The sequence below is a fragment of the Tinamus guttatus genome, unplaced genomic scaffold, assembly GCF_059628265.1.
Source record: "Tinamus guttatus ecotype Peru unplaced genomic scaffold, ASM5962826v1 Tinamus_guttatus_pri_ptg000277l, whole genome shotgun sequence".
In the NCBI taxonomy this organism is placed as follows: Eukaryota; Metazoa; Chordata; class Aves; order Tinamiformes; family Tinamidae; genus Tinamus; species Tinamus guttatus.
The window spans coordinates 180,600-302,495 of record NW_028288811.1 but is presented as its reverse complement, the minus strand read 5'-3'; the positions used below and the strand labels follow the sequence as shown (position 1 = coordinate 302,495).

The following is a 121,896-nucleotide window of genomic DNA, read 5'->3' as shown; positions in this document are numbered from 1 at the left end:
TTGAACATACTGTATGTATCTCTGCAAGTTGGTATGAAAATTAACGGAAGAGGTTTAGCTTCCATAGATACACCACCACATCTCCTCCTCTTTCCAGCATATGAGGAGAGCCAGATCTAGTCCTTCAGGATTTGCCCAAGAGAGATACAACTGATTCTCTCACCTTCTGCTTTGCAACACTGAGACATGTGTGAGCAAGAAATAAAGCAAGAAAATGTATAAAATTTATATACCTTTACGACAGGTACATATCTTTATGCCATTATGTGCATTATATGCAACATGTAGTCATGTTTTAAATATTTTTAAATAGCTTAGTATTGCAGGACAGTTGAACTGTCCAGTCTTTCCAGTGCCTGTGCTAGCCTTTCCTGTTTCTGTCTTACATATTGCAGCGTGATCTGGCTGTAACAGACCAGTGGAGGCACTCAGGTATAGTGGTGATACCAAGACTAACTCTGATCTGTGGTAGCGGGTGGCAGTTCTTAGGTTTCAGGTCCAGCTGTGTGCCCCGTGTCCCACATGCACATTTGGGTGAGATCACTGCGTACACCCTTGTTGTCTCATACGTTAGAAACCTGTCATGGTTTGTCCTGGAAAGAGCCTAGGCTCCTGATCCAAAAAGAAGCTGCGATGCCATCCCCTGAGTTCCCTGTCTGGTTGGCTGGAGGGCTGAGGCCCTGGAGCCTGGTGCTCAGCTAAGATGCAGCTACCTGGCGACACAAAGAGTGAACCCCATTCTCCTCTGAGGCCCCCGAGGAAAGGGGTGTTTGTATCCATATGGCCGCCTGTTGCCCTTGGCCTTGTGCTTTTTGACCTGTCATATTTAATTGAATTTCTTTATTAAACCCTCCGTAGCCGACTGCTTTCTGTGGCAGTAGTAAGTCATAACATGGTTTGTTTAGGCTTTGTGTTTTAAAAGCATGCTGTCCCTTTCTGTGATAAGATGTTGTGTATTTTGAAATCACTGATCTGATGTATACATTTTACAGTATACAGAACTGAAATACTTCCAAAAAAAGTTATTATTTAGACTTACATACGATCTACAAAATACAAAAAAGAAAAATTAGAAGCTTAGTGTGTGTTGAAATCTCTTCATATTTATGGCCTTTAAATACTGGCCTATCCCAATAACCAAAATAGCTGGTGAGTCAAAATTTAGCAACTTTCGAGTTAGGCAAATGATAACTACATATACTTGTATTTACCCAAATAAAAGTCCGGATAAATATTCTGATTCTCAAAAGAACATTTATAACATGGAAAAAAATCACTGCCAGAAGGAATCCTTCTGTAAGCAGCACCATGGATTACGCGTTGACGATGTATTTATTTTTCGCGGACGTGTGTAAGCGCCGCTGTGAGTCTGCGGTAGTTGGCGCTGGCAGGAGCTCCCGGGGTCACGATGGTGCCCGCGGCTGCGTCGCGCCTCCCCGTGCTCCCACGGCGGTGGGTGTCAGCGCTGGCCACGCGGCTCCCCAGCCGCCACAAAGCCCCATCCCTGTGCGTGGAGGTTACACACTCCCCACGGCTACCAAGACCCTGCTCCCCGAGGAGCCTCCTGGCCTCAGCCGCCTACGTGTTAGGAAAGTTAAAGGATTATTTTACTTTGCTTACCTCATTTCAAGTTGGTATTCGTGTAATGAATTCTGCTTTAGTTATACAACTCTATAGGGTGTTTGCTTTAACCATGCTACATAAAATGTTATGGTGGATTAATAGTGGAATAATTTCCCTGTGGAAAATAATTATGGCTCTGACCCTCCTGGATTCAGAATAAAATGCTGCAGGGATAAGAGAACTTATTATTGTTAACTCCCTAAAATCTACCAGACCCCTGGAATTGAAAAATATTACCTGATGTGGTTTGGGTACATTTTTCATGCAGTAAATTATCATGATATAGGTTGAAAGATGCTTTCCTTTCCAAGTCTTCTTTAGCTTTTATGTCATTGAAGAGAATCTTTTTTTTTTTTGATTAGCTCAAACACTTAGTTGTTTGTCTAAAATCTCATCATAGAAGTCATTACTAAACCCATCAGGACCTGCAGCTGTGTTAGCATGATTTAAAATCCTTATAAAGTCCCCCCATATTTGCCAGCAGTCCTAATTATCACATTAAATGCATGGCAATGACAGGAAAAATGTAACTTATCAAAACGATTATGAGTGGTTTTGAAAACGTGAAAACATTTTGTTTGAAAGCAGAAAAATGCAACTGTTAAAAGAGGCTTTAAACTGTTTTTAATATATAGCTAAGCAGTTACAACCTCTTTTCATTTGACTGTTGATTTTATTATTGGAAATAATTGTTCGATTTCATTTTAAGAGGCTGGCTAAGACAGTTTATCCCCCTTAACATCTTACAAGTTTCCTTCAGTATATATTGCTATATACATACCATGATAAAAAGATATTAAAATAGGTAAGTCAGCCACTGAGTTTGCAATAGGTCAAAATCAAGCCCTAATTGTAAAATATCATATGCTTATGCATCATAGTAGTATTTAAGAGCGGGCTTAGAAGCTGCATGTTCAGTGCTTGCTGAATGGGCATCTTTTCTAGAGTTCTTTTTATCCCCTTGCTTCATGGATGACCTCAGACCCGACACACCTCATAAAACCCAATCTTTACAATGAACATAGAACTATTATTTTTTTTGCTTGGAGTTCTCTGTGACATTCATTGCTATAATACAAGACTTTCATAAATGAATTAGTTTCTTACACTGCAACAGTTCCTTGAGTGAAGTCAGCTTCAGCTTTATTCAGAAGGAACTGGAATTTCACCTGTTCAGGATGCAGTGATTTTAAGAGTTTTGATGAAGATGTGACAGGACAGTTTTTCAAAGTGCTTGGTAAGGCTTATTTAAAATTTTCCATTGTATTTTTCCCATTCGCTTTATTTTTATCAGTGTTGATTGAAATTAACATTTGCCTTAGCCAAAAAGAAAAAAAAAGAAAAAACATTTTGGATACTGATCTAGGATAGTCTGATTCAATTTTTATTTTTGCAAGGATTTTTTTTTTAAGTTTTGTTAAAGTTCTATCCTTACTGTTTCAAAACAGCACCATTCAATTTTTACAGCTGAAGTAACACAAAATAAGGAACAAAGCAAAATATCCATATTTAAATTGTTTCATGGGAATTTGTTTTTTTCCTTCTGTACAGTTTCAGTACTAGCCCAGCTTCAGTACTTTTCACTAGACAGCTTCCCTGCGTTTGTCCTCTCTCAACAGCAGTCCCTTTTATAGTCTCCTTATCATTCAATGCACATTTTCCAGCTTCTGTTGCGACAAAGCGAGGAGCCACATAAGTGATTGTCTCATTCCTTACCTAAGTCCAATTAATTCCTGGATTATGGTCTCCCTGTGCATTGAATGGGGCAAGCTCTTCCTTTTTTCTTTCTTTTTCAGGCCGCTGGGTTGAACATGTCATTAAAGACCCTCATAACGCGCACACACGCTGGCGGAGGCCTCCAAGCTGGGTTACCAGGGCAACCTTCATCCTGACATATCCCAAATTTTGGGTGCTTTAACTGTGCAGCCATACTGTGCTTTTGTAGGACTGCGCTGTGGAAAACAAAACCAAACACCCCCCCATGCCTTGATCCATTGGTTCTTCATTTCCTGGCCTCTATTTCAGTTGCTCCTTGTTGAATTAGTTTGAATAGTCAGGCTCCCCCAGTGGTCCTCACCCTCTTCAGCTCATACAGTAGGTGGAAGCAAAAGGAGCCCATTTGAGATCATCTGCAGATGCTAGTGCAGATCATGCCCAAGGGTCTGTAGGCTCCCCTGTCTCTCGTCTCCTTCAGTTTACACCGCTTTGCACCAACGCACCTCTTCCTTCTTCCTTGAGACCCACTTGTTTTCCTTCCAGCAGGTTTTGCACCTATTTGTTGCACCTGGCACAATCCTGCTGCCTTCCCAGCTCTTGCTCTGACTCATCTTTCTGTTCCTGTCCTTCCTATCCCCCGTGTTTTACTTCTATCCCTCCTATCTCTTGTCTTTGCCCTCCCGTTGCGCTCCTACCTCTAGGTACACTTGCCTCTAGTTGGGTCTCCATGCCCTTGACATTCAAGAATTGTATTGTATCACTGTGAGTTTTGTTTTGTTTTTGTTTTTTTAATAGTGGGTATTCAGCAAATTTCCTTTAACTTTGGTCTTGGAAATGGCTGAATAGTTTTTGGCTGAAAATTTTCCAGTGAAAAAGTAACAACAACATGCCCTGGCTGATTATGGCCTCAGCTAAATTCTGATCATGGAAAACTTTAGTTTGAATGGTTGAAGTTTTGCATAATTATGTCTACCCAAGACAGACACTTAGGATACTGAAAGTATGAGGCAACGTCATTACCAGATTTCAATTTAGTATAGAGTATGTATCACTCTTTTAGTATAGGTCCTTAATTTTCAAGTTAAGTTTGTTAGACTTAGAAAGTAATTCATACAGCCAACTTTTTTATTAATGTGAGCAATTATATTTTTCAATTTGAATATTTCTGACACGTCTCTGAGGTGCTGGAATCAGCATATCCCTTATTATGCCCATTAGTTACAACAGAGAAAAAACATCACTGGAGAAGCATAGTCTCTCTAAACATAACAAATGAAGACAGGCATTTAGACGATTGATTTGTTGCATCAAAGAAGCTAGAAAAAATGAGATGTCACACAAGAAAAGATTATTTGAGCACAAAACCAAAAAGTTAGAGTTGCTGAGAAGAAAAAAAAAAGAGAGAATATAACATTTAGAAGGTGCAAATTTGCTATACCCTATTAACATGAAAACTGCCAGATTATGAAAGTAACTATAGAAAAATCAATTTGTACAAAAATATCTTGCATTATTTTGGAATGAGGATTTTGTTATTATTATTTATCTCATTTTAAGTCTTTACCTCATTTTTGCCTGAGAGAAAAAGTTGTTTCCTTAGTACCTTTGACAGTTCGGGTGGGTTTCCAGAATCTAAAACAGTCTCCTTGCTAGGAAGCCATCTGCCACTTGCCCTTAATCATTTCCACAATCCATATTGCCCAAATGAGCAGCAATGACTGATATTTTCACAGTTTCTTTTTTCAAATTATCTTCCCAAATAAAAGCAACCTGGTTTCAGAGGATTTGCAAGCATCTTGAAGAATTCTTTGTGTGTGTTCAAGAATCTGGCTTCAAGTGTTTAGTTTTTTGAGAGTTGACCTTCTAATCTGGAACACAAAAATGGAATGTCTGCATTTCAAACATGCAATCCTTGGATATGCTGAGTTTCCTACAGTCCTACTAATTAGAGTTTTCCTTTTAAACTGGCAGTTACGGGTATAAGTAGTACTGAAATTTTGGCAATAAGAATATGGACTTCAACTTCAGCTCCCAAGGGTTATCTTTGTACTAGTTGAAATTACTCCTATTTCGACTTAGCTGTCCTGGTGTGAAACTACCTCTTGGGCAATCACAACATAAGAATAAAAGTTGAAAATGTATGTACACATTAGGTAATATTTTTGGCAACACATACAATGCTTCCGAACACTAGTGATGTAGTTATTATAAAGCCACAGGTAAAATAAGAATCAAATTTTGATCCAGAATTTGCTGAGTTACTACTTGTCTTTATTCCCCTCTTGATTGGAATAGGTGATAAGGTAAACAGAATTCAGTCCTCTTTGGAAAGCCTTCTGCTCACAGATATGTTGATACCACAGTAAGATTCACCCCATGATAAGATGGAATGCAGTTTTATTACACAGCAGAATGCAAGCAAAGCCAATTAAAAAAAGAAAACAAACCTCTATCTCATAGATTCCATATGTGACCCTCTCCCACAGGAATAGGAAGTAGACCCCAGAAACGTTATTTTTGGTATTAAAATACTATGTCAAAAAAAAAATACTTGGAAAGAAAACCAAAACTATTCCAATTCTGGTAGGCTAAGCAAGGACAGCTTTGATTTAGAATGTTTTATTTTGCACAAAAACTGAATGCATCTCCTTAAGCGTGTAATGCTTTAGCATCATGGGATTCAGAGTTTGGGAGAAGACTGCCCTATTTATGGGCCGTTGGAGAAGAGACTGAAACTCAGATTTATTCATCGTGTGTGCCTGTGGAACTCGTACTTAGTGTTTATTCTCTCTGTGAGTGTCTGAACAAGCAAAACAAGTAAAACTGTGCATACCGTTGCACCATTTCTGGGGCTCCCACGCAGGGGCTGATTTCTCAGAAAACAGCTTTCCCCAAGCGCTGTGCCTGCTCTAATTAGGGATGTGCCGCTCGGGATGAGGGCAGGCAGGGCTCGGAGAAACCTCGTGGGCTGCCGCAAAACCTGTTCCTGCCTCCCTTGTTGCCATGGAGCTCTGGAGGGTTTGACAAGTCCGGGCGCTTGTGGGTCTCGTCTTCGCACCCCACTCGCCTCTTGAGTTTCTAGGAGGCTCTGGGTAACATTTGACAAGGCGGATTTCTCGTCACAAACTTAGCATCCCATGCTAAGGGGCACTTTGTAGACACTTGAGAACTTCTGAACCTGCTCAGGGAAGTCCATCATCCCCTGGAGCCTGGAAAATCCCTAATTTCTCAAGGAACAGGCGCATTATCGGACAAGATGTAGGTGTAAATTAGGTTAACTTTAATCTGTCATAGTCAAGATTAAAACATGGCTTTGCAGGGATAGAAATAGCCACCAAAATGTTCCATGAGAGGCAGCCATGCAGGTCTAGGTCGTATTTAGCAAATTGTAGCTGCTTGCGCGTCTCAACTGGCCTGTGAGCCTGGCTCCCTAGCAATGTGCGGGAAGGGTCTCAGGAGCCTCCCTTCTCTCCCCACTCTGCACCGTGAGCTGTGGTTATCCCAAATTTCCTCCCTGGGCTTGGACTATCTCCTCCAGCCTGTCTATTCTTCCCAAGTACTCATAACTGGACGCTAGGATATTGCATGGTAAGTGAACATCATCTGCCTGCTCTTCTACTTAACAGCACTGCGAGGGAGCAGTGAAAAGCCGCATTTGTGAAAAACAGCAACTTTCCAGCCGTTCTGCGAGACTCCTAAGGCTGAATTTCGCATGCAGCAAAGCGCGGCACGACGCGCGTTTGGCAACAGCGCTCGCACACCGGCTGCAGACAGTCCCGCGTGTCACTAACAACGTCGCGACCCTTCTCGCTCCTCATCCCCCCTGCCGGGGCGGCCGCGCGTCGCTCCCCACGCGCGGCCGCCCCGCGCGCGCCCACTCACCTGCCGCCCCCTCCCCGTTCCGGCCACGCCATTGGCTGGCGCCGCTGCCCGTCTCGGCGCCGGCACCGCCCCCGCGGGCAGCACCTCGGCGCGGCGCGGCGGCTCCCGCGCAACATGGCGGAGAAAGTTGCGCCGCGGGGCGGCCGCGCTGCCGCCTCCTGCTCGTCCTCCTCGTCCTGCTCCTCGGAGGAAACTCTGTCGGAGGAAGGAGAGAGCGGGTTCGCCTCCAGCGCGGCGGCTCCCGGCGCGGAAGCGGCTCCCGGCGGCGGGAGGGAAGCGGACGGCGCCTCGCTGGAGGAGCGGGATGAGGAGGTGCGGGACGGGGCGCTGGAGCCGGGCTCGGCTCCCTGCTCGCCGCACGGCGGAGCGGCTTCTCTCTATATGTGTTTTTCCTTAAAACCCCTCGTTTTCGTGCTCTGCCCGCGTAGCAGCGCCCTGGGTTTTGCTCTGCAGTAAAACCGCGGTTTTTTCGTGCCCGCTCCGCGCTCTCCCTTGGCGGCGGCTCCCCAGCCCGTTGCGCGCTGCGGTCGCTGCTGGACGCTGCGCAGCCCGTGCTGGCTCTTGGCACTTCCAACGCGTTTGTATTTTGCGGGCAACTTCTTAACGTCTTCCCAGGCGGTGCTGCGCAGCTGCCCGGGCAAGAGCTCTGGAGACCCTCGCGTGTTAAAGGGCTGTCTGTGGAGCCCCGGCTGAAGTTACTTCCATGAGTTACGCTGTGGTTTCCAGGAATGCTCCCCTCACAGTAGCGGCTTGTTTGGAGAGTTCCTGTTTTCTTCTCCTTTCCTGGTGCCTCTGCTGTTGCACTGATACAACTGTAGGACAACATGATGAATTGGATCTAAAAATAACTGTCTTTTTTTTTTTTTCTTTCCTTAAATACTCAAACTTGGATTATTTTTCTGGTCTGTTTCAACTGCATGATCCCCAAAAGGGCAGCGTGGACATACAGCTGGGTGCATTTAGGATAGTAGCAGAATAAGCAACACTCTGTTCACATCTCTATTTATTACACATATTTATTTATTTATTTATGCAGAGAGATGCAATCTTGCTTTACTTCTTGAGCAGCAGAGAGCTCTTAGGTGCTGTTAGGTGCCGTTAGCATGCTGTGCACCTTGGGGTGATGCATCCTGCTGCTCAGCAGGGCTGCTCTGTGTGGGCTTGGGGCTGTTTTTCCCAGCGGTGCCCGGCTGGCCGGGAGCTCAGCTGGTCAGCCCACAAATTGCCATGCACAAGGACACAGGGCTCCTGTTTGGTGAGCTCGCCTCGGAGCAGCCGCCTGCTTGTCAAGCCTGGCTATTTCTGTGTTTTTCCTTGGAGGTGAATTACAGGCAAGCTTTGAGCTGAAAGTGTAGGGAAGGTAATCCCTGAAAGAAGTCGGCGTCTAATTCTGCTAAAAGCCAGTAGAATTAGACATTTCTACATGGGGAATTCATACCTCATTTGCAGTAATACTAGAACAGATCAGCATAAACTAATTTTAATGTAGTGGGAAAGGCTGCCTATGTACATAGCTGTTATTTTCCGTCTCCTTTTTTTGCCTCTGTTAGATTGTTTTTATTACCTTAAAGCAAGCTTTTCTGTTTTTGTCTCTTGTGATAGGGCTTTGCCAGTCTTGCCATTTTGGGGTAGTCAGTGCTTGCATCTGGATTCATACCCAGCTGAAGAACTACCTGACAAATCACCCTGTGGAGACATCTTTTTTTGTGTGTGCAAGGACCCCGAAATGCTTTAGAGTGCAGAAATGATATAATGCATACCAGTGTAAAACTGAAATAACAGCTGTTCCTTGTGTATTGAAAGCGGCAAGGGCAGTGGTGAAGGATGAGTGTAAGGTCTGAGACGAATGTGGCAATGACTGCAGGCGTTTCTGTTCGTGCTACCTGCCAGAAGCACAGCGTGGAGGCATGGGCTCCAAGGCACCTTTTCCACACTGACGTGCTACTAAATACTGTCAAAGAATGAAACCTTGCGTGTTCTCTCCAGCATTATGAGTTACAGCAGTTTTATGGATTGCCAGTGCTTTATTTTGCTCTTCTAGGCATCATTCACCTCTTGCCCTGTATTGGTTCCTGTTTCCAACTTGGTGGAATAGTCACTACTGCTTAGTAGCCTTCAGACAGCACTGCTCATGGTCCAGTTACCTCTGCTTGTTGCTACTTTGTAGACTGTTTAAGTTCTTTAGAGCCATGACATAGAATTATCTTCAAATTAAATCTGTAAATGAGTAAATAGAAAAGAGTGCACATGGAAGAGGATGCCCATTACTTCATGTGTTTAAGGTTTCCAATAGACCTATTTGTTCTCCTTTTGACATTGTATATAACATACTTGAGAACTTGAATCTTGTCTCTTCCTAGACTTCTTTAGACTAAACAACTGCAGTGCCTTTAATCTTCCCCTGTAGTATGTGTTTCCAGACATCGGATCATGCTCACTGCTGTCTTGTGGACGCTTTCCAGCTGGTCACATCTGTCTTCAAGCGTGACATCAAAGCCAGGATGCTGTACTCCAGCTTAGGCCTTGCCAGAGCTGGCCAGAGCAGCAGGGTTATTTCAGATGTCTCAAGTGATGTTATTGTTTACGTAGCCTGAACTGCTCTGTTGCAGCTTGTGGTGTCCACTATAATGTTTAGGTCCTCTTCTGAAGAATCACGTGGATGTTTATATCCTCCCCAGAGGAATGCTTCAGCTCCCCAGCTCAATGGGGGCAATGGGTGTTGGCACTTGCAGTGGGAGTGCTTCTGTAGTACCCAGAAACTACATCGGAGATTAGATAGCTAGTGATGCCAGGGCTGAAAGACACCATTCCTGGGGGGAAATGAGGAAAGGGGGATGTTTCAGGCTGGGAAGAGAGAGAATATCATTCTTTTTCCCCCTGCTATCACTATTTCAACATTCTATTCCAGAAACATTGACTTTTTTTAAAAAAAAAAAAAAAGCTTATGAAAGCAGTCTATCATCTCTTATTTCATGTATGCAAGAGCTCATGAGAGCTCACAAGATGTTCACCACTTTTAAAGATTTTTTTTTTCCAATATCTTTCTCTGAAGTCTTAGGTGCCTGAAAATGAAACTCGATCATAACCTAATGTGAGGAGACTTTTTCTGCAGCATCAGTGCCTTGAAATGCTGTGACTAGCCAGCTCCTGAAAGGCAGTGTTGTAACAGGGTGTTAATGGAGTAACACAGGGTATTTGCCTGCGCTTGGAGGTGGGTGGGGAAAATCTGCTGACAGAGGCAGGATTGCATGGTGAAGGACTCCAGAGGCGAACCCTACGTGGAGAGAGGGAGTATCTCCTAGTACAGCACAGTTCTTTAATTTTAAAGGGCTGTTCTCTGCTCTACTTCCTACAGGGAGAGCCTTGGAGAGTCTTTTTCAGACTTGGTGCAGATATGAGACAGGGGAGCAGCATGAGCTTTTATAGTGTGGCTGTCTGAAGTCAGTGCAGACTGGGATTACAGGGAAAGGGATAAATTCAGGAATTAAAAAAAAATCCTCATATTCTGTTCAGCGCCATTTCTATCTTCTGCATAATAAACTTTCATCAGGCAAAAACATTCCTGGGAGTAGGAAGCTTGTTTTATTACACTCGTTGAAACAAAACACAGACACCCAGTCTGTGTCTTACAAGGCAGGTAAAAGCTCACTTGGGTTCATCATGTTTCTTAAGAAGAAGAGAAGGCAAGCTACAGATTCCTTGCTCGTGTCAGTTATCTGGAGGATCTGTGGGGGAAGGTGAGACTGTGTCCCTTGGTGTCGTCTGTCTTTCCCATCTCTGTCAGCTGATCTGCTGGCAGATTATCTTTCTGCAAACCTTGTCACGGTAACCGGGAATGTGCTTCGCTTACCAGAGCTCATTAACTGCTCTGAGAAGGTCAGTAGTCTTTCAGGGAGCGGTAATACCGGGTGATGTAGCACAGCTGGCTTTGCCTGAAATGGTATCAAAAATTTCTAAACATGCCAATATCTTCCAAATGTCCATAGTGAGTCCTCTTCCATGTTTTTGTATAAATATGGTACTGAAGTGGCTATCTAGAGTTGGTAGAGTTGGTCCTTCATTGAAAAGACAATTTTTTTTCTCATGAAAAATGTCCACCGATCTTTGGAGTAGATATACTATGTTTTTCCTTCCATCTTAATGCATCCCTTCTAGTGATAAGACTCTTCATGGTGCAGAATGAGAACTGCAAGAGCTTTGTCTGTTACTACTTATTCCTCATCTCCATCTGCCTTTTTGCTGTTTATTTTGCAGTGACTTCAGGAGAGCTGCATGGAGGGAGTTAGTTTCTGAGAAATGAAGACTGTGCCATGAAGGTGTTCTTAGTGAGGTGAGGGGGGTGGCAAAGAGAGACTCCTCTGAAAACTCTTCTCTTACACATTTCTCTTTAAGTGTATGTCCACTACAGAGCTGCAACATCTTATGTAGCTGTAGCCTTACAGATTGTCTGTCAGTTCTTCACCCAATAAAACTAGAGTTTATTTGGAGAGAGAGGAAATCAAAATACTTTGGGGTAAAGGGGCAAGTGTGTGGAGTCAGTGTTTACATGTGCATCCTTAGATAACGAAGATGGTGGTACTTTCAAAATGTGACTATAATCTAACTAGTTTTTCTTGCTGCCTTTTCTTCCCAACCTCTCCCAGCTATTTCTACCAAAGTATTAACCATGGGACATGCTTAGGCTGGGGAGAGATATCACAGATTTTTATTTTAATTGTTTCAGACTCTTGTCTGTGCTAACATTGGATCATCCCCCCTCGCAGCACCCTGGATGCTGCAGCTCCCTCAAGATGAATTGCCTAATGTTCGTGCAAGCCTTAGATCGCACTGAGGAGTAGTAACCCTGGCATGAAGTGGGCTGTGCGCTCGTGTGTGTGAGAGCGATTGCAGTGGGATTAGCTAAACGCTCATCAGCCTAGTGCAACCACAAAATTGCTCTCGGTATGAGCCAGCGCAACAACAATTTCTTTGTTTTTTAGGTATATTTGTAGTAGCACTTTAAACACCTTGCCCTTTAAGCCTGTAGGGCTGACTCAACAGTCATTTAAAGCACTTCTTGATTTGCTTTTAGGACTAAAAAATGTATGTTTTGCTCCTACTGAAGCTTTCTGTGTGCTGAGAAGGCCTGTAAGATATGAGCTGATGCATACCAGCAATTGCTCCAGAAATGCCCCGGGCCAGGGAGAGACTCTCGACTGTGGCCTTCAGCAAGTGTTGCTGTGTGCTCCTGCCTGAGGTGTGAAGCTCCCTGCACTAATGTGTGCCGTTCTTCAGAGCCTGTTTCGAGGCACTTGGTGTGAGCAAGACAGTAGCTGTGGTGTCTCTCTTCTCATTCCTTCCACATGAGTGCTGAAAAGGCAAGTTCATGTGTTGAGGTGCACTTCTGTTTTCATGTGCCAGAACTGCTGAGATACTTAACATCCCCTTGGAAAGGGGGGGAAGAAATGATCATCCTACTCTTGAAACAGAAATTTGAATGTATTCAGAAAAAGTGACTTAGTGGCCCGATCGAGTGAGGCCTGTATTAGGAAGGTGGGTGAGGAAGACCCTGCCTGTTTGCCCGTTTTGCTGCTGGATTTGAAGTAGCCTGTTCAGCCTCTGACCCAAGTTTGGTCCTTTTAATAGTTTGACAAGTGGCAGAGGGAGGCATGAAGAGCAATATCCTGGTTTTGTTTCCTTATTTCCTGCTCCAGTGCAATGCCAAGTGGAGCTGCATGTCGTGGGGTGCCAGGTGACGTGTGTGCGGCTGCTGAGCCCCTGGCAAAATCCTCACGTGGGCTTCAGAGCGCTGCAGTCTGAGGGCTGCCATGCTTCCTTCTCTTGTTTGAGCCTCAAGATTGGTGTTTTCCAGCTTTTTCTCTTGCAGCTGTGAGATCATTTTTGAAAGGTTTTTGCAGTTGAGTGTACAGGGTTTTGAGGAGGAGACTGGTGCCTGCAATCGTGAAATGCTGGCAACTCTGTTAAATGAAAGGAGCTGGGAAGGAGAGAGATGCTGGTTCCCGAGAAGGAGCTTGCTGAGAAGGTGGATGTAAACGAGCGCGAGCTGGTGGCCAACAGTCCCTGCTTTGACCCGGCGCTGGGAGCCTCCTGTCACTCCTGCTGTGCTGCTCAGCGCCAGCGGCTGCGGAGCTCCGCTGAGGGGTCTCCCGTGGAGCTTCCTTGCAGCGCGTGTCCTGCCCGGCGGGACCGGCATCCCACCCCCCGCCGCACGGATCCCTGTTTGCGGAGCGCCTTGCGAGCCGAGCGTGCCCAGGGCTGGCGTTCAGGTGCTGTGTTGCTCTGTAAAGAGCTTGGCAGCCCCCTCCGCAGTCTGTCCTTTCTTCCCTGGGTGTCTCCACGTGTTAAGCGGGAAGCAGAGATGAACGCTTTTTGAATGTACTGGTATTACTTGCAGGCATGAACTCATAAAAGATTTTATTTTTTATTCTTAGAAGTTTGAGCAGCTCTGTAAGTGACCTTCAGTGGAAGCAAAAAACCCCTATTCTTCCAAAGAGATTAAATATGGATGAAGATAACTGATTATAAGATGGCAGCCTGTAAAGTCAAGCACAGAAGATGAATTCCCTGTTGCTTGGCAGAAAATCGTGCGTATTACATACTCTTTGCAGTATTCTGCTGCAACAACCATGTATCTTAATATATCCTTCTGTCCCTTCAACACCTTTCTTAATACCCTAAGGGAAATGCTTATGTACTGAGTGACAAACCGTCTTTGTGAGGCCACTCTGGTGGGACAATGTAGTTAATTGCGTGTGGACTATTAATGATCCTGTTGTCTGTAATAGCCCTGCTACCCTGAGGAGAAGGGCTGTGGGTGAAGGGAGCAGCTGAACTACTGCAGCAAGCCCCTAATCTGAACTTAATTCTTACCTCGGGAAACTTTTGCTGCTGTGTGGTAATGTTATAGCTCTGGCTCCGTGGATGCTTTCGTTGCAAGGCTGGGTTTCAGGCCATGTAACACAAGTGTCTTGGATATCTTTCATGTTGTGCTTCAGGTTTCATGCATAGCGCCTAACAGGAGAGAGGGGGTGAACGTGCATGATGCATTGTGGCCTGAGCTAGCTAGCAGAACAAATTATTTACGGAAGTCACGGGAAAACCTATGGCTCGACTGGGTCTTCACTGTTTTGATAAGTACATGAGCTAGTGTAAACTCTGTGGATGTGTTTTAACCTGTTATCAGTGGTTCCTTCCCCTGTTTATTTGTTCAAATGTGGTTGTATTGGTGGAGCAGTGGTGATAGTGCTGCACCATTGCACAGCATGCTCCAAAGTTAAAGCTGTCATTGATTTCCTTGGGACAGCTCTGCAGGGAGTTGAAAGGGTTATTGATGTCTTTAGAAAATGTGAGCCTAACTTGCAGGCCGAGTAGCAGAAGCAGCATGGAGGCAAACTTGGACATGCCCTTACTGGCCACTGCAGGGCAGTGACTCCGTCATCCTTGGGCAGGCTGAGCTGTGGAGTGTGCTGGACCACCAGCTATACCTTGGAGCTGTAGCAGGGCTTTGTGTTGCACTGATCCTGCCCAGAGAGGGTGCGTAGGCTCTAACTGCATGTGTCTTAAAGCAGCTATAGGGCATCTGGTCTCCTCAGAAAGAGGACTTGACTTAAAGAATATCTGTGTTGGTTTCTGATGCTGCTGTGTGCTGTGATGAGTGCAGCCTTCTCTCCTGGCAGCAGATTTTGTGATATCCCCTGCTTTGCTTCCATGCAAGCTCAGCATGCTTGGCTTATCATAAGGGGTAATAGAAACTGCATATCGAAGCAGCTGAAAACTCCAGGAGCTACAGACAGACAGATCTCACGTTGCAGGTGAAACAGGAGACTTGCAGGAGAAGGCTTGGGCTGTGGAGCTTCACATAGGGGAGGGTGCAATTGGAGCTGATGAGGAGAGAGTTAATGTATAAATGACTTGTGCTAGGGAACTTTCTGCACAGTGTTCAACAACCTTTCTGCTTTTAACTCCGTGACTATGGGCAGTGTGTTAACAGGGCCATTAGACACAAAATGAAGAAAGAGGTGTGTTCAAAATGCATAAAACTGCAGCAGTGCCATCGGGCACCTCAGATGCTGTTTGAGTGCCTTCAGGCCCTGCAGTTGGGTCGCGTGGCCTCCCCTGAGCGTGGCCTTGAGCCCAGCTGTGCCAGGAGCTGCTGCGTGGCGCCTGGCGCGCAGTGCAGCCAGAGCTATAGGTGTCCCAGGGATTTACCAGCAGGTGCTGTAAAGTTTTGTAGCTGTATGAACTAAAACATTCTCATTGCAGGTCTGATTTTCTCAGTGTGGTGCTTGTAGGTGGTGTTTTTGGCATGGTGATTAAGCAAAGAAAAAGTAAATTGCAGAAACTGCAGATGAGAATGAATGAGTGTTAAATCACGGATCTGTTGCTATAAAAGAAAGTCAGAATCAGGCTTAGTGAACTGAGCATCTCTCTGAATCTAGGCTCTTGTTCAGGTCAAATAGGGGACATTTTTTTCAAAGTATATTTGTGCTGGTGTCTTGTCTGTAGTTGACTGCAGCTACTGAAATCCTGCAGGCTGCCTGAAAGGCTGCTTAAAAGGAAAAAGATAAAATTTTACTACTTTTATAAACAAATGACTTAAATCCTAGTGAGCTCCCCCTAATTACCCTAATGCCATTTCTTTAAATCTTTCCACATGGGAACTTTCATGGATTGCATTGCAGAGAGGTTAGTCTGAGACTGAAACTTTTCTGTACGCTTCCTTGCCAGCGGATCCTGCACTTGGTTGGGGATGAGCTTTATGTAAAGAAAGGCTTCTTGCAGAATTGCTAGTCCCGCAGCACAAACAGGGTAGCAAAACAGTTTTGCTGCCATAGGCAAGTAGTAATCACAAGGGAGCGGACTGTATTTGTGCTGTGCATGTCTGAGGGGGAGCTGACTTCAGACCAGCTGATTCCACGCTCTCATCCCATGGTGCGCCCTCCAGAGAGCAGCTGGAGTTCGGAGCATCTCCCACTTGAACTGAATCTAGAAGGAATCCATTTGTGTTAGGACCACTCCGTGTGGCAAACCAGAAAACAGTGCGTGGCGGTTGGTAGGTTGATGATTATTTTCTGAAGTGTAAGTTAAAGAACAGAATGAAAGTGGAGGCACTGATGCACAGCCAGGCACACGGGATTGGGATACCCAGAAGGACAGTGGACATTTAGTTTGGCCCAGTTTTGCTGTCTTGGGCCTATTCTGTATTGCACCCACATCAGAACATCTTAGCCACTTCAAGATTTTTTTTTCTAGTATGTGTTGAGCTTTATGCAATTGTGGATTTTCAGTGTGTTCTTCTGGATAAGGTTAGCAGGAGTTGGCCTTGGCTATGCTGTACACAGTCACTTCATTTGAGGTTCCTGGGTATGCTTGGGTGTGGTGTCTTTCATCAGTTGTTAATCCGTGCTCTTCATGGATTCCTGTTGAGGTCATGTGCTTTCATAAGAGAATTAACAGGTAGTTGATGATTTAATCTTCTCTGTTTTGATTTGAGTTTGGCAATCCACCTCTTACATGTCTCTCCTGTCCAAAGCAAAGTGATTTCTATCTGCCTTGATTTTTGTAGGAACTTTCTTCCTACGCATGGATACTACTGGGCACCTTCTTTCCTCTGTTTTGGTATAGTCCAGTCTGAACAGATCTGTCTACTAGGAAAGAATATGGAAGTGTTTGGCACAATAATCATCCTTAAAGATGATATACTTGCATAGATAAATGAAATACAAAAAAATCGCATAGTCTTCAGTACTCTTTCAGGGGTGTGGACAACTAGAGTGGCTTGGCCTCTTTTAACTACTGTCTGTTGGTGTTGCTAACAGATACCCCCTGCAGTTTGTTGTTGGGTAATTATATGGTGTCTCTACTTGCTCAGATCCAAATAAAGCCAGTTAAGCTGCTTAAACATTTGAGCAAAAGACATTCTCATAACAATAGGTACATGTTTACTGTAAATATAAGGCTAGGTCACAGAGCTTTATGTAGATATACATGAATAATTCCACTGAATCCATAGCCATGTTTGCGCATGGGCCCCTGTGTAAAGGGTGTTTGCTCATAGTTTATTTATTAGCAACCTTCAAAAAAACAAGCTTCTTGAATTTGATACTGTGGAGCATATAAAATCTATACCCATCTCCTGTCAGTATATCTGTTTTCATTTACCTTTGTTTAACTTCATAGTCAGGAGCATTTTTCTTCTTACCTTCTGTCACAAGCATTTTTAAATAAATAAATTAACACTTTTCAAAAATAATTAAAGTAGAAGTGAGGGGAATTAACTTTCAGGGCTTTTTCCTGCTGACCTAGCACTTGAATAAAACAGCTTTAGTGGTGATACCTTCACAGGCAAGCAAGCAGAAGGCCTCCTGAAACGGCTGAGAGTGCCTCTATATCACCCAGCACTTCGACTATGGGCTGAGGTTTTTGGATTTGTAAAACAGCACAAAAGAACTAGCCACTAAAGCATTCAGTGGTTTGATTATAAAAGCTGCTCTATTGAAAGTGTCACTGTCTGTTTTACCATACTGCATTCATTATGCACCGCACAAGTGTGTATACCCTGCGGTGATTATCTGTTAGGTGCATTTATGTGTGTGTGCAGCCATAAAGTGTGAACTCATAGAAGATATGAGGCAAAAACTGTCTTGGGCACAGATAACACAGCTGAGTGAAACCTTCCTTACTTGACTGTTGCCTGTGGATGCACGCAGCTGTAACACTGCTTTTTTGAGGCTCCGTGGAGTCCCTCGGGAATTGTCCAAGCGTCTGCGTCCCTGTTTGCTCACCCACACTTCCCTGTGGCTGCCGCATGCTTGCGCAGTTGGTGTCCGGGAGTGTGGCTTTGTGCATCCAGCCTGGATAGCTCCAGGTCGAGTTTGCTGAGAGTGTCTGCAGGCAAATGTACATCTGGCCTTTCAGAATGTGAGCTCTTCTTCCCTCTCTGTTGTCTAAAGCTGGAAGCCACATTTGGTGCTCATGTCCACCTACGAAAATACATCGTGTTTGGTGTAGTTGAGTGAGTTCATCCCTTTCTCATTAGAGGCTTTTAAGATACTCATTATGTTTTCTTCCCCTCAAAGTTCCTTGGATGTACACAGGAAGCTGAGTGCCATTGATGCTGCGGTGTGTAGAACTGAACGGCGGCGAGCTCAGGTACAGAGCTGTCACAACCAGTGCCTTGGAGCTCCAACCACGGTGCGCGTGTGTGTGTGCCTCCAAGGAAAACCCTTGGAGAGCTGGTAAATACAAACATTGATGCTGGCTTCATAATGCAAAGAGGTGCATTTCAGCTACGTGGATTTACTACATGGAAAGACAAGACTATTTGATTGTATTCTGTGAGAAGATGATTAAGTTGATTGATAAGATGAAGTGCTTGATCCATTTTTTTTTGAGTTCCCTTATCAGATGTGATTGACTTTCCCAGTTATTAGTACAGTCTTGCTGTTGCCTGTTTGTTCATCTTGATAGAGATACCACTTCCATTTCCATTAAGTCTTTCCATGACACTAAATTGGTATACGGAGTCATTAAAGAATTTTTAAAAATCAAATTTGTTCCTGTTACACTTCTATTTCAAAGGCTATTGCTTTAAAAAAGTAGAATCAGTAAAAGTTATGTTTCAGGTATTCTAAGAGTAGGACTGTGTTGTAGGGGAAAGTAACAATAATTAAAACTTTTTAATGACACGTTTACTTCTAGTGAAATAAAAGTACCAGGAAAAATCTTTTAATAAGTTATAACTTGGTTATTTGGCTCTTCAGATGGTGGATTTTCAAGTTGTTTCAAAAGTGAAAGGTTTAACAATGAAACAACTTAGTTATCTCAGCTGCATCTGTCCCGTATGAGTATTTGTGTATGAGTTCAGGGCTCTGAATCACATGGAGGGCAGAACTGTGCTGTTCATTTATTTGAAACTCTGGGAACTCAGCATTAATTGGATTAAGATTATTATATTTTTCCTAGCAGGGGGTCCCTCAAGAAAGACACAAAATACTTATTTCTTTTTCCATTGCTCTGCTGCCACTGACCATGGGCCCCTGCTTGCAGGGAGGACACAGGTCTGGAAGTGCCCAGTGAAGTGGCCTGCGCTGCTGGGCGCTGCGCTGACGTTTGCGGTGGCGTCTGGCGGCATGACTGATCAACCAGCAACTGGTCACAGGAACTTTTTTAGTGCAGTAGCAGGGGCTTACAACTGCCCAAATTGATTTTTGTAGACCTGGCTCCCCGCTGCGCCCTGTACCAATCTTTTAAATATGTCTTCCCCAAACTAATTATTGTTGCCTTTCTGCTCTGTGGATGGTGGTTCTGCCTGTAGTTCGGCCGTCCGTGCGCACAACTTCAGAGAAGTTGTGTTAGCCTCTTTTTGTGAGCAGTAAAATGCCTGTGATGAGACTGCATCTGTCTCGGCAATACGACTTCAGGTTGGATGTTAAAGAAGTGGGATGCCTTTGGTTAAAAGATGATGAATGAATAAAAATTAAAAACAAAGCTCGTATGCTGCATGGTTACTGCTTGGGCTGCGGCTTAGCCCAGCACGTCCGCGTTAGTCATTGCATTTCCTGGGAGCCCCGGCGCGCACGAGCCTTTCCCTGCTGGCCTGGTGCCCCTGGGGAGCGTCGTGTGTTCTCCTCTCGCCCAACCGTGGGCAGTGCCAGCCAAGTAAAAATGCTTCCTGCTTCCAGGAGATCAGTACTTCTGTGGTATGTAGGCCATGGAGGAAAATCTTTATTTATGTTATCGTTGCAATATTAGAAGGTGATTTTTTTTTTTTTTTGTGAGTCAGGCAAGTTTTAGTCCTTAGTTTAAAAAAAAATAAAGAAAACAATAGTATAGATTTCAACATCTGTTTTTTTTTTTTCTTTTCTCTGAAAGAGGTCATCAGACACGGGCCATAGGGAGGCAGAAGAGCTGACTGATAAAAGCTGGTGACAGCTATTAATTTCTTTAATTAAGTTACTGTAAGACTCTGGAGGTAGGGACAATTGATAGCGATGTGTAAATGCAACATCCAGGTTTTGGCATGTACCAGTTGAACATAAAATCTTCTTGCTGATAAAGAGAGAGTCTCTACAGACTTCTCCAGAGCAAGAATGGCCCATGCTAAAACATGCATCAACACTCTGCTGCGTGGGCAGCTTTGTGCTGACCCCAAAAGGTGACAGTGGTGGGATGCTCCTGCAAAAATCTACTCCTCCATTGCTGGGGAGCTGTACTCCAGTACAACTGCTCTTCCAGGTTTCTGTCACTTGAAGATTTCCTTGCTGCTCTTGGTGTGTTCTGACTGCAAGAGGTAGAGGGTAAGCTGGGGAGAAAGATGTGTCTGTTTTGAGTTGACTGTGCTATTTGATGCAAGTTAAGTCTACACGTCCAGCATCGCAGCCTGGAGACTGTCACTAGAATGGAGGGAAACTGATGCACAGGCTCATCTGATTCTTACTGGGAAGCCATTAGTCATTGGCCTCTGTCAACCCAGCAGCTGAACTGGAGGTTTTCCAGGAACTTTTTGCATGGCGAAAAGAATACTTATAGAATAAAAAGTCTTAAAACTTATGTGCCGCTAAGTCTCAGCTTGATACCTTGCTCAGTTGAGTGTTACCATTACGGAAGGAGTATTGAAGCTCACTGCTTGTCTTGTAAATCCTCTGCTTTTCTTCCTCCAATGGCTGTTTCTTGCCTGTCCAGAGCTATAGAGGTGCATGCAGCAAACTCGGTCTGTGACTCATAATTATGGCCTTATTATGTGACTCCATAATTATGGAGCTGATTCCATTTTCTGCATGCGTGTGTCGGGGAATGGGTGTCTCAAACTTACCGAGGGATCTAGGACTGCCTTCTATGGATGCCTGGACTGTCTTTCCGAATGAAAGCAAAACCACCATGTTAGATATAGGATCCTGTGATGGTTCTCACTGATGCCTGCTAGAGATGTCGTCGTGACCTCCTCTTACTCTGATCACAGGCTGCCGCCCCAGAAGGGCCGTGGGGCCCGGGCCATGGCGCGCGGTGCGAGGCGCCTGGGGCCTGCGCGTGCGGCCTGCATGTGGGGCCTGCGCTGCGCGCGCAGCCCAGGCAGGCACCTCACCCTGCACGGGCCTTGGGTCGGCAGGGGGACAGTGAAGGAGAAACTCCCTTTTTAATGCGTTAAGGGCTTTAGAGTGATAGACTCTAAGCATGCTTAGATGTGGCTGCTGAGATGACTGTCTCGTGTCCCTGCCGAGCGGTTTGTGCTGACAACGTTTTAAAGCCATAATTACTTTCCTCTCCTTGGAGGTGGAAGTGGGGGGAGGCAAGGCAGGGAGGGAGGGTCAAGTAAACATGGTTAGAATACAATAATCAGGACTTTTCTGGGCAAATAATTCCCTTATTATTTGTCTAGCTTAATTGGGATGTCATAGCAGTCATAGAAAATTGTATGATTTGCTATTCTTAGTTTCTCATGTCTGTTTTGATGATACAGTATATTAGATTGCTATTAAATATTCTAAGCCATTGTAGCTGTTGTCATATTGCATCTGCCTATGAGGATTTGTTTGATCATTAAGTCACTGGGAGAAAAATACACATCTCTGTGCATTTTTAGCACTCTCTCTCCCTCTCTGTCTCTTTTTTAGTTTTATTTTTGAAGTAAATAATTCTGAAGTTGAAATGTTCCTCAGTATGCTGCTAGTGGCAGGCACAAACATAGCAGTGGCAGCATTAAATATTCTTCCTTTAAAGCCCTAACAACAGCAGGCATCAGCAAGACTTCAGTCTCACTTGCTTAATTATCTGTTCAAACCTTGAATTTCCTCAAATATAATAAACTCAGCATTTTTGACCCCTTCCCCCCTCTTGCGTATTATATTGCTATAAAGTTAAAATTTGATAAAAATGTTGGTGGCTACTTTAGTTGATGATAAGCTGCTTGGAAAATATTCTGTAAATTTTTGGGTAGGTTTTGGGTACTGCGGAGTGTTTTGGTTGAGAATCTACAGTATGTGTAGAATAATCCTGCAGGCAGTGACCAAATGCAGGTTAACTGGATTGCTGCCCTCTGGCTTGCAATGTATGGATTAAGGCTGGAAATGGGAGAGTTCACAATAACAACAAATATTTAAACTATTTTTTTTTTAAGATGTGCAAATATCAGGTGCTGAAACGTCTGAAAATTGCCTTTTCTTGATCAGGCAGCTTGAAGTTAATGCTTTGTTGGTCTCTGCAGCAGCATGTGATATCAGGAATGTCATGACCACTTTGTGAATGCATTTATCTTCTGTTAAGAGGAAAAAAGCCAGGGTAATTCTGGTGGTGGAGCCACATAAATGAGCTCCCCTTCTTCCCGTTAAATGTCAAAAGATAGATAAACTGTCCTGTTTCAATTTGAATGAAAATTCTTAATGATTTGTTAGCTATTATAGTGTTAAATTGACAGCTGAAGATGTATTGCAGACATGCGTAATAACTGATGTGATGAAAATTTTGGTATATGTTTTTGATAAAACTAAATCCATGAAAAAAGAAGGCCTATGTATTCAAAGTTAGGTGAGGGGATTGCTTTCCCTAATGTTGAAGTGGCATGCATATATATATTTTTAATGAGTAGCTTATTAATAATTTCTGTATATGCTTATCTCATGTTGTGAGACCTGAAAGGGGAGAGAAGAAAGTTATAGTAACAAAGTTGTATTCAAGTGATAGACAAGTTAATATGGTAAGACTGAGCACTTGGGGAACTAGCAGAAGGGACACTAACTATTTTTTTTAACTAATGTAATTTAGTCATTTTGGAGTTTTAATTCTCTCTAACCTTCACTGTATCCACAGATTTCCATGTCCTTCACTGATCTAATAGCTGCTCCAGAGCATTTAGAGGGTGCCTATAGATTTCTTCAATTTTTAAAAATATGTACTGGAACTCGCTGGTATTGACTATTCTCTAGCTCTTTCATCACTCAAAGGTGTTGGCAGTATTTCTCTTTTTTTCTTGATGCTTTTTAATATGCTAATTTACATTGCCTATTGTTAAACCATTTTTGTAATTTACTCATAAAATTCACTTGAGCCTGTCTGTCATTCCAGTTGAAGAACACAGATAAATATTTGATTCCTGTCCCTCACATTTTCTCAACTTTTGTATATTAGTAATGTGCAAAAATGACTGTATGGCCTCAGACAAAGACTGCTCCTGCCCTGCCAAGCTGTTTGGGATGGCAGGCTGGTAGGGAAGAGAGGAGAAATGAGAAATAATTGTTAAGAAACTTTCAAGTTTTGTAATGTAGGTGTAATATACATCAAGCTGTAAGGCAAGGCAAAACTCAAGGATCAGAAGCTTAGAGAAGATCAGAAAGAATAGGGTGCCTGCGTAGCAGAATTCTGCTTTTGGGGTTGTGTGCGACTGGTGAACTGAAGAGAGATAAGTGAGGATCAATGCTGTGTGAATCGCTTACTTTGGATTTTGTGGGGACCATGTAAGAACCGGTATTTTTCCCTTCAGAGTTTTGAAGGATCATCTGAGGAAAGATAGTAGCGAAGGCAGAAAGACATTTTCTTTTTTGACCTGCACTGTGGTGCTGCTGATCTTGCACAGAAAATATACCCACTGAGACATGCAGGCTTTAGGCTTCTGTAATCCGTCTTGATTTGGCTTCTGTTCTTTGTTGTTTTTTCCTCTCTGTCTCCCTCCTCTGAATTTATGCTAGCAAAAGTTTAGTATGGATCCTTGTAATGGAGGTGTGTTGCCTAACAAACTTTTTTTTTCTTAAAGAGCTCTTAAAATTATGTGCAGTATTTGGATGGGTTTTTATTTAAAATGTGAAGCCTTTGGTTGGCCTTCCTGTAAGGAGTGGTCACCGTGAGCTTGTGAAGTTTGTTAGGATCATTGATATTGGAACTTGAGCATCCTTAATCAGAAATGGTGCAATAGCCACTCGTTGCAATGAAATGGACCCAGAGAAGGAGCGGTCTTGCTCTCAGTTATTAGTTTGTGGAGGCCCCGTTGCACCGATGGAGATTCCATCTTCTGTCAAGTCTTTTCCCAAGTCGGTCTTGCACTAGGCTCTTTGTTGTCACACTGCTTTGATAACATTTGTAATGAGTTATGGTGTGGGGGGCTGTTTGAGTACCTTTTTCCAATTCAAGAAATAATCTCCTTTACAAAAAAAGATGCCACTGGGCTTCTGGCCTTGTAAGAGACAGCCACTGGGGTTGTGTGTGGTGGGGGCATGATGGGTCTGGCTCTGCTCCTCTTGACTTTGCTTGTGTTGGACAAGAGGCCCCATTGCTGGATCTCCTGCCATTGAACTGTGCTGGGGAAAGGGGCTCCAGCTGTTTTGTGCTTGTAGCTGTTGCACTCGCAGCATCCAATTCAACATTCATTAAGGCATTAAACAGTCATTTAAGGGAGACTGACCTAACTGTTCTCATTTTGTGGTCACATGAAAAAACACTTTTGTGCGCGCAAAAAAAGAGTTTCTGCTACTGCCCTTCTCAGGTTGGAATATATGACCCAATGATAAGTATTTAGGCTGCTCAAAAGATTTCATCTATGTGATCTCAGTAGCACCTTGTACTGCAGGCAGCTTCTTATGAAAAAGAGTAGCATTTGTAAATATTGTGAATGGAGCAAATCCATGTACATGTATTAACTCTTACGCAGGTGAACTGTGCATGTAGTCTAAAAGCTCGTTTATAAAATTATCAGGTAAAATTGTCTTACCTCAAGGGTAATTATTTTTTTCTGATAATTACGATACACAACTAAACAGTTAATGTTGAGGCATCTGCAGTTCTTTCTTATACAAATGTAAGTTCAGTTATCTATCTTTTTAATGAAATGTTCTGCCTTCAGGCTAAGGGGATGAGATCAAGGGATTGTACCAAAATAGAACTGTAATCTAGTGATAAAACCCCATCCGTGTTGCAGATGAAACTGGACTTCTGGACTTCAGTGCCTCATTTTTTGTTTTTAACTTTTTAGTAATTTCCATAAAGACATTTGTGGCATGGATACCCATCCACTGTTTAATCAAACTGTTCAATATAAATCCTGGAAAAAAAATCTTTTTTTAAAAAAAAAACATACTTATTTGCTTTTATTAAGAATGAAGCTAAAGGGGGAAGGAGGGAGTGATCATCACCCCTCACAGTAAGGGGCTTTTCATGTTGTTACTTTCTTGGTTTAGGAAAATTAAAATTGTGGTAGGGAATGAACTGTTCGGTTGTGTCTGTTCCTTTTTATTTATTTTTATTTTTTTATGGAGCTTATTAGAAAACTGGTCTCTGGATGTCCATCCAGTCATTCACCTGTTTCAGCAGGCAGCCTTAGCAGCCTTCCAGTTAGCTTCACTTGCCCACTATAAAGATTAGTGCAGAATAAACTTTGTGATATTCCAACATTTTTAATGAGGAAATTGCTACATAAAATCTATGTCTTAGCCCAGCAGGTAGAGAAGCTGTCCTGATAAGCTTCAGGCTGCTATTCAGAGCACTTTCAAGGCAATTCTGGCATCTATTCTCAAGGAACAAATGAAGAAGAAAAAAAAAAGTTGTGATTTAGTGGTATTTCTTCCTTCATTCCAGTGTGCTAAAGAAGATGCATTTGTGGAATAAATTTTAATTTGTCATTGTCCCCTTTCCTTCCCCCCTTGGTAATGGTTGCCTAATACAAAGCTGGACACTGGGAAGAAAAAAATAATTTGCTGCATTATGATACTCTCCCATCGTATCTCCAATAGATTAATACCAGAGATAGTGGTGCACATTATCAGGGCTAATTAATTTCCAGTGAAAATGAGAAAATAGACTCTGGAATTTTTCTTTTTTTTTTTTTAAATGAATTCTGTCTGACTGCTAATGAAATGAAAAACGTTTTTGATTCTGCCACTCGGATAGAATAGTTAAAGAAAGCGTGAAGAATTAAACTTGTAGTAAATTCTTTTAACTATTTATTGCTTAATGGTACTTTAAGCAGATGCTTGTGATTAGGCATTTCCCTAGAACTGGAGAGAGTCTTGCTTTAGGTTCTAAGTTTCTAGTGTAAATTTTATTGATTTTTTTGAAGAACTAATCTAAATGACAATTTGAAGTACACTTTGTATTAAAATTGTTTTACCAAAAGAACTAAAATACTGAAGTTGTTATTACTGTAGTAACCAGCACTGTTGTCATGAAGCTGTGAAGCTCCCTTGCGTGCCCTGTGGCAGGGAAAGGAGAAGGGCCTTGGAATGCCCCTGCGGGGAGAGATACGACTGAGTGAAAAGGCACGTCCATATATTTGAGAAGCACCATATATTTTCATGAGATACAATTGCAGGAAAGGCCCATGAAATAAATGTTCCTACTTGTAAATGGGGAGCCCTGTAAGTATTAGTGCCTGGAGCTTCAAGGAGATCAAACTTGGAGGGGTTCAGTAGCTTAAGCGCGACTTGGATGTTTAGTATATGAAATGTTGAAAGAGCTTTTACCTCGTCTTTCCTCAAACAGTCTCTTCCTGTGTTAATTTAAGCATTTGCAAGTGTATAGGTGAAGGGAGGAAGTACAGTGGGATATCCAGGATTAAATTTGGGAAATGGAAGGTATTGCCATGCTGTGAGTTTTATTGGTGGGCTCTCTCAAAGGTGAAGGAATTTGTTCTTTGTGAAGCTCTTAATGTTTTTCAGGACTTTTATGAATTTGAGTACTTATGTGTCGAATACTTGAGGCCTTATGTTTTCCTCTGCAGGAACAAGTTTGGTTTAGGTGACAACAGGGTGTTAGTTTTTAGGAATTAATTGGCTTTCAGCTTTGTATGATGCTGCAATGTCTTGTTGCTTGCACAACTGCTTGGCAGTTCTGTTTATGAGTTTGGTAACAAATGTTGGAGTCATTAGATGGTCAGATTTCTTACGGTATAACAGGTAGAGGCTTGACTTATTTTGAGAGTATTTTGCTGTTGTAACAAATAAAACTGAGTTGCATTTGTTTTCTTGGGAAGAATATTAGTAAAATAGTTAACATAATTTTGCCATGTATTTAGATGACAAAGACTTGCCTACTGACTGAATCATCTCCTCCTGTCATTTTTATAATGTAAAAGGTCTCTGGGCTGAACAGGGATTATCTACCTAGTAATTGGATTTATCTTGTTAAAAAGTGGGGGCGGAGAGGGGAGAAACCCCTTATTCCCTAGTGCTGCTGGGCTTCCTTGGGAGCACAAACGCAGGAGAAGGGACCAACTTGGGAGTCGGATAGAAGGGGTCTTAATATAAAGGAGCCTTTAGCTGTCCTGCCTATCTTTGGTTTACAGATGAAATTCTGAGGCTGTGTGGCACAGTTATCAGGGGAAGGTTAAATTCACTGAAATGTGACAAGGAAGTGTGTGAACCCTTGATGTAAGTCAAGTGACCGATTCTGTAGATACTAGGCAATTTTATTGAGTGCAGAGCAAGAGACGTTGGAGGGTGAAAAGAGGGGCATCCTGTTGGGGAGAGGGATGAGTGAAATCATCAAACTTGTGCTGTAAGGGAAAAGAGACTCCAGCTCCTTAGCTCTGAATGCTGAAGAAAACTTAGTAACAAGAAGAGCAGAGAAATCCAGGTAGATTTATTTCTAAATGTTCCCTCTACTGTCCAAACTAAAAAAAAAAAAAAAAAAAAGAGAACTTGCAGCAGAAATTTAGATGTCACCGTGTTTAGTTGAAGGCGTAGATGATCAAGCAGACTGTGCTGTGCTGCCTTTTCAAACTGTGAATGTACCAGTGAGATGGCCTGGTACGTTGTCCAGGTGGTGGTGTGTCCTGCTGATTAGCCGTACCCTTGGGAAGGTGAGCACAAGAATTGGAGAGAGCTCGATCCTCTGGAGGATTATGTGCTTTGCAGGAGACTGGATGAAAGGTCTTAATTACACAAAATGAAGGCACTGCTATGAGCAAGGGATGTATTTCTAAAGTAGAGAACTGCTGAAGTGATGCAATGAAAATGGGGATTTTCCTGCTTCCCCTGATCACTTCTCCCCAGAAAAGTATCTAGGGCTGAAAATCTGCCTCTGTTCAGGTGTATCTGAAAAAAAGCCTTGAATTTCAGGGGCCTCTTGATCTGATTCTTTTCTCTTGCTGCAGCCTCTTCATCCTGCACTGACCAGTAAGCGAGTGAATAGAGTTCCCAAACTGTGATGCTTTCCTATAACTAGCCAAAAGAAGACAAAGTTGTGATTTGGTATCCAGTCTAGCAAGACTATTTCTGTGCTACTGAATTGGGCTGAGTAGTTGATCACGTGCCAGACTCTTGCTTTGAGCTTGCTAATGGCAGTGAAATTTAGCCTGTGGGAAGATCAGCAGAGCTGAGTAATTTCCAAGAAAGGCTCGGCATAGGTTATTACCTATCCCATATTCAGGATGCAGATTTTCTGTGGAAAGATGAAATCACAGGATGGTTATTGTGCTTTTGCAAACTTTCATCTAGCTTTTACCTGGAAGGCACAATGCTAGTTAAATTACTGGAACTGAAAAACAAAACAAAAAACATGCAGAATACATCTGGGACTTTCTCCATTTGGGGTACTCCGCATGTATCCCTCAAGGCTTAAAGTGAAATATTTAAGGGAACGATGAATAATCCGTATAGGATGACTGAGTCTTAAATTACTGGGGACCAAGAAAACATTTGGTTCTAATTCTGTAAAATAGTGATTTCATGCTTGAAAATGATACACTGATTCATCCATGTAGTTGCTTTTTTCTTTAAAATATATTTATGTACATACTCTAAGAGATGGTTATGAGTTTTCCTGGAATTTTTCAGTTTGGGAAAACTGAAAAAGCCCCTTTAGAAACGTTACAGTTTTTCATCTTTAGAGTACTCTTGTAACTCTTTTCTTCCAAGCCTCCTAAATATGGAATGATTGATGGTGGGAAGCCATGTGCATAGATTCACTCAGTAGCACATTGGCGACAGTTATAGCAGAGTACAGAATCATTTCAAATGCGTAGGGGATTCTGGAGACTTTAGTTTGCCTTTGTATTATCCTCCAAAGAGGCTCTTCCTCCCCTGCTTTTTCCATAACGCCAAGCTCACATCAAGCGTTCGAGACCGGAAAAAGCAGGAGCAGCCTGCTGGAGGGTGGCCGTGCTTTTATTGTATTTCCTTTCTCTTCCAAACTTAAAACAGTCTCCAGCAGAGTTTTGGCTGACTCCTTGGACAGATTTTTATATTTCCTCTTCCTGCCTGACAGTTGATGCTGTCAGTCCTGAGGCTGGCGAGTAGCTGAGTCCTAGGGACAGCTGCGTAGGAATTGTGGGTTTTTTTGCAGGTGGGGTTTTTGCAGTACAGCTCCATTGGTTTGCTGAAGGATTTCATGGTGTGCTTCTGCCTCCGCATCTCCCCTTCTGAGGACGCTGGGGCAGAAGTAGCGGACGTGTCCTTGGGAGGCAAAAGTAGTGCTGGCAATCTTGGTAATACTGAGTGCTCGAAAATATGTTGCAGAATTATTAGCTCATTATTATTTTACTACCAGAAGTAAATGTGCTGTTTCCCTTAATGAGACACAGATATTTGTTAACCAGTGTTATGTTAATAAGAGACAAATCTTTATGTTAACCAGTTTGGTTTGGCAAATTTAATATAGTCACTGATTAGAACATGGGAAAGTGATGCTTCTGATATGCTCCGTCACAGACGTGGTGGGGCTGTCCTGAGGGCTTTCCTCTTTCAGTAACGGCACATCTTCTGGGGCGTGTGGGGTAAGATTTATGTTTTTCAGCTTTATGTGAAGAATTAAAATCTTAAACTGGTATTGCATTGATGCAAAGCACTCCCGAGGGGAAGCAAAAATATTGTTAGACCACTAAATATAGGCTGGAAACTTCAGTTCATAGCCCTAACCTGTTATTGGAATTGTGCTAGGGGTGACTAGGATAATACCTTGCTTAAGCATGGAAAGACTGAAAAAACCCCTATAGGTATCTTAAGGGAATGTTATATAAAAATGCAGACTTGTTCACGGAGTGCAGACGCAGGCCCCCTACAAGCTCTGTGCCGCTGGCGTGAGTGGTCGTATTCACCGTGCTGCAGCTTCTTGGGGTGTTTCTCCCTGGTTCTTGTCTGTGGTGTTTAATGGGGAAAGTGTTCCAGCTGCATGGCTATACGTATGAGCACAGATACCTTAAACATCCTTGTTTGCTTCTCTCCTTTAGAAGTCACTGACAAATTGTGCCTGTGGCTCTTCTAAAAATCTTTAGCGTTTCAGAGAAGGCAAGTCCCACAGTACGGTCCTCCTCAAGCTGACTTTGTGCAGCTCTTAAGAGGAAACCTTCCAGCAGAACTTGAGGTAGGTGGAGAGTAATGAAAAATAAAGCACAGGGAGGAGAACTCTTCAGGGTGTCTTGAAAAATACTACTTTGTCTTACAGCTACTTTGGAAGCTTTTGGAATTTTGTATCCTGTTTTCAGGGATTGCTGGTTAATAATTCACGTGTACTGCAGTTACCAATTGAAGAAAAAATGAATTTGAAACAGCAGTAGGTTCAATTAAATATATTTGGGAATAGGTTATTTCTTCTATTGCTCAGGAAGAGAGTTTAATAATTAAAGAAGGCCTTTCTTTATACATTTTTCTTTTACATGAGCAAAAAGTACCAATGGCTAATTACCATTCCTGATGATTTAAACATTTGCAGGCTCTAAAACTTGGTTTTAAAAACAGGGCAAAAAAGCAAGCCAATTCAGGATGAAATAAATGTTACCTAGTTGAATACATGCATAAAACTGATGGCAGCTCTTAGAAAAAAGGCAGTCAAATGTTGTCAGAAATGAAACTGTTAGCCTGTATATGCACTGTGGAGTAGCAGATTAATGTACCTAAAACCAAAGTAATTAGATGTAAATGGAGAGAGAGAGAGATGGAATTCTTGCTCTGCAAAGAATGGAAGGTGAGTCTGTTCCTCTCGGAGAGCGTTGGTTTCTCCCCAGGCAGGACTCCTTACCAGTTAGGCAGAAAAGCATGAGGATGAGAAGGTCTTTCATTACATAGTATGTATATTGCTAAATTGGACTGGGCTCACTCTTTTCCCCCTACTGATTTGTGGCTTAAAATGGGCTGCAGTACTGTGCCCTGTTAGTTTTGGCTAATTAGTTATGGCTCTTTGCCATGGACTGTGGGAAAAAAGATCTTGTTTCGAAGTGAAAGCTTGCAGAATTTCCTATTTTGTTGTGAAGATGCACTTAATTAATGCTTGTAGCTGTCTTTGGATTACTTCTTGTAAGGCAATTTTTTCTCCTTCCAGAGCAGCTATACTAAGCATGGAGTGGATAGTATTAAAAATACTGTAGCTATTAGACTTTTAAAGGGAAATACCTATGTGATTATCAGACAACACGAATGCCAAGGTGACCATGTTCAAACAGCATAAGGAGAGATCTAAGTTCATCTACAAAAACTCTTGCTGGGCTATAACAGGTAGTGGTGGTTACTGGTAGCTTTTCCTGTCAAGTCTCTCTTTCCTGCTAGTAGTGACCCTTGACTTGTGTCAAACACGGCTTGCCAGCCCCTCAACGGCGGGGCCCTGCCTAGCACGAGTAGTCCTAGCAATGGGCTGTGCTACGGTGGTCCCACAGCACGCGGCTGCATTGCCTGGCTGTGCCTGCCTCTTGTAGGGAGATAATTTTGCATCTCCTTGGGTGTTTACTAGTGGGTTGCATAGGTCACTTCATGAAGCTTGGTGGTGTGAATAACTTGGCATGTGTCTGGTGTGCGCTGCTCCACAAAACTTGGGCCTGCTCCAGTTTGCAATTAGCCTCTTGATCTCCGGTGCTGTTTATGGCTGTCCTGTTAAGTTTCAGCTGGGCCGCAAGGAGCCTTTCCCTCCCGCTTCTTTCCTCCATGCGGGTGGATGGGCTGAGCGTGACCCGGCACCACTTGGTCTCCTGGAGCCAGCCCCAGGATAAACCCAGTGCATCTGTTGCTGTGACCAATAACATTGGCTATGGGGATCCAAATGTCCTGCACTTAGGTTTTATATACTCTGAACAGGGTCTGATTCTTATGAAACCATATTTTTAGGTGCCTTGAATCAATCGCTAGAATTATTTTTTTAATCAAGTGATATTTTAGAAATGTTAGCCTCAATATTTCAGACTCGTTAGTTTTAAGTAGAGGGTTGAGCAACAGGATTGAATAATTTCTATGTTGATGGAAAGAACTAGCCAAGAAATTATTACAGAAAAATTAATGCTTATGTTACTGATAGTGCTCTTCATCTATAAAAATAGGCCTTCCAGTACTTTGGGATTGATGGGAACTTGTGGAAGGGTTCAGGATGATTAGACATTTTAGTAGAAATTTTGTCATGGAATGCTGGCAGAGGAGCTTCTGCCTGAAATTGGTTTCCCTTTGCAAATATTATTTGAGAACAAAAATTACATATGGCTATCTGCATATCCATGCAGTTTTCCATGGAATAAAATTGTTTTGTTGGATGAAGGTAAATTAGTTTCTTAAAGCAAGGCGTGTAAGTTCTGAGGTCATTCGAGGAAGAATAAATTGCCTGGAATAATATCCACCATTTAAGAATAATCTCAAATTTGAAAGTGAGTTTTTAACTGTCAGTTTTCTTGAAAATGAGCTAAATGTCAGTCCCGCCTGAACCTGTTTCAAAAGGCTGGATCTGTGTGTAAGATTTGTGTTATATTGACTTGAGTGTTCCTGCAACCCCCATATCTGGTGAATCACCTTTGTGAGCTGGATCAAGAACGAAGTCAGTGCTTTTATCTGGGAATATTTTGTGCCCTTTGAAGTAGTTCCAAAGGGTACCTATATAGTCATGTCTCGTGATAATTGTCGAGTTCTGTACTTTTTCGAAGAAATATCGGTTGAATCCAATAATCAGTCTTGACTTGGAACCTGTCAACATAACTTTCACTCCTAATTTTGACATGGTTTGTTACAGAGTTAAGAGCAGGAGTAGCTGCTTAACATGCCTGAGACTCAAGGGATCCAGGGAACTGCATGTTTTTGATGTCTTGCATCACTTTAATAGTAAATTGAAAGAAAACTGTAGATTCAACCACCTAGAGAGGCAGGTGAGCTAATTGTCCTGTCTGGTACTTTAATGAAATACATATATCTGATTTGCAGATAGTGTTCTAATTATAGTGTGCACAAGCTGATTGCTTAATAGTTAGTGAAATTTAAAACTTTTCTTAAATATAATATTCTTTAGTCTGTAGAAACCTTTTGCTATGATGATGCAGCTGTCTTCAGATTATTTTTACGGTTACAGGGTTTCTTTATTTTTTTGGTTTGTTCAACTGCAAAAATATACTTTTGTTACGTGCTTACTGGGCCTTGCCTTCTGTCTTGGGTAATTTGAACTTTATAACTAATCCCATATTTACTCAGGAGAAAGCATCTATGCACCTTCAAACAACTCAATTCAGTTATTAAACATGGAATATAATTGTTGACAGTTGTTACTTTTATGAAAGACTTTGAAATATTGCCTGGAAGGGGAAAAATGAAATTACTGAAAATAGTGCAAGGTATGAGCATTGCTTCCCTGGTTAGTTTTCAGTTAAACCCACAGTTAGTGATAGGGGGTTTGAAGTCTCTTTGCACTCTTGGCGATAGCATCTGGGCATATCTCGGTCTTGAAAGGGTGTCTGCCCCCATCACTTAAAGCCTGCATCCCAGTGCCATAAAGTAAAGGGGTGTCATAAGAGTATGCCCAGAGTCATTAGAGATCTTTGAAAGCATAAACTGGCTTGTTTAGAATGGTTGTTGTTTGAGCAACTGACATGGGCCTCGATTTGTTCTTTGGGTCTCTGCTACTCTTCCCAACGAGCCGTTAGGGCCTCAGTCATCAGGGCAGCAGCAAACCTGGCAGGGTTCACCTGCACTCTGCCTGTGGAGAAAACTCTGCCCTTCCCTGCCCCCTCGGGAAAGGGGCTTCCCAGGGCGCTCTGCGCATGGAGAGGAGCCTCCGAGGTGCCCAGGGCTGGGTCTTCCCAAGAGCCTCGCAAGGGGCCGTGGTGGGGAGGTGGCCGCCGCTGGCTCAGGGCTGCTTTCCTGCTGCTGCTCTTCTGCTCTTTCTGCATCAGCCGTGCTGTCTCCATGCTTCCTTGTCATGGGCAGGAAATGGGAATTTTCTCATGAGACTGAGTAATAACAGGGCAGAGCTGGGTTAAGTCCGTGCAGAGACATTTTTTTTTCCTGGCCTTTCCACCCCTAAAGGCGAGGCAGGAAGAGATGATGTCTTTCAAAAGACTTCTGAAGAACTGGAGTTGCCTTTGCAATAGCAAGGACCAGATATACCCAATAATAATTCTGCTATAATGCCTAAAATACCTGATTTACCATTCAGAAAGTGGAAAGCAGTTCCTTCCGTGTAATACAGTCATCGTATGTAGTCATGTATATTAATGTCAGGATCAGGGTGAAAGAGTGCAAATGATTCATTTTAAAGCCAACTAGTAAATGTTATTCTGGTGACAGTGCATGAGAAAATGGACTTTGTCCAAAAGGTGGTGGTAGTTCTGTGCTATACATAGACTTTAGAAAACTAAAACAAGTTGGTAGCTAAAAAGACCTTAGTGATGTGTGAATGAAGACCTTATGACATATTCCTTTGTTACTGTCACAAAAAAAAAAAAAACCCACATGTGACTGCAATCCTGTGCGTTACTAAATGATATAGTTGAAAATCAACCATCAGTTTGTACGAACGATCACAAATTGAAAAACGCAGTATGACTCGTGTAAAACCAGGTGTGCCCTCAGTGCAGAAGTGCCCAGCCGCCCCTGGATTTTGCAGAGGGCACCTAGGCTTGTCATGTGCTTATGTCTGTAAAGTAGGGGCACATGTGTAGAGGAATAATCCACAGACCGACGTGGCACAGCTCATGGTGGGATCTCGGCTTTGGCACCAGCCCTGCCAGGTGTCAGTTCTTGCACTGCCTCCACTTTGCCAGGGGAGGGTTGGCTGGGGCTCCCGCTCTCGGCGGTGCCCGCGCTCGCTGCTGCCCGGCTGTGTGGTGCAGGGCCCCGCTGCCTCCAGAGAGGTGCTCCGAGCGCCCTTCCCGCCACGGGCAGCCCCTCTGAGCGCCCTTCCCGCCACGGGCAGCCCCTCCGAGCGCCCTTCCCGCCACGGGCAGTACCTCTTTCCTAAGGTCCTTTGCCAGCTGTTTCCTTGCGAGTGAGTGTAATCCGGTGCTCTTACTGGTGGATGGGACTGCTCTCTGGACAAGGCGAGGATCTTACTGCTCCTCTCTTGCGTTTGTTTTTTCTTTTTCTTTTTCTTTTTTTTTTTTAAGTAACGATATCTCCTATTTTAACAGGCTCTCTTGGCACCCATTCCTGCTGCACTGCTTGGCCTGTGACTTGTGACCCCGTGCTGGGAGGGTCTGTGGTGACAGGCGGTTCTCATGGGAGCACTCAGTCCTTCCAGTGCGCTGCTTCAGCACCTGTTGTGCTGCAATTCCCCACTCTGCCTGCTCCCTTCCAGGACTGAAGCAAAAAAAAAAAAAAAAAAACACCTTGGTAAAAAGCTAATAATAGATTACATTAGGCAGCACAACTAGAGAAATAGCAGAGAGGGACATAGATCACAGAATCATAGAATGCTTAAGGTTGGAAGGGACCTCTAGAGGTCATCTAGTCCAACCCCCCTGCACACGCAGGGTCACCTAGAGCATGTGGCACAGGACTGCGTCCAAGGGGGTTTGGAAGATCTCCAGAGAAGGAGACTCCACAGCCTCTCTGGGCAGCCTGTTCCAGTGCTCTGTCACCCTCACTGTTAAAAAAATTTTCCTTAAGTTCCTGTGGAACTTTTGGTGCTTCAGTTTGTGGCCATTACCTCTAGTTCTGTTGGTGGCCACCAGTGAAAAGAGACCAGCACCATCCTCCTCACTGCCTCCCTTGAGGTACTTATAGACACTGCTCAGGTCCCCTCTCAGCCTTCTCTTCTCCAGGCTGAACAGGCCCAGCTCCCTTAGCCTCTCCTCGTAGGGCAGATGTTCCAGGCCCCTGATCATCCTTGTGGCCCTGTGCTGGACTCTCTCCAGCAGCTCCACATCCCTCTTGTACTGTGGAGCCCAGAACTGGACACAATACTCCAGATGCGGCCTCACCAGGGCTGAGTAGAGGGGCAGGATCACCTCCCTCGACCTGCTGGAGACGCTCTTCTTAATGCACCCCAGGATCCCATTGGCCTTCTTGGCCACGAGGGCACACTGCTACCTCATGGTCACCTTGTCGTCCACCAGGACACCCAGGTCTTTCTCCGCAGAGCTGCTCTCCAGAAGGTCAGTCCCCAGCCTGTACTGGTGTCTAGGGTTATTCCTCCCCAGAGGCAGGACCTTGCACTTGGCCTTGTTGAATTGCATGAGGTTTTTCACCGCCCAGTTGTCCAGTCTGTCCAGGTCCCTCTGGATGGCAGCGCAGCCCTCTGGGGTATCAGCTACTCCTCCCAGTTTCGTGTCATCAGCAAACTTGCTGAGGGAGCACTCTGTGCCTTCATCCAGGTCATTGATGAATAAATTGAACAGGACTGGACCAAGGACTGACCCCTGGGGGACCCCGCTAGCTACAGGCCTCCAACTAGACTTGGCACCGCTGATCACCACTCTCTGGGCCCTGCCATCCAGCCAGTTCCTAATCCATCTCACTGTGCACTCATCTACCCCACACTTCCGGAGCTTGCCCAGGAGGATGTTGTGAGGGACGGTGTCAAAAGCCTTGGTGAAGTCGAGATAGACGACATCCACTGCTCTCCCCTCATCTATCCAGCCGGTCATTTCATCATAGAAGGCTATCAGGTTAGTCAAGCAAGATTTCCCCTTGGTGAATCCATGCTGACTACTCTTGAGCACCTTCTTGTCCTCCATGTGCTTGGAGACAACGGCCAGCATGAGCCGTTCCATCACTTTTCCGGGGACGGAGGTGAGGCTGACTGGCCTGTAGTTGCCTGGGTCCTCCTTCTTGCCTTTTTTGAAGACTGGTGTGACATTGGCCTTCTTCCAGTCCTCTGGCACCTCCCCCGTTCTCCAGGATCTTTCAAAGATGATGGAGAGCGGCTTAGCTATGGCATCTGCCAGCTCCCGCAGCACTCTGGGGTGCATCCCATCAGGGCCCATGGATTTGTGGGTATCGAGGTTCCTTAGGTGCTCTCAGACCCAATCTTCCTCTACCCAGGGCAAGTCTTCCTCTCCACTCGCTTCTTCTCTTGTCTCTAGGGCCTGGGGCTCTAAAGGGCTGCCCTTGGTAAACACCGCAGCAAAGGCGGCAATCAGCAACTCTGCTTTTTCTGTGTTATTTGTAACCAAGGTGCCCACCCTGTTCGCCAGCGGACCCACGTTTTCCCTGATTTTCCTTTTGCTGTTAATATATTTGAAGAAATTTTTCTTGTTATTTTTAACGTCCCTTGCCAGATTGCGTTCCAACCGTGCCTTAGCTTTCCTTGTGGCACCTCTGCATTCCCTGACTACGTTCCTGTATTTCTCCCAGGGGACCTGTCCTTTTTTCCACATTCTGTATACCGCTGCCTTCTGCTTGAGCATTGCCACAAGCTCCTTGCTCATCCACGCAGGTCGCCTGCCCCCTCTGCCTCCCTTCCTACACACAGGGATGCACTGTAGCTGGGCATGGAGGAAGTGCCGCTTGAAAACTAACCAGCTCTCTTGGGCCCTCCTGCCTTCTAGAGCACTAGCCCATGGGATTCTTCCGAGGAGGTCTCTGAAGAGGCTAAAGTTGGCCCTCCTGAAGTCCGTGGTTGCAAGGCTACTTACAGCCCTGCCTCCTCCTCGTTGGATCCTGAACTCCACCAACTCATGGTCACTGCAGCCGAGGGTACCCCCCACCTTCACATCTCCTACTAGGCCCTCCCTATTTGATAGCACGAGGTCCAGTAGCCCACCTCTCCTCGGCGGCTCCTCCACAACCTGAGTCAAAAAGTTATCGTTGACGCTCTGCAGGAACCTCCAGGACTGTTTGTGCCTGGCTGTGTTGTCCTTCAGTTGATGTCGGGGTAGTTGAAGTCCCCCATGAGAACCAGGGTCTGTGACTGTGAGGCAACATCCAGCTGACTATAGAAGGCCTCATCAACCTCCTCGTCTTGGTCAGGTGGCCTGTAGCAGACACCCACCACAGTGTCTCCCACATTAGCCTGCCCTCTAATCCTTACCCACAAGCTCTCAACTCGCTCATCATCCACCCCCAGGTTGAGCTCCTTCATTCCAGTTGCTCTCTCACATAAAGAGCAACTCCACCACCTCGCCTTCCCAGCCTGTCCTTCCTAAAGAGCACACAGCCTTCCATGGCAGCGCTCCAGTCGTGCGAGCTATCCCACCACGTCTCTGTGATTCCAATGAGATCATGTCGCTGGGACCGCACACAGATCTCCAGTTCGTCCTGCTTATTCCCCATGCTTCGCGCATTGGTGTACAGGCATTTCAGGGAAGTAATCGAGCCTGCAGGTTTCCCAGGAGGGGTGAAAGAGGACCCTCCGTGATCATTTCCTATCCTCACTTCTCCACTAGCAAACTCCCGCTGGAAGCCATCTGACCTAGGCTGCGTGGTACTGTTCGCCGTGTCTATGTGACACTCCCCTTCCCCCTTCTTGTCTAGTTTAAAGCCCTCCTAACCAAGTTGGCCAGCCTTTTGGCAGAGACATTTGCCCCTCTTGCTGAGATGGATCCCATCATTCCCCACTAGCTGGTGGTCATCAAACAGAGTCCTATGATCATAGAAGCCAAAACCCTGTTGCCAAGCCCAGCAGAGCAGCCAGTTGTTAACCTGCCATATCTGCCTTCTCCTCCTTGAATCCATTCCCCTCATTGGCAGGATGGAGGAGAACACTGCCTGGGCTCCCATACCTTTGACGGCCATCCCTAGGGCCCTGAAATCTCGCTTGATGTCCCTCAGTTTCCCCATGGCATCATTAGTGCCCATGTGAAACAGCACCAAGGGTAATAGTCACACTCCTGAACAAGCCTTGGGAGCCTCTCTGTAACATCCTTTATTCAGGCCCCGGTAAGTAGCAGACCTCTCTGGATGAGGAATCCGGTCTACATATCGGTGCTTCCGTGCCCTGCAGCAGGGAGTCACCCATGACGATCACCCGCCGCTTCTTGCGGGTGCTCCTTTTCTCCTTAGGGAGCAGCCTCGCAGCGTGGACCTGACTGCCTCTCTGTAGACAGCTCCCTAGATGGGCCTTGGTTCATGACTTCCTCTATCTGATCCCCAAGTTCCAGGCCCTCGTACCTGTTGGATGTGGTCCCTGGTGGAGGTGAGGTGGGCCGTGGAAGGGTTCTTCTGCCATCTCGAGAAGGGAGCTGTTTCCATTCTTGATCGTCCCTCAATACTGTTAATAATACATCTACTGTAGATGTAGAATGATGCTATTTGTGTGTGGGTTTTTTATCATTATTATTGATTACAAAAAAAAAGCATTTCTTATGAGACTTCTGTCACTCCTGCATGTATGCTAGAGTACAGTTTGACACACGCAGGCCGACAGGACTACTTATTTTACAAACAATTAAACAAAAGCTCACTGCAAGTGCTTCATCCCACTGATTTTTCAGTGGTAATAGTTGCTGCTTTATCAGTGTGAGAACAATATGGTAATTGTTTTGCTCTTCTCACACTCCTCTGAATTTTAAGACCTCCCAAAAATAGGGTAAATGAGAAGTAACTTGCTGTCCAAGCTTGTGGTCATCCAGTCAAGTTTCTCTACTTGTTGTCTTGGAGAAACTAATTTAACCAGAGTATATCAGCTGTTTTTTGTCTTCACCTTTAATGTTTTTTTCTCTAGAATCATGCCTTCTTGTTATGATGATTAAATCTTAAATAGAACTAATAAATTAAACATAGATTGCCCAGAAAGCTGTAAACAAGAAAAGTCAGTTTATACGGTTCCCTGTATTTTAGCTCAGAGTCATAGTTTAAATCTTTAATATTAAATATTCAAAAGTTCAGTTTATATGATATGAATTTATATTTTTCCCATTCAGCAAGCAGTTCATTGCATATTATCTGCAAAGAAGTAGATCTCCCTCCTTGTTAACTGATAAAGATAGCTAAACATTTGTTCGCTTTAGGCACTTCCACTGTATTTGTGCTTAGTTGCCATTCTAAGCACATTAAAGAGTACCAGTATCAAAAGCTACTCATTTTATTCAGAGCAAACAGTTTGTTCTTCCTTTCCCTTATCTTCATTAGCTGATTTTAAATCATTTGGGAAGGGGCCAAATGGTCTTTATTAATTTGGTCAGTGCACAGGAGCATGCTTGTCAACTGAATAAAAATGAAAAGAGAAAAACATCTGCCAGTGGCTTCCCTCAGAACTTGCGAGGGGATGCCGTGCTACCTATTCTAGAGCTAAAAAGGTCATTTCTCTGGGTGACCCTGCGTGTGCAGGGGTTGGACTAGATGATCTTCTTACCCACAACTTTCATATTACCAACAGATCACCTACTGAAAATTGAATTAAGCATTGAATTTTCTTCTAGTTGTGCAACAAGCTTAAGTCTGCAAAAATAAAATAAGCTCTGCCTTCTGAATTTGTCTGGTAACAGTGTAGTACTGTTCCACCTAATCAAAACTTAAAATACTTCTAAGTGGTTGCGAAGTGTTGCAATTTGAAAGCCATAGTGGTGGTGGTGGGGGGGAAGGAGCTATCAAATCAGTATCAGATTCACAAACAGTCCGTGGACCGTAGGTCCGATCACCTTCCTAGGAGCAAATTGAGTTCCCAAATAGCGTAATCAACTATAAGCTCAACCCTGGCAGTATCGGATTCACGAACAGTCTGTCAGCTGTAGGTCCGATTGGCTCCCCCACAACAAGTAGCCGAGTTCACAAACAGTCTGATTTATTCAAATGCAACATTTACAAAGCAGGTTTCGGATGTCAGTACAGGAAATTGTCTACTACAGCATGGGGTTTTTAGGTAGCTCTGATGTACAAATGTGCAATCATCACTCACCCCAGAAGGTGGGAGAGGGCTCTCAGTCTCGAGTCTCCTCAGGCGGCGTCCCAACCCGAGGGGTGGAAAGAGGGGGATCAGTGCATCGACTGATCCAAAATTTATGATGGAATCTTCCCTCTCACTCCTTAGTCTCCTCAGGCACCGTTCCAGTCTGAGGGGAGGAAAGGGGGCTCTGCCCGTTGACTGACCCAGGAATTAGGATGGATTCTTCCCCCCTCGTTTTCATCCTTAGTTCACCTTTTATGCTTTTCTTTACATTCAGGTGGAGCTTGAGTGACTATGGTCATACTTAATATTGTTATTGATTGATGAAAAAGTTTCTCGCTTTCATTTAAAGGTACAGACAACCGAAAATCCAGAGCGTGTGCCCAGTGAGGGGTGGTTGTACCTCGGAGGTGGGTAACTTTTGGGATGGAGGTGTGGTTTGGACATTATAATGAGCAAAGCTCAAGCAAAGTTCATCTGAAAGGAGTGCTTTGCCACCCTTGCTGGCTCAGCACCGGACATGCTATCCTGTATCTCCCTTTGGACAGCTACTGTGCGGCTTATCAGCAGCCCAGCACAGGGAGTGCAACAGAGCTTGGCCGCGGTGCCTTCACCCCGCTCCATCCTCCGTTACTCCCCTTTGCAGCTGCGAGGAGGGCAGGTTGTGCTGCCCAGGGAACCGTGGAGGAGCTGAGTCCGTAGGTACCAACCGTCCTGAAGGGGCAACTGTGTTATCACCCCAAGCAGGCTTTTGTAATGCCAAAACTTTGGTTAGGCCCTAGTTTTCCTCTCAGTTCCTGCTTTCAAACAATTCTTCCACAGTGGTAGATTCCTGTGGCTTTTTAAATCTGATCTCACTTGCTGAAGTAAGTAAGCCTTAGATCAAAGAGAAGTGTCATACATTGATCTTTCTTCCAGAGCCTCTGCTTTTATAAATCCATAATGTGATGGAATGGTGAACGCAAAATGTATACCCTGGATGCACATTAGATTCAATTGCACTAGAAACAGTGGTTTATCTTTTTATCTTTGTCATTATCTTATGTGATCTGCCATTGTAGGATTTATCAGTTTTGACCTATGCTTGCTCAGCATGTGTAGGTGTTTTTGGGGTGCTTGTATGTGTAAATGAGGACTTTTCTCTCTTTGTGAACAGAAGAATTAAACATGTTTGGGTTCTTTACATGCATGGCAAATGTCCATTTTTACCATGGATACCCACGCGTGGGAGTAGGTAGGGAGTGATTGAATGCATATTGAATGCATATGAATGCAGCTATATTAAGCTGCAAGTGTGGCCATGCTCTTGAAAAACCACCACCAACAACAAATGAGCAAAAAAACCCCCAAACTACTTGAATGTTTCCATGATTAAAACTCAGAACAGGTTACATAATTGAAGATTTCTTAGTTCTTGAGTCTCTTCTGTAATCTGGGATATTTTAGGGGGTTATGATGTAAAGCTTAATTTTCTTTAGTGTGCATGAAACTTAACTGTTTTCAGGGACTGTGTTGCTGCTTTGACTTTGAATTGAGACAAATATTGATTAGGAGAAAGATGTTTGCGTGAGACTTGAGTGTTTAGCATAATTCTGCTATGTGCTGCCCATCAATAAGGTACAGTACTGATTTTTTCCTTCAGCCTTCTTTCTTGCTAATTTTTCCTTTCTGTGAAACAATTTAGAACTTAATTTCTTGAGCAGAAGGCTTTGGCCTGAATTCGCATAATGATGTGAGATTGTTTCTGTTGGAGGCTGAAACAACAACTACATTTTAAGATTATATATTAGGAAATGTTTACATCTGTACCAGAATCCTTTCACCGTTGGCATTTCAAGTTGGGTGCGTTAGCCATTAAAGCTTTGAGGAACTATGCTTAGTTTTTTGAATGGTAGTTAGAAAAATGACAGCCTTTTGCAGCATGGAAGAATAGAGATTTTGAAGGATGGGAAAATTCCGTGTGTGCATCTTATAATCAGTTTCTTTTCACTGAGACAAAGCACTGCTTCTCTGCCTCTGAACTGCTCCAGCCTCTTTTCTTGTATGTTTTTTTTTTTTCCTCCTGTTCAGGATGCTCCGTACCAGTGGAGGTGCCACCCCCTTCCCTCCCTCCCAAACCTGCCAGCTACCCATGAGTTTCAATACGTGGGCTGTTAGCGCAGAACCCTCCCGCAGTAGGAGTGACCACCATAAATCGTGCTGACAGCTTTTTAATGTTTCTCGACCCAGGCATTGTCGCCTGAGCTCAGGCACTTTGAGTGTGTTAGTATTCAAGAGCGCTGGTCTTGAATACTTAGGTATGTGCTCATCTAAGGCGCAACCAAATCAGACTGAAGTCAAATGGGAAGGCTTTTAAATCTGTCTGAGGAAGACCCTGCCTTATTCTGCCAGTGCAGGTCCTAGGGAGTGGGCAGTGGTAGTCTGAGATGCTGATGCTTTCATGTCCTGTTCCAAGCGAAGTCTCTGGGCAGCACGGTAACTCATCTGCAGCATGCGCTGCGGAAGTAGTCTCCAGTGTTGGCCGTGCTTGGCTACTCTTTTCAGTGCAGATTTGAAGAGTTCCGTAGCATATGGGTAGTGTGGGCTCCGCTCTGTAAGTTTTCGCGTTGGGATTGAGTATGAGCAGATGTTTCTGACTCACCTGAAAAGCAAACTGCTTAAACCTGACTCAATCTGCTGCTTGCTGCGAGGAGACTGTGACTTCTGCGCTTTACCTTTTAAGTGAGCTGCTGTTAGAGACAGTACAGGAGCCCTTGAATAACTCATCGTAGGCAATGCAGAAGAGGGAGCCATGGAAACCTTTCTCAGACAGGTTCTCTGATGCATAAATCTGGTGCTTAAGCTTGTAAATAAGTGATGAAATGACTGTAAGGAATGGTTGGGGGTTAGTGTTAACAGCTGATCTGTAAGTCTTTTACATAAATGCAACTTAGCATATCAATCTCCATTGAGATTTCCATGCTCGTGCTACAGCTTATCAACATAACTTGTTCTATGCTTATATACTAACTAAATTTCAGATTGTCTGATGTGTAGAATTAAAAAACACTGGCACTGCTTAAGCTTTTATGATGGTGGAAATGACACGGGGTCTTGTTGCGAGACCAGCTTGCTTGGTTGGAAACATTGCTTTATCTATGTTTATGCAACTATAGTTATATTTTTCTGTTGACTATAACATGAGATCATTACCTAAGGCTACAGTACTGCTTAGAGGTTAGCAGTGATCCTACAAATAAACCTTGGGCTGTTCACTAGGCTAAACTTTGTGTCGAACAGTAGGTCTAAAATTGATGGCTAAGCTGATTCTCAATGAATCAGAATCAATTCTTAATGATCTCAATTCTCAATGGAACAATGAATCAATTCTCAGAATTGATAGGAGCCTCAGAAGGAAACACTAGCACAGCACAGGCTGTCTAAATACCATATCTTCAGTTGGCATGGAAGTGAAGAGTATAATGGCCTCTTTTCAGTAGAGAAGCTTCATCAGATCAACCACAAAAGTTGGGCTGTTAGGTCTGCTGACGCTAAATCCTTTCCTCTATGAGGGATTTGGATGGGTCCTGCAGAAGTTCAGAGGAGCAGACTCTAGCATATTCCAGAGACAGAGCATGAGAATGTGCCTGAACTAGACTTTTGTCAGGCTTTATTTTAAGATAAGATCTCTCAGTTGAAGTATAAATGTTGACTTGAAGAGGGGGGCTTCAAATTTATTTTTCCTGACTCCTGGTGGCCCTTGTTTGGAGAAGCTGGAGCCCTTCTCTGGACCTGAGTGAATTGGCAGGATGGACGTGATTAGGAGAGCATGCAGCTTTGTGAGCCATCTTGAAAGCTTTAGGTCTCTAGACACTCAAGCTGGTGGCTCAGGATATGCTACAGTATTGAGAACTTAATATGGATGATGGTGGTGGTTGGGCACTTTTTCAGTTGTTCTCTCTACTTCTCAATGAATGATTATTTTTGTGACTGGACGATCTGCTCTTTTAGGGGAGTGTTATCTCAATAGTGGTGTTAACCTCACTTACTGCTATTGTAAGAAGAGACTTTGTCTGCTCCGACAGGACCTGCAGCCTCCCTATAGGGCTTGGGTAGGACATCTCAGGATATCTTTCCATAGTCTGTTCCTGAGTATTTCTAGGACTTTAAACAAGGACAATAGAAAAGAAATCTCTGAAATCATTTCCTGTTTTGTGCTTTGTTATAAAATGAGTGTTTTATATGCATCCATAGCTGCATGCCCTGTGGTTCAGTAGCACTTGCCAGTGTCAGTTGTGCTATGAGAACATTAAAGAAAAGCATATCTGAAATAAAACTAGAGAATAACGAGGACTCAAATAGTAAGGTGAAAAGATACATTAAGTGTTTCTAGGTTAGGATTGCATCATTCTGGTTCCTTTTTTCCAGTTTGACTGCTTTGCTTTTAACACTGGCTGCAAGTTGCTTCACTTCTCACACTCAAGCTGCTTCTGGCAAATAAATGTCAATGCTGTAATCACACAAAAAAGCATCAGGTACTTGTGAAGACACGTGCCAAAGAACTTGGCTGTGATAAAGGGCCCCAAGGGAAGCTGAGCTGTATGAAAAGGAAGATGAGCAGGGACTAGAGCCAGGCGGGCTGTTGAGGACTGATCTGTTCCTTCCTTCTCCTCACTAACCCCTTGCAGGCATCTGCCCACTCTCTCGCCTCCCTGCCCTTTTTGGGAAAGTCCAAGTATGAGAATTCAGAAGCAGGAGCATAATATAAGGTGTTACAAACTTCTAAAGCTGACTGCTTTGAAATGCGATTACAATGAAAATATTTATACTACTTTTTGAGTCAGGATTTCTGACAGCACTGTATTTCTTATTGCTGTTGATGTGTGTTTGCAACTAACTGTGTGGCAGCGATTGTGTCCCTTGGCATTCCTTGTCCTTGTCCCTAAGCGCCTTGTTCCTGGGGCTGTTCCGTGGAGTTCTTGCGTGCCTTCCTGCCTTGCTGCTGGTGCGTGGCATGAAGCTGTTGTGCATGGTGGTGTGGCACCCTGGCCGCACACGTGTGCTTCCTCAGCCGGCGTACGCAAAACTCAGCACAGCAGCCGTGCTGTTGGATGGAGGGTGGCTTTGGGAGTCCGGGCTGCCTGCCCAGATGATTTTGTGTGGTTACATATTTTTGGTTAAATGCATGTGCTAATAGCTCTAGTTTCTGTATTATTTTTGTAAAATGAGAACATGCATGCAAACTGCATTCCCTTCAAATGGGAGCTGGAAAGCCTTGCTAATGTCAGGGCTGGTATTTGTTTAATCGACTTTGGCTGGCATAGCGTGTTCTTACAGGAAAACAGGCAGGAACCCTAAGGACTATGGAGCTTGTACCTAAGAAACAGGTCTGTTTCCCTTGTCCTTTAACGAATAGTTGGAACAAAAGCACCTTGAAACGTTAAGGACAAACGCGAACATCTGAACATCCTGGGGAGGAGTGTGCCACAAGACGTTGTGGAGCTCCCAGCTTTGATGGGTTATGACGTGAGTCAGTTAAATGCTGATGGTTTTGAGGAAACCAAGTATTAAATGTAAACTTGGCTGTATCTTTATTCTACTGAAACCGTATATTGAATGTTTTCTTATGTACAAAATATTTGTCTGTTTTTCCCGTATATGGGTCTCTTCTTGGAAATGGCTAGCTAGCCCACTAGTAAGGAAACATTTAGGCCCTAGCTGGAGGAGGCTTGTGAAGTTGTTACAACCCAGATAACTGCAGGGTGGTTTTGGGACTCGAGGCTGCTGGCTCTCCTGTCTGTGTTTTGTGCCTTCCTGTTGCCGATCGCTTGTGAGGTGGCTCTGGAATGGCCGGGAGGTCGCTAGGAGACCTGTGTGCGCACGGGCCCGTCGCCCTGGATCCCTGTCGCGTGTCCTCGGCGCAGGCCTGAGCGGAGCCTGTCTCTCGTGGAGCGCCCGGTGGTGTTGGAGCTGCCGCTTGGCGCCTTTGCAGGCCTGGTGGCGGTTGAGGAGACGCGTTCTCGGTTCTAGAGTCCGTTGGAGGGAGTTTGTGTCTGAAACTTGAGTGTTGGAGTCAGAAACCTCTTACCAGCACTTCCTCCTTCCGCTGGGAGCGGAGTGTCCTGTAGACTGAGTGGTTTCTAGAGGAAAATCCTCAGGTAAGGTTAAGCAAAAGTACTCTGGGATGGGGCAAACCACAGTATTGTTCTAATAGTCAAATGACGGAGCTGAAAATTGAATTCCCTTGGTAGTACCTTGCTTTTTTACAGTTTATTTATTACGAAGATATAACATAAGATGGAAAGTCTTGATCCTAGCAAAGGGCAGTTCCCGGCTGCAGTTAACTCTGACTGACCACTGTTACAGGCTGCAGAACTTAAGGCTCAGGCTTTGTGTGAAGCAGTTGCTTTAGATGCCTCATTACTTTTATTTTTGTGAAATAATTTTATTAAACAACTTTACACTCTGTATGAAAAAAGTCCAGTTAAGAGAGCAGTTTCACATTATTTAAAAAAAAAAAAAAAAAAAAAAAGGTTAACTCCACCAGTGGTGCATAGCCACAGAAATCATGAATTTCAAAGCTTTTAGAGCAATGCTTTTTCCCTTGTGGGCCCTCGTTAGTAGGGCCTGGCAATAGTGTCTTGTTTGTAGCGTAGCCTACAATGCTCCCGGATCCATCTTCTCACTATCAGCATATAAGAAATCAGCTTCAAGTGGTACCATAGGCAATATAGGTATTTCCAGACATGAAGTCATTTGTAGGGATGAATGAAGCTAACTTCAAAATATTTTTGGTTACACTTCAGATCCACGTAAATCAAGTTGCATATCACTTACGTCAGAAGGTGCCTTGGGCCCCTTCCCTGTGTGTTGTAGTAAAGGCAAAACTTTGTTCTACAGAGGATTTCATGTAAATATTGTTTTACCAATGACAGTTAAAAGAAAACCACGTTGCCTGTTCCCTGGGGAATCATCGAGGAGTACGTTTGGTTTGCAAGAGGAGCTTGTGCCCTTGGTGAAGGCCTAAGAACAAACTGACCTCCTATTAAGAAATGCTCATGACATGTCAGTTAAACTTAGTGGTTCTGAAAACCCCAAGCTGCTTTGACATGTGCAGATTGTATTTCTCTGGGAGTTGTGACACAAGATTGCTGTCAGCTTGACAGCTGCTTGGGTGTACAATGACTGGTTTCCATAAACTTTGAGTCTCCTTACATTATTGGAGGTCTTCCTCCTACTTGCACTAGAAAGGTCCATTTTCTAACCTAGGCTAAGTCTTTTAGATTTAAATTTCCTAATTTTGAGAACTGAGAAATTAAAAAACATAGAAAAGGACTATCTTTGCTTCCTAGCAGCTTTAGTTTGTGGGTTTTTTTTTTTTTGACTTCTGAATTGGTAACGATATTTCTGTGTATTAAGGTTACCAATGTAGAATTTTTTTTGCCCATGATTTCTTCCTGTAATTGGGCAGGGAGAGACTGATTTAAAGCTTTCAGTGTTCATGTTCCTAACTCCTCCTATTTTGAAGAGTAAGCTATAGCCCTGGGAATACAGGATATAGTACGATGCTCACTTGGAGTGAGAGCAAAGAGCTGATCCACAAGTCTCAAGTTACATAGTCTGTACCATTTTAAAGACCTGCTGTATCACAGCAGACCCTGGTAACCACCACGTACATATGGTGCTTGTCCACTTATTGGGAGTGCTCCACTTACCTGAGTGGCTGAGGAAAAAGGAAAAATAAAATGAATACTTAGGAAAACAGAGTGAAATTTCATAGTAAAAATATACTGTATTTTCAATTCAAGAAGATTGCTTTAGCAAACAATTGTTAGGAAAAGAAACTGCAGATGTTCCTGCCCTTTTGTAGACCTTGTAGAATTGGCGTGCTAAGATCTACACTTAAACATTTATTAAAACTTAGGTTAAATTACTTGACAGTCACGAGAATCATTGAGATAATCAGCTTTTAATCAGCTGCTGTAATTTAGTATGCAGCTAATTCTTCTAATTTGGAGAGTAGTGTCATACCGAACTCTAAAGAAAGTGTGTATAAATCTCTGAGGTGATAAGATCTATAAATAGAGCCCTAAGAACTGTACAAGTCATCTTTTGCTCTTGATCTTGGCTTATCTGTATTGGAAGAAAGAAATCCGAGTAGTTCTAAATTGCTCTGTTCATCAAGACAAGTGTTGTAGTCATTGTTTTGAGTTGGATATCTATATTTTTATCTGTTCTGTACTCTTCCACTTACAAGTCTATATAGATATCTTTCAGATGGAATTCATATGTTTTGCTATCATTTTCTTGCCAAATTAATAGTATTTAATATAGGTTTTCTTAGCAAAACAGGAATATTTCCTTCTTCAACCAATCAGTGCCATTGTGTTTATAGCCAGACTTCTAACTGGAAAAGTCTGGATTTAAAAGATAAAACAAAAAAAGATGAGTGAAGGTAAGTCTTCTTTATAAGCTCGGGCTTTACAAGGAAGGTACTAAGTACATATGGACAGATGACACAGAATTAAATATATAGATGAGAGTATTTCATATTATTCCTTATTGCTGTTCTGGTTATGTTCTCACTTGGTCTTCAAGGTTTTCCTAGTTTTAATACCTACTTCTTGAAGCCTTCAGGGTAAAGAACCATATTTGAACCAGCTATTGTTAACACAGGTACATTCTTACAGGCATAAATTGTCGGAGATTAACAAATAGTTGCTGACAGAAGACACAAAATGCAGTGGAGTCACTTAAAATGGCGACTGTACTTCTTGAATGCTGACCTTCACTACAAAGCTCCACTGAGGGCAAATCAGGTAGGGCACTATGCTCCCTCCTCCCCTATCTGTACAAACCCTTCTAGGGTTTTTTTTTTTTTTTTCAGATTGTTTTGGTGAAACTAAAAGAAATATCCACCTCTCACACTTTATTATCTGTATGTGGAAAAAAATACTAAGCTCTTAAATACCTTGTTGTAGTTCACTTGCAAAACAGTTCAGGACTGGGTTTTCTTTGTGGTAGCCACTGTTGGATTGTTGTGTGGGGAGGTCTGTCAGCCCTGGATGGGAAGGAAGAGATCAAAAAGCCCTTGTCTGCAAGGTGGCTTGTGCTGAGGCTGCATTATTTAAAAACTTAGGAACATATTAAAAGGCAGATGCAGGAAAAAGCAGCATTTTCTGGAACTGTAGATGTTGCTTATTAATTAAATTATTGCTCATTAATTAAAAGAGATGAGGAGATGCACCTACAGGTAATTATCACTAATTTGTGCTTAAGTACACATACACATCATTTGTACACTGATCAAGTGAAGCATTTCTTTCCTAAATCAGACTGTAAATTAACAATGCAATCCCTTCACATAAATAATCTTGCTTTCATCTTGCATTGATTTATGGATCAGCTTCAGCTCCATTGCGTGCTGAGAACCTTTTACTCCAAGCTCATTTCATCATGGGTTTATCGCCCTTTTGTTTTGTACCTGCCTTGCATAAATGTTTTTTGATTCCTTTTGATATGTTACTCCTCATGAAAAAGATTTCTCATCTGGAAGCTCTACGGATCAAACGGATTACTTGGCATATTTAATGGTCTAAATAAGGAATAATAAATCGAGAGGTAAATTTTTCTTATGGTGTGTAGTGATTATAGCCTCTGCTCTTAAAACAAGGGTACTGATTTCTGTAGCTGGAATGTCCAGTTACACTTAACAGCACCTAGATGTGCTTATTAGAAAACTCAATTACAAATGCACTTCTCATTTGTTAGCAGAATAAATTAATGGAAATTTTGTAAGTCACTGCCTATTTTTCTCAAACCCTGTATTATGGTCAAGAGCTTCTTGCTGTACTTGGATTTGTGGTACATACAAAGTGGCTTGTTAGGATGAGCTGGTCGGTGGAGCTAGAAATGCTTTACTTTGCATTTTTATTTTTAATTTCACTGTAACTGAAAGAAAAGTGAGACCTAATTGAGCATGGATGGAGCTGATAGACTTGAATAAACAATTATTTTCTGAGGCCCCCAATGCAACAGAGTAAATGAATCCTTTATAGGTAGTTTAGGAGCTCATTGGTGAGTGTGAATAGAAATAGATTTTATAAAGAACTAAACTGCTTTCAATTCATTAGTATTCATGGTATAACAAAAAACTTTCTCCTTCCAGAGTTGTATGTTTTCTTCCTGACTTTTTTTTTCATGAGCCAAATGATGATCGTGGCAACAGCTGATGAAGATTAATATGCTCCTTTCCTTATGTACCACTTTTTTTTTTTGGTAATTGAAAGTGACTTTGAAGTTTTACTAAATTTTCATCCCCCTAGTTAAGCATCTAGCAGAGAAGTCTCTCAAAATCAGTCTGAGTAAGCAGCCGTATCGAAGATGTTTGAAGTGTGCTTGTGCATGCCTGAGCATGAGCGGCGTATAAATACAGATTTCTATGCGTTTGTCATGTCTGTCTTCTGCTGTAAAAGGGATCATTAAAATAATTAAGGGTGAAAATTTTGCCTGTGATGTCTTCAAAAATCCAAGTCCTTTTTTTTTTTTTTTTTTTTTTTTTGTATGTGTGCGTGTGTAGCTAATTTCTCCTTTCATTGCGAAATTAAGAAAAAAAAAAAAAAAGAAAATCTGTGTGGCTAGCTTGATAGTTTCCTCTACAGCAGAGCACAATGCAGAGCATTTCTAATGCTAAGAACAAATATACATGCTCATGATAGCAAGGAAATGATTGTGGCCATGGAACATTAAAGAACAAAAAGGTCTGTTGAGAAAGAAAGGGATGGGAATATCCTTCCCTCTGCAGTTCAGTGGGAGGCACGGGGTCCTTCCTGTGCGTGCCAGCTGCTGCGGAGCTGTACATGCAGTTGCAGCATGTTTCCCATGCTGGTTTGGGTGCTTGGAGGGGCTGAGCCTTGAACCCCTGGTAGAAAGGAGGGTTTTTCCTTAGCTGATGCGTTTGCGGCTGAGGTGGACAGAGGAGTGTGGCTCTGTGCTTTGCTCTGGTGCAAAAGAGCTGGGATCCCTTCTGGCTGCGGCTCTGCAGCCCTAGGACTGCTGCCGCTCGGGCACAGCCTTAGGTCCATCTCCGCTTCCCACAGTGTTCCTCAAGTCCCAGCTCAAAGGTTTTCCTGCCTCCCCAGTGGCAAGGGCCTTTGCACATCATGGATGTTCCTGGCACTCACCATGACCCATAGGAATGTGGGACCAAGAAGAAGGTTTTGATGCAACCAGCTTGTAAAATACCCCATGTTCGTATGTGATTCAGTTGAGCCAGGTTTAGAGCTATGGTTATGTATGTCCGAAGCTACACTCAGGGTTTTGGCTCTTGCGCGGAGCCTCGCAATAGCTCTGTAGCTACTGCTGCGTGCCATTTTTTGGCTGTTTGTTAGAGTTGCGTGTGGGCAGTGGTGGTGTTAGAAGGAGCCCTGTGGTACCCCATGATTGGGGAGGCCGACACTCCGGCTGCCGCGGTCCGTCCGAGAGCCTGTTCCCTCTCGACCAGCATAAAACGCTGACGGGCTCCACGGGTGTCGCATGCGCATGTTCATAGGCCCGCACGGGCCCTGCACAGTGCTGTGGAGGGTGTGTGGCGTTTTCAGCACAATCACATGCAAATATTTGTAAAAAGTCATTGAATAGAAGCTATAATTTCTTAACTTAGCTACGATTCTTCCAGTTCCCCTGGGTTTCTCATTCTTTTTAAGAGACCAATGGTCAGATTTGATTCCAGAAAAAATGCAGCTATTTTAAAGGCAAATTTGCATTTGCCCACTTGAAGTGAGTCGTAAGGTAAAGTAGATGCATCTCATGAGCCTTAGCAGAATGTTTAAAATACTTATGTACTATCTGTGATATATGACTGGTAAGAACAATGTGTTTACATAGTCAGAAGAAGGGTGCAAGCTTTGTTTGCTGGTTCTGGTTATTTGTACATCAGCAAATGTTCTGCATCATAAATTTTCAATAGCAGCTTTAGTTTTTATTGTCGTATGTGTACATGTTCAGTTCAAAATCCATGCCTAAAATGGTGAGCAGTGCTTTGTGAATAAGAGCCCATGTCCTTCAGAGCTTTGCAATGTGTTGCTCCTCTCGGCCTTAGAAAGGACATGCTTGCAGCATCCGCTGCAGGTGGTACTTGTATGTAAATTGAGAACTGCTGTACAAGTGATTATTCAAAGCAAATTATAATTTGTCTGTAAACAAGACACCTTTCCTGCCTTTTATCCTTTTCCTTCAACAGAGGGTATAAGACCTGATTTATTTTCTCTCTGTGCAGTAGCTGATGGGCAGGTGTCACTGGCCTAACAAAGAAACCACAAAGGCCCCCGTGTGCAGCGAGGGAGATGAAAGTCTGGATTTTTCAATAGAAATGACACATACCATTTAGCTAAAGAGCTAGCAAGGTCTCAGCCTGAGGTCCTGTTGAGGGAGCATGTGAAGGCAATGCTAAATTCGAAGTGCAAGATGAACATGCTGAGGAATGAGACCTGTGCTCATTTTCAAGGAAGTGTGGTAGGAAAGGGGTAAGAAACGTTTTCCTTGTTCCATGAAATCAGTGTGGATGAGATGTTCTCTTTATCGTCCCTTCCTCTTCATCATCTTTGGTTTCTTGGAGGTGGCGCTAATTTTTGGACAAGTGTTTCCTTTTGTGTGTGAAATTAGGTTGTTCATAGTTCTCTGCTCTAAAAAGCAGAGGCTGTGGATATCCAGAATAATTGCCCAGTTTCCTAAACCCAGCTCAGAACTGAGATGGATTAATATTGCTGGTGGGCAAAGGGAATGTTGAATATTCCAAGCATCCGCCGGTCTAATTGGCCCTGCAAACAGCTCACTCTGCTGTGCTGTCTGACATGAGCTGGCAGATATTCCTCCCTGTCCCCGTGTGATCCTCACTTGCATTTCATACTGAAATTGAATCCTTCAAAAGTTGATGTTACTGTAATTCCATGCTGTGGAGCTGCTCCACAGAGCTAAGGCCTGCTAGAAACTTTCTTGTGCTTGTGAAATCCCAGCAACGCAGACCTCCCGGGTGCCTGCAGTGGTGATGCCATCTCCTCTGGGATGGTGACTTGGTGCTGCCAAATTCCAGTGCCTGAAGTGTAGAGACCCCTTAACAGGCTAGGGGGTTTCTTATAAATTCTAAGAAGCCTGTGTCTTCTGGAGGATGACTTGATCCTGTTAATAGCATCGTGTTCGATGTTGCTGTCTGTGTCAGTGCAGCTCATCAAAATTCATATCTGAGCCAAAATTAATCACGTTTAGAGGGAGAGAATAGTTTAAAAGATAGGAACGTGCTTCTCCTCCAAGCCCTGTTGAAATGGGGGCAGCAGTTGCTATTGACCTAGTAGCAGGTTTTGAATGTCCCCGGGAGAGTGCTTGCTGCTGCCACTGCCGCGACCTGGAGGTGCAAGGGGCAGGAGCAGTTCGGTAGGGCTGCTCCACCTCAGCATCTCACTTCATAAACATCCAATGCTTACTGCATGGTTTAATATCTTTTTAATATCAAGTACGCTCCTACGCATTTTGCCTGCCTGACACTTCAATGTGATGCTTTCTGTTCTCACCTCCTTTAACATTTGGGTAGGTATGATGAGATTTGGCATGCTCGATGCTAAAAGTCTTATTAGTGGAATATTATTTTGGGTCTTCTAGTTGATAATGAGAAGAACAATCTAAACACTGAAAGTATGTTGGGTATTTTTCGTTTGCAAAGCATTAAATGTAAGAGCTTTCAGGTGATGCCTGTTTTGGATTGATGCCTGACTGAGGGAGGCTTGATATGGACTGACAGCACACAGTCTTTTTATGGAAGCTTTAGGATTTAATGTGTGTGTAAGATATGATGTATAGTGAGTTTGGCAGTTTTCAAGAAGAACAAATTAAAAAGCCTTAACAGAGCATTTTTATTCATTTATTTAAAGACAGAATGTCTTAAAAATGTCTTTTCTGTTTTTGTGAGACATGGGAATATTATCTATGGAGAGATTAAGGGAGGTAGGGAATGTGAGAAGGACTGGGGACAATAAATCCATAGTGGAGGCTTCAGCAGAAGGTGGAGCTGAGCAGATGAGTTCTAATTCTTATGACAATTTCACTTTTACTTATTGGAACGGTTTTGTTCCCATCACAGCAGTTTAGAATAGCTTACTTTCTTTTTCTTGGTTTATCACTGTGATTATATTATCTTAGCTTCATTCATGTTCTTGTACGATGAATTTCCTGTCCTGAAATCCATTATTTTCTTTCTGGCTGCCTCACACTGATTATGAGTTCAAATGGAGAGTAAATTATACTTCTAAGCATTCATGCTGCGGGTTATTTTGAATTGGTTACAATGTACCAAATTTTCATGAGGATATGTGGGCTGTCATACATGGTGTGACTACTTGATAATATAATTATCAAACAGGGAATTCATTCCTGCTATGGAATAAATATACCATGGTAGACAGATGGATTTAATGCCACTGAGATTTTTAAAACATAATCTTTTAAGAGTCCATGGCCAGTATAGTGTGAGAATTGTTTCCTTCAGAAGGATGTAGCAGATTCTACCCATACAGAAAACAAATAACTTCTTAATATATAAATACACATACATATGTATATGTAGTTTGAGGACAATTTGATTCTGCTCTGATTCCCTGGAGAAAGTTCCTGTAGAATTGGCAGAGATTGTCACTCCAGTCTGCATCCATATTTATATAGAATCTTTAAATCTCTGCATAAGTATCTAGTGTAGGAGTATGTTGATAATGCTGTTTCTTTTTGTAGCTTAATGGGAAGGCCGTGAAGTTTTGTGAAGGATGTTTTATCTGCTAAGTTTTATGGTGCTTCTGAAGAGATTCATCCTATCTGCAATAAAATGGGCAGGTTTTTTAAAGAATTTGAAGAAATGTGTGGTAGAGTAGTGTATGTTAGTTAGCTTGGAATTTGCTCTGTGTTTTCTGTCTCAAAGTACCTTTGTCGGAAAGGAATTATTCAGCATCCAACACTGGGCAAGGAAGTGTTTTTACGTAGGTACTCTCTATGTGCTTCTGAATATTAGCAGCAAAGACCAGTGGTGAGATTTATGTATTGATTAAAAAACGCATCTCTAACCGTTCTATAGAAGTGCAATGCTCAACTTAGCTGCCTCAATGTTTCAGATAGAAGACAATCAAATATGCTTTTCATATACTGTCCTACCTATTAGGAGTCTTAAACTGTAATTTTTAACTAGTGACTTTACAAAACCGCTTCTCAAAATTTCTAAATTTCCTTCCACTTGTTCCACAATTCTATAGGCAACTGGAAAAAATGTCTTCCCCTTTTCCATGGCTGCTCTTTGAGTTGCTCCCATCTCTTGCGGAGGGTGCAGTGGAGAGGAGCAGTGGGGCTCGCAGCCAGAGCGCCATCAGAAGACGGTGTGTAGAGCGTGTAATAGCCAAAAAATCCAAATATAATATGAATATATGTCCTTGGAAACTGCAGTTGTATTTCTTGGAGCTTGATGTCAAGCAAATTTCACTAAAGTGTGACCAAGCAACCCCTGCGACCAAACAACTCGTGTTTTTTTCCATTCTGCTTGTGTGCTGTCCACCATTGAAGCTCATCCAGGTATCTGGCAGGGATTTAAGTGTGATGGAAGCATCAGTAGGGTGATGACTTTGGCTGGGCAGGAGTGGGTGGTATGCCAAGAAGCAGCTTGAGCAGAAGTATTTAAAATATTCCTGGAGTAATTCAAGCAAAGCAGGAGGGGAGGCGAAGATACTTGCTCTTGGGGACAGCAGTGTACATCGTATACTTCATCAGATGCCTAACCTGAACTTCTCAAAGTATTCAGTTTTCCAGGAAATCTTTCAAGCAAGCATGAAGAAGTTTGAACAGATTTTGCTATTACTATTTCTTTAAACGTAGGATAATGCTACCACTGAACAGTAACAGTATCATTTTGGCTGAATTCACCATGTTGTGTGGTTTGAACGTGTGCCCTGCTACAACTCTTCAGAACTGGCTGAGTGTTTCAAGGGAGCCGGACTTACAAAACTGTTCTCTGTTGCTTCTCTTGTTTAGACACGAATGCTTTACCTGGCAGGCAGGCTGTTCTACTGAGAACAGAAAGTCTTTTCATTTGCGCCACAGGCTTTTGCTTGAATTGGAGTCCCAGTTCTGTCTCAGAGGCCCCATGGGGCCAACTGGTGGTTCATGTAGCTACTAGTCTGCCTTGGAAAGGGACACACCAGGTCATTGAGGGAGAGCTTGCAACCCTGACTGCCTTCTGTTGTTCATCTCCCTCACACTTCCCTGGCATCTGGAGTTACGTACCAAGGCTGTTGATGGACACATCTCTGTAGGTTCTTCCCTGCCTGGCAAACCAGCAGCCGCAATGCACACACTCCCTCCAAACATATCCTGTGCACGTTGCCAGTCTCATCTCCCGTCTTGGAAGCAAAAGCAAGACCTACCAGTGTTTGCTTATCTGTGTGTAATTGGTTTCCTTAAAGCAGGAGCTGGCCAACCATATGAATCATGAATGTTTTGTATGTCCACAGTCTCTCTAGTCATGCTACACCGTGTCGATATGCTTTAGTTGTGTTTGCTTCATGTGATGAGGTGGTTCTCTGCATTCACCTGAAACTCAGTTAACAGAAAGTGCTGTTTGCTATTGGGCTGTTGCATTGGGCTCTTCCTCTATTAAACTAAATTGCTGTCCCCAAGAAACATTTAGCAGTGAAACCTAATACCGAATTTGTCATATGCAAGAATATTTTTGTTTCACTATTTCCACGTAGTAGAATCATGATTTCCTTCAACAGACTCTGATTTTCATACTGTTTTATTTAAAAATGGGAAACTTTGGAAACATGGGAATGAAACGCTGCTGCTGCCGTCAAAGGAGCTCCTGTGTGGGCTCTCAGACTGGCAGCGCCAGTGCTAAGAAGCGTGTTGGAAGGAAGTCTGCCCGGCTTTCCCCTTTTCCTTCCTCCCCAGCCTCGTTCCGGAGGGTCTCTGGGCTGGGGCCTCTGCCGACGTTGGCATTTGGGGTGTCCGGGCGACTTCCTTGCAGCCGGGAGCTTGGGCCGGGACGCCCGACCTGCGGCTGCCTCAGGGGCAGGCCCTGCGGCTGGGCCAGCGCTGAAGGGCCCCGCTGTCCCCGGGCCTCGCTGCTCGCAGCCCGTCGGTGGGTCAGCCCCTGAAGGGCCCCGCTGTCCCCGGGCCTCGCTGCTCGCAGCCCGTCGGTGGGTCAGCCCCCGAAGGGCCCCGCTGTCCCCGGGCCTCGCTGCTCGCAGCCCGTCGGTGGGTCAGCCCCTGAAGGGCCCCGCTGTCCCCGGGCCTCGCTGCTCGCAGCCCGTCGGTGGGTCAGCCCCTGAAGGGCCCCGCTGTCCCCGGGCCTCGCTGCTCGCAGCCCGTCGGTGGGTCAGCCCCCCGAAGGGCCCCGCTGTCCCCGGGCCTCGCTGCTCGCAGCCCGTCGGTGGGTCAGCCCCCCGAAGGGCCCCGCTGTCCCCGGGCCTCGCTGCTCGCAGCCCGTCGGTGGGTCAGCCCCTGAAGGGCCCCGCTGTCCCCGGGCCTCGCTGCTCGCAGCCCGTCGGTGGGTCAGCCCCCAAAGGGCCCCGCTGTCCTCGGGCCTCGCTGCTCGCAGCCCGTCGGTGGGTCAGCCCCCCGAAGGGCCCCGCTGTCCCCGGGCCTCGCTGCTCGCAGCCCGTCGGTGGGTCAGCCCCCGAAGGGCCCCGCTGTCCCCGGGCCTCGCTGCTCGCAGCCCGTCGGTGGGTCAGCCCCTGAAGGGCCCCGCTGTCCCCGGGCCTCGCTGCTCGCAGCCCGTCGGTGGGTCAGCCCCTGAAGGGCCCCGCTGTCCCCGGGCCTCGCTGCTCGCAGCCCGTCGGTGGGTCAGGTCCCCGAAGGGCCCCGCTGTCCCCGGGCCTCGCTGCTCGCAGCCCGTCGGTGGGTCAGGTCCCCGAAGGGCCCCGCTGTCCTCGGGCCTCGCTGCTCGCAGCCCGTCGGTGGGTCAGCCCCCAAAGGGCCCCGCTGTCCTCGGGCCTCGCTGCTCGCAGCCCGTCGGTGGGTCAGCCCCCGAAGGGCCCCGCTGTCCCCGGGCCTCGCTGCTCGCAGCCCGTCGGTGGGTCAGCCCCCGAAGGGCCCCGCTGTCCCCGGGCCTCGCTGCTCGCAGCCCGTCGGTGGGTCAGCCCCCAAAGGGCCCCGCTGTCCTCGGGCCTCGCTGCTCGCAGCCCGTCGGTGGGTCAGGTCCCCGAAGGGCCCCGCTGTCCTCGGGCCTCGCTGCTCGCAGCCCGTCGGTGGGTCAGCCCCCCGAAGGGCCCCGCTGTCCTCGGGCCTCGCTGCTCGCAGCCCGTCGGTGGGTCAGCCCCCGAAGGGCCCCGCTGTCCTCGGGCCTCGCTGCTCGCAGCCCATCAGCGAGGCCAGCTCGGGGTGGCAGGTCATGTAGTGCCGAGGAGGAAGCTCAGCGAGAGCCGTAGCAGCAGGTGCTGAGAAAAGGGTAGTTTGGGAGAGGGGGGTGGTTTACCTGTCGCCTGACTTTCAAAAATAATCCTGGGTCTACATGCACGGCGTAATAGGTAATAGAATGGTGATTCAGTTAAACCTTGTCTGGGCTTTAGTGTTTGTCTGCAGGGAGCTTAATGATATCAGTAAATATTTCTTCCTGTTTAAATCTTGGAATCTCAAGCAAGGAAAATGAGTTATGGTCAGTTACTTTGACATGTGAACTGGTTTGACACAGTGCACGAATTCCCGTCAATAAGTCACCTAAGGTCTTGATCAGATTGTGTCATTCTTGGGGGCCTGGAATCGCCCCCCACGTAGCCGTGGGTGGTCATTGCTGGCCACCAGTGAAGAATTTAAATGTGTTTAGCAATGTTTTTGAGTATTTAGTAGACTTCTGCCCAAAGGTTTTCGAATGGTACTTCTTCATCAGAAGCTGCCAGGCAAATGCATTACTTCTTGCCTGCTGTTGTCAGTCACTTTTTAACCTCCCTGATTCATAAATTCATCTCATAAGGTGTCTTGTCGCAGAGTTATTTGTGAATCGGCACTTGTGCGTGAGAAGTGCCGGTGATGGTTAATATTCCTTGTGACCCACAAGCCTCCTGGTTTAGGAAATCCCTATAGGCTTGTGCTCTGTGTTAATGAGTCACTTGAGTATCTGTCCTGAGTGGGAATGAACCTGAATGTGCTCAACAAGCAGATTCAGAAGCCTCTGTGTTTCCTGGTGCTTAGAAGTGTATATACCTGCACAACCCTTTAATTTGCAGCAGTAAGTATCCTGATGATAAATACAAAGGGAAGTATGAAATGGAGAAATTTAAAATATATTGTACAGTGTGCAATACTTTGTGGAATGTGGAATTAACGCTAAATAAAAATGGACTTGACTGTAGTGACCTTGACTCTTTTCTTTCTGCAAGCAGGGAGGGTCGATCAGTTGGGTGACTCAGAGATTGCCTGAGATGTCTCAGTGCAGGAACTGCCCAAATCGTGGAAGCTTTCTGGTACTTCATGCAAAAGTGTCATAAAAATCAGGAAGTAAACAGTATAGAAAACAAAAACTAGAGAGGTTTGAAAAACGGTTGTGCTCTTTTTTTCTCCCCACCCTTCAGTTCAAGGAGAAGGGTGCTTGTAAAACTGCTTTGCTCACTCACATGACAGCTCCTTTGCCCTTTGCCTTCATTTGCTCCCTTGCTTTCCACTTTGTCTCTCCAAATTTAATCAAATACCAGGACTTTAAATGTAATGGCAAAACTGACAGCTGAAATTTTGTGTAGGAATGGTAAGAATTTGAAGGACAAGGATTTTTATTCACACTTATTCTGAAGTCAATGCAAATGAATGCCAAATCTGGAAGCAGGATAATTTAAAAATAGTTTTTTTTATTGTTTTTTCCACTGGTGTTGATAAATCTCTTTTCATGTGGTGTTTCTCTAGACTGTGCACTGAGTAATTTTTTTGAATATGCAGTGCCATCTAGTGAGGGCTCTCAAAGCTGGGCGCAAATTGCCTGGGAAGATCCTTGGTGGGAGCAGGTGGCAGACGTTGCAAGGTCAGCTGGTCCCTGGTGCAGAAAGACTGGTTTATGGAAGGTCCTGCAGGTTTAAGTCTGATCCCACTGCATCTCGAGGCAGGGGCCCTCTCAAGGAAAAATAACTTTTGTCTAGCTCTTACAAAATAGTCACTTTGCAATTTTATTGCTCTACATTCTTAAGCACGTTTTTTTCCCTAAACACTGTGATAATCTTTATGTGAATGTCAACCCTTTCCTAGTGAAGGTAAACACTTCATTTTTTTTCTGTTTTTTTTTTTTCCCCCCTTTTATGTCTTTGCAGCTTGATCACATCCTGTCCCCTCCACCCATGCCTCTGCGGAAATCAAGCTATCCTGAGGTGTCTGCTGGGCTCAGGAAGCCTTTCAAGTTCAAGAGGCAGATGAGTGAGGATGGGCGGCAGCTCAGACGAGGCAGCCTTGGTGGTGCTCTCACCGGTGAGTTTGGGGCATGTGATACCCCTTGCAGGCTGGGGACGCCGGTCACATTGGTGGAGCTGTGAGCTTTAGCTGGGGCTCCCAGGGAGCCGCTCCTGTCCAAGCTCATGTGTAACCAGGGGGGTTCACCCCAGCCCCCCTGGGTGCTGCTGGGTCATCCTCAGGCCCTGCTCAGCCCCACTGATTCCTTGAAATTTTCAGGAATGCCGTGTTTGCTTGGCAGGATTAGTTTGATAGCTTAAGGGTCGTCTGAGATGAGCTTTGCTTTCTGAGAAAACAACATGCACGTGATCTCACAGATGAATGCAAGCAAGTTCAAGTGCACAGATGGCCCCTTTAGACTTGATTTAACTGAAGGAAAAGCAATTTGGCCTCATTTATCTGGTGGCATTTGCCTGGTGGAGAAGGGCCATCAGCAGCCAACTATTAGCTGCGACCTGCCATGCACTGGTGGTAGAAAGGCAGGCTCCTGCAAAGTGTTCGTGCCTCCTCTCCTGACAGCTCTGTGCAGGAGACCCTGTGCTGAAGTTGGGATCGTGTCCTGTCAGATGTACAGCTGCTGCATTTTCTGAAGAGCATATTTTTGAGTAAATAAGTAAATGAGTAACACTTCTAATACAAGTGAAATGAATATGAAAACATTAGGACACATAACTGGAATTTGTTTTGTGTATTTCAAGAAAAAAAAAATGATTCACTAGAATTTTGACAGTTACATGTTCTTGAAATAATGTGAATGGTTTGTCTTGAACAGAAAATTAAACAATATTTTGAGAGGGTAATATATTCCAGTAAGATTGCTGAGGGCAGTAAATTTGGGACTCTGCCTTGTTTTGTCTGTTCAGATTATGTTGATAGTTCCATGATGTCAAAATCAGAAAGATGAAATGGAGATTACAGAAAGCTGACATGGCATTTAGTAGAAATGTGACTTCCTTCTGTCTCAATTGTGCACTGTCCAAAGGCAGTTTTGCTTGGAGATAAAAAATGGTGTTGAAATGGATGCAACTGATTTTTCCTTCTTGAGGCTCTTGGGAGTGTGTCTGTCCTTCTCTCTCCGCTTCTTTCTCTGTCCCTGTGCAGGAAGGAGCTCCAAGAAGCTATTGCAATACTTGTTCATCTGTAACCAGTAATGAGAATTACCTGGAATTGGTGTCACATGATATCAGAGGAGGGGTGTGTGTGTTTTTAGCCTAAGTGACTTAATTTGAATTGGCTCATACTTTGTAAGGAGAGGAGTTAGATACTGCTGCAGGAACAACTCTTGTTAGATCAGAGCATTACAGTGGCAGTGTCAGCAGGATGAGGTTTGTTTTTCTTGCAACTTCAGTTTTATCGGAAGGTGTAGGATGAAGATTTCACAATGATTTCAGAATTTGCATGGGCTTTAATGAAAAATAAGTGACTAACAGTAGTCTGAATTGGCAACTCGTCAGACTTGTCAGTGGACTCTGACTTCTCTGAAGTGTTACTATTTTAAAAACCTCACTAGCAGACCAAACGAGTGCTTTATTGAAACTGTTTTTTATTCTACTGTATGACAGTGTAGTGGTCTCCTAAAATCTGAACTTTCCACCTAAGCCATCCAGTTACAAGGGAGAGAGCAGCCTAATCAAAAACAAATGAAGCAAATATGCTCAGCTGCTGTGCAGTCTCTGGTCTTCATCTCTGTGCTAGTGTTATTGCTTGAGGTCCTTATAAAAGGTAATAGATGTGCTTTTTGTCTGCTTGAAATATATAATGCTGGATTTTTCATGTCAGGATTCCCGAATATAGTGTGCAATAATTGCTTTATTACTAATTCACTTTAAATGAACCTCAATATCCTCAGGCTTTAGTATCTTTAAATAGCTTAAATATCTTAACAAATTTCATGTTACTGATTAAAGTCATTCTGCGGACAGAAATTTCTTAATATTCTTTCATAACTATTTGAAAAAGTGATTTAAGTGAACTGCTGCAGGTAGACCTTTACTATAGAGTACTACAGTATCGCTTGGAAAAAAAGTCCCCTGCATTAAATGAACAAATTGACACTTGTGCTTGTTTTGGGCTTATTTCCACGTTCGCTTTATGCTTCTGAAAAGTTATTAATTGACTATAAGAAAAGCTATCTTGGTAATGTACTTACCCTTTGGTAAAGTACTTGATCTTTAATATTGTTATGCTCCCTGTTGTCGTGCTTTATTCTTAGTGTCTGTTCCACTGCATTGGAACCAGCTGTGAAGTACTAACGTAATGGAAATCTACTTGGAAATGGGACTGGTGGTTTTCAAATGTACATTAATGGGAGTAAGTAAAGCAAGAACAAAGTTTTCTAGCTCAAAGATTTGCAGAATATTCCTATGCTGATGGCTCTTGCTCCAAATGTTAGAAGTGTAATTAATTGTGCTTTGTATGTTACTTTGACTCTATCTTTTCCCCCCTGCAAAAACATCCAAAAAAACCCAAAATCAAAAACCAAAAGCAGCTGAGCCATAAATGGTAATTAATATTGATGATAAACATAAAACTTTAATTTATATAAAATGTGATATTTCAAATTCTGCAAGGGTGAATACTAATAGTAGAAAAATACATAGGTTTCCATCTCTGGCAATAAATCCTAAATAAATGAGCTTTTAAGGCTTTACAAGAAGGAGCATTATGCATGACATACAGGAAGAAAAAAATCTATACTGTTGCGACATAAAATGAGACTGGCAAAACCTGAAGGATTGTAGTTATAGAGAACCTATTCTTCTGAGGTGGCTAAAATAAATTACAAAAAAAAAATCTCTGTGTAAGGGCATGAGGAAAAATTGTGAATGATGCGCAAGGCCTTTGCGATGGAAAAATCAACACAAGGGTGAGAAGGTCTGAAAATTTGAGGCAAACTTAAGATAGATATCCAATTTACATTCTACACAGCTTCAAGGAAATTGGAGCACAGATTTCTTCCTGAATTGCATTATTTTAAGCAATCTAGCAACCATACATTTTCAGTGACAAGCAAGGAACACTTCTCAAATTTAGAGAAAATTAAATTGCTGTTTTTGAGAATAAATCTGCCGTTGCTTCCTCTTGAAAGGTACTGGCATCCCCTGACACCACATGAAGTTTGGCTGGTAGAGAGAATACGGCTCCCAGTGGACACGAGACTGCTGTCACTGAGTGAAGAGCCCCTTCAGTCCTAAATGATGTGGCAGTGCTGTCTTGTTAAACCTTCACTTCTGAGGCATAGGGGAGGAAAAAGGCTTCTGGGGAAAGACTGAATTTGGAATGAAAGGCTTCCCAGGATGTGACTTGGTACTGGTCAGACAAATGCACGTAGGGTTCCTATTGCAAAGAGCTGGCAGGGCAGCGCAGTGCAGAGAGAGGCTCCAACACGGTCTTTGGGCGGGGGGCGTGTTGCTAAACAGAAGCACTCATGAGATAGAGCAATTTTGGGGCAGAACTGCTTTCTGTAGTCTCACTTGGAAATGATTTCAGAGCAGACCTGTACAAGGTTGGAGCAGCATCTGTACGAGGCTTGGGTGGCAAATAGCAGGGTGGCTGCAGGGAGCACCGGACAGGGGGGCAGTGCGCGAGGCTGCCTCTGCGGTCCCTTCCGACATCGCTGTCTGTCCTCGTGTGTGCGTGGGTACACGAGCATCTCCCACTAGCCTTTAAATGGCCATTTTAAGGATTCCAAACAGCGCACGGATGGGAGCTTTAGAGCTGGTTGCTGGTCAGGAGAAAAGGTGGTTGATTAAAAAGCTGTTTTTCTGCTGTGGCTGCTTGTGTGGATCTCTGCTGGCTTAAAGAGTGTCTGCAGTCAGAGGGGTTTGGCTTGAATTGTCTACAGGTCTTAGTTTGCTGTGTTAGAGATGCTTAGAGAGAATTCATGGCATAAAAAAAGGATGCAAATGAGCTTTCAGTGGGGAGGAGGTTAACCTGGTGAGTCACCGGGAGGAGCAAAGCGGAGCGGGTCTCGTCCCCTTGCTGCAGCTGGGTGCGCGCCGCGGCGGGCCGTGCAGCGGCTGCTCGTGCAGCGCGAGTGAGTTCCCACCTGCCCTGCTGCTGCTGCTGCTGGGACAGGCACCGCTGCCCAGCCCGGCGAGGGCTCCCTCGTGGCCCTGCAGCTTCCCGCTGTCTCCTGCGCTGCTCTGAAACGCTACACGGTTCCAATAATTTAAAAAATAAAAACAAAATGAAAAGACTCAAAATTCTTAGCTACATGTAGTTTGGATTTGTAATTGTCTCCTGTTATTCATGTTTGCCTGGGAAGAGCCCTCCTGCTGGCCTAATGGCCTCTAATTGTGGCCCGGCTCTTATCTTGCTAAGTTAAATGGAGCCGGTACAAACACTGGTGAGATAACAGGCACAGACTTCGTTTCATAACCTCCTGAGATCCTCAGGCTGTGTACGCTAATGAAGTTACCTCATCATCTAATGAGGAGCTAAAAAACAAGAAGTTCTGGGCTATGTGTCAGTCTTTCATAGTGTTCCTCACTGGACCAGCTTCTCTGTGTCCCACACCTGAGTTTAGGTGCACTCAGTGATTGCTGCTGTTCCCTCACAACAGATACGTGGCTGCCTGGAAATGAAGCCTCGGTCTGTTTTTTTTTGCCTCACAATTCACCAGTCTGCTTTTGCTAATTAGCAGAAAGATCAACAGCTTTATGGGCTGTGAAGAGCAAGCTGCTCCGTTATCTGTGGGCTGGCAGGGCTGCAGCGGAGCGTCCCTCTTCCCGCAGGGCAGGCAGCAGCTGGCAGCGCTAGCAGCCCGCTGCCTTCACCTGCATTAGGCCGTATAAAATTTATAAGGAATATGGCTGAAAATGTGGGCTAGCTCATTAAATCTTAAAATGTCAAATATTTGATACAGTTTGGCTGTGGAAAATTGAGCATGAAATCACACAAGTGTACTTTGAAAACGCTTTGGAAACGGTGCCTTCCTGTTCCGTATAACTGGTTATCATAATTATGGTGTGATTACTGTAGTGATTATGTTTTAAAGGAGATTTTTGTTGTCGTTAATGATGCCTAGTGAGTGCAGATCAGAGGAAATGGGGAGCGCTTCCTATTTACAGTATCAAAACTGTTTGCAGGTTTCCAGTTATGGGATCAGCTAGATTTGTACCTCTCCACAGAAAGCCTTGAGATTGCATAGGTGCCTCTGGAGATGGAGTGGGAAGGCAGCCCCGTTACAGTGAGCTACATGGCGTGGTGATGGGGAGGTACAGCCCGCTTTGCTTGAAATCGCCATGTACTTCTTGAACACTGTAGAGGATTTTCAGTGCCTTCCTCAGATGGTTCCTCCAGGTGTTCTTACCACATGTTAAATGCCTTCAAGTATTAATAGCAAGAGCCGGAAGCAGTCTGTTACATAATTACATATCTGAAAAATACTTTTTTTAAGCACTCAGTATAAAAACATCTTTTACAGGTGAAGTAAATACATTCTGCTATGAAAGATGCATTTTAAACGATTCTTGGGTCAGCAGTGGTTGGGTGGATGCTAGGTTTCACTTGTCATTACCACCTACATGTTGTTCTTTGAGGCTTCAATCAAGCTGTATAGTTAAGAGTTAATTCTCCTTCCTTGTCTGTCTAGTAAGATAATTTCCATATTCTTTGACATGTCTGGATTCTTCATCATGTAGTCTGAGATGGGAACAGACGATACTGTATTCCCATCACATTACTTTGCTTTTAACTCCTGCACTGCTGCTTAATTGTGCTTGTATCATCAGAAGAGGCGAAGCTGATGGGTGTTGAGATCAAAGTGCATGAGGCAGTTGAGGGGCTAATTAGCAGGTAAATTTGCAAGTTGCCTGTTGTGAAGGGAGGGAAAGTAGAGTTTAACCCACTTAGAGACGCTTTATAACAGCAGCTTGAGAGCTGGTTAAATAGCTACTTGTCAGAATGGAGAATTGAAGTGGGAAGAAAAAGCATATCCATACCAAGGTTTGCGCTCCCCAGGACCTGTCGAGGTTCTGTCTGGGCTTCGCTGCGCACCGCGGCTCGTGGGAGGAACTCGCCTGTGCTTGGCTGAAGGCTTCTGTGTGGTCTCCTGCATGCCCAGCTCCGAGCACCGAGGTTGCCATCACATTGCTGCCACCTGAGCTGCTTGGTGCAAAGCTGTCTTTCCAGCATGTTTGCCAGAAAATAGGGATCTTGTGTGGAAATGGCACGAGTGGACGGGTGCCTGTCACTAGGTGGCCATCCCTGGGCACATTCTTGCAGGGCTGTGGGGGAAAACTGCTTTGCGTCTTGCTGCACTTCCTGTGAAGCAGGTAGCTGAGAAGACATAGGTGCTGAGGAGCTGGTAGAGAGGAGAACTGACTGCTAGCTGAAGTAATGCTCATGTAGTGGTTGAACTGAGCAATGGTGAATTTTCTGGAGTCTGATATTAGGTGGGATGTTTTCTATGCGCAGCCTGGTTGCGACGGGCCTGTGCTCAGTGTTGAGGATGGGAGCCCTCACTGAGCCCTTCGTGTGCAGGATTTTGTTTTTGCACAGTTGACTCTATCAGAAGGAGCAAATGCAACTGCTTCGTGGCTACTTAGACCTAATCCATTGTAATGTGGTTTTGGTGACTTTGAATGCTTAATCTGAATTTTTAACTTTCATTTTTCCAAGCCTTCCTTCCCCTCCCCTGTTTGATAATGGTATCACAGTTTAACAGGACGGTACCCCAAAATTTTTCTAGCATAGGTGTAACCTGGAGTACATCATAGGTGAAGGAGAAGCAGGGCTATCTAAGTTAGAGTTTTGCTGTAAAATGCAAGAGTGGTGTGTAAGCTTTGAGCGTTTGTGTTAGTGGTATGAAAGGAAGGCTCTATCTGTTGGTAAGATGAACAGGAGCAGCAGAACACAACCATCTCTAACCTCATTGATAACTAACATATCTCCTGCAGTTTATTTTGCTGAGTTGTATTTCGGTAGATTTGGGAGGTGGTGGAGTTGTAAGTAATAACTTCAGAAGGTAGCTGCTTGGTTTTTGTCAGTTAGATATTCACTGACATTCACCAGATACTCAGTTGCTTCTAGGTCTGCAGTAACTGATGGCAAACAGTTGGCTGAGATGTCAGTGTAAGTTGAGTGACTGTCTGCTAGGCAGGGAGTTTGTATGAGGGATATGACCAAAGGTATGTGTTGCCTTTTCAGGGCCTCTCAGTTGCAGTAAAGTGAGAGTAATTTCTTCTAATTAGGGAAATGATGGGCTAGTCTGAGTGTTCCTGAAGAGAAATAACTCTGTGCTTTGGTTTTGGTAATAGGCTTATAAACAGGCTGTTCTGAATCATGTTTTTAATGAGGCTTGATTTGTTGAAGAGACTTCAGCAAGTAGAAACCTGCATGTTTCTAATTGTGTCCTTTTTCAGCTCCAGGCTACAAATAGAATAGAAATCATACTGATGCAATAGACCTATGTTAAAATTTGTTTTGATACCAGAATCTCACCCAAAAGTTCCAATATATAAATCTTAATTTTTCTGTTGGTGGGCTGCATCTATTTCATACATGACTAGATGCCAATTTAACTGTTTTTAGAAAACAAAAACTATATAGTGCATTTTTAATAGTCTTTTTTGGTAAATCAGAAAGTGAAAATTTGAGTTTAATAGGATTTCTTGTAATAAATGTTTCTTGTAAAGTATCAGAAGAAATGCAAGTTGATTCAGCTGTCATTCTTGACTTATCTGAATGCTGTGTGTGGTGGACAGGCTGTTTAAAGAACGTTCATTCCCCCCTTCCGCCCTTACGTTGCCACCAGCATCGGCTCCTGAGCAAGAGCCTTTCATTCCTCACACCTGAGCAGTGAGGGAGGGGGGAGAATCTCATTTTCAGAAATGTTTTCAAATGCTCTGCCTGCAGGCCGTACGTAAGTACAATCAATTTGGCAAAACAAGGATATAAAATCAGTATTTCTTGGGTTTCTCTCGCCCCTTCTCTCCCCGCCAAGGGCAGAATGGCCTGAGGTGAGTCTGACAGCTTGAATTTTAGCAACACGACGGCCTGTTTATCACTTTTTATTGTGAAATGGAGACCTGCTTTACCGTTTTCCTCAAAAAAACATTTTCTGCTGTTTCAAGATGCTTCCCCTATATTTCTTCTTATAATTTACCGCTCAACAATGTCCTCTGAGCTCAGTACTTTTGTAGTGCCAAAAACTTCATTTGTTTGCCAGAAGTTTTTCTCAATTATATACGATTTTTAAATATAAAACTGCTGAAAACTTAGGATGAGTAACTCCCAAATTATAACTGAAATTTAAAAATTTATAGGAATTAGATTTAAGATCTCATTTTTGTTCTATTTAGTTATTTCGAGTGACTCCACTAGCGTTTGGACTTTGGAAGGAGAATAATGCTTTAGACAAATGCAGTAGAAAAGATTTTTATAGTTAATGAGAATAAAGCAAAGGCCACCTCTTGTGACTGATCTTTGCAGAAGTGTATGTGGCTTTTAAGTATCATTTTAGGCCTCTTGCAGAGCAAAGCATACCACACTATATGCTTATTGGATACACTAGTAACAAGAAATAGTGACTTAGGTTACTTTGGTGTTTTCTAGAAATATTAATTATGAAGGAAGATTGACTTGGTAAGGAAATACAAGGAGAAGATGACCCTGCGTTCCAGTGATATGTGCCCTATGTCCACCAATATTACTATTATGTAATGCCATTAAATAATGTTAAGTAATTACCATTATGAAATGGGCTTAGGTCACCTTTTGTTAAAGTGTTTTGATATGTGGTGGCCTAGCAAGGTCTGCATCCTGACATGGAAGGATATGATATTGGTACCAAACAGTGTTGTGACGAGAGCACTTCAGTCTGTCCCAGGGGTTTCAAGCACAGGAAGGGTGGCAAAGGTACCAGCAAAGCATGTGCAGAAGATGTGGGAGGAAGTCTAAGGCGACGCTGCAAATGGTGTAGTTGAGACAAGAGTGTTCCTCACCCTTGCTGAGTTCCTTGAAAAAGCAGAGCCGTCTCTTTGGAGGTTTCATTTGCAGTCTCTGCAACAGCCTGTTGATTTTTTTCAGATAAAAGATGTCAGTTACGTGAATAGTGCGATTCTCACTTTGAGTTTTCAGAGATAACAAAGAGCTGAGGGAGAACACACCCAATGAGACCAGTGTCTAGCCCAGTATCTTGTCTCTGGCAGTGGACGAAAGTCAAGTAAAAACAAAGTGCCATTACATCTTGTCCTCTGGATACCTTTCCCTTGCTCCCCTTGCTTCTGCTCTGCAACATCTGGCCCTCCCCAGACCAGAGGTGGTTTCTCCATAACTAGCACCCTAGTAGTTACCTATTCTATGAACTTTTGCAGTCTCTCCTTGAAGTTTTCGTCCTCATTTAGCTAGGAGGTCCACAGACTCGTAATCCATGTGCAAAAAGTCATGTCTCACTTTGAAAAGTCTCTTCCCAGCTTCTTTTATTTCCCCACAGTGTGGCACTGGAACAGGCAGCAGCAATCTCCACATGCCCCATGACATTCCCAGTTGATCCAGTTAGGATCCTGCCTTCTGAAAGGATGGGATCAGGGCCAGAGAGTGTGTGCTTGTTTGCTGCAGTCGATGTCTTTTTCACAGGGCCTGCTTCTCCCTTCACCAAATGCATTTTGGTGTCTTGAAGAGACTATGCTTGCCCTTAAAACAGAAGGGAAACTCTCTCTAGTAAGGCTGTGTTAAAAATCTGCCTAGATTGCCATCTTTGATAACTGAATTTTTAAGTGAATATGAGGACTATGGGTCTTAGAGAGGATATGGTTCATTGTAGTTCTTTGATAAAAAGATAAACTGTATTGCATACAAGGTTAAGGTTTACAATAATGCATTTACACAAAAAAACAGTCTTTTTTTTTTTTGCTAGTCTTTGGAATTTATGTTCCCTGATTTCTTTGGCTTAGACCCACCATTCTGGATGTTTGCATCTGTTGTTGCATTAGTTATGATTCAGGACAGAGGGAAGATATAACTGTGAGAATATTAAATAAAGTGAGCTCGCATAAGAAACACTTAGCCTGTGGAATAGCTGGCAAGTGGATAGTAAAAATTCCGTAGTGATGGCATCCCCTCTGATCAGGGTTATAGTGAAAGAAACCAGCGTTTTAGATGGTGGATGCCTGTCTGAGAAACGAAAAATTTAGATAAGAGCTTTACCTTTTAGTAAACTTTGTCCATTATACTTCCTTCTCTGTAATATCTAATATTTTAATGTACTCTTTCTTAACTTGGCAGGCAGGTACCTGCTTCCTAGTGCAGTTGGACAGCAGTTGTGGCAACCTGCAGAAACCTCTAATCTGGTTCGCATGCGCAGCCAAGCACTTGGGCAGTCAGCACCTTCACTTTCTGCTGGTTTGGTGAGTAAATTTTTTCAAAGCTAGGAGTCCTCAAGAAAAAAAAAGCATTTTACAACGCTTTTTTACAACAAAAGACGCGTCTTTAACAGAACTGTAGTCTCCATACAATGTTACTTAGTATGTTGAGTGTGGCTGAATGACATCTATGGTAGCAGTAACTCTGAATTGCATTACTGAGTTTTGCATAATATAGCTGAATGTTGCATTAATACAGCTATTTGCATTTAAATAGTTTCTTTCTTAAAAAAAAAGGGGAAGGAAAAAAAAAAAGAAGAAGAAGAGGAAAAGGAATACTTTCAAAGGCAGCAATGGAAGGTATCCGGCCTTTCTCTTGGGCATTCTTTTCTATCAATTTCTTTGTTTCTGCTTTCTGCAGGACTCTGCTCTCAGGAGAGCCTGGGCATGAAGCAGGAGCTTAATTAAGCCTCTTGGATAAAGTGATAAGGAGAAGTGGCAGGGGTGATAGAGCTCTTATGCTTTCATTTTTTTGTTTTCAAGCATCCATTATACTGCTTTGTACTTCTGTGCCCTAAAATCATATGGTCTTGACAGTTAATGTCAGACCCCGAATGCTGCCCTAAACTTTTCCTCAAATAATTGTTTAATGAATATATTTAACGTTGATTGAAAAAGCAGAAGGGTGCTGGATTCCTCCTCTCTTGCCTTTTGGTGGATGAAAATTTCCCTGATCTGTGTGTACTTTGATGGAAGACTTGCTCTAATACAGTTTTCAGGTCAAAAAGAGCTCTAATTCAGCATGTCAAGTTTTAGTATCACACAGGTATGAGGATGGCTAGTTTCTGTGTAAATATAATGAAATAATATGTTATTATGAAGAACCCGAACTCTGCACACTCAAATGTAACTGTGGTTTCTGCTTAATGGCATCGTCAATCATTTGTGGCTCTTTGGTGCAAATTAGATTCCTTGTTTACTACAAATGCTTGATTCTGTTGGAATTTGCATGCTTTGTGCCCGTGCGTTTTCCAGATGACTAGTTATAAGCCTACCTATTTTGTTTGATGGTTTGTTAGGAAAAGGAACAATTCATTATGAAGGAGATATATTGAGATTAGGGTTAAAAAGATAAAGAATGTAGTTAAGAGTTCAGAAAACCGTTATTAAACTTAATCAGAACTGAAGATCCCCCCCTAAAAGGTGGAGGGGGGCGAAATTTTGTATATGTTTTTAATGATCAGTTCATCAAATGCCATGTTGCTACTTGATTATCTCTTTCGGCAATCATAACTATTGCAGGTCGTTCTGCTAGCAGCCTTTGCTTCTGGTGTAATGGTCAAACTATAGTGTGAACAAGATCCATGAGCATGTTGACAAAAAGATTTTTTTTTTAATGCTCATAAACCAAAAGACTACTGAAAAATTGAGTGGGTCGTATTTCCTTAAGGACTTTTGACTCCTCACCTATTGAGGTACTTTGGCAGCTTTGATAAGGAGGCTGCATCCTTGGCTTGTGCATGGTCGAAGTTGTGGGGTGAGGTGCCACGAAGCAGGTCTGGGAGCCGCTGCTCTGCTTGGCTTCGCGCTGTGCCCGGAGGGGTTGTGCTGTGGAGGCTTGTCTGGCCCTCACCACCGCAGTGTTAATTGCATTCCCAAGGAAGTTTGGCCTTGTGTAGAGATTTGTATGGAGAAATCCTATGCAGCTGTTTGCAGTTCAAGTTGAAATAATTTCAAACATCTTTTATTTACACTTTTTTTTTTAAGAAAAAAAAAAGGTCATTATTTTGTTCTACTAGAACTGGTCATTTCTGTGGGGTTGGTACCCTTGTGGACTTGACTGTGAGCAGTGGTTGTTGAGAGGAAGGATGCACATGTGTGACACGAGTAACACGAAAGCAGCTCGGAGATATGTGCTAGTGCTTGATGGAATGCAAAAGACGTAGGTGTTTTTTTCCCTTGCTCTGTCAATGATTTGTAAGAACATGTCTAGATCACTTACTGTAACATGGATGTGAATCCATTCTGTGGTGTGATATAGATTTTAAGCATTGATTAAAAAATGGCCTCAGGTGTTGCTTTGGATTGAATCAATACCTATTCGTAGTTCAGCTTTGCAGTATAGAAATTTTGACTAAGATAGAAAAATATAGTTTGCCTAGAGAACCATGTAGGAGTGTTAAAAGTGTATATGGAGAAGGCTTCTTCTCAGATGAAGGGGTCAAGGCATTGTGTTTGCTGGAGGTCCTTCATTTGGAGATAGTTAAGTAGCAGTTTTATCTTTCTCCTCGTTTGATGGGAGCACTTTGTGCCAGCTGTGGCAGAGGGTTCTGTGGTGCTCAGGCAGACCGTGGTGCGTCTGGAATGAGGATCAAAGGGAGTTTAGACACTGTAAGAAAATGTTACAGAATATCTTCAACAGAAAATTGAAGCTGAGGTGTGAAAAAATCTGCTTGGAAAAGTTCTTACTGGGTTTGGTATTTCCCCTCTGCATTTGCCTGGAAGGCAATTGGGAGCATCAGTCTGAGCACCAAGTGCTGAGGGGGCTGCTTGCCCCACAGGATGACTCTCCTCTTACCTGACTTCAGGCATCCCTATCAGGGAAGAAGCAATGGGCCCCCTGGAATTGCTGTTTCTACAGAGTTGACCCAGGGAGCTAACTTAAATTGTAGCCTCATTTGGTGTCCAGAGTTTGAGAGTAAATTCTCTTCTCTCTGTCCCCCTTCCTGTAACATCTCCAACTAGCATGGCTGCTTGATGTGTCCGTTTTTATTACCCCAATTATTGGAGGTAATAAAAAATGGGAGGAGGGGAATTATTTCAAAATAATCTGAAATAAAGAAATATTTGTTAATATTTCATTGCAATAAGCAGATGTGCTTAAAGTGATGATAATGTATCTGAAACTGGCTGAGTGATTATTTTTATAGGCAGAAAGATACTCTTGTTTCTGGCGTGCTTTGAGTGAATTTACTGTTTTTAGCTTTTGCTAGATAACTACATGTATAAAAACTGTAGAAGTCTAAACAGCAATAGATTATGATAAATATGTAGAGGAAAGAAAAATGATTTGTCCAAAGCTAACTGTGTGAAACTACTGTAGTTTTCCTGCCGTTGTTAATGCAATCTCCTTTAAAGCCTCATGATGCCCAAGCATAGCTGTGGGTTATAACTTAAGTTTAGAAGGAAGAGGAAACCTAATTTTGAGGAGCATGTAGTCTTTCATTTATGATTCACAAATATCTGGGATTTATATAACAGATATACAAGATTTCTGTAGCCCAAGAAGATTTTTAAGGGAATATATTTCATGCCAACCTTCTCCTTAAAGTTAAGAAAAGTCAAGAATATGATGATCTACATGCTTTATGGGAAGCTTTTGTTCATAGCACATTTGATTATGTGGATGTTTCTGTTAAAGTGGCTTCACTTTTCTAGGAAGTACTGAAGCAACTTGGCTGTTCCTTTGGTTGTGGATGGTGAATATTTATGATCTAATGTAAAGTAAACACAAGCATGCTGTTTCTTTTCCTCCTGGAGACTTGAATGGTGTCAGTGAAATGATTAGACCTCTACTTGGTTTATTAAATGTTGTTTCTTTATTTTTCGTGAATGTGCTGGGAACATCTTTGATTACTTGTAAATAGTATCTAGGAATTTTCTCTAAAATACACTGTGGAAGGGATAAAACCGGCCTTTGTGAATGGGAGGTGCTCTTTCCTAGTACATCTGCTGCAGTGATGCTTTGACTAGGTATGAGTACCGTTATTTACTACTTTCTAGTGCACTGTGTGTTCCTCCAAAGTTTTGTCAAAAATAAAAAGTATGTATTGTTGAAGTTGCCAAAAACTATAAAGAACCAACCTGAGGATCTGTATTATGATGTACTTGCTCGTTACTGCCACTTATCAGAAAGAATGGCCTTAAGGAAGTGGGAGGGTAATGCTTATGTAATCTACTGGCTTATAGGATGCATTGCTGAAAAGGAAAATTAAGAAACGTTCAGTGTCTGTGAAAAGCAGCTTTATTTCAAAATAGGCTTTGCCTCCTCCTTCCTTTTCAATGGCATAGTACTGAAAATGAGTAAGTGCGCCTTTGTTAAATATGCCATTAACTTTAGCTAAATTGACATAATGTTGACAGTTATTATGAGGACTGTATCAAAACTAATTATGCTAATTAGAATGTAACTACCAGTAATTGCGTGTATTCAAACAGTTCACCACCACCCTTGTGTGTGTTGTATTCCCCAGATGCAAGACAGCCATTTGTTGCCTGAGAAGCAAAAATTACAGCTTAGATAACAGATGAGTGCAAACAAATAAAGTACATTCTTTAGAAACGCTAATTGGTTAGATAAGTGAATGACAGCATCTATTCTGCTTGGGTAAACTGCATAATTAAAAAATAAGGCCCATATTTAAAAGCTTAATTTTAAAATTGTAGGCTTTTTAAATTGTTTGCATATTCAGGTTTATGAATATCAGGAGTAGCTGACTTTTTAAATACAGTTACTGGAGAGTGAGAGGAAGTCTGCATCTGAAACTCAGGCTGGTCTAACTTTTTTTTTTTTTTTTTTTTTTTAACTCTTTCTGTCCAGGAATGCAGCTGGTGGGTGGCTAATGAATGCCTGTAGTTGTATATGTGAGCAGCTATTTAATATCCTGCAAGTTAATGAGCATTACAAGAATAGCACTTCTAAGAAGCCTGATAAAGATAAAATGGAAATCTTTTAAGTAGCTAATCTTGTGTCTGTCTCTTACCCAAAATCTCCTCAAAGTGGTTAACTAGATTTCAGGAATACTGCATGTGGACTGACAAGGTTATCCAAGCGCTAAGATGCTGTGTAGATCTGTATATGTTGTTCCTGTTTGTCTTAAAACCAGCTCAGGATCTGAGACTGAGGGTTGGTGTTAGTTTTGTTTTTGGTTTTGTGGGTTTTTTTAGTTTTTATTTTTTACTGGATAATATTTATTCCTGAGAAATGCTAAGGTTGCCAAGTAATGCTAGCAGCTTTTCTCTGCTTCAGTTGCTTTTAGCTTCTAGGACCAGAGTTGATCTCCCTTGTGTATTTAATTTCACTAACTTATTATCCATGAATGAATTTGCATTCATAGTTGTCTGTATTGGCATTCTAACAAATTCCTAACTGCGGTTACAATTTAGTAGTTAGCTCTAATTTAGCAGTAAAGAGAGGACGATGAACCCTGATCGATGAGCAGGTTAACTCTTCCATACATACTTTGGCTGTCAAAAGGATATGAAGTATGTCAATTAATCATGCTGCATATTATTGTTTATTAAAGAAAAACAAAATAATAAGCTTTGGTAAGAAGATTGCCCTGGCTTAGTGTTGCACACACATACAATGTACCCTCAAGTTACCGTCCTGTTGAAGCAGGTCTCCTCCCGTGAGCTGTGGTCACCCTCCAGCTGGCAGAATGGGGCACGTTCTAGAACTGGAAACAGAAGTTCCTCCAAGTAGCTTGCACAGTGTATTAGCTGAGTGTGGGTGTAATCCTCCTCTGTATCCTGTTAGAACTGCACAAATCCAATAAAGGAGATCAAACATGTATGGGAACTAGCAATATATTCCTATTTTTCACAGGAATATCATGGTTCTCTTTTCTGGGCATATAATAATGATATTCGCTCGTGAGAGAATTCCCCCAAGCAGTGAAGAAGTCTCCCCAGGACTGGTTTCCTTTTAAATAATGACAAATCTAGGGCTGTGAAGAAAGCCTCTTTCCTTGGCCTACACAGCCAGTCGCGCCTGTCTTATCCTTGCAGATCCTCATTTTGTGGGACTCGTAGAGTGGAGATGAGCAAGCTCATCCCCATGTGGGACTTCATCCCCAGGGCTGAGGCTCATGGCTGCACCTTGGAGAGCAGTGACTCTGAACAGGGCCTAGGCTGCCTGTCTAGTGTGCATCTGGAGCAGTGTGTCATGCTCCTGACTCTTGTCCTCAGAATATTGTATAGAGTTGCACTCTCAGCTGCTTCAAAAATGAAATAAATAAAGAATAGAGTTGTGGAGAGCAATGAAAAAATACTGGCATGCAAGTTCTTGAACTTGAAATAAGCCCCATGAGAAACAAGGTTGTTAAGGGTTGTTACCCAGTCAGCTATGCATCCAGAAGAAATGGTGTGATCCCTCACAGTGTTTTAAGTTTAGGTGCATTTTTCAACTTGTTGAACTATGTGTGAAGGATAATTGAGTGAAATGTTAGAATCTGTGATGAACAGGAGATAGCACACTCAGGTCCTTGCTGGCTCTGAACCTGTAAGTCTTTTATGTGGGTGAAAAAGAAGGGTGTAAAAAGGATAAAAAGGCTGTGAGAAGGAAACAGACCAGAAAAATGACTGCAGCTGGAGTGGATTAGCTAAAATGAGCTATGATGCTGATCTGTCATAAAAAGTAAAAAACACCATAGTATTTGGTTTTCAATGTCTAGTCAGCCAACAGCTCAGACATTGTGATTCACTGTACGTCTCAAAATATAATGAGAAAATATTTAGTAGCAAGGTGTAGTTGGTTGATTCAAGAGTGTGTGTTGATGTATAGATCTATTGCTGGTTCCAATTCCCACTCTCTGAGTACTTTTAATGTTGCTCACAGCTCTGGCTTAAATATGAGGTAAAGTTGGCACCAGGGAGCATGAATATAGGTGTAGAAAAATCTTTGTGTAGTGACGAGGTGATCCAGTTCTGCCACTGGCCTCCTGGATGTGAAGGGCCGGGTGAGAGGCGCCGAGGGCTCCCGTCCCTGCGTTGCCTGGGTAAGAGCAGCTGTTGGGGTTCCCTTGGGTTCCTCTGTGCAGCCATAGCCTGTGTGGCTGCCCTTAGCTTACTTAGGAGTCCGGTACCTATGTGTAAATACGGGGCGGGGAAGAGCAACTAAAAATGCTTTAGAGAATAAGGCACTACTTCACTGTTGCAATTCAGACCAGTGAAGTTTAATACTATTGAGAAACTTATTTTTCAGCTAAGAGAAATGCAAATACTGATGTTGAAAAAAATCAGTCAAGTTTGACTTAAAATGATGGCCTTTCTATGGAAATCTTGAGGTGAAGATTTCCCCTTTCTGTTCATGTTTTGTTGTGGGGCAGTATCCTCAGGAGGCATAATTGTTCATGGTATCTTAAAATTGCAGAAGACTCTTTGTTTTCCTCCTAGAGTCTTTCTGTCAACATATTCTCTTGCCTTTCATCCCAGAGGATGGAAGCAGAGAGCACGGGGATGGCTTGTATCCCTCGGACCCGAGCGTTGCTGTGGTCCAGCCTGCGGCCATAGCTCTGAGGAAACACTCGTAGAGTTTGAACAGTCCAGGTGCCTTGAAGGTAGCGGGAGAAGGTAGCTTAACCAGAAGTGTCTGGTAGGAAGGGATGAGAAAAATGTGGAATCAGCCTTCCTCTTGGAGACTGTGTTACTGTCCAGCAGCAGCAAGTGGGGATGTGGGCTTCCCTTTTTAATGCTGCATTCCCTGGTGGTTTTCTTGCAGGCCCTCGCCCAGGCTAGTATCACAGCTAAGCCTTTTTGTGACTTCTCTGGACAGCTGAAGTTACCATGTTTTTCCACCATATACTGCCACAGCAAACTGATTTGAGAATCAGCTCTGTTAAATGTTCATCTCAGTGATTTTAAATTAAAAAAAAATACTTTTATTTCTCTTATCAAGATATAGTCATATGCTGCTGCATCATATTTTCAGTATTAGCAATAGTACAGCAAGATCACTGCATCTATTAGAAATTTTCTTTCGTCATGTTGTAGAGATTAAGAAATCTAGATAAGAGCTCAAGTTGACCTAGTGTCACTTGAGTAAAAAATGTAATAATCAGCAGAAGATCGGTTAACTGGTGCTCTCTCATGAATGCGTTTAACCTCTTGATCATTGCTGAATATCTGTAATTACATGGTGTAATGGAAGATACTCACTTAGTGTGTGGTCAGTTAAATTTAGAAATGATCATAGGCTTTGTAATGGGTAGAATAATTCAATAGCAAGCTAATTTTCTGTGTTAGGATATCTATTCAAAACAGAGTGAAGGCTTGATGTAAGAAACAGACTTGATTTGTGAAATTTGCTACTCAGCAAAGACCAACTTAACTAAGATAGCTGAGCTACAACACAAGTGTGGTTGGAATTGAATATAATTCATCATCAGGTGGCCATTAGGAGCCACCTACTGAATACACTTCCCCAGTATGATCGTGTTCCCCCGGAAGCTGGTAACAGTGACTAAATGCCTCCTGGTATGCTTGGTAAACGTGCTCTTCTGCATCAAGTACTGGACAAAGTAAAAACAGTGATGCGCAGGAAAGCGTTCCCATTTTTTCAGAGCTTCCCTGGTAGTCTGGTTTGTACTGGATCTTCATTCCATGAGCAGCCAGATTCTAGTGTTAGTTACAACATCACAAAGCTCAACTGCTACTTTCTGTTGAAGGAGAATTGCTTTTGCAAAGGTGAATGACTAAACAGTGGGAAATGTTGAATCTTGAAGCAGAAGCAACAGGCAAAACTCATCACAAGGAATTACACATCTTTATGGGAATGTTCATCACTTCTGTTATCTCACTAAGAAAATTAAGTTAGAATATTGCATTATTGCAAATCTTAACATTGTTTTCCTCCAAAAAGCAAAATTGGGCGTTAAAGATTAACGAAGAGACTAGATGCATCCTTGTTCAGAGTGATTTAAAAATAAAACTTACACTATTTCCACATTGAATAATTGTACTTGAAAGACTGCTTGCCTGATCTTATTGTGTGCACAGAAGTACCAAGCTTACAGATATCTAGGAGGGATTATTCCAAATGTAATTGCTATGGTTATTGTTTTATCATGAGAATTTTTTGGAAGACTTTGCTTCCTTTTCAGTTTGCGTAATCTAAAATCATTCTGTTGAGTTGATTGTTAGGAAATGCCAGATAATAAAACTAGCTCTGAGGTTTCTTTATATTTATTTTCTGAAAGTTCAAATGTAGGAAGGAATGCAGAACAGAAAACTTTCAGATATTAAATGAAAGAATTACTGTATGTTCCTTGCTTGCCATCCCTTGGGGGAATAGTGAGACTACTTCAGAGTTTTTAAAAAGAATAATTCTTTAGTATGGATGTAATTTTTCAGTTCTTCTTGGAAAAAGACCCACAAGAGAAACCAAACTATACTCATAATACTCATGTTTTCAGAAATGAATTTTTCATTTGATACTACTGTATAATTATGATTGCAAGAGCGAGGCAGTACAGACTGTATCATTGGACTAGAGCAAGGCTTGCTTTTTTGGTGGATCTGTTGCTTGTTTGGTTTGGTGACTCATCTGTGTATTTTACTGTGATAAGAAGCATAACATGTAATGCAAAAGGCAGAGCCGTTAAAGCTGAAATGCCTGTTGTAAGCAGTGCTCTCCTGTATGTTCTGTCATCAAAGGGGGAGCTTGTTTACTAATGCTAGTTATTTCTTTTAAAAAAATGCTGCTGCAGCGATTATTCTGATGTTTTCGTGGCTGCTGTATCTCACTTGGGTGCGTGCAGAGCGGTGAAAGCTGCGGGGGTCGGTGCAAGGGGCTGCTGTGGGGCACGCCGTGGGGCAGCTGGCCGTGGGGCAGCGACCCCTGCACGGGGAGCTGGGGCTGCTGGCCTCGTGCGTGTGGCTGAGTGCGAGGAAGCACTGCCTCAGGATCTTCAGATACAATCCGCAAGGGGAAAACAAACAGTATTTAACTTCTGTGAACAACCGCCGCTGGCTGTGTGCTTTATAACAAGGAGGAGGTGAACGCTAAGGGACTGCGAGTTTGTGGTCAGGCCGGCAGCGCCTTTGAGAGTGGTCAGAATTTGGCCTCTGTTCCCTTTTCCTGGGGGTGGGGTTTGGTTATCATGTTGACCCTTGAAAAGGAGCTGTCAGCACGGAGAAAAAGGACAGAATACATGCTCCAAGCCCTTAAAAGGAACTTCAGGTAAACAGATGGATGTGCATAACTGGCAGGGATTTTATGGGTCAAAAAAAGGAGAACTGGAGATGCATCTGTTTAATGTGCTACTGCACTTACAGAGGATTTTCCAAACTTTAGAAGGGAAATAAAAATGATTTCTGGCCAATCCAATTTTTTAAAAGATAATTTTGGATTTTAAATATACATTGAATATATTACATACAATTTGCATATTAAAAAAAGAATTATATAGTAGTTTATGGAAATTCATGATACCTTTCTGGTGTATTTGATTAAATTCCGTGATCCAAGATGAACATGAGAAGCTGTAATAATAAGGTATCTAACACATGCTGAACATACTGAGTGCATTACCATGTAGTTTGTACTCTGTGTTCCAAAAGTGAATGTGGATCTTCTTCAGGTGAGTAGCATATGAGTGGCTTAAGAGATGGTTGCTTCTGATTCTTGAAGAAGTGACAACGATGTCACTGTCTGATATCAAGAATGCTAGAATTACAGCGAAAAGTAGCATACATGTAAAATTTATTTACTTGAAAGGGAAATATACTTCATTCTGGTATTATATTCAAACATTTAAAGTAGTAAAATTATCTAGATGAAATACTTTGATACTTCGAATATTAAAATATGAGTTGTTAAAGTGTCTATACTTGCATGTAAATTATTATGCCTTATTAGTAGTTAATGACATAATTATGGATGTTATTTGATTCTTTTAAAATGAATTAGCCTCCCTGGAATATAATGTATGTTAATGATGATATTAAGATAGATTAATTATCAGTGAATGAATTAAGAATTTTAAACAGGGCACCTTGAGTTCCTAGCACTCCAAAATGGGAAAATTGCTTTCTTTAGTCTCTTTAGTAATTGTGAGTTTGATGAGATATTATTGTATAGGTTCTGTTGGTATAGTGGATGTAGGAATATAAATTATGAGAACCAAGTGGTGGATTTTCATCACCTGCTGCAGTGGTTTGTGCTAGAACTGCCGTATGTAGCGAGGCTGGTACAACACCCTAGTTAACACGTGTTCCGCTTGCACAAGGGACAGGTCTTGCTGTGCAGAGGGGCAGGGGGGTGTTAGGGTCCCCCAGTCCCTGTGCAGTGCACAATGAGGAGGTTGTCAGTTCTTTCGGGCGCGTCACAGCATGGTATTCAAAAGCTCTTTGGGAATGTAAGAGCTTGTGATGAAATTGCTTTATTTCACTACCCTGTAGAATGAGAATATTGAAGATTGGCTGTGGATATGTGCACATGTGAAGGTTAAAATTAGGTGACCTAGTGTTTTTAAAGAATTTTTAGGTGAAATAAGCAGAAATGTAGTATTTCTGTGTTGGCAGTCTCCTTTGGCTATGAAATTCAACCTAAAAATGCTCCTTTAGTAACTGAAACCTTTCAGAGTGCTGGAGAGCAGAAATGTGATCTCTGCCTTCGGAGTTCCTCCTCCTGCAAAACAGGAGTGCAGTGTGGCTGTGGGGATGCGAAGCGGCTTGGGTTTGCATATGACCATCCAGAAAGATGACCTTGGCTTGTTTTGTGGAAATTTCATCTTCCTGTACAGTGTGTGCTTTGGTGAATCTGTAGAAGTAAGTTCAAATCGCTTCAACGTGCGGTTCATGTTTGAATAATTAGAAACCTATCCTGTGTCTTCAGGAGAAATAATCAAAATGAGAAACCTCTCTGGGAAACAGTCAAAGACATTGCCAGAATTAGATTCGAATTCCTTTTGCAGTGGGTGTGAATCCATACTGTCTTTGGTTCTGGAGGGTTTTGGAGGGAGCCAGCTCTGAAGTATCATTCCTAGAAGGCTTTGTATTCCTCTTGGTCTTGAGTCTCTGTGGTTGCAGGGGTGAAATGCATCTCCTTTATGATCAAGAACATATGTGAGTAATTTTTTTAAGATGAAGTTTCTGTATACTTCAGTGGGTTTTTTTTTCAGTTTTGTTTTATATCTGACACTTGTGTCAGGTGCTTAGGAATTTTTTTTCGTGTTTGGATATTGAGTATGATGCCATGAATGCTACTGAATGTATTTCCTAAAACTACAGTCTAAGCTATTAATTCCACCACCAAATACTCCTAGGTTGTACTCCTAAGCTTTTAGTTTATTTGGAGTGGGAATGAGCTATTCAGCTAGCAGAGAGCTTGCATATCAGAGCTCTGCTCATTTTGTATGTCCCTTTGCGTCTTGCTGAGACAAGAGCAGTCTTGAATGGCCCATCGTTGTTATGAATTATACTTAAACTATGTTAAGAGTCTGGGACAAAGCCAGGAGGTTTGTGTTTTCCTCTGAGATGAGATTTAAAGCCTGTGGCTGAGAAGATGAGCTCCCTGAATGGGGAGACTCTAGGCAGATTTAAACTGGAATCAGCCTTGGGATTTTGGTTCTAAAACAAATGCTGCCTGACAGTATGCCAGGAAAATTCATATGCCAACGAGTATTTTAGCTTTTCATTTCTTAAACTCTATAGCTACCCTTGATGAGTGTTTCTTTTGCAACATTTTAACACTCTCATACTTCGCCTAATCAAGTTTTTTTGCAGTGGGAAGATTGAAGTGGAATTTATTAAAAAAAAAAAAAAGAGGTTTAAAAAGCATTTCTGAGTTATAAAGCCTGTCTTATCTTAAGCATTTCCATTGTAGAACCCAAAGTTTCAGTAAAAGGTAGGGTATAAAGGAAAGCCTTTGAAGTGTGGAACAGTGCAAGGCCGGGAGCCGCGCTGCGCAGGGAAGCAGCAGCCGGCGGTGCCGCCAGCTCCGCAGGGCCCTCGGACAGCGCTGCCCGCTCCTGCTCAACCGCCCCTCAGCTGGTCGCTGCTCCTGGGTGAAAATAAACCAGCCCAAGTGCCAGCGCTGGGAACTGTTTGGATGTTTTGGTGATGCAGGAAGATGGTTACTGCCTGGGAGTAGGGAGGCTGGGCTTGTTAATGCCTTGGGAGATACCAAGTAGAAGGAAAGTTGTTTCTTTTCTCTCAAATTTTATCTTTGTCAATCCTGCCAGCATTTCGGGAGTGGACAGGTTGGTGGAAAGAGATGCAGGGGAGAGACGTGATTTAATCTTTTCTCAGTGCTATATCTCAATTAAAAAATGAACAAACAAGAAATCCATGCCCTCCATTGCCTTTTTAGATTAGTATTCCCTTATCCAGTGCTGTATCCTGCTGCAATTCGGGCAAATTACCCATAGAAACTGGAAAATAGTTCTTAAAGTTAATTTGATTTATTATAGAAAGATAAAATAGTAACTGTGGTGGGATATGCAGTGGTGGGAAGTGGACGATGTGTGGGGAAAGGCCAAGACAAAAATCATTAACCCTGCTTCGTAGATTAGGCCAGGCTGGAGGTTGAGCACGCAAACATACATCTGCATGTGGCAGACAAGGTGACTGGCATTGCTTGTGCTTGCCCTCTTTACAGGTGGAAAACCAGCATTTAGTTTATTTCGAGACTCCAGAACCACAACATCCAGCAGAGCACACTTCTACCTTAGTTATTTTTCCTATCTCTAATGTGCCTCAGAAAAGATTTTACAGGAAGAAGAAAATTATTTTAAAAATGTAGCAATGGCGAGTTGATGCTGTGGAGACGTTTAGAATACTGGAAGTAAATCTGGTATCGGTTTAGAGGGCCGATGGTGAGTTGTTTCATGGTGTATAATAAATAGTTTAGCATATACTGCCACCATGTGTAATACAGAAGTGACAGCCACATGTGGGTTATGTGTATACATAAATTTACATTAAATTTGCATTATAAAACTTTAATTGCATATTCCTATATATTCACATGCTCAGGTTTTTATCTTTTAGTTAGGTGATTCCACTAATCACAGTAGTTTCTAAATTCTCAGAATTTAGAATATTGACTGACAGCGAAGTGATACGATTAAAGTAGCAAATAACAGTTGAAGGAAAAATAATTATATAAGTAGTTTTTGCCTTGAAAGTTTATCTGTTACCATATTTCTTTAATCTCTAAACAAACTTGTACTTACAGATATGTACCTAAAATGACACAGATACATTGTTCACATTTAGTCAGGGCAAATACTGTATTGACAGAGAAGAAACCTTTCTGAAAAAAAAAATGTCTGTTTGGCTTTTTAAAATAATTTTGCTTTTTTCCTGACAGTAGGAGGGAAAAAGTTTCCTTTTCTATATATGTGCTCTGTTTTGTGGTAAAGGTACAAAACGTGCCTTTTGCTTATACGACTGTTAATAAGTCTGTGAAGGATTTTGCTCTATTTCATGTATATATCATGATATATACAGTGGCAGTGCTAACAGCTGGTAGTGTTAAAATGTTCCACAGAATGTATATACAATTTATACTAATTATCTTCCTTCTAACACCCAATTTATGCAATACTGCAGTATAACTTGTCTATCCTATGCTGATGATAATTAGCTGGAAAGTAGTGGAGGAATTCAAACCCAAGCAGCCAGTTTGACGCTCGCTCAAACACATGGATGTTCCTCTAGTAACAGCTAAAAAGTTTCTTAGACTGGGAGAAAATTCAGCTAATGCTGCTAGATGCAAATCTGTGCCTTTAAGTGTCTTCTGATGTGCGCTATAGATTGCAGCCTAAGCTTAGGAAAATGCCATTTTTATAACTGACAGCAAATGCATTGCCAAGTAAGTTGTACGTGGGATTAATTTCATCTTCCACTGGAAGGGCAGTCTTCTCTCGGTTTCCTCCTCATGCCTTCCGGAATTACTTAAGTAGCTGTTATAATCTTTTGTTTCTCACAGAACCCAGCAGTGCTTGTACTGTATTTGTCTTCATCTGCAAAGTTATTTCCTGCAGGAGACCTCATTGTTCTGCATGGTTATAATTCTTTAGGTTACCCATATCCACAAATAGATGCTTTTGTAATTCTTGGTGGTTTGTAAGGCTGCGGACTTCTTGCATCTGTGCCTGTCAGTGCTAAGTTATTTGATGGTTTGAGGTGGTGGTGGTGTCTGAGTAATGAGCTTGTAGCATGTTTCATGCCTTTGTAGACCTTTCAGCTAGATGAAAGATCTTAAGTGATAGAGTTATGTTGGTCAGTTGTGTAGTCTGACATGCAGAAATGACTGCCAGAATGGTGCCAAATAGGCTTCTGTCGTTGTTGCTTAGTGTGCTGGGAGATGGGCGTACGGGATACTTTCTGTATTTCTCTGTTTTAAATGAAACTTCTGTAAATAAATATCTAGAATTTGGTAAATATATATATATACTAACAGCCTGGCAGCTGAAACCTGTGGTGGGCTGTATGGGACAAATGATAGGGCCTTGCCTCTTACCATTGAAATTCCACTGGCTTTAGCTATTGCCTCAAAACTGTTTGCATCATCCTCATTTGAAATGTAATAATGATACTTATGATTCAGTTGCCTGCCCCTTCTTTAGAAACAAACAGAAAAGATGAAATGTTAGGACACTCTGTGAATGGCACTCACTATATGAATGATAGTTGAAAGTTGGAAAGTGTAAACAGAGAAGAAAGACATGGTGATTAGCTTTTTATAAAGTGGAAACGGAAAAATAAAATAGTATTGGGCAAGAATTCTGAGGAAATACTTGTATCTGCATTAAAAAAAATTATTTTTTTTTCAGAGGAGATGACAGTTATGTCAGACATTCTGCAAAATGGAAAGTTCTTCCTCAGGTTCAGGATGCTGCTTTAAAAGATGCTATACTTGAAAAGGGAATTAATTCACAACAGTTGAGTGAATTGAGTTGAGGCCTTTGTTACAGAGAAGGTCAAACTTGGCGGTCACAGCTCTCCCGTCTGACCTGTGCATCTATAAATCTGTCAATGTTCCTGACGGCCTGGTCTCCCCCTGGTTGAGCTGCACTTGCGGTCGCTCTGAGCTGAAGGAGAGCCGCGATGCTCTAAGCGCAACGGGCAGTGGGAGAGTCACCGACCTGGCACTAGGGGCGCGTTTCGAGGCGGGCGCACCGAGAGGCACCAGGTGATGCCCTTGTGTAGCTTCCTGTGCAACTCGGGTGGAAACTGACTATTTTCCTCCCCTTACAATTTAGTAGTCTTAAATGTTGAAAATCTCTCAGTTCTTATTTTTAAAACTGTAGAACAATAATGTCGATACATTCTGTCATATGAAGAAATTTAGACGGGGGCAAATACAGCAGCCTTTTTTTTTCTGCTGTATAGATAAGAGGTTATTGCTTAGCCTTATCCTTTCAGCAGCCCTTCGTTTTAGTTACAAATGTTTTTGCCCCCGAGCAGGGTTTACCACTATGAAATGTGTGTGGACCACTCTTCAAAATGATACAATATGACAGGAAATCAATATTTTTTTCATACTAGATTTGAGGGTGTGATTGTCATAATCCTCCTCTTAGAATGTTAATGGGCAAATACTAACCTTGAATTTTATCTCCTTTTATATCCTTCAGTAAGAAATGTGCTTTGTGCCTCCCTCTGGCTTGCTGCCCTAGAAGTGGTTGGAGGTTTGGTTTTATGTGGTGTCAGTGATCTGCAGGTATATCTGTATTTTTAAAGTAAGGCATGGAGATTTTGACAGTTGGCCTCTGCTATGGGCTGTGTTCAGAGGCTTCTGAAACAGAAAACTTCCCTGGAATTGCCTGGTTGGCATGCTGGCTGTAGAGTAATCCTCTTGCGTTGAGGTGCCCATTTTGATTTCTCAACGAAATGGAATGGGTGCCATTTGTTACATGCTTGTGGTAGGAATAGTATGTGGAACTTTAGCTTATAGCTTCTCACAGTCTGGGTTTTTAGCTCTTATTTATTCGGTTTTGCAGAGGAGAGCATGCTTTTCCTCTGAATTGTAGTCTGATGACTTCCTAATTTAAAACAATACCAGATTAAGGTGCCTAACTAGAAAATATATAGGTGTATTTACAGGGATGTTTCTCTTGCTATTTAGTACTTGACAAGATTTCCCCTTGTAAATCTGGAGATTGATGCTTTTGAACGTAAAATGCAATCCATTTTACTCAGTGACAGGGTCCTTAAATCTCCAATAAGTTTTTAATGACATGGCATAATCAATGCATACCAAGGCTAATAGTGTGATGACAGCTTCTGGGGAGAAGAGAGAGAGGAAAAAAAAAGAAAAAAAAAAGAAAAAGAAAAAAAACACCTAATCGATGACTTGCTGAGTGAGCAGCGGCGCTGATGAGAGAGGTCCAGTTCCTCCCCGCTTGCTCCTTCCTCCTGCGCGCTGCCGCGGCGCCCTCCTGAGCCGCGGGCCCGGCCGGAGCTCGGCCCGCCGCCTGCCGCCCACCGCGGGGGCTCCGCCGGGGTAGCGCCCCGGCAGCGCTGCCCTCGCCCCGCGCTGGCGCCTGGACGCAAGGCGGGCCCCGCGCGGCGGCGGGGCCGGGCCGTGCCGGGCCGGGCCGTGCCGAGCGGGACGCGGCGCCGGGGGCTGCGCGGCTCCCCGCTGCGTGCGCGCCGGGCGCCGAAGTTGCCGGGCGCACGAGTGTGGCGGCCACGTGAGGCGGCGCGGCCAATGGGCGAGCGCGTGATGTCAGCGCTCGGCGGCGGCGGGGCCGCGGCGCGGCGCGCGGGTCCCGCACTCGGGCATGGGCGGGCGCGGCGCGGCGTGAGCGCGGCCGAGCGGCACCATGGACGAGCCGGGCCTCCTGCGGCGCCGCGGGCTGCAGGTAGGGCCGGGCGGCACCCGCTGCCGCCGCCGCCCGAGTTGCGCTCACCTGGCGCGGGGGCGGTGCCACCTGTGGGAGGCTGGGCGGGCGCGCCCGCGCGGCGCGAGTGGCCGTTGGTGCTAACGGTCGCGGGGCGCGCGGCACCTGCGGGCGGCTTCTCCTGCCCGCGCCGCGGGGCGCGCGGAGAAAGTTTTGCTTGTTGGGCGGTGCGCGCCGAGGGCGGCCGCCTGCCCGCCGCTCCGCCAGGCTTCTGTCCTGGGCGCTCCGGGGCTCCGGCGCAGGCACCGCGCAGGGAAGGGCGCTCGCGGCGGAGCGTCGCTGCCGAGCCTCCGCGCCGGGGCTCCGCGGCCGCGCGCCCGGCGTGGGCAGCGGCTGCGCCGCGCCTTCGGGAGCGCCTTCAGCGCGAAAATACTAATGTATAGAGGAGGAAAAGCAAAACAACAACACCACCACCACAGCGTATTAATAAATTGTGGCAATACTTAGGCACAGGATGTAAGGCTTTCTTTTTTTCCCCTTGGTTTCCCCAAACTGGGGCAGCACCTCCAGCTGCCTCATTCGGGCCCATTGTTTGGAGAGCCCCTTGCTCGGGTCCCTCTCGGCCTGACTGTAACTTCCTCCCTTTTGTTTTCCCTCATCCGCGGCCTTTCAATGGGGGGAGAGGAGAGGAAAGGAAAGCTTCGCTGTATTTGACATTATTCTTCTTTTGTTAAGTAACGCAACACCGGTTATGCTATCTGCCATGCCTGAACTTTCAAAGTTGCAAACTTTTCAGAAATGTGCCTCTTCTGGTACGTGCTTTCAACAGAGTGCTGGACAAATGTGATATTTTTCTTCTAATTGGAAAAATCCAAGTGGTGGATGTTGTGGCACAACAGTGAAAGTCTCTTGTGACTCCCCAGGCTTCTTAGTGTTACTAAGCCATTAGCTCTTCTTTAACTTTTTTGTTTGCATGATAGACATTGTTTGTGGAAAGCAAAGAACTTTTCCATAAAAATGGATTTGGAGTTTTTCCTTTAAATCCCAACTCTGTCATTTATACTAATTTACTGCGAAGTGGGGAGTCTCTGCTGCAGGTCGAGGCTCCCCTTGGGAGCTTCTCCAGGGGATTTGGAAGGTTCAAGAGGTAGGTCTTTACGGCAGCACCGGATTTCCACCCCCTTAACTTGCTCTAATCCAGAGCAGTGTAAACCGGATTTCTGCCTTTTGACAAGAATTGCACGGCAGCATGTGCTGATTAGGGGATAGTTTAAAGCTTATTGTGAAGGCTGTTGTTGAGCTCTACAGACCTTGTTTTCAAGGTGATTTTTTATTTTTATTTTTTGGTAATTTTTGTCTCCTCTAGCTTTTTCAAAGTCATCTTGAATACCAAGGATATATTTCAGAGTACTTGCTTGCTTCTACTTAATGCTTAGCTGAGCACTTAAGAGTATTAAGAGCTATATCATGAATAATCCCGGGATCAGAGAGAGTGTTTCGCACATGCAATGCATGCTGTAACAAATTGCTTTTAAAGACGTATGAGATATGCATCTCATGTCTGTGATTAGAATCTGGTCCTGGTGTGGAGGGAAATTAGCCAGCAGTCAAATGTGCTCAAGTGGATGTGCTGTGATCTAGGAAGGATGAAGGGGAAGAGCTGCTATTTGCACTTTAGTTGCATTCATTAGCCTTTTAACTGAACTTACTAGATTGTCCTCTCGCCCTCCTTCCCTTCTCCCATCCCGCTCTCACCTTCAGCTGTTGTTCGTGTGACAGCAGACAAATTTGCAAGCTGGAGAGCAGATCCTGTGATGTGCTGTGGGTTGTAGCCCTGCCTGATTCTTAGTAAATAGCGGTTCAGCAAAGTCCCAAGTCTCCTTGCCTGATATTTTCCTTTCTTTTTAATACAACCCTGCTCTGAAGTAATGAGTTAGTATTTTTATAATAACAGTACTACGTGTCCTTGCTGTTTAAAAAAAGAAAAAAAAATCACCCTGCTATTCTATTGTTCTGTGCAATTTATCCATGTATCTTTTGTCCTCTCTTTTTTCCTGTGTTACCAATGCCCTCCTTTTAAAGGCTGTTGAGAATATTCTGAAAGGGATTAAAAAGACAGCAGTCTTGGTTAAGACTCTTCTGAAACACCTGTGATCTCTAGTGAGAGGCCAGTGAACTTCATTCTTCATAAGTCTGTGTCAGTTCTTTGGGTTAGAAATAAAAATACTAATAGCAGATAAACATGCTTGGAAGGTGTCTGCTTGCTTAGGGAGGATGAATTTATATGTATGTGTATGTGCGTGTGTCTGTATATATATATGCCAGTCTTAGGGTAGAAACAATGTATGCTTAAATGAAAAGTCTACTTTTTGCATTTTTTTCTGTTTGTACACTGTTCCAAAGCTTGATTTACAGGACACCAAAACAGTTTGCTTTAGGATGAGAACCTGCTATAACAGTTTTTGATCCTATCCACCATCATGCTGTGTTTAAAAACAAACAAACCCCCAAAACACTCAAAACAGGAAGCAGCTTGAATCTCAAAATATAAGCCTCAACTAAATATGTAATCCAGGGTAAATCTTGTTTTGGGTTTATATATGAAAGCTTTCCTTTTTGCTTAGAAACTGAGACTTTCATTTGTTGCATCTAGAACCTAAGCAGCTATTTTGTTGTTTTACACATCTTCTTTGATGTCCAGTTACTTGTAGTAGTTTTATGAACAGAGGATGAAAGCCTCAGAATAAAGCTTTCTTTTAGGTCTGTAATCTGCACTGCTTGTCACTGAGCAGATTCGATAAAACTTTCGAAGCTTTAATTAAAAGTAGCACTCTTTATTCATATAAAGTATGAGCAGAAGTGTGGATTGAAAGAGATCTCTTGAAAATACAGAATACAAACTAACAGAACTGTTTCCTGCATGTTCTTCAACACAGCTCTTGATTGCTTCCTGCTAACAACTTCTATTTCATCTTTCTTCCTGGGATTTGTTTGATAGGTGTTAGTCTCCCGTGCCATGTTTTATGTTACCTTAAGTAACCACCCAAACCTCTGCATAGCCTGTGTGGGTGAAGATGACGGAGCCTGTCCACCTGCTAAGGATGATGTGGGTATGTGGGGGAACTTACCTGACTCAGTCGTATATCCAAAGCTGATGAAACAATTTTTATGAATAGATGTGCTAGATGTTTTGACCCCTTGGGCTTTTCCTTTTGCTAACTTGAGTTTTGCCTCTGCACTGCTGGTAAAAGATGTCTGGAAAATCTTGTGGTATCTTTTTTTTTATTAAGCTAGAAATGAAACAGACCAGCATCAGAGAAATAAACTATATATGAAACCTCAAATGTCAAATAAAACACTATATGTGTCTGTTTTCTTGTCTCAGTGTTTTTAAGAAATGGTGGATTTTTTCTTCACAGGGAATTTTTCTTCACAGTTTTTCTTCACATCTAAGGCTTCTTTAAATTCAGGGTGGCTGCACTACATTAACTTTGCATGATTGTGGTCCTAGGCAACATGGAAACTTTCAGATGAGAATCTTGTAGTTCTGTACTTCACACACCAACTTAGGGGGTGAGATGAGGAAAAAAAGTCATTCTTAATTCAGAGTCATTGCTGTACAAGTGGGAGGGTTTGGAGGCTCCATGAAGATGCTTCTTTCCAGAATACTGGAAGTCAGTGTTTGTGCGAAGCAGAGGGTTCAGCTGAGAACCCACACTGTATGTGAGAGGAAATAGTGGGGACTGTGACTGTCTCCTTCTGCGGGTGTAGTTGATGTTTGGGAAAGTATTTTTGGGGTAGTCTGCTTAGGAAAAAAGAAGTTAGCAATTATTGACTAGACTTGTGACTTATTGACTAGGGCTGTTTTGCAGAGTGAATATAAGCAGTTTTGCAGCTGCGATTCTGGAGAGTTCTTCATTTTCCTCCCCAGTTTGTGCGCAGCAGTGTCCCCCATCCCCTAGGCTTGCGAGACTCCGGGGTTTTCTGCTGTGTTCCTGTGCCGCCGGCCGTGCCTTTGCAGAACAGGAGGCCAGCGGCTCGCAGAAGCGTTGCTGCCTCATAGGGAGAGAATGAAAAACAGTCTGACAAGGAGGTGTAGCTTTGGGCAGACGCAGAAAGGATTCAAAACAACAAAAAAAGAAGTGTCGGGGGGGATTTCAAGGTGCAGTTTCCACTAGCTTAAGGTTATTTAGGAAGGCAGGAGGCAGGTGATCCTGCGCGCACCAGGGTGCGCTGTGTGGGTGCAGCTCTGTGCCCTGGCTTGCTTCAGCCTCAGCGCTTGCACCCACTCCTGTCCAGCACGTTGTTTGCTAGTGGCTATGTCTGCAAAGAAATCCTTAAATTGTGACCATTTACTTTTCTATTTTGTGAGAGGTGCTTGCATGATCAACATTGGTTATAGATCTAAAATATTGAATAATATTAATTATATATGTTCTTGTTACTTTTTTTCTGATAGAATGATTAAGTTATTCCTGGCACTGTTATCACTTAATTTTTTGGGAGGCACAGGGAGGGGATAGGTAGGAAGGATTACGATGGCTGCTCTGTATGCTTAAATGCTAGCGAGATCTGCCCCTAGGAAACGAGATGGGTAGAAGAGCCAGCAGAGGGATGAGACATGGATGTTTCTTCTTTCCTCATTAGCTCTTGTGCACTCCTAACAGAGTGTATAATCTCTCCATCAGTTAAAGTTAATTCGCCTGCCTTTTCCAGGCATTCAGGCATTGTTCGAGTCTGTCAGGGCCTCTAAAAGGTTTTGTCAGACATCACTTTCGCTCTTAGTGGAGTGGTGAAAGCTTTTCTGAAGGGGTTAACCTTCTGTCTTTGCCTCTCTTGGTGTTGTGGTCACTTTATTGCAGGGTTTAAAAACAAAAAAAAAAAGCAGTCCCTTGTTTCATTTGGTGATAAAGTGTTTGGCATGAGGCCAGATGTGGTGTCTGTAGCCCGTGTCGTACTTCTCACTAATGTCTTTTGATAATTGCACTAACATTTCTTGATAATGCCTACAATATGTCACAGAACTGAGTGACTGTTTTGTATTAATTTGGAAGGCAAAGCTTAAACTTAATATTGCTTCATGTCAAATCCTTCAGTGAGCTCAGAAGTGCGATCCATAATAATTTGAACTGAGCTCAATTGTGTTTTAAGAGCTGTAAAAGAAAACAGGATCCAAACCCTCTGTGTATCATTTGGCTCCCGTGGCTCCTCCATGGACTTATCCAAGGGATCTGAAGCGTTTTGTCTTTGCCTGCTGATTTATTAATAATAGGAATAGTGTCAGCATGAAAGATAGTAACTTGTGATTAAACCTTTAATTTCAGCTGTAGTTTTTTGTTTGACAAATAGTTTTGTTAGCCCTGGCTTTAAACTCACTTTATGCTACATCTAATAAGTAAATAACTCTTCTAGTCACATTTAATTAAACTAGTGATTTTCTATATCACCTTTTTAAAATCCTTTTAAATTGCTTCATTCAAATTTCTTTTTTTTTGCTTTTATCTTGGAGGTTTGTCTGCGATACCACTTGGTAAGTCACACTTGACCTAGTGATTTATCAGATTAGTTTTCTTTTGTTGATACACTGTTTGCTTTTAAAATCTTAATTTTCTCTAGGGATTTTATCAAAATTGCTTTCTGTTGCATTGAAGCAATAAACTTTTTTGCTTACAGCAGTTACAGCCAATTATCCGTCTGGCTGTTAAAAATACATTTTAAAAAAATAAATGATTAAGACCATGAGCAAAATACTGAAAATGGCAATTTCATAATTGCTTTTAATTTGTTTTCTAAGCTTTACTTTGTCTCCTTTATAAATGGTACTAACTACTTCTGTAAGTGTATTGCTTATATTGTTTATATCAAAAATAAAGTGGAAAAACCATTTTTCCCTTCAACAGCTCCCCTGCTCTTTCAACTTAGGTTATTGTTGCTGGCTCATTTTTTTCAAGTTCCTCTTGTATCCCAGCCCTTCTTCCACTTTGTTCAAGTGGAGCCTTGCGGTGGGGGCTCAGAGGGCTGCAGCGTGCAGGAGCTGGAGTCGCCCTTGGCCTCAGTGCTGGGGTTGAGCTCCGCATGGTGGCATCAGACACTGGGATTCGTGTGGGAAGAAGAGTGCTTCAGGTCTGTGACCTTGAAGAGAATCGTGCCCTGAATCTGCAGAGACTTGGAGTACTAAACGCTGACTTTCTACAGAGCGCATCAGGATTGGAGTAGTTGATCCATTCTGAAATTTCTTAATTTGTTGTATGTGTGATTGACCTAATTTCATAGGGCTATTAAATAACACATCTATGACACCTGGGTATCATCCCTAAGCAAATTTCAGGACACTGTGTCAAAACAAGCAATTGCATTGAAAACTCTTGCAAAACATTTTCAGTTTTCCTTGCAGATGATAGGAGCAGTGTAGCTGCCTCATTTCAGAAAAGTCATCCCTGTGCAGGCACCGAAAAAGAAAAATTTCAAGTGATCCAATTCCAGCAAATGCTGAAGTCACCAAAACCATGATCTTACAGAAACTAATAGGCAACCTTGGTTGTAAGACAGGACGAGTAACTTTATTGGAGCCGAACTCTAGTATCCAGATAATGTCCATTTTCAGCTCTCTGGAACATGACTTTTATTGCTTGAAGGTAGATGTTATGCCGATTTTTTTTGGGAAATATTTTAAGCCTAGAACACTAGACTTCAAAGCATGTGTATTTTGTGTGTGTGTGTCTGTGTGTGTGTGTGTTTGGATGTTCTCTACAGATGAATGGTGATAAATCAAATAGAAAAACCTTTCTGAAGGTGCTTTTAAACTAAGGCAGATTTCCCTCCTGTCAGATAATGTAACTTTTTCGCTTTGTGTGGAAGGCAAGGGAAAAAAAGAGGGTATAAAAAGAGAGGACACATGGCAAAATATCATAAGCTCTAGATTTACTCTAGATTTTTTGGGCTTCTCGAATGTGGAAGGTTAATTTTTATTGTTGTTCTCAAAAGCTAGCTGTATACAAGTGATTCTAGAGAGCTAGTTATGCCCAAGTTCTGTACGTGCTTAGGGAGTTGAGCAGTCAGACCTTGTGAGGCAAAACCTGAAAATAATCCCTGCCTTGTTTTTGGAGCACAGCACTCACAGGCATACCTGGAGAATTTAGGCTGTGAGTAGAAAATTGATTTCAGGAATCCATGTGGCTTATGAGCGGAGTCTCCTGGTTCTAAACTGCTTCATTCTTTTCAAGATTTTTGCAAATATAGAGAAGTATGAGAAATGAAGGAACAATATGAGTGAAAAGGTAATAAGAGTAAGCACTTGGGACTGGGATAAGAGTTGTGGTACTGTGATTGCTCATTAAGTTGTGCGTTACTTCCCTTCCCCATTCCTCACACAGTCATATGTGTTTAACTGTTAAAGATGATAGTGGTCTATGTGGTGTGAGCTCAGTAGTGACGAAGTTACCAGACTGTGTCTCTGACAATTTGACAAATTCGATTAATATATCATCTGCATGTCAAGTCTGCTAATTAATATAGCAGACTTGACATGCAGACATAAAGCTGCATAGCTTTTTTTTTTTTCTTTTTGTAATTTTATCACTTTGCCCCAGATAAGCTAAAGTTGTTCTCAGGGCAGAGTGGTCAAAATCTCCAATTTTCTTGGATTTACTGGCAAGTCTGTGCATTTCCACCCAGCGCTTCACCCTTTTTGCCCGTTTTTCACTTTCCACGTGTTTGTGTGTGTTTAGACTGGTGCCTCTTTCCAGTGGCTCCTGTAGCACCCCCTGCCCTGGGCCGATGCTGCCCTCCAGTAGGAACACTCTGCTAGAATTTAGTCCTTGTGCCATTGTGCCACAGCCACAGTAGCGCGGGCTCTTAGATTGCTTCCTTCCCCCTAAAGGCACTGCCAGTTTTTCAGTACTATTTCTCTCTGATGTGGAGCCTCTCTGACAGATCAATACTAAGCTGTGCTGGTGCTGAACTCGGGGGGGCAGGTTAGGCTCACCGCGATGGGAAGCATGCGTTTTGTCTCAGGGCTCTAACGAGATGCAGGGAAAAAATCCAGGTGCTTTTAAATTGATGCATTTCTGCCAAGGGGCTACTCTAGAAAGATATTGTATTTAAAGTGGCTATGTTTCATGTGTTTTCTCTCTAGCCTCACTGAGGAAATGCAGTAATCAATGAGAATCCTGTCAGATATTCATTCTTTCCTTTTTGTCCTTCAAAACACCCCTATGTTCTGTGTTCATGCAACAACTGTAATGATTATCCGTGTTCAACAGGATGCAGCCAGGGCGAGGAAGGCAGAGCTGTAACTAGCATTGCTAAAAGGAGAGTATCCAACAGACTAATGGATTAGGCTGCCAAGCGGTTTGAACCAACCCACTAGTTACACATTTTTGTTACGCAAAATTTAACATCTATGGCTGTGATTCAAAAATGGGATACAGTGAGTTACCTGAGATTAATTTTGCCCTTGATAGTAATTTCTGTGGCTGGACAGATTAATTGGTGCAAGATACGCTCCTGACCCCTGATTCCTGTTCTCTTTGGGAGATAGTTTTCAAGGGTCACAATTTTTGTACTGTTTGAAAGTGGCTTTTCTTGATTTAGTCCCTGGCCTTGGCTAGATGGATTGCCCAGCATAGCCTAAAGTAAGATTCTTTGTCAAATAATTGGCAACCCATTACTCCTATTTATTTTAATTCAGTGGCTTGGAAATCTGTCATATTTATTATGCTTTGGTTGTGTTTTGAGACAGCCCTTTAGCGAAGCTTCTCTGGTGAGCCTGCGAAGCCTGGCACAAAGCCTTGTTAAGGATTACATTGAAGACCTACATTTAAGTCACTGGAGGTCAGCAAGAAAGGAATATCTTTACTTATCAGTAAAAAGTAGAAAATAAAAATTTCATTTCACACTTGCCTGAATATAGAACTAAGTGGTGAGAACTGTATGTGAGACCTTGTAACTTGGTCCTGCCTCTGCTTGTTTGGTCCTTAGCATCGTGTATTGCCTCTTGCCTGAAAATCACAGCCTGTTTTACCAAAAAACAAACAACCCCAGAAAACAAACAAACAAAAGTACTCTGTCATGGAGACCCAGATGGGAAAAGATGTATTGAACTGTCCCATACCTTTCTTGCAGATATTTTTTTCCTCTTACAGCTTATAGTTGGAATGCTCTGAAGTTCCAGGCTTCCCAAGCTGTGCTGTGTGGGCTGTGTTACATGGCTCTGCCTAAATCTATCCTTTCAGTTTTGGCATCAATCTGTTGCCTTCCTGCACATCACATCACCTTGAGTATCACAGAATCACATAATGGCTGAGGTTGGAAGGGACCTCTAGAGATCATCTAGTTCAACCCCCCTGCTCCAGCAGGGACACCTAGAGCACATGGCATAGGATGGCATCAGGTGGGTTTTGAAGATCTCGAGAGAAGGAGACTCCACAACCTCTCTGGGCAGCCTGTTCCAGTGCTCTGTCACCCTCACAGGAAAGAAGTTCTTCCTCATATGGAGGTGGAAGTTCCTGTGTTTCAACTTACACCCATTACCCCTTGTCCTGTCACTGGCCACCACTGAGAAGAGTTTGGCCCCATTCTCTCTACATTCTCCCCTCGGGCATTTGTACATGTCGATAAGATCCCCTCTCAATCTTTTCTCCTCCAGGCTAAATAGGCCCTGCTCGCTTAGTCCTTCCTCATACAATAGACGCTCCAGTCCCTTAATCATCTTTGTTGCTCTATGATGGCCCCTCTCTATTTAAGTGTGTATCAGAAACACACTTAAGAAGAGTGTTGAACTGCTGAGGCATCTTCATGGATTTCTGCAGCTACAACCGTGTTCTGCTCTTCCTTCTTCAGAGATGTGGACAAGTTCAAGCCCTCCTCACAGCTCCTCCCTCACACCTCAGTTGAATTTTGTGATGGCTGTACTTACGTAGCACCTCAGTTCCCAACTACATCCATTTGTTCAGCACACTTCCTTTCAAAGATAAAACAACATGCTTAAAACTTGGGTCAAATAATGTAATGTAAGAGAGAAGCCCTTTCTGCACTGCTGTTCTTGCTTTCGAGGAGAAGCCTCCACCACTGCTTCACCTGCAGGATACCTGCTTCATGTAGCAGGACACCACAGGCTGACCAGAGCCACCCCTTTACATGCAGCACTGGATATGGTTTTAAATTTTTTTCTTGGCATATGAACAGTAACTCAGATGTTTCTCCTGGAGGCTGTTTCTTCCATGTTCTTCCCATCGTCATCCGAATGTCCTCAATGTATTAGTGGAAGATAATACACCGTCACGATGAGAGCAAGATGAATTCTGTCTAGTGTTTTTTTTTATATATATATATATATCCTTCAATGTTGATGAGTTAGTGTAATTTCACTAAAGTAGACTGTATGTTTACTATTTCTAGGCTTGTTTTTGTTACTTGAATATTTTTTGTGGTTCTCTCTCTTGTAGCTTTGTGAAAATCTTTGGGAACAAGTCAAATGCAAGATTGCATGTGATTTCTCTTTTTCATTGCCCCTCCCATCTGCCTCTTTCTGCATATATAGAATTAAACTGTTTTAATGTTTTAAATGAAAATGTATGGGAAAAGGTCTGTTGTTTTACAGGCACTGGGAATCCTTTTCTGTAACAGTGAAAAACTGATCAACCAATCTGAAGCCATAACACTTAGTATCAGAGGCTGAACAGATCTTTTGTGTGTGGTGTCTTGGCCCTGCAAAAGAGAAAAAAGCTGCCCAAGCATCATGAAGTATAGACCAGGATTTTTGCTTTTAGATTACATGTGTTTTAATGGCTACAATAACCCCTTCAATGTGAAGTATTGATTAAAAATACTTTAATGGTTTGCACTTAAGTGTTATTGATGACTTAATGAAATTACTGATATATTTTGTAGAAATTAAAATATTATAGTAAGTATGTAATAAAAGCTCCCACGAACTTCAGTTTTACATTTTTATATGTGATTTCAGATGTTATGTATCTCATTAAAGTGCATCAGGACAGCTTTGCTTTAGCTGAGCTTGTAATGATAAATTACAGTGTGATTTTTTTCTGAAACTTTAAAGATAGTTGCTTCCTTAAGCTTTAGAAAATCTTTCTTAAGGACTGGGTTCCTTAACCACATCCTTGCAATTATATCTTTTTGTAAACCAGGGATCATGCAGAAGGACAGTGAAGGTGTGTAGAAGTCTGCGCCCCTGGGATCTAAAGAGAGAGAGAGAGAGAGAGGAGATTAGCTGCAGACTCTTGGGTGTCAGATGGGGTTTCTCAAACGCGTCTGAAACGTGTGAGGACGTGTAGCTTGCTTTGCCTCTCACTGACACACTGTGCTTAAAGAGCATTGCCTGGACCCGGTCACTAATGTCTGCGTAACAGGCAGCAGGGAACTAGCTCACCTTGTGTGTCCCCACCTCCTCTCCATCATTCATCAGAGGTGCCTGCACACGCGGCCTGCGCGTTCAAGGTGAGGTGCAGATGCCTCCTGGGTGCTACGGTGTGCCAGCTGTGGGATGGCACCGCCTCCTGCCCTGTCTCTGCTGTTGCTCTCCAGACACAGCCACTGGGAGTGAACAACTACTCTAGTGGGGGAGACAGTAGAGCAGGAGGTAGATCCCAGTGCAGGGCAACGTTCAGCGCACAGTTGTAGCGGTGTCAGCAGGCCCTGGCTCTGGGCTTTCCTGCTCTTGCCTAGCTGTGAGTGCTGAGATGCTCAGGCAGGTTGCTGACTGTGGAGCAGCAGTGCCTTAAATCTTGGTTAGAGTTTTATCTTGAGGGAATAGCACAGGGCCAGGCCTGGGAAGGAGGAAGAGGATGCTAAGGTCACAGTTTGGGGATGTGTGAGGAGGTGTTCCTAAAGAGTGAGGCTGACATGAGTAATATGGAAAAATATTGAGATCTGCCAGTGTTAGGATTTGGCCAGTATGAAGTGAATGGATTTGTTACTGTATAGTTTTCCTTCATTCTAATCACCTGCAAAGCTATCGGGTGCCAATTTGTGTTGCTTTTCGGTGGATTTTATCTCCTCTGCTTGAGATTACTGCCACTGTCACTTCTGATCTCAGTTTGACAGTTAACAAAGATGAGGACGGAGGGGAAGGAGGACACTTGCCAGTGTAGCAATCTGAGGGTAGAAATTTCTTCAGCTGAGAGAACATGCTTTTTATCACAACACGTAGGTGAATTGATATCACTGCATCTGTGAGGGCAACTGTGCTGCTAATGGCAAGTGTTGTCATACGGAGATGCTTTCTGGCTGCAGTGCTGAGCCCCGTCCCTTGCTGCGCGAGCCTTTGCAGAGCAAAGCACCTTGTCTGCTCCCCGCCGCTCTCTGGCCTGTGCCTTCAGAGCCAAGCCCTTTCTTGTGCTCAGTACCAATGTGTCTTATTTCTGTTAGCTTTTCTGTAGGGACCTCTGCTTTCCAGAACCTTGTTTCTTGGACTGCTTGTCTGGGAAGCGAAACAAATCTGGTCTTCTGCACGTCATCTGCCTAACCTAGAGGCCTTGTCTTGGTTAGGGCTTGTTTGGGATCCTTCTCCCTTCAGTTGTCTTTAGTGTCTGGAATCATATTGTTTTATGCAAAGTTTTGGCCTTTACAGGATTTCCTCACTGCCGGCTCATTGTATCAATGGATCATTTGCAACTGGCCTATTTCTCGGAAAAGGCAGTACCTGTGTGAGGGTGTCGTGGAGCCGCAGGACGTGCTCAGCCTGTATAACCATCCCATCTCTCTGAATGCGTTGTATTCTCTGTGAGGGTTTTTTGCCCTTTAAATGAAAGATAGCTCTACTTCTGAGATGCTCACTCTGATCCCAGTTTTTCTTTATTGTTTGTCTGTCACTCGTTTCTCTTGGAGCAGCATGTATAGCTAAGCTGGAAGGTGCAACTGCAGAAACGGTTTTTATCAGTGTGAGTTTATGATGCATTGAAAGACTTATATAGATACAGCCTAATGCCTCTGCATGCTACAGATGTCCTTTACTGAATACTTCTGTCCTCAAGCTAGACTCCTAATGGTCATCATTATCACCTCTATTCTTGATCTGAAATCCCAGTTGTGTGGTTTTTGGAATCTCAGCAGCTTTTATTAATTGCTCATCTCATTTGCACCCCAAAGATAGACAACTGCATTTCAAACAAATCCGGTGATAAACATTCATCCCTACTTGGACTTGCCTGTTAGGTTTCCTTCCCAATTTTGTTATAAACGGCTATAGCAGCAGTGTGGCATGGACAGCTTCATAGAATCATAGAATGCTTAGGGTTGGAAGAGACCTCTAGAGATCATGTAGTCCAATGCCCCTGCACATGCAGGGTCACCTAAAGCACATGGCACAGCGCAACTGTTCTCGTCAGTGATCCAGCTCACAACAGCTCTGTTTTGAGCTCAGCAAAGAGGTGACCTGGGCTGGGAAGGGTTTTCCTGCCTCCGTGGGAGCTGTATTTAACCCGAATCACTTGAGGGGTCAGGCTGGCGGAACAGAGCTGCAAACATTTGTACCGATACAGCAGAGGGAGTAATGAGGGATAGGAGTGAGTGGGTGGGAGATGCGGGGAGATGGCCTCCTTGGTCTGGCACTATTGCTGTGGTTTATGTATTGGGCACCTCAGCTTCGCCGACATCCTCACTCACTCGAGCAAAAATGTGAAGTTGTTGGTACTAAATGAGAAGTGGCACCAGAGTGAGTGTGATGTACTCCTGATAAACACAGATCTGGAATTTCCTTTGCTCTTTGCACAGGAGATAATGAAATCCAGGAGAGTTCTTGACTTTCGCTACCTGTTAGTATGAGAATTAATGTGGATCCTTGGGAATGCAACAGTGTATCAAATATCTGTTGAAACTAACCTTGTTAAAAATTGTGTTTTGTCAGTTCGGCTCTTCTGCTTATTTTGCTCTAACAAAATGAGCTGCTAATATATTTTGTTTTAGAAAGCTGTATTGTCTCTGCTACTGATGTTACTGGAGGGACAGCCCGTATGGGCCTCTTCAGGAGTCTGAATGCTTCTTTGGTGTGAGAATAATCACATCAGTTTATTACATTTTGTGCTGTGCAACTTCGGAAATTAATATAAAAATATCAGACAATATAAATACTTTGGAACAGCAAGAGGAGTTTTTTGTAATAAAGTAGACATATTTATGCATATGTCTTTTTTTTGTAGTGGACAGCGTCATTAAATGCGTATGAGTAGTACATATGTAAATGTCTCATGAGACTACTTCTAGTAAAATATTTAAATTTTCTTTCTGATATTTGTGTGATGAAATTATTGAAAATGATTTCATAAAACTCATGCAAAGTTAGTGAAAATACAGTTCAGTTAAATACTCTTCCTCTTCCTTCTCCAACATCCTCCATTCCATCCCCTCCACGATCCATTTTCTCCCCTTTCTCTGTTCTTCTTCTTCCCTTTTTCCATTCACTGTCAGGAAGGGGCGCCTCAGAAGAGTCATTTCAGCTCAGCACGTCACCGTCAGAGACTAGTGGAACCAGCGGCTGCAAAAGTGAGTGCCTTTATTGAAGGACCATTTAAAAACTGGAATATTGTGCCAGCAGAATATTTGTTACTAGTATTTGTTTAGTAACAAATACAGCAGCTTGGTGGTGTGCATAAGAGCCTTTATTATGGCTTATCTGCAAGTGATAAAATCACCCTGCCTCTAAAGGTGATTTCAGTGCTGGCAAGATGCATGTACTTCTGGCAAGATGTTGTGTTTCTTGGGGGAAGCTGGGTTGAGTGGTCTTGTTTGATTTTCAGACCGCTTTTAGCGGTCTAGGTTTCTAGCTGTGGGGAATGTCTGAGCCGCTCCATGTCACCAAGGAGTAGCGAAAACATCGCCTGCCTTAGGTGTGAGCAGGCGGATGACCTGCTGACGGAGGAGGTAGAAAGGTTGAGTGTCATCAGGGAATGTGAAAGAGAAATAGACTGGTAGAGCTGCGTTCCGCAGTCTTCCCAGGAAAGGCACCCAAGAGAACCCCACAATTCAGTCTGTAAATCCAGTACCCTCTTGCTGTAGGGCAGAGGGGGCAAAATTAACAGTATCAAGGGACGAACAACAACGGAAACAGGTTCCTATTTGAGGTGGCAGGAGAACCCTTCCACGGCCCACCTCACTTCCACCAGTGACCATGTCCAACAGGCATGTGGGGATCAGAGAGAGGAAGTCATGAACCAAGGCCCATCTAGGGAGCTGTCTACAGAGAGGCAGTCAGGTCCAAGCTGCGAGGCTGCTCCCTAAGGAGAAAAGGAGCACCCGCAAGAAGCGGCGGGTGATCGTCATGGGTGACTCCCTGCTGCAGGGCACGGAAGCACCGATATGTAGACCGGATTCCTCATCCAGAGAGGTCTGCTACTTGCCAGGGGCCAAAATAAAGGATGTTACAGAGAGGCTCCCAAGGCTTGTTCAGGAGTGTGACTATTACCCTTGGTGCTGTTTCACATGGGCACTAATGATGCCATGGGGAAACTGAGGGACATCAAGCGAGATTTCAGGGCCCTAGGGATGGCCGTCAAAGGTATGGGAGCCCAGGCAGTGTTCTCCTCCATCCTACCAATGAGGGGAATGGATTCAAGGAGGAGAAGGCAGATATGGCAGTTTAACAACTGGCTGCTCTGCTGGGCTTGGCAACAGGGTTTTGGCTTCTATGATCATAGGACTGTTTGATGACCACCAGCTAGTGGGAAATGATGGGATTCATCTCAGCAAGAGGGACAAATGTCTCTGCCAAAAGGCTGGCCAACCTGGTTAGGAGGACTTTAAACTAAGCAAGAAGAGGGGAGTGTCACATAGACACGGCGAACAGTACCACACAGCCAAAGTCAGATGGCATCCAGTGGGAGTATGATAGTGGGGAAGTGAGGATAGGCTGTGATTATAGAAGGTGCTCTTTCACCCCTCCTGGGGAACCTGCAGGCTCGATTACTTCCCTGAAATGCCTGTACACCAATGTGCGAAGCATGGGGAATAAGCAGGACGAACTGGAGATCTGTGTGCGGTCGCAGCGACATGATCTCATTGGAATCACAGAGACGTGGTGGGATAGCTCACACGCCTGGAGCGCTGCCATGGAAGGCTGTGTGCTCTTTAGGAAGGACAGGCTGGGAAGGCGAGGTGGTGGAGTTGCTCTTTATGTGAGAGAGCAACTGGAATGAAGGAGCTCAACCTGGGAGTGGAGGATGAGCGAGTTGAGAGCTTGTGGGTAAGGATTAGAGGGCAGGCTAATGTGGGAGACACTGTGGTGGGTGTCTGCTACAGGCCACCTGACCAGGATGAGGAAGTTCATGAGGCCTTCTACAGTCAGCTGGAAGTAGCCTCACGGGTACTAACAAATAGAGAGGGAGTTGTAGGAGATGTGAAGGTGGAGGGTAGCCTTGGCTGCAGTGACCATGAGTTGGTGGAGTTCAGGATCCAACGAGGAGGAGGCAGGGCTGTAAGTAGCCTTGCAACCACGGACTTCAGGAGGGCCAACTTTAGCCTCTTCAGAGACCTCCTCGGTAGAATCCCATGGGCTAGAGCTCTAGAAGGCAGGGGGGCCCAAGAGAGCTGGTTGGTTTTCAAGCAGCACTTCCTCCACGCCCAGCAGCAGTGCATCCCTGTGTGTAGGAAGGGAGGCAGAGGGGGCAGGAGACCTGTGTGGATGAGCAAGGAGTTTGTGGCAATGCTCAAGCAGAAGGCAGAGGTATATAGAATGTGGAAAAAAGGACAGGCCTCCTGACAGAAATACAGGAACGTAGTCAGGGAATGCAGAGATGTGACAAGGAAAGCTAAGGCACGGTTGGAATGCAATCTGGCAAGGGATGTTAAAAAGAACAAGAAGAACTTCTTCAAATATATTAAAAGCAAACGGAAGACTAGGGAAAACGTGGGTCCACTGGTGAACGGGGTGGGTACTCTGGTTCACAGAATCATAGAATCATAGAATGCTTAAGGTTGGAAGGGATGTCTAGAGGTCATCTAGTCCAACCCCCCTGCACCAGGACAGGCTGGGGAGTAACCTGGAGAGCAGCAGTGCAGAGAGGGACCTGGGCATCATGGTGGACGACAAGTTGACCATGAGGCAGCAGTGTGCCCTCGTGGCCAAGGCCAATGGGATCCTGGGGTGCATTAAGAAGAGCATCTCCAGCAGGTGGAGGGAGGTGATCCTGCCCCTCTACTCAGCCCTGGTGAGGCCACATCTGGAGTATTGTGTCCAGTTCTGGGCCCCACAGTACAAGGGGGATGTGGAGCTGCTGGAGAGAGTCCAGCGCAGGGCCACAAGGATGATCGGGGGCCTGGAACATCTGCCCTATGAGGAGAGACTGAGGGAGCTGGGCCTGTTCAGCCTGGAGAAGAGAAGGCTGAGAGGGGACCTGAGCAGTGTCTATAAGTACCTCAAGGGAGGCAGTGAGGAGGATGGTGCTGGTCTCTTTTCGCTGGCGGCCAGTGACAGAACTAGAGGTAATGGCCACAAACTGAAGCACCAAAAGTTCCACATGAACTTAAGGAAAAATTTCTTAACAGTGGGGGTGACAGAGCACTGGAACAGGCTGTCCAGAGAGGTTGTGGAGTCTCCTTCTCTGGAGATCTTCAAACGGGCTTGGATGCAGTCCTGTGCCACGTGCTCTTGGTGACCCCGCGTGTGCAGGGGTGTTGAATTAGATGACCTCTAGCGATCCCTTCCAACCTTAAGCATGCTGTGATTCTATGAATGTGCAAAACTTCAAAATACAAACTGTGTGAAGTGTTCTCCGTTCTAGTTTTCATGTTCTCTTTGGTGTCTTTGTTTTCTTAAATGTGATCTGCAATTCTTTCATCTCTTTTATAAACACAAGACTTTCAGTGGTTAAAAAGTCAATTGGAAAGTGTGTGAAAATAACCAGTTACTCTATTATCAATCTCTAGTATGAAGACTTGGGGTAAACTTTGTCATCCAAAGATTATTCTAGCCGCTGTAATACTAGTACAAGGTAGGTTCCTAAGACTTGTCCACCTTTCCTGGAGCATTGTTTTTGTTACCAGTACACAAAGTAGCTCATTGATTGAGGTATTCAGTCAGCCTGATGTTGGTTATTACAGATAATTTATTCTCTAGAATAATAAAATACATTATATTATATATTTTAGAACATCCATAAGTACACATCTGTAACTGCTTTGCTATTTCTTGTATGATTTGAGCAAAAATGAAATGTATCCTTTACTAACTTTCTCTCAAATAGCTCTGCTCTTCCCTTTAGGTTTAGATACTTGTGGAGTTGATGCCGAGATTTGCATTCAGTCTTTGATACCGTTTAAGAAAAATCAGAAGTAGAAAACCTGGTTTTGGAATGGACTAGAAGTCCATTGGTCTCATGTGGTCTTCTGCTAACCTTCTAAATTATTATTTCATTCACTTCTGTTGGACTCGTTCTCTTTGTTGCTAAATGTTTTGCCTAAGTATTAGTTTTTTTTTTTTTTTTTTTTAAAAAAGATACCAGCTTATGCTTTATGCTGTATATTTCTTTTAGCCTGTAAAAACGTTTTCAGCAGTAAGCTATCCTTTTAAGGAGGAAAGAAAAAGTGGTTCTAGTGTGACAGATGCAGAAATGAGTGAGTTTGTTTTAAATGGTTTAATTAAAAGCATAAATTTTGGGCACATTTGTACTATCTTTTGAGGAAGCAATTTTTGTTATTACCCACCTTTAATATGCATTAATGTACATGAGACTCATTCCAGGCAACTTCCTCAATGTGGAAAGTTGGAGGAAAATGTATTCTGGAAGTGCACCCTTGTGCATATCAGCCATAGGCCAAAGAAGCTCTTGCTGATTGCTGGACCTCCTAGTCCGTGCCCTTTAGCCAGTGTCTTTGCTGCTGCTGGCAGGATATCCTCATTGGCAGCAAGTCAGCCGGCAGCGCAGCGCTGCTGGATGCCAGCCCAGCATCCAGGGGAGGGCAGCTGCGACTAACCACATCCTTCGGCACCTCTCCCTGTGCAGCCGGTGTCTGCTTGCAAAATACTCCGCAGCACATGGTAGGAATGTAGCTGCGAGTGTCCTTCTTTTGGCTAAAGTATCTATGGGGAAGAGAACGGAGGCAAAGACACTTTCATTGCCAATAATGCAGGACAGAAGAGAAACTGCAGTGTCATAGCTCTGAAAAGTATGAACCAGTCTCCAGAGCCAGATCCGCCTAATCTCATTCCTTATTGTTGCCCTGCATGAAAAATGGTGAGTTCTAAACAGAGGGCTTTTGAGTCCTATTCTTTGATAGCCTTCCATTAGATGGAAAATATTTCCATGTGACAGTTCAACGAAATTGGTTCTGGTACACATCTGCACCTGTCTGTGTAGTCCGCCACCCCTTACCATCCTCCCTTTCCATACACATATGTTGACATGGAATAGCTGCTGTTTTTCATGTATCAGATATCTAAACCTATTCTCTATTTTCTCTTTTCCTAACATCTTTGCCTGTCATCTTGGAAGTAACTGCTATAGCTGAGAGGGCTGTACTTCTCCTTCATCAAACCAGTAATGATGTTGTGTGTTTTCTATTCCCTGCTGCTTGTCTTTCTCTTCCTTCATACCTTGGTTAACCTTTGAGGCACAAAATCTGTGCTTTTCCTCCTGCTTTCCTAGACCTCAAGTCTGAAATGCTCACCCATGATCAGAAAACATTCAGCCTTATTCAGCTGATGGAAGGTAGGATCTGGAATAGACCTTGGCAGATCAACAGCTGTCCTTCAGCAGGAGGATTGGGAGTTGAGGAATTGGTTTCTGAATTTGACGAGATTCTGGGGCAAGAGGGACCTTTCCTGAAAGTGGGCAGGAGAGCAGTGAGAGGGCTGCGTTGTACACCCTTGCTCAGAGCTATTGGGATGGTACTAATCCGTTGACTGGGAAGACTGCTTGGAGGAAGGGATGAAGGGAAACCTGCAGCAGGTGCCCCAACTAGTTTAGTGCTGGTCAAAGGAGTAGTTCGTTGTTACCTGAGCAGTATTTGTGGTACATTATAATGCGTTACCTCTAGAGTTATCTGGGGATTGCTGGGGAGCAGTGGAACAGGGCATGTCTGGCAGACAGTCTGTTCTTCAGAGACCCTTTTGCGTTCCAGGGACATACCTGTGGCAGTGTGAGCTTCTCAAGCCATGTTTGCCCTTGAGATCAGGCTACAAAATCAGAACAGGGAATTGCTTTTAGCACAGAAACTCAGAGACAAACTTCTTCCTTTTCTTGTTCTCCTGCCTGTGCTTGCTGAATTGTAGTTTTCTTGTGACTCACACAGAGACTGCTGGAAGACTGTCTTCAGAGTCCCGTCACCTTCCTTCCTTCGTTGTGGCATTAGGGACCTGACCCATTCAGCCTAAGCAGACCTACCCACCCCTGCCCGGGCAGTAATGTTGCAGTTTTGGGCTGGGAGGACCAGGGGAGCTCTCCTGGCTGAAACTAGGAGGGCTGGTCTGAGAGTTGGTTCTGCAGGAATTCCTAGCATGGGCAGCGGGAGCCTCGGCTTCCCTAGCAGGTTCTTCTGTCCTTTTCTTTCTCCCTCCAGGAGCACTGGTGCTGGGGTGCACATGCGGAAGCCAGCAGCCCCTGCTGCGCTGTGCTGCTGCGGCAGGGACAGGCCAGCCAGCCCGCTGCTCCTAGCCTGGAGTGGCGAAGGGAACTCTCGTGAAGGAAGTTTACATGACTTTCTTTAAATTTACTAATTTGGCTCTTTCTGCTTCAAAAAAAAACAAGCAAACAACCTCCCACCAGCTTGTTACTTTGAAACAGTGTGTTGTCTCTTGGCTCTGTGAAGATTGGTTGGGTCTCTCTCATTCCTTTAGCCTTCCTGTGCAGCAGCTGCTTACACAGGTGGCAGGATGTTGTGGAAGGGCAAGCTGTACAGCTTGCAGAAAAGGCTCTGATCAGGGACAGTAACTGTTGGTGAGGGAAGAACGTCAGTGTGGAATAAGGTGCTCGCCCACCAGAATGTGTTTGACTGGACAAGGGTGTTCGTATGCTTGTAAAGCAGTTTGCTAGTTTGTGGCAGGATGCTTTTGTTGAGTAGAACAGTTGTGGGCACTGAAAAGCAGAGGCCTTGAGTTTGGGTTCGTGTTAGCAAGAACTCTGGACTCTGTCTGTGTAAATGTGATTTTTGCTTATGCTTCCGAGGAATCAGGCATGCTGATGGTGGCAGCGTGAGGCTGATGGTGTAGGTGACCTGGCAATCCTGGTTTAAGAGCTTGCAAAATTCAGAAGACATTCAGGAGCATCCTCTGAATGTCCCTTTCTTGCCTGGAATATCTTATCTTTCTGATCAGCTGACTAGAGACGATTGACTGAGCCTGCATTTTGCAGATCATCCTGGACCCAGATGAAGTGCATTGGTGGGTCAGTACTTTGATCCAAGTCACTACTGTGAGGGAAAATAGTGAGGGACTTGCTCTGTTGGCTGCTAATGTGCAGACTTCACCTGAGGTGAAGAGGGTCTTTGCGTGTCCTGCCAAAAGATAATGGGGTTATAAAGGTGCTGTGTTGTGGACTTGATTAGCCTGGTCAGCTGTGGTGTCTGTGTGTTCTTTGATTGTCAACAACTCCCTGTAAATTAGGAGAATGATGAAAATCTTCCAGTTAATATAACTGAAGTCTGCTTATCTCGTGTATCCTATCTGTATATCCTGTTTCCTTCCCCAGGCCTTTCTCTGGAGCTGAGGAATCTTGTGCAAGCATCCTGACCACCCTGGTGGTGGTGCAGGCGTGGATTGTGTGCTTGTGACCCACGCTGTTGCATTAACTATCTCATCTACCAGTAGGTCTACCGTGTCCAACACAATGTCCGTTGATTTGATATCACAGAAGCCAGGGGAAAGCTGGGCTTCAGACAGCCGTGATGGGCATCTACTCTGTATATTTGTGTGTCTGGAACTCAAATTTGGGGATCGAGAGCTGGTGGTTCTAGGTTCTTAGGTTAGTCCTATCTATGAATCTTCATGTCTGCAGTCTTTCATTTGCCCAAAAGTTTGGGGTCAAGCTGGAGAGATTTTGAGCCTGATACCTGCATATGAAAGAGGAAGTGATAAAAACCCTCCTGGGAGAGAAAACTTTGCGTTTTGTTCAGATTTGGAAGTAGCACTTGTTTCATCCATTCAGTACTGATTTCCTTGTTCTTGTGTTTTGGGATAAGCAGCTGTTTGCCAGAAGAGTGAGCAGCAGCACACAGTGGCAGGGGTGTCCAATTCACTTACGTAAGTAGTGCTGAGCAGCTGCTGAGTGTGAGCGGGACATTTGGATATTTGCTGGTGTAAGCATAGAGCGTGCAGAAGGCAGATAAAAACACAGAGTACGCAGCCAGCAGGGTGAGGGAGGAGGTCGATCCTCTCTGTTTGGCAGTTGAGACCCATGAAATACTGTGTGCAGGTTTGGGCTGCCATACCAGAAAGACACTGAACTGCATGATGTGTGGGGAAAGACTGGGGAGCTAGGTTTGTTTAGCACTGAGGAGAGAAGAGAAAGCCAAGATGGGATTTAAATGTTGTCTTCCAGTGTTTCGTGGATAGATTTAAAGTAGACTTGAGACACTGTTGAAGTGCTCTGCAAATGGGTGAAATGCTCACAGGTTGCTGAGCAAACGAATGGAAAAAAAATTTCTCAGGGTGTGAGGGTGTGTAGGCACTAGAAGAGGTTGCTCAGATGGGCTGGGGAAGCCCCAACCTTGGAGGTAATCAAAACTTGGCTGCACAGGACACTGAGTGTCATGATTAGACTCTGGAGTTGGGTCTGCTTTGAACGAGGAGTTTGACCAGCTGAGCTGCAGAGGTCCCTTCCAGGCCAAGTTTTTCTGTGTTCCTGGAAGAAGAGAGAATATGCAGGGACCTGGCTGCACTTTGACCTCTGCCTGCTCTGTGATGACACAAAGCTCGGAAGCAGTTTTTTAACCTTCTAGCTGATGTGGGATACAGGCAGTACAGAAGATGCTGAAATCTCTAATATTGTAGATACTAATGAGTTCACTTTGACCTCAAGTGCAGAATTTGTTCTCAGATGTTCATAAAAAAAAACTATAGGTGTAATGTCTGCATACTTTTTGGTGAATGTGTTTTATAACTGGCTAGTTTCCTGAAATAGAAGTGTAGAACCTTTTTCCTGGAACAACTTTGTGAGTTACAAAAGTGAACACAGGCAGACAATGGTCAGGAAAGTGTTGCAGGAATAATTGGAAAGACAAAATAAGTCATTGATAAAGCTGGGAAAGGGAGCTGTAAAATAAAAAAGTGTCATACAGGGGTTGAGAAGACAGTGTAAGGGAAGGCATTCAGGATGTTTGCAAACTCTTGTGATGATTCAGTACATAATAAGACCAAAGCTTTATTCTGGATGAGTTGCCAATATAAGTGGGGACTTGTTGGTAACAGTTGTGAAGATTGCCTTCAATTTTATTAGCCTGGATAAAACACTGATAGTAGAATCAATCACATGAAAACCTTCAAGCTGATTGTAGAAGGGTGTTCCAGCAGGAAATGAGTTTGTTTTTTTAACTTATTCTGATATGAATACTTTTATCAATTAGTTGCAGAGTAATATTTCCTAAATCTATACTGAACAATTATTTTAGCATCTATGAAGACAGTTAAAACAAAACAAGCAAAAACCTTGCCATCTTTTTTTGCTTGTGAAGTCAGTCCTCGAGTTACAGTAATCACTATCGCACGTATTCCTATATTGCTATTTCTAAGCTAATGAAAACTCCCTTGGTTTCTTTTCTTCTCTGTTTATCCAAGTGACTGAGGACTTTTGAAACTGTGAAGAAATAGTTTGCTGTTAAGAACCATCTCCAGTGGCTAAAGACTGAAGGTCTTATATAAATGGGAAGCATCAGTAAAAATATTTATACCAATTACATTTAGAGCTTTCAATAATAAATACTCCTCTCTAGTAGCAGGTCATGGTAGTTTGATTTGATGGCCAGTTAATTACTAGAGAGTTAGGTTTTCCCGGAGGTAGAAAAGCTGGCAGATAATGATTTGCAGTCAGATCTAATGGATCTTCTTTGGCAGGTTAAGGTTGACTTTCTTATGAAATTGGTCTCCTGGTCGCCTTCTCCAAAACAGGAACCAAATAAATGTACTGAGCTGCCTTTTCTCCTACTAAAACTTTGGTTTTAATGGAAGGTAATATCAAGCTGTAATTAGAGGCCTGCAGCTGTTACTTACAATGTGTGGCCCCCCGGCAATGGTGCTTGCATACCTTCCAGTGTTGATTAAAAACCAAGATAGCTAGTGGCAGAAATAGTATTAGAAATCACTTTGCACTTTGTAGGTAGAAGGCTATTGAAGAAATATCAAGTTCAAGTCTTAAAGTAGTGGGTTTATGCCTTGGAAGTAGGGGGTTGTCGGTGTAGCATGCATGTGGAGAAAAGAGGGGAGTGGGACTGAGCTGTGGTGGGAATTTGAAATGCCTACCATGGGCTGGGAGAAAAGAGACAGTCTTGAGAGTTTCCTCAGACACACTTGAGTAAGATTTGTATCATCCTAAAGATGATACAGATGATATAAAGATGGCTGTTTTCTCTCTCCAAAGGTGATTTTATTCTGCATGTATTATACTAGCTAGTGAAAGTAGCTATCTAAAATCTACCGGTGCTTTTGTCTATCTTGGGATTGCTGACCTGAACTGAAGGAATGGTGAATGATGGATTGCCCAAGTTGCCTTTTTGACTCACAAATCAGTGTAGAAACTCTCTTTAGATTTTCTTTTCTGTTGGTGAGTAGATGTATAACTGAAGGGGTTGTCCTGTCTGAAGGTATTTGTGCCCATTTGGCCTTGTGTTGAAATTTTTGGCTTTTTTTGTTTGTTTTAAAGGTCTTTGAAAGGGACAGTTTTACGAATCATGCAGAGAAGTTTTGTACTTTAGAAAGATCTTTCCATTAATAATTATGTATTTCAGGAACTTGCAGCTGCACATACTAGATTGGAGTGTAAATTCGAATAACCTTCATTTATCCTGTGAGATCTTATTAAAGCAATATAAATAAGATTATCAGTCGAAGGTAAAAGAGAATTTAAAAAATGTAATGGTCCCACAAACCTAATGTGATTTACTCTGGTTTGACTTGGAACAATCTATCTGCCACATTGGACAAGGATGGGGATGAAATTGGCTATAAAATAGCAATAAAGCAAAAGATTACCTGGATCCTAATCTCAGCTTGCCTAAATGTTAGTAGTCCAAGCAAAAAATATAAAATATGCCTGACTTTACTGCTAGCATCTGAGGGATAAGTAGAGACACAAGTAATGGTATAAATTGTGGAAAAGGACTTATTCCTCCTGTGGCTTTGCTTTCAATAATGCCTGCTGTTATTTCAGTTGAAAAACTCACCCAGACTGTAACAGTGACTGGCTTTGTGCAAGAGTTGACAAATTCTTATGCACCGTTGCAATGTTGCAATGTATTGCTGTCATGATATCTATCAATATATTTTATTTTTTTCCTTCTTGTTTTCAGTGAATCTGGGGTTGTGCCTAGAGACAGACTTCTGTAGACATGACACATGAAAATAAAGATACTAGACTGCTAGCGTTTGTGTTTTGATTCCTTTCTGTAAGTAGGGAATGCTTGTAAAGATCATTCAAATCCCAAAGGAAAAATCACCCTTCTCAGTCTTACCTTTCCTGTGCTGGATGCTCAAAATGAAAGTTTGTAGCTAATGAGAGAGACTTGGGTAAAAGCAGTGGGGAGTGCAGTGCAGTACCAGCAAAAATGATTTTGGCCATACTTTCTTTGGAAATCAAACTTTTTTGCTTCGAAGCATTGAACAATAATTGGAGGTTCTTGAAGCAGCTGGTGGGGAGTTGGTCATCTCTTGCCCACCCTCTGGGAAGAGCAGTGTCAATAGCTTTGTGCAGCTGCAAGGGCAGCAAATAAGTAGAAGGAGTAGAGAAGAGATGAGAGGGCCCATGAAGAGCAATGACTAAGTTCATAGTTGGGTAAAAGGAAATAGGCCGTAAAAAGGTGGCTCTGGGAGCTTGACTGGGCTCTGCTTTGGGAGCAGCAGGAACTAGCACAGATTTTTTCCCCTTTCTCAGGGTACTTAGAGCCTTGTAGGAGGCAGCTGAATTCCAGCTTCTAGGGGGAACCAGCACATTACAGTTTTGAAGTGGGATTTGTTTGAGAAAAAAAAAAAAAAAGAGGCTTTCAGCTTGCCTAAGTTGATCTTACAAATAGGGTTAATATTTATCTAGCTGTTCTCCAACCAGGCGTAATTTTCCCATTTGACCTTGCCCTGGAATTTGAATCTTTCTTCCACATCGGTAGAGTATATTACCAGTAAGCTGAGGGTTAGATGAATGGATGAAATTTGAATTTATAAATACTAATTAAACTGTCAGCATCAGCAATATATCCAAAGATTTTTGAGACCTTTAATTGCATGAGGGGCGGGAGACCTGGAATCATAAACACAGCAAATACGAACTAGCTTTTTTCTGCAAAAAAGAAATTGCTGTTGTCTGCTGAGGGCCAAGAAGTGGGAGTTTTGTTGCTATTGCTCCAGATGGATTTTTGGGAGAAAGTGGATGACTTTGCTCCAAGCTGCCCAGGAGCGTCACGCCAATGTTGCGCGTGAGAGGGGCTGCAGGCCTCAGCTCTGCGAGGTCACCATGGACACGGCGCTCATGGCTCAGTGCAGCAGAGCACAGGGCCTGATTCCAGGCTCCTTTTCCGTATCAGCACGTGCGGGCTCATCGCACTGCTGCGTGTGTCGAGGCAGAGCAGGGCTGGTGTTGGTCTAGCGTTCCTTCCCGAGAGACTGTGTCCATGGTCTGTCTGTGCTCTCCCCCTGCAGTGCAAAAGGTTTAGTGTAAACAGTTGCAATAAAAGCCTAAATGCAGGTGACTCTCTTCCATGCTGAAGATAGGCTTAATCATTTGATTCTTCTAGTTACTCATTTGGAGAGCAGTTTTAGGAGTAGTTGCTGAATATGCTAATTTTATAATACAGAACTTTGTCAGCCACCGTGATCTGAAGCTGGGCAAAGTAAGGGAGTTAGGCTGCTGCAGGCATGACACTCTCCAGCAGCAGTGCGGTCACTCGTGTCGTGCTAGAGCTGCTTTGCGTTGCTTTCTTGCTTTCTCTTCTTAATCGTAGGCAATGTCTTCAAAGGCTTGACCATGTGAAAGCCCCTGCTCTGCTTTCTGTTTGATGAAGGAACGCAGGGAGGTCCTTGGGGTCACTCAAAAGTGAATTGGGGATTTTCAAGCCTGAAATGTACTAAATGGTGGTGTTGATATTTGCTCAGCTGGACAGTTGCAGCTGGCATTTAATGCCTTATGTGATTTCTCCCTTTGCCGCCCCCTTTGTATATGGTAACGCTCTTAAAAGTGTAAAGATGGGAGTATTTGTGTACACTTGGTAGCTGGACTCTGTATCACATTGGTGTTTCAAGCAGTGTGTGGTCACTGTGTTTTCTGCGCTGGTCCTGTGGTGAGGTGGTGCTTCGCCAATGGGTAAAACAGATTGTGCAACACAGAGTCAAATTGGAGTGTGGATTTTCTAGCACCGAATTAGATGAAATGTTTTGGTGCTCTTTGAGGTGGAAAATTTGATCTCGATTTTCACACTTTCTATTTAAAGAAACACAATTATTTATTCATTTAGTCAGGCTAAGGGTGCAACATGGTAGACAACAAATAAAGCCCCAAGTAATATTTTTCTACTTGATTTTACTGCAAAGTATTCGAAAGAATTAGAGATCAAACCACTATAAAATGAACATGTGCTAAGATTAACTGCATTGTTGGTAAGTACTAAATTACTCTTTTTGAAAAGTGTTTGAGCTTCTCAATAAAGGGGGCTTTTACTTCTTATTAAGAGCCGTAACTGCTCTCTGAGTAGGGCCCAGTGCGTTAGTGCTGTTAGGAGGCAGAGTTCATGTGTTTTGGGACACGTGAGCTGTTTTGAGGTAGCTGAAAACCTGAGATGTAGTCCCACTGGAGAGCGTTAGTAGGGATGATCCGAATAATCCTTAACTGCATTGGTTTGAATAATTTTTACCTGCATTGCCATTTCTCATTTCTTTCATTTCTCAACAGGTTACTGATCCAGAATGGTGTGGTTTGTTTTTTTGTTTTTTTTCGATAATTGCATTTCTGTGTCCCTGGAACACTGATGTTGTGTCCCTGAAACAACTTAGATGTTGTAAATTAGCCTGCTTCTTTTTTTTTTTTTTTTAAAAAAAAAGGTCTTTTCCTTGCCTTATTTGTTCTGTGTTCCATGTGATGAATTTTATTGCCGTGAAAGATGTGTTTTAATGCCCACTTGTGAACCTGCCAAGCAGCGCTGTGAAGAAATACAGAGTATGAATATTCGTAGTGCTCCATTATGTTTTGTTTTCTGACCAAGTCATTTTGTTTCTCTTTCCGTGGAAAATAGAGGTTGTTCTCAAAACAGCTTGCAGTGACTGACTTGGGCAGTGTGCTACCCTTTTAGAGAAGAGCTTTGACTCTTAGGCATTAATCTGGGTTCTTCCTACTGTCTGAATCATTTTGATGCTTTTTATACTTAGAACTCCTCTTAACACCACATTCTTACTAGATCAAGCCATATGCATTCTGATGTAGGAGCTGTTTAGTTTCTATTAATTGAAAATTTTAATGATTAGAGCATTATTCGAGTAGTGTATTATATAGTATAATTCAGTCAATGAGTGAATTCTTTTGGTTGCTAAATATGATGGCAGCTGCTGTCACTGGAAAACCTTTGGACAATACACCTTGGATCATTCTGGAACAGTTCATGTTATCCCCTGGGTTCTACCTTCTATCAGGTTTTTTAAGGCTAAGAGAGGACCTAGATGAATGTGTGGCGAAGTGCAGCAAATCTGAGTGCTGTGTACTTGGTTCATTCTAGTCTATTATAAATCTTAGTGTTGCCATAGTATCTAGTTAATCTATAGGAAAATGCACACAGATTTTTATCACATACTATATTGAACCAATTTAGAGAAATTGATCTCTTTTTTTTTGCATGTTTTACTTTATATACTTGTTATGTTCAGCATTCATGTCAGTCCAGTTAACTTGCGTCAAATTGATAGTGCTTGGCTTTAAGTGGGGTTTTGGGTATTCCTTTTACATCACATTTCACTGCCCCTCGAGCAGACCCAGAGGTGGGTTTCTCCTTTAGAATAGGCAGCAGTGCCTGTAACAAAAGCAAGTGAGTTAACTGAGAAGACAAAAATGAATTGTGTGAAATGGAGAATATTGACGTACACAAAATGTGACCTTTTCTGATTAATTCTGAGTGTAATCGGGTCTTTAATTTCCTAGTATATTTCCTGTTAAAATCTGTAGTGATTGTTGCTGATTTGTTAATTGTTTGTTATTTGTGTGTGTTTTAGTGCTGAGGGAGGCAGAGGTGTTATGTCACGTAATATTTTTGTACACTGAATTGTGCAATTAAAATATTAAAAAGCAGCCTTGCGTCCTTGGCCGGGGAGTTTGCAGAGAATTGCTGGGACCATCTGTAGGTGCCGATGAAGAACTGTGCATGGAGGCTTCCTTCCTGAATAGTACTAACTACCTTTTGAGCATGCAGATGCAGAATGTCAGCTTTAATTAATGACAGTACTGGTGAAGAGATGGCTTTTGATTTAATTGAGTAGGGTATACCCACTAAGCAGAGAAGAACTTGGAAAACTGGTGCCTGCACCTGTACGACTAGGAAGGGTAAGGTATTAATAATGCTTTATATTAATAATGCTCATTGGGAGCTAGTGCAGATAAGAAAAGACTGTTATCTTAGCTGGGATTTGTCTTTTCCACTGCCTTCATCACGGGTGACATTGTTTTTCCTTTTTTTAAAAAAAGGAAATACAAAATTGCATCTTAGATTAGCCAGGTCAAGCTAAAGTTGCTGAGAAATAGTGCACGCACATGAACTAGCTGGGCTGACTCAAAAATGAGAGGATCAAAAATGGGCTGGATCTGAGTGAGGATGCCTTGATTTGCAAAGGGAAGGGAAAATCTTTCACTTCCTCCTTAAAAATTGATTAATCCTATCTTGAATTCATAATATGAAGTCGACAGTCAAGCTTAAATTTCAGCTAGTGTTAATGGAAAACCGCTTAAGAGACAAAGAAATTCTTGGAACCGGGAGACGCTGCAAGTTAGCATAGGAACAAAGGGCAGCTCTACTGGAGCCCGAGTGGCAGCGGGGAGGGGAGGGACACCCGCGCGCTGAGCGCCGGGGTGACCTGCTCATCCCGGGCTGAAGCCCCTGTAGTGTCTGCGGTGGATCCGACAAGCACAACAGCAGTGAACTTGGAAGCAATCAAATTAAAAGCATAGCCTGCCTTTGCCTTGCTTACAAAATATTTTGAATGGACTAATGTAATGGCTTGCTATATTTGTCTTACAAAGAGGTCAGGATTAGCTCACAAAAAGCTCTTGCCCAGGGGAACTGTTTTCCCAGGCAGATCAAAGCAATCAAGTGTTATGTTAGTCTCCCTGATTTCCCTTATTCCCAGATTGGGATGCAAGATCGTCTGTCATCTCCTAACTTGGCTTCTGCCAAACTTGAGTAACGCTCAAGAAGAAAAGCCTGTGTGTTCCTCCCTCTAAGTACTGACTCTTGCCGCGCATGGATGTGCCAAGAAGGGGAATGGCTGCTGTCCTTATGCCACCACGCTGTTATTAGTGCAGGGTGCAGTGTATTAGTGGTAACTAATGCACATTACCAGAAAGTCTTTAAAGGCTCATTGCCTATGAAGGAAAAAAACAGTATTAATCTTACTGCATTTACGCACTCTCCTGCTGAAGAGTGGACTACTGGAATTTTTCTTAAACTTTGTTTTTCAGAGTGTTGCACTGGCAACTGAAAGTCCTCTGAGAGGATATCCAAATATTTGAGAATCTTTCAAGTGTTCCTGGAAGATGGAGCAAATTTTCACTGTGGTTTCAAAATCTGTTTCCTTTGACATATTCAACATCTTATGAACCTGCAAACTTTTTATTGATTCTTGAAAACTGAACTCAGCAACAAGTGGTTAATTATTATTTCTTTCCTTCCCCTTCTATAGGAAAAGAAATTTAATATTTTAAATTTTCCATAATTTACTAGTCATACATGGAAGAAACAAAGTTGATGTTTTCTAAGGCACCACTGTTATGTAAACCTTTTTATTTAAACTCTGTTGTGGGTCAGAGTCTTACTTCACTAACCAGAAACAGAGTTTAAATAATATAATTTATGTGCTTTATTCAGTCAGTGATTTTTATAAGACTAGGCATCTGCACCTTGCCATGTTGATTAAGTTTGTCCACGATGAAATGTTGTGTAGGATCAGGGAATGAAAATGCATCAAAGTGCATCTGTGGTTGTAAAATCATTATCGATAGTAAAAAGCACAGAGCATTACAAGGGAACTGATTAACAATAGCTGTTACTGAATTAGGTGTGCACGGGTCTTCGTGCATTACCACAGCGATCTGCCACAGCCCTGCACAGATCTCTTAAAAAACCTCCGAGGTAGCTGGGAGCTGAGCCCCAACGCCGCCAAGCCTGAAGAGCAGAGGGGTTTGCAGTCTGGCACCATTCAGTGCTTTCATTTTTTTTCCTGCAGCTGTTCTGTGAGCAGAACAGCTGAGAGCAACTGAGTAAAAAATACGTTTTTGAAGTGTGAATTATACAGCTGTTTTATGCACCTTTCAAATAAATGATTCTTTTCCCACCAAAGCTGCATGTAGCGTGCGTTTCCACTGCTTCCACCTACTCTATATAGACCCTGCTGTGGAGCTCTCCTGTACTATGGAAAGGCCAACTATTCTCCTGGCAAATGGCAAATCTTGTCTGCAGTAAAAAAGTCTACATTGATGCAGCCAGTAATATATATGAGATATATATATAATTATTATTATTTCTTTTTACTCTGCACAGAAATCTCTGGTGAGACCTAGTGCTGTGAAAAATCACTTGTGAGCTGTAAAAATAAAGCCTGATGCAAGATTGAAAAAGGGAGTTCAGTTTACTGGTAATATTTTGTATTGGAGAGGCTCAAGCTGGAGAAGCATGGAAGTCAGGACCTGGCATCCACAATCCTGTGGTGTGTCGGAAAAACAAGGACTTGATTATCATCCAGAAAACATGTGTGTGTTTTTTCATTCCTCTGTTTATGTTGTCAAGGTGTTTTAAAATCCATAGCCATACAAATGATATTTGCAGTGTGTTGTTATCTGTATGTGGAAGCTGCGCACTCAGGGTTTTGTCTCACTTCCTTCTCGGTATGGCTGTGCTCACATCTGTCCATGCAGGCAGGCGGAGGGGATCTCCTCTTTGGACGCTCACTGAGGACCAGCAGCGGCACTTCAGGGGTGGCACCTGTGGGACTTGTGTGATTGAGCGTCCCCAAAAGGCAGTGTCTGTCATCTGCTAAGCAGCTGTAATGATAAACTAAACCAGCAAGCCTTGTTTTTTGCCTAAGGAGATCTAAATCATAAGAAACA

General features: G+C 43.3%; 1 protein-coding gene across 1 annotated transcript; it reads left to right on the top strand.

Annotated features, from left to right (window-relative positions):
• Window positions 1–7,315: 7,315 nt before the first annotated feature.
• LOC148594243 (uncharacterized) lies at window positions 7,316–61,652 on the top strand. Its single transcript, XM_088527308.1, has 2 exons — window positions 7,316–7,533; window positions 61,434–61,652. Exons 1-2 carry the CDS (start codon window positions 7,336–7,338, stop codon window positions 61,650–61,652), a joined length of 417 nt encoding a protein of 138 aa, XP_088383434.1. The 5' UTR covers window positions 7,316–7,335.
• Window positions 61,653–121,896: the final 60,244 nt, after the last annotated feature.

Coding starts and splice junctions, on each gene's coding strand:
- LOC148594243 (XM_088527308.1), top strand. CDS start 7,336: ATGGCGGAGAAAGTTGCGCCGCGGGGCGGCCGCGCTGCCGCCTCCTGC. Junction 7,534..61,433: donor TGGAGGAGCGGGATGAGGAG/GTGCGGGACGGG, acceptor ATGTCTTTGCAG/CTTGATCACATCCTGTCCCC.